General features: G+C 43.7%; 2 protein-coding genes across 3 annotated transcripts; one reads left to right on the plus strand and one right to left on the minus strand.

Moving 5' to 3' along the window:
- The first annotated feature begins 16,195 nt into the window (after positions 1–16,195).
- FN1 (fibronectin 1) lies at positions 16,196–69,921 on the plus strand. The gene is made up of 46 exons (XM_080347054.1): positions 16,196–16,358; positions 16,647–16,775; positions 18,237–18,374; positions 20,119–20,250; positions 20,376–20,513; positions 22,904–23,062; positions 24,331–24,531; positions 25,026–25,205; positions 26,721–26,897; positions 27,829–27,981; positions 29,850–29,978; positions 31,600–31,743; positions 34,110–34,231; positions 35,425–35,602; positions 35,725–35,901; positions 37,367–37,495; positions 37,614–37,703; positions 38,265–38,459; positions 39,940–40,212; positions 43,448–43,714; positions 45,268–45,362; positions 45,720–45,888; positions 46,187–46,273; positions 46,966–47,157; positions 49,506–49,778; positions 50,827–51,009; positions 51,972–52,061; positions 52,642–52,911; positions 53,288–53,404; positions 53,828–53,992; positions 54,691–54,846; positions 55,748–55,861; positions 57,593–57,862; positions 59,691–59,878; positions 60,982–61,069; positions 61,250–61,426; positions 61,661–61,750; positions 61,956–62,135; positions 62,666–62,755; positions 63,604–64,070; positions 64,533–64,671; positions 66,120–66,284; positions 67,500–67,625; positions 68,180–68,286; positions 68,560–68,670; positions 69,119–69,921. Exons 1-46 carry the CDS (start codon positions 16,199–16,201, stop codon positions 69,191–69,193), a joined length of 7,455 nt encoding a protein of 2,484 aa, XP_080203180.1. The 5' UTR covers positions 16,196–16,198; the 3' UTR covers positions 69,194–69,921.
- A 4,912-nt stretch (positions 69,922–74,833) lies between these two features.
- Positions 74,834–97,298, minus strand: ATIC (5-aminoimidazole-4-carboxamide ribonucleotide formyltransferase/IMP cyclohydrolase; the record flags this gene model as incomplete). 2 transcript variants are annotated; one of them, XM_080347090.1, is made up of 16 exons in its annotated part: positions 97,236–97,298; positions 96,454–96,580; positions 94,632–94,708; positions 93,533–93,599; positions 91,309–91,397; positions 89,857–90,008; positions 89,579–89,735; positions 87,909–88,034; positions 87,644–87,751; positions 86,379–86,464; positions 85,106–85,195; positions 83,315–83,443; positions 82,250–82,342; positions 76,499–76,681; positions 75,437–75,592; positions 74,834–74,953 (listed from the first exon to the last, which is right to left on the minus strand). In XM_080347090.1, the coding sequence occupies exons 1-16, from the start codon at positions 97,255–97,257 to the stop codon at positions 74,834–74,836; spliced, it is 1,782 nt and encodes a 593-aa protein (XP_080203216.1). In that variant the 5' UTR covers positions 97,258–97,298. The 2 variants fall into 2 exon arrangements, with proteins under 2 accessions (XP_080203216.1, XP_080203217.1); XM_080347091.1 differs by lacking the exon at positions 82,250–82,342.
- Positions 97,299–113,962: the final 16,664 nt, after the last annotated feature.

Genomic DNA, 113,962 nt, shown 5'->3' on the forward strand with positions numbered 1-113,962 from the left:
ACCTCAGTTTGTTTTCAAAAGATACGCATATACACAAACACATGTACAGGAGGCACGTAAACTACATTTTGCATTAGGAGCAGAATAGCTGTTTTTATACGTTTCAGCCAGAAAGAAAGGAACTTTTGGTTGAACGTTGTTCTGTCTGTTACTCTGTATGTAAACTTCACATGTTTATTTGGATGCTACATCCACAGCAAGCAACTGGAATGCATGGAAAAAAGAAACATTTGCCACATAATCCAGTTTCCATGTCTCTTTTGCTGTTGCACGTTATTAGCATGTTGAAAATCACTGCTAGCACTCACTTATAAAGACTGTGAATAAATCGCTTCTTTGATCTCTTTCAACAGTCAAAAGAAAGAATAGATAAGGTAGGATAAGGATTGCATTAAATTTGATTATGTCTAGAATTTCTTCAGTCCTGAATGCTTTTAAGGGACTGACTAAGCTAAAAATTCAAATTATTCCAATTAAAACATGGTTTCCTTGTACAGCTGTTAAGAATAAATAGAACATAACTAGGACATTTGTGTGTGGTAAAAAGTCACTAGAACTTCCAAGAATATCAAGACAGTGTACAGAATCCAAAATGACCTTGACATCACCCCTGAAATCAATCACATGAAGTCTGATGGAGACAAGTGGAGATTGCCCAGTGATAAAGGGAGTTTATGTGGTTCAGCAGCAGAACTCCAGCAAAAATTAAGGGATAGAAAAACTTCAGATTATAAAAATATCAGTGGGATGCTGTTGCCATAAATTACAGTTCTCGTTTTGGGCTGTATCAGGGGGGAAAAGCAGTAGAATAGTGTGGGCAAGACTCAGAGGACAATTCTTATGCTCTGCCTGCTCAACTGTGATGCTGCTCCTGTGATTTTGGTGCTCCAGTCTCTCAACAACTTGCCCAGGGATAAATTGGAAAGAGTCTGGAAGGGAGCAGCAGGAGAGCTATGAGAAGTGGTCAGATGTGAACTGGGTTTTGTCTGAGAAAAAAGGAAGGAAGGAAGGAAGGAAGGAAGGAAGGAAGGAAGGAAGGAAGGAAGGAAGGAAGGACCGACCAAGCCGGTGCCATAGATCATGTACACAGACATGTTTAAGGAAAGCCTGTTGTGGAACATCAACAAGGAGAAGAATTTAGTACAGTTTTCAGCTGTGGTGGTTTGAGAAAAACCTTCTGACCTAGGAAGGTGCAGCCCCGAGAAGGGTCACTGAAGCAATCTCCTTCACAGGAGTCAAGGTCAGGCCAGTGTCTGATGGAATAGTCAACCCCTCTGGCATATTCAATCCCAGGATTGGAGCATGCGATCTTTGAGTCCTGTAACCTTACTTTCCAACGATTACAAGTGTCTGCAGTAAACAAGTCTACATCCAATTCCTCTCTGCAGTCAAAATGATTAATAACTGAAGCCTTGAGCTTAGAACTGATGGAGTTCTGCCACAGACTTGAAAGTAGCCCAGATCTCAAACTTTGAATGTATCATCTTCAGTGTGAAGTTGAAGGACAATTACCAGCTTCCTCTGCTATGGCCTTGCAAAATATTTCAGTCCATCACATTGCAGGTCAGTTGTACTTCTCAGATATCATTCATCAATATACACGGCTGGTATGAAATACAAGCTGTGGCTCTTGCCCACCTATACACACCTGCGTTTCACCAGCATATGTTTAACTGGAGACAGAAATGACAGTTCTTGAAAAATAATATATTTTTTTTTTGGAAATGCAGTGTGTTATTTTGAAGACTCAATTCATTTTCTGTGTTTGTTCTCAGTGTAAGTTTTTTATAAACCTAAATACAGTAGAGACACTGAATGTTCTTTATTTTCTCTTCAGTAGTACCTTCAAAACAAACTAGTACGTATTGGCATACACACAGACACATTAGCAGACTAAGTGGTTGACATTAGTATCTGCAGAGTGGAGATCTCCATCTTTTTTATAATTTATTGTACCTCATGTCATTTCCACATCCAAATTAGACAGCTGGTTTTATGACCCTTTCATGTACTTTGCAGGAAACAATCCTTGCATTAACATCTTTCCTTCCTGAATTCCCTTAGTATTGTTTTTCAAGCCAGTATTAAGATAATTAGAAACTTTCATGGACATCAAATTTGCTTCTTTTTTCATTTATTATTAGAATTTGCCATGACATTTAAGTTGAAACATTTCTCTGACTTTTTTCTTTACATAAATGACACATTTATTTTGTTCAAAATAAAGACTTTTTTCCCTACAAAGGTGAACCTGAAACTTATGCTCTCCCTGTAAACTTTCAGTTTTTCAAAGGGGAGGGCTGCCAAAGTTTTCTGACATGAAAATAATTTGAAAATAACAAAAGAACTTGTTTAGCATCCTGCTATCCCATGTAGCACCTGAGTTGAGGAAACCCCTAGGGAAAAAGCGTCAGTGATTATTTGAGATGCCTTTGTTTCAGAAAGAGAAATGGGTTTTCCGAAGCATCTGGCCACATGTGAATTCTTTTGAACACAGAGGAACACAGTTCTTGCAGTCAGAATATTCCAGTTCTTTTAAAAAAGGGGGAAAAAAGAAACATATTTCTTAATATTGCAGTTGGTTAGGAACAATCCACACATACCAGAAAGGTCATTAAGGGAGGATTCCTGGAAGAGAAATTTGCGCAAAGAGGTGAGTGACAATACCAAATATACAAGAAGTCAAGGTATTTTACTATAGTGGTAGTGGAGAGGATTTAAGACAGGTACACGCAAGACAAGGTTTGCACATAAAGACCTTTGGTCTTTTAAACAAAATGAAAACAGGCTGTGATAGCAGCATGAAATATGGTTATTACTGTAGTTATAATAGACCCACTATAAATTCACTTTTTGTCTAGCTTGGTCCTCTGCCATAATGTGTTGCAAACCATCACAGTGATGTCTCATAGCCTTCCTTGACTTAGCATCCAAAAAGCTATTTCTTTGGAAGTATGACTCCAAATTTCCATGCCTACACCGTTATTTTAATTCCTCAGGTCATTTTGACACCCTGTGATATTTTTCAGATGTCACGTAGCTGCATATAGGTAAGTACATACTATGTTAGGAGAAATCAAACTTGTTCTCAGGAAATAGTTTTTCCAAAATCCAGCTGTCTACAAATATTAGATACAAGCCATGTTAAAAACTGTCCACCAGAGCATCACTGAACAATAATACTGCTGTTAGCAGATAAAAATAAATACATTCTGCCTGTGTTTCACTGTCAGAAAGTCTCCTGTTTCCTGCTGTGAGTCCACTACAGCAAAAGGGAGCATTTGCTAAAAAAGTCACAACTTTAATTTTAAAAGAGGTTTTATAATGCAATATAGCAGCAATTTTATTTTGAGAAGCATCTGGATTTTATTAGATGCAAATGCAGTTGGTAGAAGTCTGGAAAGGGAGAGGGATAAAAAATGTTCTCTCTGGAATATTTTAAACCAGAAGCATTCATCATGCTCAGCATACCCTTATAATATAACACGGGGCTTTAGGGTGACTGTGCAGTTCACTGCAAAGCTATTGCTACTGCAGTGAGTTTTGTATTTACGTTTTCACTGCCTCTGGCAACTTGCAAATGGTGACAAGTGAAATTTCCTTTCTTCTTTGCAGGATTCGGCAGTTGCTTGCAACCTCACTCAGATTTCTTCGCAGCAGGAAAGACTGAAGACCGATTTATCATCATTTCCATGCAGTTCTGAGCATGTGGTGAGCCTTATCCCTACAAAACCCCTTTCTTTTTGGGAAGTTATCTCCATAGGTGACGTTTGTGATGCTGTCCCTATCGGCTCTCCCAGCATCAGTTTAACAAGGTTCTGTCTTCTAGTTTCCACTCAATGAACTTTATCTAATTTCTCCATTTATACAGAATGTATACAACATGAATCTCTAGTAAACATATGACTGTAAATTTGGATATGAATCTAAATTTAAAAGTCCCAGGTCAAAATATCCTGAAGGTATGTTTGGATTTAAAATGAACATCAAAAGTTCAGTTTTTTAGATAAAGTGTCTTCTTTCAATGAGGCAAAACAAATCAGTGACTGGTATCTAGTGTGGCATTTGAACATCAGAAAGTGTTACCTTCCCTGGAGATGAATCTCCACTTTAAACAAATAACTGACTGGAATTATATACGTAAACAAGAACACGCTTGTCTAAGAACTGCATAGTCAGAGCCCATAGTCACATCCACTGTGCCGTAAATTGCACTGGCAATGCCGTCAGCTGCATAGCAGGAGGGTTAGCTGTCGAGCAGCTGGTACGGCTGGCTGCCTTCACACACAGCTGCTAAACAGGATCCTCAGAGATCTAGCGGATCATTTCTACAGGGCAGGAGGTGCACAGGGCTGCTTTCTCAGCCCTCCTCTCAGCCTGTGGTCACTAGGCCAGGCAGCGTGTCAGATCAAATCTAGCAAGAAAGCAGTGTAGAGAGTCATGTTCGTTACAGCAGCCCACAGCAGGTCTATATCTCTCCTTCTTGTACTTGGAAACTTTTCTTATCAGGGAGGTGTGTGGACTGGCAGTTTACAAAGATTCCCCTTGCCTTAAATCCCATAGTAGAAGACAAGATAAAAGGACATTAATCAATTACGAGCATCATGGCAATGAGCCTGTTTGAGAGGTACCAGTCCCTTTTCCACTTTCTAAACTTTGCATGGCAGACAATGCAAACTTCTGTAACATTTATTGCAGCACCCATGAGGGAAACCCTGAGCACCCCTCCCATCCTGGGGGCCCCTGTTCTGCCAGCCAGCTCTCTACCCTGGGTCTTCCATTCATCTCACATCTAACACGCCCCCACCACTTCTAAGTGTAAACACACCATTCTGACCCCATCCTGTTCCCAGGATGGATAATTTATCTGGGGAAGGAGGTGAATGTAGTTCACCATTTTATTTATATTCTGTCTACCATTTTGGAGATAATTCGACCTGATAGGACTTTAAAGATGTAAGCAATCACCTTTAGCCAAGGTGTGTTCGCAGTGTCCCTGTGCATTCATAAAAAGAAATGGTGTGCATAGCAGTGGACACACTATGGAGCACGTTTTTGAAATTATTTTATCTGTACATGATTTCTGATTTGGAAATTTTTCAAGTGGGTGCCCTACTAGGGAGGTAGTGAGTTGTGCCATGAATACACTGGCATAATTTTCAACCCCTAAAAAAATGCAGTAATATATGTAGCAGTAATAAACAAGTACATTTCTGGAAAAATTCAGTAGTAGTAAAACCTGCTGTGTGGCACTCGAGGACAACCGCGAATTAATCATTTTAAGATTGCCTTGAGGGTGGATTAAGCTGAGGCCATTTCCTATTCCCTCCAGCAGCTTGGATATAAGCAGCAGTGTTGGAAGGCACATTTTGTGTATCTGAGGACCGGATCTAAAAAGCCATTTAGTACCACTCATAAAAGCCAGCTATGAGCATAAGCACACAAATATTAACTCATGAGGTCTCACTGATTCATGGCATAAGCCTAAGCAGACAACAGCAACTCTCCAGGGAGGGAACTTTGGCCAATATGCTTAAATCATGGGAGGGATTTTTACAGATGCCAAAAGGATTAGGATGCTCCATTTTGATCGTTAATCAGGCATCGTGCAAGGACCCAGAATGTCTTTGAAAATTGTTCTGCACATGTTCATTTCAATACGAAATCATCTGATGGGCTGCATCCTCCAGTGGGCGCAGATCTGTTTCTTTCCTTTAAAAAACTTGACTGCCTCCAAGAACAGGAATAAACTCTTAGTAATGGACTTAATCAGCATATTCAGATGATAACCAATACAGCATTATGTTTTTTTATTTCCTGTTTTGTGTTGATTTTTAATTAACGTTGACATTTATATATAAAATAGTTGGTTTTCAAAAGGCCAACTGGAAACCCTCTTGTGGATTACCTCATCTAAACACAGATTTTTTGCGTGCATATTTGTAATTGTTTGAAGGTTTTCCAAGCATGTCTTAAAGTCACACTGTGGTTTTCAAACACATTTATAATAATGTTATAAGGTTATGAAACTTCAGAGAAAAAAATGAATTTTACACAGTAATGGTGTTTAGATTTTGTGATGGACACTAGATGTATTATAGAAAGAATATTTAGGCCCATAGTCCGTGAAGGCTGACACACGAATTTAAGAATATAGATGCAATCCATGGATTTAGAGATAGGCATGCACAGTATATATGCTTTTGTGGGATTGCTCCAGCCTGCTTAAAAACCAGTTGCACTTACGGGTTTGATCTTGGCTTTTCTATAAAGAAGACACATTTGCTAATGGTCTTAAAGCATCACTCCTTCCCTGAAAGGTTAGACAAAAAGAAAACCATTGAACAGAAATTAGGAAACCAAGCCTGCTCCCAAAGAAACCAAGGTCAGAAATGGTCTCATTTCAATGGAACAGAGTCCACTAGTAAAATTTCTGCCTTCCTCTTAAATATTAGTCTTCCTTTCCTCCTCATGTGTCTGCCATAGCTCTCATCTCTCTAGCAGCTATGATCTCCTGCCAAGATTTGTTCTACTCTCCATGTAATTTATGACGCTGTCATGCAGCTTATTCATACACACTTTCCCAGTGGCAAGGTTGAGGATACCGATGTATTTAAACGCTGCTCACAGAGGTGTGGGGAGCGGGCTCCAGAGAGACAACACACATGCCTGACTTCATTCAAGTGACAGCCAAGGTAAATCAAATAGTGGAGTTCCTGCAACAGGTAAAGTTAGACACTTTAATTAATCTTTGCAGGGTCAGGATCTGAGCCTTTCATCTACAAAAAGTCCCTCGCAGATCTCTAAGCCGTGAGTCAACAACATCAACAAATTCAGAGCACTGGGTTTCCTCCAGCCGAACGCTGCTTCCCCCAGCTGACCAGCCTTCCCCTTGGCCATGTTTCTACCAGACCCTATGTGCCTATGGGAGCCAGCTGCATAAATGGCATGTCTGTATAGACCCAGGTACTAAGAAACCTAAATCGTACTGTCTGTCAATGAGACTTAGACTCACGAGTCTCTTGGACCTGGCCTGTCAAACAGCCTTAGGTCTCAGTCGCATGGGAGGTACACGTATGTATGTCGACCTGAGCCTCAGGCATTTCAAAGTTGCTTAAACACCAGTACTCCAGAGCCCAAAGCTCTAACATAGGAGACATTTTGCAACAACATTGGTAAAATACAAATGCAGATTTTCCTCTGATCCTTAACATGCTGTTCTCTTAAAGATTTTCTTTCCCATGGACAGATGCTCCATCTTCTACAAAAAATTTCTATCAAAGGTATGTTCCTCTCTTCCCCTTTTTGTTTTCTGCTTCAAAGCTTTCCATATAAGAAATGTATCAGGCTGTTTTATTTGCCAGAGGAAAAAAGTGTAATTTTTAGAAGCTATGTTTCAGCAAAATATCCTCTAAAGGGACTTAGAAAGGCCCTTTACAACCCCATATTTCCATGTGCCTGCACACCACTGAAACAGATCCTGAAAACAGGGAGAAGGAAGTGTCAGTCAGGAGATAAATGCTATGTGTAGCACTTATTTTCAATATTACACACGACATCTCTGATTATAAATTAATTGAAGAGACATACTGTCAAAAACTTTCCCTTCATTTAATGTGCATGTAATCTGGATTTTATACTAAAGCACTCAATGGAAAATATGAACGCTGTTCCTGGAAAGTTAGCTATGTTCTCTTCCCACATTGTGTATAAATCTGGAGAGTATAATCAAATGCAGAAGCAATGTATATCTCCAGACTCTGAAGCTTCTACCTGCCCCTATAAATCTTTCAGCTATGGAAGGGAGAGCAAGTGAGTTTATACTAATCTAGCTAGATTAATACCCTGATTTGATGATACGTGTTTAGGTAATGTTTGCTTTAACTTCTGCATGACCCAGCTAAGCAAAAATGTGCCTCCAATAAATATGGCTGGCTTGGGACATATTCAATGACTACAAACACCAGATGCATTATCAAGAGCTTTGGGATATTTGTTTTTAGCATATGACAACGAGATATGATGCATCTTTGCAAAACTTCCTACTTCACTTAAGAATTATGATCAGCTTTTTTGATGTTGCCAGAAGCTATCCTGGACAACACAATGAGAAGCTTTCCTCTCAGGACTGTCTCAAACTATTTAGGCTTTTCTTTCCTTTGAAGTCCCCTTTTTTTCTTCTCTGTTTCCATATCTATAAAAGGAAAATTCTAATAGTTACCCAGTTAGGCAAGTCCCTAGATGAACAAGCCCAAATCCTGCTCCTTTTAACAAAAATGTTAAATTTTAAATTTTTAAATGTTAAATTTTTAAATTTTTAAATGTTAAATGTTAAATGTTAAATTTTATTGTTCAGTTCAACAAGCTGGACTGCAATCACCTTACTGTAATCAGGTAAAGGATTTAGTTTTCCATCCACTACATGCCTTGTGCCTGCCTGGTGACTGCTCCTGTGCCTTTACAGGAGAGGTGTAGACAAGAAAGTACAGGCTAAATTATGATGCCATCCCTTCCCCACACACCAGTAAAGGCACTTGCGGGTCTTCAGAGGCAAATTCTGCAAGAGAAAAGATGTGTCTGAATCACTAGCTTTCCTGCAAAACACTTTGAAGCTTTATAATCAATGTTAAGCACTTGGAAGTAGTGAAATGGATTCCTGGAACATGGGCACAGCTCCTTGTTCTGGGAAGACTGAGTTGCTTTCATTTGTGACGTCCCAACAGAAAAACTCTTGCAGCGTATCTGGCTAAGTCGATCACACGTAAATGGCTAAATATTCTGTGATAAAACTGTCATTTGCACACAGGAACTCCTTTGGTGTGACTGTATCAGTATAGAGGGTGGAAAGAATTATGTAAAATGGCCCATGAAAACCATGTATATTTATTGTTACTACAATAATTCATCATCTCAAGAATAAGGAACACTGCAAACTCCGTAAATACTGTCAGAAAGGTCAAAGAAGTAAGTAATGACTGTTGGAAAGCATCAGCTCCAAATCTCTCTGATTTCATGGATAGGTAGCTCAGTACAGACTGAACATATGAACTCCAAGACAGTCCAAGCTGCAAAGTAACTCCAAAATCAGAACAAGGACTCTAATGAAAGAAACATACGCAGACTAATACCAAATTTGAGTGCTGGGAAAAAGAAAAAAAGGTCTAGCCTGCTATAATCAACATTTAAAAGTAAGGAATTAATTCAAAGGAGTAATGACAAAGCAGAAACTCTCTGAGTCAGCACAAAAAGTCCTTTGCCGTGAGGTCCAGCTTTCAACAAAATATTAATCAAAGCACATCTAGATTTTAACATAAAGCTACACCAGAAGCAGTTAAGCAATGAGGCGTAGGACTGAGGAAGCTTCATTTCTGAGCCTAACTCTACAGTTAGAGATTTCCAATGGAAGTGACTTGGGAGGAAAGAAATCTTATCAATACCTATGCCTATATAGGACCAAAACTCCCTGCTAGCAAACTCCCCAGGGAAGAACTGTATCTGTAAGATGCCTTGACACCAGACCAATTAAGAGTTGACGCATTGATACAGAATGAAACTCCAGTCTGCTTTACTAAAATTTTTTGCTAGAGCTCATCTTCCACAAAGGGTTTGAATAAGTCAGAAACAGCTCTTCTGCCTTGTTCTGGGCCTCTCTCTGGGCTGGAGTCCCACCCACAGAAGAGAAATAGTTGTGAAAGTCCCACAGGAGAAGTGATACTGTTACTGGGCCACAAAAACAGCCAAGTTAAAGTAAATACATCAGAAACCAAAGAACATCTTGCTGGCCAGGAGACCTGGACCACCGGAAGGAAAAGGTTGGAAGAGGAGGGAAAAGAAAGCGAGAATGAAGACACGGAGAAGACCCAAGTTCTTCCCCAGAAACTGGAAAGCGTAAAAGGCGACCAGCGAGAACTTCTGGGCAGGGCTGAAAAACAAGTGAAAGTGAGAGCTTCTCTCATCTCTGAGAGTGCAGCCAAAAAATCAGGTTACTGACAGTAAAAGAAGTAGAAAATTATTTTTTTTTTTTTAAAAAAAGCAAACCCTTCAAGATTGGCAAAGATGTATCCACACTCCTTGTCTCCATGTAGGGCTGGGTGGAAGGGGTAAGAAGGAAACAGGACAAACTGCAGCTTGGAGCCAAAATATTTTCCTTCTGGATGCTCCTGGCTCAGCTCAGCCCTTTGTGACTCTCAATTTCAACCTGTCATCATAAATATCATAATAATCATCATAATAAATAGCTGTTTGCTTGCTCAGTGTATTCAACTTCCTCGCAGCAAGCCAAGCTGAACCCAACACTAGCATTTATTTCTGGATTTTGACCAGGCCTGCCTAAAACCAAACAAGACTCAGAGTGATTTGCCATATTCACTGGGAGAGAATAAAACCAATTGCACTCAAACACCAGGCTTTGTGGCCAGGTTCACCTCATGCTGCTGGGGGTGATATCACCGTTATTTAACTTCCTTTAGTACTTTTAAGACTGCTGTGGAAAAAGGGAGGGTTTCAATTCTGTTTCTGGGTTTTGAGGGAGATGCAAGCTATGCTAACAACATGGACATAACTAACTGTTGTCCTTCCCCTAAAAGAAAAAGCCTGTATTACTCAAAAGTCAAGTTATTGTTAGAAACCCATAATGACTAAATCAAAACAGTCACTGAAATTAGGAGCCTTCTCCCATCACCACCACCGGGTGGGATTTTGGCCAAAACACAAAAATTCAAAAGAAAAGAACAGTCATAAGAAACTGTGCTGTACCAGCTGTCATAACTTTTTTCCTTCCTTTGTCCATGCTTAACATGTACAAGTTTTCACACTGTTACGGGTGTTGCTAATTCTCCCCTGTTAATTGTGAAGGTGGTTTCTGACTCCTGATGGGTGATCTGTAACCCATGTTCTCCAGCTTGCTCAGCAATGCAAACCCCCCGGGCTGCCCAGGCTCCTCACACCAATCCTCTTTCCAGCACATTTTGTCCCAGTAGCCCCATTTCAGGGCCTTTTGGAGCTCTCTCATCTTTGCTTTGAGGAGAAGCTGCAGAATCCCATTTCCTTCCATGTAAGGAGCACTGGGCCATGAGCTGGAGGAGAAGAAGTCTTGACCATTCCCTGCAGTGGTCCTTGGGAGATATTTAATCGCTGAAGGGAGGAAAATAAGTGGCACAAGCAGCCAGTTAGAGGGGGATTCCCTTTGAACAGGGCAGATATCAATGGGGGAGATGAAACACCCTTTGTGAAGATAAAATAGTTCCAACTCTGCCTAAAATAACATTTCTTTCAGGTCTGGCAACACTGTGTTTGGTGTCCCAAGCCAGGCCCCACCCATTCATCGGTGCTCACAACATCCCAAACCACCGATTCAGATTCCCAGACCTGCTCTGACAAGTTCCCAGAAGGGACGCAGAACATTCCCAGCAAGGCGTCAGGCTGAGATTTCCAAAGCATTTAGGCAACATAAACAGGATTTGGGCATCTGTGAAAATCACCAAACATCTCAAAATGTTATGAAGAACATGTTTTCAGCTCTTTGAAGCTGGTATTGCCCTTCCAAAAGCTTTTTTCTGTGAACAAGGGTCTGTCACATGCTATGTGCCTACCAATTCACATTGTCATGGGTCTCATGAGAGTTCTAATTTTTCTTGATGTTCTGGCATCAGGAAGCATGTCAGAATCTCAGCTTCCATTCTTAAATCACTTTGTATGTGATGAAATCACTTTGTACGTGATATAAACACCTCCTTAAAGAATCAAGAACACAAGTAAACAGCCTGAAATCCCCAAAAGAACCCCTCTACCTGGAAAAGAATGAAAATCTCTTCTCCCCTGCCCTCCAAAGATGCTCCTCTGACTTCACAGGGTGTGACTCATGAGTTAAACACCTGGGGCTGGCAGTACTGCAGACACAACTGCAAAACAGGAGCCGAGGCTATGAACTACTCACTACTGGCAAACTACGACAGTTTGGGTAGACCAAACTAAATAACACAATCCACGGACAGCTAGAGAAAGGAAACGCATTTTTTTGTGTTGGATGACACTGAACATTTAATTAGGAATGATCGGGGAGGGGGGAAAAGAGAAGGGAATTTCCACTGAGAGCGCCAAAGATCTAATTAATGCCCTGTTAGGGACCTTTTATACACGATGAAATTCATCCCTACACTGAGAGCCGGGAGGAGGTTACGTACCAGTACATTGCAGTTAACCGGCAGAAGGAATGAATTTCATTTATAGAGCGATGTTCCAGATTCCTGGACGAGACACTCAGGAGTGAATGAAGCACTGTGCAGTAGAGCCTCAGCAGCCTTGAAATGGAATTTTGCTGTGACCTAACAAAAACCACAGACTTGAAATTATGATGATTCAGAAATTTTCAGCTCGCAACAGGAGTTCTTGCAAAATATTTGAGAACTGCAGGAAGCGTTTAATGGTCTCCCAATGTCAAGGAGAGGAATCCTGACCTCTTGTCTTTTAGGTTCTTGTTCCTATGAGTGATAATCTTAGAAGGAGATTATTAGGTCCATGTGGCCTCTCTTCTAAGGTTGCTAAAAGAATAACAAGTGATCTGGCTTGGTCCTTTCTCTATTGATTCATTTTCCCTTCTTACTACTGGAATTTGCAAGAGAATGGTTACAGGGACAGACCGTGCTCCCAGTCTTATGTGCAGCCCCCCACAAGTGTGTGCAGTAAAGGAAATTAAATCAGCCCAGTGGAAAGGTTTATCTGCAGAGCAATACAATGGAGTAAAAAAAGTCAGGAGAACATTATAAAGGCATGTGCCTTTTCTAACCAAGAGTTGAAAAGTGAGAATTTCAGTAGAAAAAAAATTCTAAAAGATCAAAACCATGAATCAGAATACTCATGGCAGAGATTTAGGAAATTCTTAATCCTTATTCGGATGCAAAAACTGTGGAAGGTTGGTTTTGAATTCAAACTGACCTCATCCTAAGAAAGACTTCAGGTACCTCATCCTTTCATTTCCTGCTAGCTTGAGGGACAAACTGACAGCAGGACAGGCACAGGAGTTACATCCATTGCCCAAAATAAGTTGGAGACGTCTCAGAAAGTCTAACAGCACGCAATATAATAATTACTACATGTTTGCATCATAATTAATGTCAGAGAATCCTTTAGAAGTGAAACCAGGCTGTTCCAAATTGTGTTGACATACGACTCCTAAGATTATTTCTGGCTGCTAATAAAGGATGGCTATGCAAGAAACTAATTTAAGCATTGTTGAAAATTATTGGTTTGTTTTGTGTGCTTCCAGTAATGTTTTCTTAAACAAGAATCTTACATTTGTCTCTGTATTTGTGTAACTAATGCTGTGGAAAGCATTAGAGCCACACACTTGCTAGCTCTGTATTTCTCATTCAATTTTCTGACTAAATTCAGTTTTCAGTTTGGTGTAAATACTCATACTGTCCTTGAAGACCTAAGTGCAACACAAAATTACATTAACTGGACTTAAAGCAGGCAAAAATAAGGTCAATGTTGATCATTTAGCCTTCATAGGAGTATATACAATACATGAACCTTTTAAATGCCATTTAAAAATGGTCACTTAAGGCAGCATGATGGAAATGGGGGTCACTAAAAGCAGTATCCTGGAAATGGATCTAGAAGACTCTCTACCTCTAATGCCTGCAGAGAGCTGGTAGTAATTGCAGTTTTGGACCCTGAATTTTGAATTATTATAACTAGGCTCAAACACATCTTTATTAATCAAAATAGCAACCATTACAGTCAACATATTTTTGCCAGTGAGAAATAAGTTGGTTTATTGTGTAGCATAAAAATCCATGTTTCGGGATTAGATGAACTCTTGCAAAGCATTTTCTGCATCCTGCTGGTTCTGGAAGCATTTTCCTTGCAAAAAAGTTGTCCAGATGCTTAAAGAACAATGCAAAAACCGCAATTCCTTTTGCACCAGCCTCATGTGTGCCTAAACGTACAGAGGTTACAGACTCCCCGGTGCACTCTTCGGTTGTGTTTGCACAAAATCCAGCACTCATGGGCTCTTGTTCAACAGTGAAGGCTGCTGGTTGCTTCCTCATGTTTGCTTGTTCCACCATAGCCTGTTCACTATGGATTACCTGTACTTAGCTTTTACATTTTAAGCATAGTTCTCCTAGTGATTTTTATTTACCATAATCCCCCTGTACTTGGATTCCTCATTACCCTTTCCCTTTCCGTGTTAATTGAGCTTAATTAGCAGCTGGTAGCAGCAGCAGGACCTGTTCACAAATTCACTGGAAGGGTGTGCAGAAGGAAGTGCTGTGCAGAAGCAGCGCTACACTGAAAATTCAACCAAGACCTATACAGAGTAACTGGAAAAATGACCTAATATTGCCTTCTCATTGCATATATGTGTTTCCTAGAAGGAAAAACCTTCTTTTCCACTGATTTCCACTCAGTAATGCTTCCTTTGGAGCAGGTTGGGTAAAGTACATCCCAGTTATAAATGGTCATACAGCTTCATTTTCTGATAATGTCCTTTTGTCCGTGCTTTTATCAGAGAATTCCAGATATGCTGTAAGCTGGAATTTGAAGATGACTCTTCATATCTTAGGTCTCAGAAAAGCAGGAATGTTTTCTGAAAGCAGATTCTCATTTTAAGAACCCATATATTTGCTAGTTTATGATGATATGTCCTACTTCAAAAGCTAATGCTCTCCTTCACTATGGCCATCTTAGTTCCATGATTATTTTGAGGATAATGTGTGTCCGGTAACTCAAAAAAAAAAATAAAAAATGCAGCACTATAGATCTAAAAATAAAAATTAGGAAAGATGGGAATTAGCTCACCACAGCTCACCTCAATTGCCAGGTCAGGTTTCAAGTTCCAGTAAGTTTTCAGCAGGGAAGCTTGTGCTAATACATCTGTGGGCATTCCTCATACAGAGGAATAGAAATTTATCTGATATCACAACTACCTGCTTTCCTGGAACAAAGTATGTGATGGACCTGTACACTGTCTACTGAAAGAGTATTCATCCCAAGTGAGACATTACTGCTTGCATTTCAGTAAAGATAATACAATTGTTTTGCAGAAAGTGGAACTAGAGCTTAGTGCCCAGCTTGCTGAGGAATAATTATGGAGACTTGTGGATGTTCAGCTTAAGATGTCTGGAAACACTGCAGAGTGCTTCACACTAACGTTTGTCTGAAGACTTGCCTTACTAGATCGGGAACCACAATAGACTTTTAGATTAATAATCACTCTGCCAAGACAGAATACGCAGGGGAGATACAAAAATAGTTAGCAACACAACCTTCCTAGAGGGTCTGAACTTGAGTGCGGGTCCAGGTGCTGTACCAGAATGGGACACAATGTGCTTTGCCCACTAGCAGCTTCTTGTTGGAGACGCACAATTACAGTGCATGCTCTCCACTTTGCAGCATTCCTTCAAAGTAGGGAAGAGGACATCCCTCCCCAAAGCAGCAGAGATGGCTATGGGAAGAACACAGGGGAAAGAGCATGAGAAAATTTGTATACAGCAGCGTTACATTAGAACATCATGCTGAAGATCCCATATACTTAAAAGGGGATCAAAGCCTAGCATTTCTTTTTTTTTTTCACTTTTCTTTTGTTCTCAGAATTGATTTTGGACAGCAAGGAATAAAATCAGAGCAAGAGGCTATTAATTTGAACGGAATGTAACCACACCATTTTTTCCAAATGAGGTGTGAAAGATTCTAACCTTGAGTTACCAGCAGTAGATAAAACATCACTTAAGGTTTTCCTATTTCCAACCTGTACATGTATGTTACACCTCACCTTCTCCCCTAGGCAGAACATTATTTCTCCTGAAAGGAGTGGTATCAGTTTACAGGCAGAGTTGCTCAAAGTAAAAAGAAAAGTTTCTCTCTTCCCCCCAAAAAGCCATTTTATTGAGCCAAACGTTCCACAAAATGGCACGATCGCTTTCCAGCCCGTTTTCCTTGCGTGGACGAGCCTCTCACCCCAGCCGGGCTCCCCGCGCTGTCCAGGGCTCGCAGCCCCCGCCCCGGCCGCCTCGGCCCTTTGTGGCGGCCGGGCCGGGGCGGCTACGCTCGACGGGGCGGTGGCGGCCGCCGAGGCCAATGGGCGCCGGGGCGTCGTCGGCTGCCCCCTCCCCGCACCGCCCGCCTATATAGGGCCCGGGCGGCGCCGCCGTCCCGTCCGTCGGGCTGCCTGCGAGCCGTGCCGTTCCGTGCCAGCATGCCGGGGCGCACCGTGTGGCGGCTGGCGCTGCTCGCCCTCTGCCTGGGGGCTGCGGCGGCGGGGGGTGGCGGCGGACAGCGCCGCGGAGGCGGCGGCAAGAGCCGGCGGCAGGCACAGACCACCTCGGTACCGCAGGGCGTCCCCGCGCAGGGCAAGCGTGAGTACCGCGCCGGGATGGGGTCCCGCGGGCGCGGCAAGGGCACGGCGGGGCGACTCGGGCTGGTCCCTCGGGACACGAGTCTTGCCCCGAGCCCGCGGAGTGCGGCGGGACCCGGAGCCCCGGCCCCCTGGGTGACCCCCGGGGTGGCTTTTTCTCGCTCCTGGTCGCAGCGGGACCCGCACACGTGTGCCCGCTGCAGGCGCAGTTTGCCTGTGTCCTTCCCTCCGTAACTCCAAACTTTTCTTTCTCTGACCACTCTGCTTCCTCCCTCCTCTCCCCTACCAGAGACCTGTTTTGACAATGGAAGGTACTATCAGATAAACGAGCAGTGGGAGCGCATTTATCTGGGAAACACACTGGTCTGTACCTGCTATGGTGGAAGCAGAGGGTTTAACTGCGAAAGCAAGCCTGAACGTAAGTTGGTGGTCTTTGTGGTCTGCATCAAGACCCCAGAATGGCTTTTGATGCTAAGCTGAGCCTTGTATCGAGTTGTAACTGACAGAGTGGGTTTTCATCTGAAGTTTGGTACTTGGGGTCGGTAATGGATCCACACTCCATTACATTGAAGATCTGGCTTGGGATATTAAGAAATGCTTTTCATTAGCAATGGGCCTGCCACCAGAATCCTGAGCCAAACATCACTCATCTCTCTGGAGGATTGGATCTAAACGTTAATTTTGGAGCCAACCTCTTTTTTATAATGAACTGAACTGACTCCTGGACTCACATGGGGCAGTTCAAATCTGGACTCACTTTGCAGCTCTGGCTCTGTGCTGTTTGATTGCTTCACCCCAACTTTTCATAGCTGTGCAATGTCGTCAGCTTGTTTAAAAATACTTCAACTTACAACTTTCCACAGCCCCCCAGCCTTGCTGTGAGCTTTCTATAATGGAGTGTAAAATGAGATTGTTTAGTCTTCTTCAGGAAAAATTTAGGTAACAGCAAGAACTTTAAATGCAACATCTGCTGGAAGATGTGTCTCTCTGGGATGCAGTGTAGTTTAGATTATCAGATGCGATCTATCTGTATTTATTGGCCTACAGCCACTGGTTTGCTATAACTCCTTTATGCTGCTCTGGAGATATAAGAGAAAAACTGGCTCCTGGCTGATAGTGTTCATGTAAGACAGATGGGAATGTCCCAGCAATCTGTTCTGCAAGGCTTGTGTGCTGCCTGCCTCATGGCTAGAGTATTTTAAGGAGTACTTAGTCACCTTACTCCCCCATTACTTACTCCCCCATTAAAGAGGGTGTAATCTAGCTTTCATTTTCCTGCAAGGATTTCCAAGTCCAATAGCAAGTTTCCCATATGTCATAGTTAACTTTATCCGTCCAGTAGTGAAGAAGGTTGCTCTGTTATGAATCTGAAGTCTGGTGGCAGCTCTGACATTACCATTCTGTAATCACTCATGCAAGTGAGAACAAGTAGCAAGTAGTGCTGCTGACTTCGGTGGGACTGCTGTAGAATTTGGGATTAATATACTCAATTTTTTTTGCCAGATCAGAACAAGAAGAATTATCATGACAAAGCACACAGCTGCTGGGGGATGTATGCACCCTCCTATCTTCTGTCCTGTTGCACTTCAGACAGTGGAGATCGATCCTTTCAGGGCATGCATGTCCACATGCCATGCTCAACCTCTGGTTCCCTGGGGGAGGGAAGCTGAGGTTATTCAGTATCATGGGGACCTTCAGGGGGACGAATTTCACCCAACTTCCTCTCAGCTGTTCCATCCCAGGAGACCGATAGGATTTTTCCCCAGAAAAAAAAAGGAGCATCTGTGTGTGAGCAGACAAGGAATGTGTGTTTCTGTTGACTGTACGTGTTACTGGCATGGTTACATGAAGTTGATTTATTTTTTTTCTCCCCTCATAGCTGAAGAGACTTGCTTTGACAAATACACTGGATCCACTTACCGAGTAGGGGAGACATATGAGCGCCCCAAGGACTCCATGATCTGGGACTGTACTTGCATTGGAGCTGGACGTGGGAGAATCAGCTGCACCATTGCCAGTATGTAACTAAGAGCCTATTACTACAGCTATTGTTCCTTAGTGTCATATTTTCCAGAGCAACTTACACAATATTCCCAATGCCTATTAGCTAAACTTGGGGAGGTTTAATACAAATACATTGCAATCTTGGAACTGAAAGTTCTTGCCCCAAATACATACATTTGCACAATCAAATTCCTCTTTTATTTAGAAGGTAAAGTGCTATGTGTAAAAACATAGGCCAAAATTACTGTTAGTTCCAGCCCTGTGGGTTAGTACTTTTACTGTGTACAAGAGTGTTACATCTTCACAAGCGCTTTTTTGAAAGTAGTTTTTTTACTGGAAAGAGGAGTTGGGGTCTCTTTTGCAGCTGGTGAATCAGAATAACACTGTCAGCATTAACGGGACTACTCTGAATAAATAATAATAAACACCACCTGAGAGGCAGTCCTTCCATCTTTCAAAAATGTCATTCCAACACTTGTCCCTGAGGGAGCTGGGATTTGGTATCCAGACACTAGCTCAATGTGTTTCTGCAATTCCTTTTTCACCAGCCTGACCCAAACTCTCCTCTTGTTCCTCCCTCTCTTCCTTGGTCCTTTCTCCCCAGCTCTCCCTTTCATGTCTCTGTCTGGAAATCCTTTCCTTACTGAGTCACTGAATTGTTCACAATTTCCCTTCATTTCATAATTAGACTTGCACATGAAGATCACTGTGTGTCAGGACTTCTAGACTGAGCTTTCAAAGTCCCTGAGGCACCTTTTGAGAAAAGTCTTGTTCTTAAAAGTATCCAGTTTCATGTTTAAGACACATGCTGATGCTAGTAGCATTGCCACAGAGGACTCGGAAGCCAGCCATCATTATAGCATGGAAAAAAAGCATTGAATCTAACAAGTAGAGCTCAAGCCCTTCTGAATTTAATGGCATTTTATTGGGCAGGGATGATAAGGGTTGTAAGAAAAGAAAGAGTCAGTAAGGAAATTGCTAACATAAGAGCAGTCTCGTTTCCTCAACATCAGCCTGTTTTAGAGCTCACTGGAGAGTCTCACTGACTGCAGCTGGCTTGGAGTCAATCTTTACAACTCTTAGGTTCCCTGCTTTCATAAATGAACGAACAAAACATTTTAGTGACTCCTAATAAATGACTGGATGCATATTCCTCATTTTTTTTTTTGTGTCTTGGAAAAAGACCTTGTATTTGCAAACTGCCCCTCACCATGTTTCCCTCCCTGAGCCTGGGCCAGGTGTTGGGTCCGGACTGCCTCAGGGCTTTAACAAACTGATGGGTTCAGAATCTGCCTTTCTAGGGCAGGGTTTCCAAACCCGAGAGGACCGATGTCCCACCAGGGTGTCACACCAAGCACTTGCTTATTCTCCACATGCTGGCCTGGCCACCATGTCCATCATTGTATAAAGACAGCCACAGAGAGGTCCAAGTGGTGCCACCTCAGAACGAGATGGAGCTGCAGGCAGAAACAGAACATCCTCAGGCTCCAGCATTCCCCTTTCAGCTGTGGTTGGAAACACAGAGGGGATTAGCTGAAGAGAGTGGATGGGGCTTGGGAGGCGTAGGAAATGCTGGGCAGGAGCCAACAGAAAATGGCAGGTGCCAGTGGAAAATGGCGGACGCCATTTTGCAGGCTGGAGGAGGAGGCAATGACTTGCCCCAACCGATCCCCTTCGCCCCATCCAGGTGGCCCTTACCTTGTCCCCATGGTGCTGTTCCCAGTGTGGCCTCTCAGCTCTTCTCTCTCCTGCTTCAGATCGCTGCCATGAGGGCGGCCAGTCCTACAAGATCGGCGATACCTGGCGCCGGCCCCACGAGACGGGCGGCTACATGCTGGAATGCGTGTGCCTGGGCAACGGGAAGGGCGAGTGGACCTGCAAGCCCGTGGGTAGGTGGCGACTCCTTCCCTGGTTCAGTCAGGGCACATGGACATGTTCTCATCTTCTCTGAGGCGATCCCATGTGGGGTGGCCTGGGGCAGATGCTCATCCCTTCCCTTCCTTCCTTTCCACAGCTGAACGGTGCTACGACAACACGGCCGGGACATCCTACGTGGTCGGCGAGACCTGGGAGAAGCCGTACCAGGGCTGGATGATGGTGGATTGCACCTGCCTGGGCGAGGGCAGCGGCCGCATCACCTGCACCTCCAGAAGTAAGCGCTGGCCTGGCACCTGCCAGCTGCTACGTTTTATTTATCTTATTTATTTCTCAAACCTTTCTTGCATCAGAAAAGGTATTTATTTTTCTGCCCTTGTTAGAGGATCTCCTGAGAAGGGGCAGGAAACAGACCCCTCTGAGGTGAGAGGGGAGCGTTTGTGCGTCCCGGCTGCCATTTGCGATCTGGGGACACACCAGAGAGCTGGTGACAGAATGACTGGTTTGTTTGGGGTTTTAACCTGCTCTAGAGAGAAAGATTTAAGAAATCCACAGGCCAGCTGAGTCACAGTTGCACATCCTCCCCCAGGAAGCTGGAGAGAATTGCTTGGTCTGCAAAATGGTGGAGAGTGGCTGAATGTCTCTGCTGCTGTTTTTTAAAGTAGCCTGAGGGACAATTAGGTGCTTTTAAAGAGAAATAGTTACCCGCTCCAACAGCAGGATCTGACAGATTAAAATGTCTTCTTATTTTTTCTCTTTATTACTGTTTAACATATATTAGCTAAACCAGGGTTTGTTTTATCTGCTCCCCCATCTCACTTGTCATCCCGCCATTTTTTCTTCAGTGCAAACATGCTTTACCAGCACAGGTGACTTTTTAGTTTTTACATCATTGGAGGACATTACCGTAAATATTCCATTTTATTTGTATTTGCAAAGCAAACAGGGCTTTTAAAATCCAGAATCTCACTTGTTTATCTACCTTCTGCTCCAATTTCGTTAGGAGCAAGCTCTGTTTTGGAGCTATCACAGTTTATACCAGTTCCCTCAAGAAAATTTAACTTTGTACTTTACACCTTTGTTATGCAAGGTTTGAGAAACTCTTCTGTAGCCTTTAAATTGCTTCATATGCAGTTGCCTTGGGGCACACAGATAATGGCTTTCTGCTGATATAAACAGCAGACCTGTAAAGAACTAAACCACTAAGGAGGGTTGGCCTAAAACTGAATATCTGGAGAGACTCCATCAAGAAATAAGCTATAAAAATGAAACCAGCCTTGACAATATGAAGTCTGTTAAAAACACATGGGGAAAAATCATTAGCTGTTAGATAGGAATGAATAAAACAGAATGTGTTGTTTGTGAATTTTGGAGGAGTTATTATTACTAATAAAAATGATTTGGCAGTATCTTTCCTTCCTTAACTCAGGTCTGCGTTATTGTTTCATAGGAGAATTTGCAATATAATGACCTGTTCATTTTTCATTGTGTTTTCCAAATGTAATCAAATAGAGAAATTCAAATTTATGTATGTAAAATGATAGCTGTAGCCCACAAGGTAGCATTATACTTCAGTGTGTGCTGCTGTTATATATCTTCTATGGTCAGCGTTTTCCAGAATCACAGCTGATTTCTTGGGGGTTATTTCAGCTTTTCATTGTCTAACTTGAGGATCTGAGTGTCCATAAGACAGTGGGGTTTTTTTCACAAATTACATTGCAAATTTACCACTCTTCTGGCAAATACTCAAAGTTTCGTTCACTTTCACTTCTGTGAATTAGTAATGTGTTTTCAATATAGATATTCTATCTAGTGTGTTCTTTCAGTGGCGGTCTGGTGTGATGCATATGTCCTTCCACAGTTCTTCATAAATCCATGTTCATTGATCCATTATTATATTTGAGCCACTGTATCAAGTTGCCCTTGCATGAGAAGGTAAAATCTTGTAATGGAAGAAGAACTAGTTAATCCATGTGGATCTGGCACCCAGACGAAAGTAGTTTGTTATGCTGTCCTTTGAACCCATTTGCTCAATTCATCAGGGGCTGGGGGTTATTAAAGACAACAGGGAGATTTAGAAAGTCTAATATTCCTGGTACGACATGAGCAGTTTATATTAATTTTACTGAAGCTTCATGCACACTTCTTTTGGAAGAAATTGTATTTATCATATCGCCCTCAAATAGGTTTTAGTTTCTTTCAGGTGATGGAGAGCCCCTAACTTGAACTGTGCCCTGTGTATAGTATGAAATGATACCGCTCCAAAGAATTCCACTTAAAAGAAATAACTTTAAAAGAAACTAGCAGGAATGTTTTCAATCCAGAATGTGCTTTTCCACGTTGATTTTGAACACAGCTTACCATGTTCACACTAGGAATGTTATTATGGTAATTTTGACAATGGCTACAAAGTAAAGTTACGGTTCTGGAAATAAATGGGAATTTTCCCTTAGACCAAAGCATCAGGATTTTCAGATTATCTCAGCCCATGCAGTTTGACGCAGGCTTTAGTGCATATAGGACTTGTGGGCTGCAGAAAATGAGGTGGGCTTTCAATAAAGGCTTTAAACTATCAGCTCGTTTGATAGTGTTGGTGATTCAGTACTATAAACTGCATGGTGAAGCCATCTAATGCAGAACTAGCTAACAGTCATGTTGCTTATTCAGATAGGTGCAATGACCATGACACCAAGAATTCCTACAGAATTGGAGACACCTGGAGCAAGAAGGACAACCGTGGAAACTTGCTTCAGTGCGTCTGTACTGGTAATGGCAGAGGTGAATGGAAATGTGAAAGACACACGTCTCTGCATACGACCAGCACTGGTAAGTGTGTAAGGTAGGGGAAGGGACAAGGAGTGGCACATTTTGACTTGGTGCTGAATTGTGCCATCCTAATTTAGGTATTTAGGAGTCTTGTCAGGGAAAGGTTGTCAACAAAGAGGGTCAGAGTTCAGGAGATGCTGCTTGTTTGTGCATGTATAGATAAGATTAATTTATACCTTGTTTCTGCACACAAACAGGGCTTGCACATACAGGTGTGATTGCCTGCACAATCACAGCGCAGTAAATCACATCTAGGGCTGTGCATCCACAGGAACTATCTACTAGCTTTGTCTTGGAAGCATGGCACTTCGAGTTAATATTTGAACTTTATGTATTTGCCTCAGGGTAACTTTCTTGAAATGTCCTTAATTTAAACTCCACTGAGACCATCTGGTTTCTTTGACAAGATAAATACACCTACTAATGGTTGAGCTTTAAAAACCAGAAATGTCAAGGAACACATACAATGGTATTTAATACATGTACATTAGGGAGTTTGTAATTTTGATATGAAATATTACCTGGTTTATAGGTAGCATATATTTTTTGCCCGAGGTTTGTTGAAGTCTTTGGCTTCTAAATTCTTTTTTTGCCTTTTTAAGGGTTTAGGTTTCCTGTTGGTAAGTGCAATGTAAAAATTCTCTGCTTTCTTACAGTATCCACACTAAATTTTTCTTGCTAAATGACATTTAACTGTTTGGTAGCAGCAGATTAACTTCATACTTTCAGAAGGTCTAAACATGAAAATGCACAGAGCTTCAAGGGTGCCAGTATTTTGTTTCTATTATTATTATTTCTCCTATTTCAGCAGAGCTGAATTTGTGGATATTCCTGTGTGTATCATTAGCAAAAATTTCCATAATGTAGACCACAAGCTTCTTTGTCTCTCAGTATTATTCCAAATGATAATGGGCCAAAGTCTATGATTCAAAGTTTAAAACTTCCAGAGTAAATAAATACATTTGTGGTTTATTTTTCTTTTTCAAGGAAAAATTCAAAATTAATCCTTTTTGCCTTATCTCCCTACTTCCTTGGTAATTTTTTAGTCTTATTACTGATTTTGACTTTCCTATTCTAGATTTCCTTCAATGATTTCATTATTTTTTTTTTCCAAAACATGTTTTTAAGCAATTCCTGTGAAAAGCAGTTTATGCTCTTGGTCCTTTCTAAAGCTATTCTACAGTGGTAGGAACCAGGGGCTATTGTTACCAGAACTGTTCTTTAGCTTTGCATATAACCTCTCTCTTCTATCCTGTGTTCTGCTGCAGGATCTGGCTCTCCGAGCTTCACGAATGTGCAGACTGCGTTGTACCAACCCCAGCCACAACAGCCACAGCCTCAGCCGTATGGCCAGTGCATAACAGATAACGGAGTGGTGTACTCTGTGGGTATGCAGTGGCTCAAGACACAGGGCAGCCAGCAGATGCTGTGTACTTGCCTGGGCAACGGAGTCAGCTGCCGGGAAACAGGTATGGGTTTGTATTTTAGTGTCTGTTCAGTCCAGTGAGATCTTTGGGACTGTCCCGTGGTTTGATTTCAAAGTAGAATTCCTTTTTTGTGTGTGTGTGTTAGAAATGTCTTCTGAAGAAGACATACTGGAGAAAGGTGCAAAGGGTGAAAAAATAGTTGTTTTGGTTATTTGAAGCCTGGTTCTGTAGGGTAGAAACATTTCCCAGTGAGCTATATATAACCTACTGAGGGAAAACAGAGTCCTTGGGGAGCAGCATTAATAACTTTATTCAAATCAAGCTGCAATAATATATGTTTGGAAAAGAATGTAAAAGAATGACACAGCTGTGGGGCTCAGTTGTCTCTTGGTTGTGTTGGCCAAGGTCCATGGCAGTTAGTGTGGGTTTGCAGCAGCCAGTGACTTGGCCTAGAGGGGCTATTGCTGATTTAGAGGCCTAAGATTTAGTGATTGCTTTAAGCCAGAATCTAATTCTGTGATTTGCTTGTTTTAAAGCTGTGACCCAAACATATGGTGGCAATTCTGATGGAGAAGCCTGTGTTCTGCCTTTCACCTACGATGGAAGGACCTTCTATTCCTGTACCACCGAAGGCCGCACAGATGGGCACCTCTGGTGCAGCACCACTTCCAACTTTGAGCAGGACAGGAGATACTCCTTCTGTACCGAGCAGAATGGTAAGTTCTTCTCAAAGGACCTTCACATGCATGTGAACCTTGTGTACAGATGGAAGAAGGGAGCAAAGAACATAGGGACAGGCTACCTGAACAATTCGGGCAGTCGGGAGGGACTCCAGGCATGCCTCAGCAGCAAGGCAGTCCTGTCAATGGAGGACTGCCTGGCGTCAGAGCACTTTTGTGCTCTTGGCATCTTTGGAGGGTGCTCAGGGTGATACAGATGTACCCTTGTGAGTCTTATTCTCTCTATTCTGACCTGACCTTAGAATTGGGAGTACCTAGTCAGGGTACCATGGCTGAGAGGATACTTAGACTTTGGCTTTTCTTGGCTGAACTGGCATACCAGTGCCCATATTAGGCTGTGAAGAAGAGGATATCCATGGAGTACAGTTTGTGCAGTCCTCTGTCATTCTGTCCTGACTGTCTAGCCAGGTTGCCATATATAGCAGTGATTTTAATGTGATTTGTGATCACTAATCAAGAGCTGGTGCATGACTAATGCAGCAGCATTCCCTCTTGCCTGTGGGTGATCAGCATTCCCTTCACAGCACAGATCTACCTGTGTGGTTGCCCTTCCTGGGAAGCCCATCAGACATCTAACAGTATCTGGGCAGCTTCTCTGGGATGTGGCCTTGGAGAGAATTTTTTACATTCCCATATGAAAATACTGTTTCTTACGCTCCGTAATTATTTTTTTTTAAACTCAGTTCTACTTCAGTTGTTTTTTTCTGATAAAAGTCAAGCTTTTCTCTGCAGCACATACAGTAGTCTTTGTTTTCTAAAACAAAAACAAACAAAAAAACCCACACAAGCACAAAAACCCAAATCAAAAATACTCCCATCTTTGTCTGCACACACATCCTTGTTTTAGCGAGGCTTCTTGTCATATACCGTGGGGAAAGAGAAAAAATCAGTGTAGAAAAACCTCAACAAATAGCTCCTTCTTCTCCATTTTTTGTAATGCAGAGTTGCTCAAGAGGCGAGTGGTTCAGGTAGATTACAGTCCTCTTTCTGTTCCTGCTTGCAAAACATGAAACTTCCAACCTGCAGAGAGGTTTTGACTTGTTCTCTTGTACATAACTGAGTTGTAATCCTTTCCTGAGGATGGAGGCTTTACTTTAAGCCAAAGGGCACAACTGGGTAATAGCCTTAGTGAGATAATACAGGTATGCTAAGAACTGCAAGTTTGATTCCCTGGGCCTTGACACAAAGAGTCTGCAAAGCCACTTTCCAAACACAGTAAGCTTTGGTTTTCCCTGTTCCTCAGGAATTCCCATGGCTGGCTCCATAACTCTGTTTAAAACAGTGTTTGAGCTGAACTGATCCAATGCAGGGCTTATGTTTCCAGATCTGAAATAATTAAAGCCAAGAAAAGAGACCCATTGATAATATACAGGATACTCATGGGGAAAAAATAGTGGTAGCGTTTTTTGTTTTGTTTTTCAAGCTTTCCCCTGCATGCTAAGGGAGAGTACAGGCTTGATTTGCTTCTGTTTTCTTTTCACTTTTGTACAGTTTTGGTCCAGACACGTGGTGGCAATTCCAATGGTGCTCTGTGCCACTTCCCCTTCCTGTACAATAACCGCAACTACACTGACTGTACTTCTGAGGGACGGAGGGACAACATGAGGTGGTGTGGAACCACTGCGAACTATGATGCTGACCAGAAGTTTGGTTTCTGCCCTATGGCTGGTAAGGCTGAGAATCATGAAGGGATTATGGAATACCTATAAGTAGTTCATCAAGCTGGAAAGTAAAGAGCTGTCTGTCGTTGGTTAATTATTAACTTTCAATGAGCCGCATCCTAGCCCAAAACCCTTTAAGGCATTTCTGAAGTTTTGTCTTGTCCTTTTTTTCCCACTGATCACCTCTACCAGAGACTTAGGCAATGCCAGGAGAAGGCAATTTTAGTTACTCCTTTGCTACAAGATGTTGGTAGGCATGCTTCTCAGCTGGTGCAAACTGGTGTAGATCCATCAGAGACCATTTGACTTCAGTGCTTTGTAGCAAGTGAGGCTTTTATCTTACACCTGCCAAAGCTTCTCCCTCCTGGCTCATTACTTCTTGCCCAACCTGTGATTAGGAATAAGTCTGTATTTATAATACTGATGTGTTACCCTGAAAAGGGGCAGTAATGTCCAAATCAATATTGCGGTCCCTTCCTACAACCCATGCATGTCTCCATGACGTCAGGAGGGGACATGTGGGAAGGAATGTCACTATCAGTTTTTTAATGAAAGGCCTTTGGTAACTAATGGCAATGTAGCATCTGAGCCCTTAAACAGCTTGTGGCACACACGGGCCTTCAAATGGCTGTGTTCCTATAAGGACATGTATGTAACATGAACTGACTCAAACTGCACCCCTTGGACCTTGTACAGAAGCTATTTCTAGTAGCTTTCAAATGAGAATTAAAATGAATGAACACCTACTAGGAATCTGCACTAGGAGAATGTCATCACCCAGCAAAAATGCTATTTGAAATTGAGTGGGTGCCTAAAGCTTCCTTATTAAGATGCAGAAACCACTATACAGTATGAAGGGGCATTGCAGATGGTCTAAGCCCCCAAGACCTTGCTAATTCTGACCACATAAAGTATCCGCTTGCTTTCTTCTCAATCAGCCCATGAAGAAATCTGCACAACCAACGATGGTGTCATGTACCGTGTTGGAGATGAGTGGGATAAACAACATGACCTGGGCCATATGATGAGATGTACTTGCGCAGGAAATGGCCGTGGAGAATGGACTTGCGTTGCCTATTCCCAGCTCAGAGGTACTGATTTTTGCATTGATGTCACCGCTTCAGCCTGTGTTTGAGGGATGGGAGAAATTGGTTTTCTTTTCCACCATTGTGAGTGGCTTTGAGCCCAGGCTCAAGAACTGTATATCATCAAGCTTTTCTTTGGAGTAGACAGGGGATCAGAGGGACTACATGAAGTTCTGTCTTGTTTACATGCTGGAAAAGTACTGTTTCAGCCTTTGCAGGCTAGCAAGCAGGGGCAAAACTTGATGAGCTTAATCAGGATGTATCTCTATCTTGTTTTGTCTACATTTAGGATCAGCACCACTGTGACTTTACAGTGAGCTCAGCAGAGGCACTTCCCTCCCTCAAGAACAGACAAAAACCCAGACTAGTCTGAAGTTTAAATGCAGAGCCATCCTGTTTTATTGTTTTCAGTGAAATTTTCAATTCCTCTGTGCTGGATTAGCCCTTTGCTGGCTAATCTATATGAAAATTTGGCAGGACAGCACTGGGATTAATCTTATTTATTTACTTATTTATATGAGTGGTCCAAGTGGAGAAGTGCTTAAGCAATACCAAAAAAAGAAGACTTAAAAGCACAGACATTTGATCATCCTACAGCTAGCTCACAGCATTGGCTTCATGTCTGGAAAAGGCAGGGGGGTTGCTGTCAAGCAGCCAAGAAAGGACTCTTAACACCACTGCTGAAATGGGATATAATTTATAGGGAAAGGCTCACTCAAGGGCTTTGGGAGAGTGGTTTTTTTTTAATGTCTTTCCTTCAGAACAGTGAGAAATACACTGGTAACAGTTCTGGTCTGTGAAACTCCTTTTTTCCACGTACACAGCTAGTTCTCTCTGCAGTTTCATTCTGGTGTTAAAGTGGTCTTTCTTGATGAGGGGGGCAGACGTAATTTGCTTTTCCAAAAGGCAAAGGTTATCTAAGTAGAGCTGTTTCAACATATTAGCCAGAGAAGGCTTTGAGCACTCATGGGAGGGTTTTTGTACTGCTTGGTTTATCCTGTTGCTGTGCCCGTGGTGTGGGAAAGTATGATGAGAAATGAAGGCCTGGGATTAACTGAGTCACTTCCCCGAGGACAGATGGTCTGTGATTGACTGTGGGACTGAACTTGGGTCTCTTGGGTCCCAGTTAACAAAACAAAATGCTTCTGGGGTGGTTTTCCTGTTTGTTTTGTCTTTCTGCTTCTCGCTGTGATTAGACTGGTGTTAGGAATTCTGGGCCAGATCGCAGGTCAATGTGTCGGCATTGAACCTGATAGACTGATACTATTGTACTTAAGCATGGGCTCGGGTTGTTGTGTTTTGAGGGAGTTGTAGATTAGTAGGCACCAGTAGCACCTTGGGTGTGTAATAGACCTGGTTCTGTCTTCAGAGATACCCAGCAGAATAACATCATGAGGATGTTTATACCTTCTGGTGGTATCCGTATGAATTTGGAGTAGCCCTTTTCTCCTTGTTTAGTTCTAATGATTTCAGACAGCACTCACTGAGGTGTTTCAGTCTAGACCTTCGTCAGAGGAAGAAGTCAGAGTTAGCGTGCTGGTTTCGATTTTCTCTCACACATGGAATCTCTTAAAAGGAACAACCAGGCAGTTCTGTACATACAGTACTTTGGTCTGCATCCTACAGATGTGTTTTCTGCAAGTGTTGCTTATTTGTACATTGCTGATAAACAAACCCAGGAGGAGTGGTGTGTGTGCAGCACTGATCTGTGATGATCACAGATATCATGAGGGCTCCCTTCTGCGTGAACAGAGCTTGTCATGGTCAGTCTTGGTGAGCTGATCAAGAGGAGAGAATGATGTGCCAAGCAGAAGGATTTTGTCTTAATACTTAGAGCTATTGCTGACAAACTGTCTCTGCTCTTTCTCAAACAGACCAGTGCATTGTGGACGGTATCACCTATGATGTGAACCAGACCTTCCACAAGCGTCATGATGAGGGGCACATGCTGAACTGCACATGCTTTGGTCAGGGCCGGGGGAGATGGAAATGTGATCCTGTTGGTAAGTCACCAGCTGTTCCCTCTTGCCAAACACAATCTGTGGCTGTGTAGAGGCTGGTTATGGTATGGTGAAACTGGTGTGTGAATTTGGGCACAGTCTTTGCCCACTTTCTGCCCTGAATTGCACAACTGCAAAAGTAGAAGTAACACTGGATTTGGTGGAGGGTAAGTAAAACGGCATTCCTAGTTTTAAGGAGATAAGCTTGGGTTAGCAGACATGCCACAGAAGAACTCAATGATGGTGCAGTAGTAATGGATTGTGGCAATGTACCTCTTAAAATGTAGCAGGTTGTGGTAACGGGGCACATTAGCCCCAGGCAGGGTTGATTTGTCTGAATTCTGGTACCTGAGCTGTCAGCCTAGCAGGCAGGGCTCTCAGACAGGGTGCTGATTAAACAATATGCAGCTAGGCACTAATACTAGGATCAGTTTTCTTTCCTTTCTCTATCCTAAAATCTTTAGGTCTTCTCACTGAACTGAGGAAAGAGCACCAGCATATATTAACTTACCTTGGACTAAATTGATTTTTTTGGCTGCCCTTCATTCTGGCAAAGAGAGAAAGCTCAGGATGAGAACACGTGTTAATAGCACTCTAGAGGTTAGCTAAAACCATCGTGGTTCTCTGCAGGAATGAGATTTCATCTCTTCTGCCTCCCCCACTTCCCTAGTGAACCTTGATTGGAAGATAAGACCTGGCTGTTTGGTTTGCAATTACTGAATCCAAGAGAACTTCAAACTATTGCCAAAAAAATCTATTAGAAAGTACTAGTGGTTAAGTTCAGCTTTATTTACAGTAATATCTATACAGGTTTACTGGAGGAACTTGGACTGTATAGCTCCTGAAAATTACTGCTTTGAAACAAGAGGAGAGGGGATGATTTCAGCTATCTGTGAAAGTGTAATCGATTTAATTTTGTTGGCACTCTCTAAATGAGGCTCCTGTTTATCCAAGCAAGCCTAATGCTAGTTCTCACTGAAAATTTCTGTTGAGACAGAAACACAGGCACAGGTCAGACTGGAAAGTGTACTGAAGCACTGGTGCTGTGTTGTATTCACACTAGCTGTGCTGACTTCAGGATTTGGTCTGTCCTCCTTCGGTTTATACAATGATGAATCTGGAAAGACTCTGCTGAAAATTAATGGTTGACTTTGGACTTGTAAAGTATGACTGAATTCTGCTGAAGCCAGCAGGAATTATGCCATTCATTTCCTTGAGAACAGCATGGTTTAGCTTCAGATGAGAGAAGAACTTAGTTGACTGGAGCAGAATTGGGCTCCACAATAGATAGTCCAAAATAAATCCTTTCTTGAAGGAACATCCCATTGACCTCCCAGGGAAGCTTGCCAGGTGGATGGCCTGTACTTAGCAGTATCTTAAGAAATGCATCACAGCTGAATTAGTCACATAGTATCTAACTTAACACATGCATTGATATATAGAGAACCTTGATTTGAGATTCAATTTCTCTTGCCACTTTCTCTAGCTATATTTCCAAATAAACATTGTTATTGCATTTCTCCATGTAAAATCCTCTTGTGACTTGTTCTTCTGTGTTCAGCATACATTTTTTGCTATAGTTTCAGTAACATGCTGTGGTTAACTGTCTCTTTTGTGCCTTTAGATCAGTGCCAGGATTCAGAAACCCGCACCTTTTACCAAATCGGAGACTCGTGGGAGAAGTACGTCCACGGCGTCAGATACCAGTGCTATTGCTATGGTCGTGGTATTGGAGAATGGCATTGCCAGCCTCTTCAGGCCTATCCTGGTAAGAAACCCAACAGATAACTAACTCATCTGCTGAGTAAGACATGAGGAAAGCAATCTTTCTACCTGTTCAGGTTTTTGTACATTGTTCCCTTTTAAACAGAACCATTTCCCCCACCACCCTTGGTAGACACAAACAGATGTCATGATTATAAAGACAGGGCCAGACTTTTAACAGCTTTTCCTGAGGCCAGGGTTAGTTTTGAGAATCACTGTAAGTTCACACATCTTGGGTTTACATTTCCTCTTGGTATTTAGCAATATCACACTTGTGACCTTCAGTTTCATTTGCTTAAAGCTCTTACATGTGTAGTCTTTCCTTTCCTGCTTACTACAGAAGCAAAATCCTCCACAGAATGAAGCATTTTTTCTGATCAGTGCCCTGAATAACTTAAATATTTGAGCTTTCGTTTGCCCAGTTAGTTCCAGGAAATGATTATAGGGACAGGCAATACCTGTTTGTTGGCTTGTTCTGTTTCAGTTCCCTGAACAGAACATGATAAGGGGAACCTCTCTGCTTTCCTGTTTGAAGTTGCAACTGCCAGTGTATTAATCTGAATAAGATGAAATAATGAGGTTGTTTTGCCTTCCCTGTTAGGAGAAGAGTATGCTCATGTAATTGATTCCCCAATTCATCTCTGAGCATAAATGTGGAGGAATGGATGTAGCAGCTTCAGTGCTGAGTTGATTCTCTGCTTTTATATTAAGATAGGTTAAGAAGAGTTTGTCCGCTCACTAGTTGAAATACATTTATACCATAAGTGCCCTGCAAGATAAGAAAGGGAATGTGAGGCTCATTCAGAAAGAGGCTTTTAATATAGATGCCCCTGTTGTAGAAGGGGATTAGCCCCTAGAAGTCTGTTGCACCTACATACATCGTGTAAATAAGGTACCTCTTCTCTGTGACTTGCTTCACACATGTTGTATAGAAGGTCTTGGTGACAGCACCCTATTGAACCTGACCTATACTCAGCAGCGTTGTTAATGAACTGGCTGCATTTCTGTCCATGGCCATCCAGTTAGTGAGCCAGAGACAAGGCAGGACACTTTGCAGACAGAACTACAGACTTGCCTTTCTTTGGGGCCGCAAACTGTGGAGGGCAAGAACAGGAAGCAGGCTGCCTTAGGACTTTTTTTTCCTGAGTTTTTTTAATGGGGCTTGCTTGAGCCCCAGTGACTCCTGTCAGACTGCTTAAACAAGCATCTTCCTGAGCTATGTGAAATATGCATGCCTCCAGACTGGAGACCAGGGCTTTGGGCTTCTGTAGACACAAGAGTGACTGAAAATGTGCAAATAAACCAAATCTAATGTTTCTGAATGTAGGTTTGGGGTTAGGTGAGCTTTGAAATTTCCTGCATGTGGGCACAGGTTTGTTTGCCTAGAAGTCCCATTAAATATGGAGCAGATATGTGTCAGACAGTTGTCCAAATAAATTATAATTAGAAATGTTGGGAGTAGGAGGAGGGTGAAGGTAATTTAATGGCTAAAATGCAACACTTTCCTGCAAATTCCAGCTTCTCTTTGGGATTTTCTGAGAACTAACCTGAGGACAGTGCTGCTGAGTGTTCAGTGAAACCTTCCAAGCAAGGCTGAGAGAGATTGAAAGGAGAACCATGGGATCATGAAAGCTTTCCTTTTCTATTAGAGAGCTTTGTGGAGAAAATATGCCTGAGCCTGATCTAGCTAGATGTAATCAGTGGTCTCAAAAGTTAGAGCATGGCTGACCTTGTATTTCCATGAGTTTATGGGTCTGATTTGTCTCAAGAGTTCCACTAGCCGTTCTGGTGTGGTCTGTGTGCAGAAGGCTTGTCTCACTGCCTGTGGAGTGCTCCACAGAGTCATGAAAATTCAGTGTTTCAAATTGATTGATGAAGAAATGTAGTATAATAGTGAAAGATTAGTGTCTCTTTGCAGGGCATATTCAATGTCAAATCAGGAATTTGCCCTCACCATGCCACAAGATCAGACCTGAACTGGGCAGATACTTCTCATCTGTTTCCCTGCTCCCAGTGCAGAAGACAGTAATTGACAAAAGTAATTAGTTGCTGAGAAGTTCCTTCTGTTTGAACAATAAGACTTTGCTTTGCAGACTTTTTCTATACTAGACCACTCTGGTGTTCTATTTCATTGAGAACTCATGGGAAATTAACCCAAACAGCACATTAACTCCCTGACAGAATATATTTTAATTCATCACTTCTTTAAATAGCGATGAAGCATTAAGGATAGAAAGACGATATAACTTATTTCCCATGTATAGAAATAGTATGTGAGCCACACAACTTCCTTGCTTTTTGACTCCACAATGAAGGCAGAAGAAAGCATCACTAGTGTGTTAAAAATGGCAATTCTTTTTTTTTTTTCAGGGTCAACGGGGCCTGTTCAGGTGATCATCACAGAGAGTACAAATCAACCAAACTCACATCCCATCCAGTGGAACGCTCCTGAACGATCTCACATCACCAAGTATATCTTGCGCTGGAGACCGGTGAGTGCCACATTCTTCATCGTTCATTCATCAAAATTAGCTTGCTTCTTTTTTTTTTTTCTGGTGTCTGAAAGAAGCAGCTGACACAATTTCAGCAAACTTTAGTTGCTAATTCACTGTCCTTGTCCTGTTGATGTCAACAGTTACTCTGAGGATCAAAGACAGCCAGTGCTGTATAAACACTTGATGTTTTTCTGCCCAAACTTTACTGGTCACTGTGTTCATGAAGTACCTTATTAACCAAAGCACAAGCACAGTAAGCAGACGAGTTTGTAACCTTCTGCACTTTAACTAATGTCAATCCTTGTAGAAGCTTCTTTATCCTAAGAAACTTTGTCTTAGTACCATGTGCATATCCAAAGACAACTGGGATAGATTTTATCCTGTTAATGAGGAGGTGAAAACGAGTAGGATATGAAGATATAAACAGCTAGCATAGGATTAAATAAACAGTCGTCTCCCATCTTCTGTAAAGTCTAAACCAAAGCTGGTTAACCACTGCTCACTCATGTTTGAGGAATGGTCGGTTTTAACCAACCTAGATGAGTTGTCACAGTTCCTCTGAGTACAGCTTCACAAAAGACCAGTTAGTGATTAAGACCATCAGTACCTCCATGCTGCCTGTTATTAAGAGAACAATAAAGGCCCTGATCCAAAACCTTTAAAGGCGCTGAAGTCGTCTTACTGACTTCAGTGTATCTTGGATCAAGGCCTGAATGAAATGGGCTTTAAAGCACTGGAGTACAAATCTCAGAGGATGGAGCATTATTTTGGAGGTTCCCATAGAGTTCAAATGCAGGGTAGGAGGGAAGAACTTTTCTATATATTGTTTTCAGATGATGGCTTAGTGTTATTGTGAAGAGCCTTCAAATATGCATTTTTCAGCCATTCTTGCCTTCACAGATTTTTGATGAAGGAATGAGTTTAGTGTATATATTACAAATAATGCTCCTTTTAAAAGAAAAAGTTCAAAGCTAGATTTTCAGTTAATCCCAGCAAAACTTAATCACCCAAAAATGTCATTAGCCCTGCTTCCTGGCATACCTTTCTTATCTCCTATGACTTGACTCTGTGCATTAGCCATTTGAGTCACACCTGTGTCTGAATATCAGAGTGCTTGGTAACTGTGTAGCAGGTCAGGTCTCTAGATATCTAGGGAGTCTCTCACTCTTTGGGTGTCCTTGTTCTTGCAGAAAAACTCTGGAAGGCAGTGGAAAGAAGCCACCATCCCTGGCTACCAGAACTCCTACACCATATCAGGCCTGAAGCCTGGTGTGGTATATGAAGGACAGCTCATCAGTGTTCAGCGATATGGACACAAAGAAGTCACCCGCTTTGATTTTACCACAACCAGCACCACAGCAGTGACAAGTAAGTTGAACAGCAGCACAGCCAGAAAAACCCGATCTCTTGCACCTGATTCTTTGTTTTGTGTATCCCAGTTAACACAGAAGTAGCGATGGTTATTTAAACCTCTTTCTTCTCTCTTGTAGGCAACACTGTTTCAGGAGAGACAACTCTTCTTCCTCCCGTGGTTGCTACTTCAGAGTCAGTTACTGAAATCACAGCCAACAGTTTTGTTGTCTCCTGGGTTTCTGCTTCTGACACAGTTTCTGGATTCCGTGTTGAGTATGAGCTGAGCGAGGAGGGTGATGAGCCGCAGTATCTTGGTGAGACAATATTTGAGTCTACTAGACCAAAGCATTGCTGACACTACATCACTGTTTTCTGTGTCAATCGGTATAACTAACGTAAATAGGGAGGATCTTACAGTCTTTCATTTTGATTCAATTAGTATATGAGAGTGGCAGAACTAGCTCAGGTTAAAAGCTCAGTTAGCTCATTGTCCTTTTTCCATCAGTGGCTGTAAGTTCACATCCAAGGAAGAATATTAATTTGTCCAGTCTTCTTTTCCTTTTGAAATCATGTAAATTCACTATCTTCCACAGCATTCTGCAGTGAGCAGCAGTGCAGATGAGAAGACAACCAAATCTGGTTTTTGAACCTGCCATCTGGCTAACTTCCTTTGCTATACCTTTGTCCTTCCATCAGAATAGGCAGAGAGAAGTCTTTCCCAAATGCCACCTCTTGGCTATTTGTCATCTCATGGATGTCTGTTCCAGTCTGCTCTGTCAGTTCTTTTGTTTAGATCAGATCTTGTTCATCTTTGATAGTGAGACAACTTGGCTGAGCCAGGAAGCTGGTTAAGGGCACTGGACTCAGACCTAGGAATTGAACATACATCTCCAACATCTACCGTAGAACCTCTGTCACCACACGTAATTTCAGCTTAACTTCTTTTTCCTAACTTCCTGTATTAACAATGGCAATACCAATACTTCACAAGGATTTGAGCTTGTGATAGCTATTAAGACATGAATGCAATAGAAGAACAACATTAGAAAAAGAACAGTAATCCCCTGACTTAATACTTCTCCCTGGACTGTTGCTCGCCTGGACTCACAGGCTTGTAGTTATGAGCAGAAGTGGCTTTGATTGGGACTGCCAGCACTGTCACCACCTTTCTTGTCTGCATGCTGGCTGCCCAGACAGCTGAGCTGTGTTGTGAAGCAGCTCCTGAGCTCACCTGTCTACAGACAGAGGTTTACAGACAAACTGAAAAGCAGTTCCCAGTTCCTGTTAAGATGCTTGGCTTCTGTCTGGCCAGTAAGAGGCTGCTTCTTGGGAAATTTCCTACATCTGGCACGTAGGTGGACATCTGGGGGAAGGGAGCAGGGAGAGAGGTTCAGCAGCCTTCATAATATCATTCTTCTCCACTCATGAGTCAGTTTTTCCATATAAGCTATCCATGTGAAAAATTTTCCATATATTTCTGTATTGCAAATACAACAGGGTATGAAATGAGTACTCAGCTGAGATGGCTAAATGCCAGCAGTGTGCAGGGGGCTGCTGCTCCCGTTGACTTGCTGTCCTTGCTGAGTGTGGAGACCTGTCCCAGCTCTCCACACAACTCGTCTGATGTGGACTAAAGACACAGTGCAGAACTACTGCTGTTTAATTACAGGAAGACTGTGATTCAGCCAAGATTAGAACAGAGGTCTCAATTATTTCATTTGGAGAGAAAGCAAGAAGGTATAATTACTAAGGCAATTTTTTCTTTCCTGTTTTCCTTAGATCTTCCAAGCACAGCAACTTCAGTCAACATCCCTGATTTGCTTCCTGGTCGCAAGTATATTGTTAATGTCTACCAGATCTCTGAAGAAGGAGAGCAGAATCTGATTCTGTCTACTTCACAGACTACAGGTATGTGTGAATGGGTGTTGCTGCACTTTGAAAGCTGTTTTTATTGTTTGCTCGATATTTTTTTCTTACCCTCTTATCCTCATGCTTGCTGTCTTCCTCTGTTTATTCCCTTAAACAGCTCCTGATGCACCTCCTGCTCACAGTGTGGAAAGTGTAGATGACACGTCAATTGTCATTAGCTGGAGCAGGCCACAGGCTCCGATCACAGGTTTGTCTCATTGGAATGCACCTATTTTGCACTATTAGTAGAATCTGAGATCTAGATAAAAAAAAAAACCCAAACAAATTAGGTATAACTCTGAGACAGAGGGCTAGTGTGTAATTCTGCTCAGTCCAAGAGGCCAGCTGGAAAGCACATGGGCAGTTTAGCATTTGCTTGGTTTCACTGTCTGAACCAGCCAGTTCAGGAGGCTGGATGCAAAACAATTCCTTCTGGATTTGTGTTAAATAAAAACAAGCCCCATGATCTTATCTTTGTATCTGTCATGCAGACCATCCTATAACAAGTGTGAGAACTGTACAGACCCTAAATCCACATGTCAAAACTCAGAAATATTCTGATTCAGGTCAGATTATGCTTTGAAAGGCATTGTGAGTGTGCGATCTTTAGATGGGATGTGAGCCCAGGCAAGCCACATGTCCCACTGAATTTAAGGACTATTTTTATGAAACCTCAGTGGGGAGATCAATTTAATTCTCATTTCTAGCATTCCTTGTGCTGGCTTACTGCTTGTGGCTAAGGGCTATATTTATCTCTCTCCTGCTTCAGGCTACAGGATTATCTACACACCCTCTGTGGAAGGCAGCAGCACAGAGCTCAACCTGCCTGACACTGCTACCTCTGTAACACTCAGTGACTTGATGCCAGGTGTTCAGTATAACATCAGCATCTACGCAGTGGAAGAAAATCAGGAGAGTACTCCTGTCTTCATCCAACAGGAAACAACTGGTGTCCCACGCACAGGTAATGGTTCTGGATATCAGTCACTGAATTTTCTGTTAGTACATAGAGCCAAATGACAATGCAGGCTCACATTGCTCTAGCTAAACTAATCCTTAAATGGACTCAATTCTGGATTTTTGCTGCTGTTGTTGTGGTTTTTAATTGTACATGTCACAGTAAAGCCATACTCACTTATTAATTGGCACAGTCAAGCTGCCACTCTGCATGAAGAGGGTTGTAATTAGATGAGGTTCTTAGGGATGTAGCTTAGTGCCAGAGTTAGGTTATGGTTGGACTCTATGATCTTGAGGTTCTCTTCCAACAAAAAATTATTCTATGATTCCATGATAATTCCTAGGAATCAGACTGCAGGCAGGTTAAAAGGTTAGTCTCGCACTGTGTCTATGGATCAGAGTTTCCTAAGTTGTCTTAAGGGGATTCTGCTAAGAGATCTTCTTAAGAGCCTGGTAAATCATTTTGCCTCAGTACTTGGCCTGCAGATGCTTAAGATTATGTACTCAGACATCACAACACAAATCCAAATCATTCACCTGGTTCTCCCTCTCCCTTTCAGACCAAACCATTATTTTTCATTGCAGTCAGTACAGATGGGTGATTGCTCAGCATTGACTGGTGTGCCAAAATAACACCATACGATCTGAACTTGAGACACCCACAATTTAAAAAACTGCTGGTTTCAGGGTTCTTTAAGTATCCAGTTGAGCTGAATAGCCAAACCAAAAGAAAGGATAGTGAAAGAATCGGGGTCTGATGTGGTAGCAGTGGAATTTGATGGTCCTGCAAGTTGCAAGCACATGTTTGCAAATGGGAATTTACCAGGAATGAACTCAGCTCAATGATTTTATGGTTTGGCATTTGTATCTTCCAAAAATGTGCATTGGTTAAACTTAGGGCAATATCGGTCCTAATCTGAGGAAACTTAATTTGAACGTAGGAATTCAAGAGTGCAGTACTGTGGACCAGCACAGAGAGAACTGGATTTTGTCCTTGACTATAGTAAGGCCAGATCAGCCCATGTACTTGTTTAATTATAAAAGATGGATTTCAAGTTAATTATAGACATTCAGAACATGCCATGGGTTTTGAAAACCCTCTCTATTAATTTTAAAAGGATGTCCTTGTTTCCAGCCCCTGGAGTATTTTTTTTCCCCAAGCTTTTGGTTCTGCAAATACTTGAAGTTCTATAGCAAATTACATATGGTCTTTCAGCTCTCTTTCTGTCACAGCAAGATACCCTCTATGACTGAAGTCATAAACTACTTAAAATTATGTAGTGACATTGAATTGTAGTCTGCTCGAATATTGTCTGGGAATGCGTATATACATGTTTACAGTAAGGTTACCATGACATTTTTAGTTTGGTAAATATTCTTGGGCTATCCATTTTTGAGTCAAAATTCACTTTTTTTTTTCCATGTACAGCTGCTTCTGCTGGTTGCTAAGGACTCCCTCTAACACTGTTCTGTCGCTCTGCTTTCAGATGAAGTTCCTTCACCCAGAGATCTGCAGTTTGTGGAGGTTTCTGATATCAAGATCACTATCATGTGGACCCCACCACAGAGCCAAGTGTCTGGCTATCGAGTGGAAGTGATCCCTGTCAATCGCCCTGGCCAGCATGGCCAGAGACTGCCTGTCACCAGGAGCTCTTTCGCTGAAGTAGTTGACCTGATCCCAGGAACAACCTATCTCTTCAAGATCTTTGCCCTGAGCCATGGCAGGGAGAGCAAACCTTTGACTGGAGAGCAAACCACCAGTAAGTGTCTTTCCTTCATGTTTTTTTCAACCTTTTGAAGTGCACATTCCTGTGTCACTTAGAGAAATACATAAACCAAGCACTAGATGTGCAACAGTTATAGCCCAGGAGGTATCCCATAGCTAGGATGACACAGCTGGGAATTCATTCACTCAAACAATGATCTCTTCAGCAGAGTTCTCCTCCTCCAGGGCTTTCCAATGGGAGTTTAATTCTCATGGCACTTTAAAACAATTTCATATGGCTGGAATTCAACTTTTTTATTACTGACTGAGAACTGATGGGCCCTGCAGTTCTTTTACAGCACAGATCGCAGTCCATGGTTGTTTTTTGGGTTGTTTTTTGGGTCTTTTTTGAGGATACCTTAGGGCAGATTTCAGCATGACTTGGGATCCTGGCTGAGATTACTCTGAAAATCTCTTATCTCCTTTCTGACAGCTACATGTCTATTTGGCTCCACTGTCAGCAGCAGGAGTTCTGCATGTGCATGTAAGGACAGGCTTTGCTGTCAAAAGGACTGGTCGCATTTCAGCTTTGCTAGGTTAGGCCTGGTTTTCCACAGGTTGTCTCACCACCCCAGAAATTTCACTGTCATCCCAGAGAAAACTGAGAAACTGGTTTGCAGCGACCTAAATGGACTGTTGACAAAAGGCCATGGGAAGCATGAAGTTTTTAGAAACGGTCATGCCGGATCTCTCAGAACCTGATTGTTAATGATTTAGTGGCAGTGCAACATATCACCAGTGTGAGGCAAGATAAGTGAAGTACGTGGTCTGTTAGGCATTGCTTTTTGCTTTGCAGAAGTGCAGAGAAGAGAGGAGCAGTGTCTGGGCAAGGTGTAGGCTTTCAGATGGAAGAGGAGAAGTTTAGCATGAGTTTGAGTGGTTATCTCCATTTTTTTATCCAAGAGAAGCAGATCAGACAACTGGGCAATAGAAGTGTGACTTCATGTTTGTGGTGTTATTTGACTGGGTCACATTATTCAAAGGACCAAAATTCAGCTATGCACTTCTTCTGCTGTTCTGATACTTTTCAGTAAATGAGAATGACTTTTGAGAATCCAGCCCAGCTCTTATAAAGATGAGCAGGAAGGGAAGAAAAGGAAATGGAATAATCTGAATATAGCCATGCTGTTTGAGAAATACTCTTTACTCAGATCCATAAAGTTAGGAATTGTGGATAGTGCCTCTTCCTCTTACTGTTTCCTTTGACTATGCAGGGAGAATGGGATCCTTATGTTTGCCCTTGACGTAGGTATCTGATTTGAGTGTAACATAGATGATGTGAACACCCTCCCTCCTCTTTCAAGTGAGGCTTTCAAAAGCAAGGATGCGACCTGGGAGTCTGAACTCTCTTGGAAGCATGTTAGAACAAGAAGAGCTCAGTTCCCACTTGGATCTGTAAGTTCTTGTGGTTGTTTTTGGGAGCCTTGGCTAGGTGTAGAGCCCCTCTGAAAGACTGCACGCAGCGGTGTACATCGGAGCACAGGCATTTGATTCAGATAGCACAGGGCTAGTTACAAATGTCTGGTATCATTTTCCATAGGCGGTGATCATCCGCTTAACTGCTTTGCCTAAACCACATTTCAGAAAGTATTCACATAAATCGCATCCTGTAATCGAAAGTCCTGGGAAACAGAAATCATTCAGAGTTCCCAAGGAAAACCCTGCAGCAAAAGTCTCTTCCCACGGTGTAAATGTGATTCTCTTTTTGGCCTTCCGTTAAAAAGCAGTCTACAAATAAACCCTGAGTGTGTGTGTGGCTTTTTAATCTCCCCCTTTTCCCTTTACTATGGGGAAAGGAAGTGATAAAAGCCTAATAGAGCTGGCAAATTAAATTGTGTAGAAAGGAACTGACTGTAGGCTACAAATTGGAGGAAGAGAAAAATCTGTGTCAGGTGAGACAGTACAGATCTAAGTACCATGAAGAGATAAAGCTGACTCTCAGCCTCGTGGGTTAGAGATGGGCCTAAGGAGGGTCACACTCATCCTTTGTATTTTAGAACTCTCTTCCCCCATCTTTGCAAGTGGTGGAAGAAGGAAGTCTTCACTTCTTTCTCCCGCTCTCCTCAAAAAGGGAAAAAAAACTGGGGAGAAAACAAAGGACAAAATCTGCTTCCCACTGAATCACTGGGAGAGTGATGAAAACATTAATTTTTATCACAAAAATATTACTTAGCCAGGGGGAGAAAAAAGTATTTTCCATCGAAAAAGAGTATTGATGGAACCTCTCCTCACTGCTCTTAATTTCAACATATGATTGGGACCCAGAAAAGGTGGGGAAACTTGCCATGTAGATGCTATAAACCCTTTGCTATAACCAGTGCTACCCTGCCTGCTGTCGGGACAAATTGCTTAAGGGTCTTTTTCCCTCTGAGCCTCATCTTGTCTCAGCCAAAGGCGGTGACATCTCCACTGTTCACCAGACTCCTCTGTAGGGCTGAAGAAGCTGAATTGCTTCAGCCTCTTATTTGTGTGATTTTCTGGGTTATCAGTTTCAGCAGCTTCCCAGGGGCAGTGATAAAAAGGGGAGGAAGCCTGATAAGAGCTGTTGCATGAGTCCTGTGGGAGAGATGAGCATGCTTAGAATTGTTGTATAGACAGTTCCACTGCCTGATTATTTTTAAGTAGATCTAGGAACTGGTTTTCTGCTGAAAGTCGCTGACTGTTACTTATTTTTGCATTAAAATGACAAAGTGGGGTTGTTTTGTTTTGGGAAGGGATTTTGAGAGGGCAGGGAGTAGGACTGGCCAAAGGTTTGAAAGAATAAATCTTTTTAATGAAAAAGGGCTGAAGTTAGATTTCTGTGCTTATGCTGACAAGTCTAAACTAAGCTGATTTTTAAAAAATGCTCAGCATTCATGAGAAACTATTGAAATTCCCAAGTGCGGTTGGGTTCATCTGTCTCGCCTCAGCCGATAGCCTGACCTCCCATGGGATGGGCACATATGGCAGCAACCCAAATCGGCACAGCCCAGAATACACAGGTCTGCCTGGCCCAGCATATTACCGATGGCACTGAGGCATGGATATAGTTATTTCACTCCTATTTCCAGCTTTCTCATGGTCCCCACCTTCTTTCTTCCCTATCATTGCACTCGTGCCCTAAGTGAGAAGTACAGGCTCAACAACCTCATTATACATCCATGTTTTTTGCATGCTAATGGACGTGCTTTGGAAATAGGGATGAAGTAGAGATTCAGCTGGAAAACTGATGTTATGTTCTTCCTCCCCAGAGCTTGATGCCCCCACCAACCTGAGGTTTCTCAATACCACGGAGCATTCAGTGTTAGTGTTGTGGACGCGGCCCCGTGCTGTGATCACAGGGTACCGGCTGACTGCAGGTCCCACAAGAGGAGGTCAGCCGAGAACCTACAATATAGGACCTTCTGCCACCAAGCACCTTCTCAGGAACTTGCAGTCTGGCACTGAGTATACTGTGTACCTCGTGGCAGTTAAAGATGACTTGCAAAGCGCCAGAGAGACTGGAGTCTTCACAACTTGTAAGTATAATAGGCACATATTCCTCTTCCCTAACACCCTGGCCTTTGTTCAAAACTTGTGCTGAAAGTGGCTATTGTGAATTAGTTTACAGAAGCAGCCTTTTGAAGTAGCATTCCAGCAGAACCACTTGGGAAATATTCCTTGTTCTTCTTTCTGAAGTATTTGGCAGGAAAAAGAGTGATTTGCATCAAAAAGCTTTTAGTAAAATATATTTCTGCTTTTTGGTGATTAAAAACAAAAGGGAAAACTTACTACTGGTATCTCAGTTTTTGTTTAACTGAATGAAAAATAAATTTAGTTTTACTTGATCATTTCAGTTGTTTGGTTTTGGCATGACAAATGAAGGAAATCAAACAGCTCCCTTAAAATGGGCAATGTCTGTCATTTGTATAAAGCTGAAGGCAGTCGTATCTCAAGCCCAACCATACCATCTAAGGCAGCTCAACTGTGGTTATAGAAACTGACACAAACATGGCATTCTATCCTTTTTTTTATTTTATTTTTTTTTTAAATTTCAGTCATCTGTACTTTAGCTGCTGGCTTGGAAGAAATATTAAGCAAATTTTGGAAGGAAAGGGAGTTCTGTAAGAACCCACACATACTTCTGGAAAGAACAAATAGATTCACTGTTTAAGTAATGGTGAAGCAGTCATATAAAGTAATGAAACTCAAAGCCATCCAAGCCCAGAACCACATCCTCTTTTCAAAAGAGAATGTGGTTTCTTTTAGAACCATGTGAAATGAAAATAAATGTTCGAACTTTTAATCAGAGTAACACTGTTGACCTTGGCAAGGTGCGTTTTGCTGACAGACTGCCTTATCTATAAATATTTATCAGCTAGGATATGACTGGTTATCTGAGATGAATATTGCCTTCAAATTCTCTCTTATCTGAATGAAACCAGTCCAGTTGAAGACTATAGATTAATAAAGCAAGTCTCTTCATTAATAACAAGGTCAACTCAGATTAAACTCAGTGGAGTTATTTGGACTGATTCTGGGGTACACAAAGGCTTTAGCTTTTGTGTGGTGCTCCTGACAGATATCAATGAGGTCACAGATTCCTCAGACTGATTTTGAGTTCTGCTGGCTTTAAGGGAGCTGAAGATGTTGGTGAGGGATGAGATGTCTCAGCTGGGACAGCTGGATGACAGACAAGGGAGTGGTGTTCTGCTGACTGAATGGTATATGATGGGTGAAGGAAAACAAGCTGCTTTTTGAGGAACGCTTTAGGTATCGTGCCAAAACCAATATTCCCCAGATTCTTGGGGTTGGATGCATAGAGGACTCACATGGCCTAGTTCAGTATTTACACTTTCCTTAGGAACTACAGAAACACTGGCTATGAGTAGATCACTTGCATATTGTGTCTATCAAGCCCACCAGCAGACAGAAGTGATCTGTCAGATTCCTCTCAGATCACTAGATTTTCAAAAGTAATATAGTTCAGTGCTCATTACATACCTTTTGCTATTTGGGCTGCTAGAAGTCAGGTTTTCTAACTGCTGCCATCACAGTAGCTAGACTTCAACTCTGCCAATTCATTTCACAGATCAGCCTGTTGGCTCCGTTCCTCCTTTTAACACAGAAGTGACTGAGACTTCTATTGTCATCACCTGGACACCTGCCCCAAGGATTGGTTTCAAGGTAGGAGAAACTGAAGTCCCATGTTGTTTTTTTTTCTTGCTTCATTGCAATAGGGAGGGCAGATTAAAGCTGGTTACTATGGACTGCAATGAAAGTAGTAGAACAAAGGCAAGAGGTGCAAGAGGCTCAGTGCTTACAGAGGGTGGGTCAAGGTCACAGAGGTCAGTGCAAGCATGTCCTCTGGGCTTCAGATCAAGTTCATCAGTGGGACAACTAAAATACAAGTTACAGGATTAACAGCTGGCACGAATCATACAGGCCTGTGATACTTATGTCGGATGACAAGTCTGGATGCAGATAGTTACCTGGGATAGGAGTATTTGAGACTGAAAAGCAAATTTTGCTGCTTCTCTGCAGCTGGGTGTGCGCCCAAGCCAAGGTGGAGAGGCTCCCCGGGAGGTCATCTCTGATTCAGGCAGCATCGTGATATCTGGCCTGACCCCAGGAGTGGAGTACACCTACACCCTCACAGTCCTGACAGACGGCCAGGAGAGAGAGACTCCGATCATCAGGAGAGTGACTACACGTATGACACACTTGCTTTTCTACAACTATTCCTTCTTCCACTTGCTTCCGCTGTGCTCCCCAGATGAAAGGCTGTCTCCTGGGAGTCAGTTCTAGTCCTGTCATGATCTGGAAGGTGTTTTTCTTTTTGATGCAGAGCTGACAGTAGCACTAACTCTTGCAATGCAGGATCACGATTTCAGGAGAATATTTTTTAGCCCATTCTGAAGGGTGAGGGTACAGTCTGGGGCAGAGGGATGCAGAGGGGGCTAGTATGACTCTTGGTGCCATAAATAATCTATTTGTCTGAACGCTTGCAGCTTTGTCTCCACCAACCAACCTGCGCCTGGAGCCCAATCCTGACACTGGGGTCCTGGTAGTCTCTTGGGATAGAAGCACAACTCCAGGTAACTGTGAACTCGCACTATGCTTAAACATGCTGTTGTATCAGAACGCTAACATTTGTTTTGCAGTGCCTTGCACTTCATTAAGGAGACTTTGACAGGAAGCTTGCTGTTGAGTCATTTAAAGAAAAAAGTATATATTTTTAGATATATGCAAGGATATAATTCACAGTGAAGTATAGGTTGTCATAGGACTCTTCATGGTTTACATTCCATGTAAAATGCTAATTTAGAGTATGAATATGCTTAAATATTTCAGCTGGTTTAGGGATTTGAAGGATTTCTTCAAATATCCTCAGTGGTTTAAAAATAGTCCAAGGGAAGGAAAGCAAGATGGACCAAAATGATTTCTGGCAGTGAAGAATGAGTTCATGTCTTGAGAGTAAGCATGGAAATTCTGAAAGTGTTTGATATGAATTCTTCTCCAACAATAGCTGATGGGAGCTATATAACTGACTTCTGTAAAATAAGGATTGAAAGCTTTTGAAAACCCCACTCTCAGTCACTAGATACATCTTTTCTTATGATGTCATGAGATTTTCAGTTTGATAAAGTCTCAAAGGGAACTGAAATTACACTGTGACGGAGGCATGGCTGCCTCGTGGAAAGCTCAGCCTCTTGCCTGTGGGGCTCAGGGTGGCAAAATCACTCATAAAATGTAATGTGATTGCTTCAGTTGTCTGTCTGTATTTCAGGCATCAGTGGGTACCGAGTGACCACTGCTCCCACCAATGGGCAGCAGGGCTCTACCTTGGAGGAAGTAGTAGGTGCAGATCAGACCACCTGCACCTTTGAAAACCTAAACCCTGGTGTGGAGTACAACGTCAGCGTTTACTCAGTGAAGGACAAGCAGGAGAGCGTCCCCATCTCTGAAACCATCACACAAGGTAATGAAAGGATGAGCAGCACTTTTAGCTGCTTGAAGTCAAATTGCTGAGACTGAGAGCTCTACATCGCACAGCATCCATTAGTTTGGTGGCAGAGGGCTTAGACTTGATATTTATTCTCAAGAAGCAGAATAGCCATGTGCCAGCATATGACAGAGCAGCACTTAAACCCATGTACTTCTCTGCATGGACAGCCTATGTTGTCTGTCAATGGGGTGGTGGGGTAAAGAGATGCATCTGTTGTATCAGTACACTGAGCTGAAGGGTGACAGGGATCTAACTTGGCCCTGTGGTGCCTCAGCAGCTGGAGTACAGCTAGTGAGAGTAGGAAGTAGGCGAAGAGAAGTATGAGAGGAAAGCGAGCACAGGAGAAATTTTGGCAGCAATAATGGCAGAAGATCGCTTCAGCACAACAGAGAGGAAAGCCATGATGGCAAGGTCCATCACTGTGGCACTTCTGGGACACAAAATGGTGTGCACCACCTCACACTACATGCGGTGATGAGTGCAGAAACTACCTTTGTAGCCACAATAGCAAAATGAATATGCGTCTTCCCAAATGGTTTCATTTCGTTTTGCTTTGTGAGGGTTTTGTTTGTTTGTTTTTGTTTCTGCTCAGCCCTGAAATGATGCCAGCTACTGTGTTTGCTTGCTCTTATAACACTGCTTTAAAATTTCCATGCTTCACTGAAGTGCTGTATGCTCCCTGGGGTGAACTAATACTGTGATACTGCATAATTACAGCAGTAATAGCTTTAGTCCTTTACCATCTTCTGGTGGGGAAAAGCTAAGAATGTATGTCTCTGGCTTTTAGCACTCTTTAAAGGTGATATGGTACATGCATTCCATGTGGATAAACAATGATTTTACAGAAAACTGGCATTTTTTGCATGTCTTCTGTAAAATAAGTCTTTTCCTAGAAAGACATTAAAATAGAACATAAAAGACTGGCTTTAATAACAGTGGTTGTGATGTTACTGTCCCATAATTCGTTTACAAGCTAACTTGTAATGATCCAACAGAATGGATACAGAGTCCTGCATCTTTGACTCACCTACTGGTGTCTGATCCTGAGGGAGGAAGAGCAGCTCCCACTGATTTTGGGATCAGCCCCCTAAAGTGAGATAGCCAAATCTTCTGGCTTAAATCAATACCAATCTAATGACTTGAGCAGCTGAGGGTTTGGCCATTGTCAGTTAAAGATGCATCTAACATTCCCCACCCCTTGCCCAATTCTGTGGTCCTAACATACAGGAAAAGAAAACTTTGCTATGGGAATAATGTCCATAGGGAAAACAGCCACAGCTGTGCTTGTTTGCCACACAGGAACTTAGACAATATCTAGAAGATCTTTATTTAGTGGCTTAGTTCTGAAATTTTTGAACTATTTAGCCAACAAATCAAGTCAGTTTCTTGGCCACAACATGTGCTGGGCATAACCTCTGAAAATGGAGATATTGTTGCTCTTACAGAATACTTATCATCTAAAGGTCATTTTTAACCATTTGCCATCTTTCCCAGAAAGTATTTTGTTACTCACTGTTCCGTATTGTCTGTTTGTAGCACATATCTTGCAGCAGTTAGTGGTAAGTAGAACTTGAGGAATTCTGGGCCAGATCCTCAAGCCATTACAGGGATTTGAGACTTTTCCAAGTCCAGTGTAAATAGTTCAGAGAGTGGATGATCTACCCTGAAGCTTTGTGATGGTTCTCACCAGCTAAAGGTGCAGGCTGATTTAGCCCCTTTGAATGGGTTGATATTTTTTATGATCCCAAGTAAGTAAGTTGGACTTGCCATTTGAACAAGACAAAAATTCTAGAAGGTCAAATCAACTAATATTTCAGAGAAGTAGTTTTATTTATATGTTAATAGACTTTGATCTCTTGTTTTCTAGCTAAAAAAAAAAAAAAGTGGTATGTTTTTTTTCTTTCTGTTCTCATTGGAAAATGATGGGTCTTTGTGGCTCATCATTGCTCAAAGAAAATTTGTTGCAAGTTAAGTTCCTCTTGTTGGCCTTCTTGAAAATTTTAAGTCTGAAGTGGATGGGCATTGTCACATGGGACCAAGGTTTCAGCTTCTGGCTGCCCAGGGGGGCAGCTGGAGACTGCATTACAGAGTACCATATAAAAAGCAAAAAAAACCAAACCAACCAAAGAAACCTCCGACAAAAAAACAAACCACCAAAAAACCTCCTTTTCCCCCAAACCCCAAGAGAAATTCTGCATATCACCACAATTGCTGCTGAAGTTCTGTCAATATTAATAGTGATGAACACTGCTTTTTTCTCCCTTGTCTTTCTTTTGCCTCTGTATGTCTTTGCTTTTCCTGTTTGCTCTTTAACTCATTAGAGGTGCCCCAGCTCACTGACCTAAGCTTTGTTGACATAACTGACTCAAGCATCGGCCTGAGGTGGACCCCGTTAAATGCCTCCACCATTATTGGCTACCGCATCACAGTAGTTGCGGCAGGAGAAAGTGTCCCTATTTTCGAAGATTTTGTGGACTCCTCAGTAGGATACTACACAGTGACAGGCTTGGAACCGGGCATTGATTACGACATCAGTGTAATCACACTCATTAATGGCGGAGAGAGCGCCCCTACCACTCTGACACAGCAAACGGGTGAATTTTGAAAACTTCTGTGTTTTTTGACATGGACGGTGTTTCATGCTGTCACTGGCTCTCGGGATGATGGGGCTTTGTCCAAAGAGGAATTAAGCCGCTCACTGGGGGGAAACCAGACAGACTCGGCTCGCCCCTTTTTCTCAATGGCAGCTGGTGATGGATGTGCACTGCTCGGTTTTCTAATTTGACGTATTTTAATGCTGTGAATGGCTGCAGACTTGCCAGGCGCTTTCACCTTCTGCTATTCAGATTTCCAGGATGCAGTTAGAATCGAGAGCCTGAAACATGAGCTATATATTCACCAGACTTATAAACCATGATTCCCCCAAATACGAGTGCCACAGGGCGGAGCAGTTCAACAGACGCCCTCCAACCCTGGTAACTGTTTGAGCTTCCAGCAGCTTGTTTCAGTGGCGGCCCCACTCTTTCCACGATGCCCCAAAGGATGCAGACAAAAAGGCACTCCCCGAGTACAGGCCACTGACAGCCATGCCACACCGTCAAGGGTCAATAGTGCATGAGCAGAAGGCGAGCTGAAAACTAGTTCTTGCATGAAATCCTATTGTGTTTGAAAATCCTGAGGCTGTAAATCCTTCAACACGAGTAGAAGTAGAGTTGTAGGAAATTAGTGATATACCCTCTCCTCTCCTGTGTGTGCATGTATGGATTCTAGGCGAGATTACTTTTCCACCTGTAAGCTGCTGTATGGCAACTTTAAACCTCTCTTGGCTCTGCATCTGTAATGCGAAATCCAGCTGCAAGAAGCACATTACTGAAACTTGCTACCTTGTTTTCAAATTAGCCCCACAGGGTATATTTAAAGTATTGGGAATTGCCAAGAGGTTAAAGGAGCCTGACAGGAGTACAGACGTATTTTTCTCTTAACTATAGTAGAACCGAACGTAGTTTAGAAGTCTGTTTGCATGGGTCTGACACAGTAGTCTGTTATGCATGAGGTACCTTCTCTGGTGATTCTCTGAACATACCTCTTGATCAACTATTATGAATTGGAGAACTAAGATATATTTGGTTTTTTACTATGTAGCTGTGCCTCCTCCCACTGATCTCCGCTTTACTAATGTGGGGCCTGATACTATGAGAGTGACTTGGACCGCACCAACTTCCATCGTGCTGAGCAGCTTCTTGGTGCGCTACTCACCTGTGAAGAAGGAGGAAGACGTTGCAGAGCTGACAATTTCACCTTCAGACAACATGGTGATCTTAACAAGTAAGTGGGTTACCTACAGAAGCTGAACAAATATAGGAGGCCCCATACATGTGACATAAGATGAAGCAAAAGAAAAATTGCTTACTGTAAGTGTAACTGGCCAGATTCTCAGCTCATCTAAGCTGATGTTGAAGTAGCCTCATACAAGCTCAGACTAAATGGGGTTTGGCTGCTTTTTTACCCAAGTTAAAGCCAAACCACAGGGAAGTCTTTCCCATCAATCCAAGGACAGTGGTGAATCAGACTATGGGGCAATTGCATTGATTTGCAGCCTGGTTAGGTATTAAGAGTAAATACATATTACTCACCTGGTTTGCCAGAAGTGTCAAGGACTTGCAGTGCAGAGTTTCAGGGAGAGGATCAGAATGTGCAAAAGGCCATTGCTCCTTTGGCTTTGTATGCCCAGGACCAGAAAATAAATACTGTTTGGAACATTACAGGACCTGGCAATGAAACATGGGCATTTTCAGAAAGCTGACATTAATTTTTGCTAGTGCAAAAGCTCTATTATATTTGAAGGGTTTTTTTCTGTCCTAGAATCAGGTTGAGAGAGACAATATCCACTTTCAGAATAAGAGACCAGATCTGGAGTTCATCAGAGTTAGAATAGCTGTGTTAGAAATCCTTGGCCCTGTTCCAGTTTATATGAGCTAAAGCTTTGGCCTGGTGCATAACTAAACTGCTAGATAACTGGAAGGAACCTCATAGAAAACTGCTTCTGGCCAGTCTCCACAAACTAATGAAGCAACAGTACAGGATACGATGCTCCTTCAGGGTAAAACATTACAAGCATCCATAATGCCACAAAAAGAAGTGATTTAATTTTTTTAGTGTCCTGGAGGCTCAGATCTTTCATCAAGCAAAACCTGATTACCTCCTTAAGAAGCACGGTTGTGTAGGTTGAATGACTTCTAACTATTAGTAAATAAAAATGTCTAAATTCCTGTACTTGCACTCCACAGATCTGCTCCCTGGTACTGAATATCTGGTGAGAGTCTACAGTGTTGCTGAGCAGCACGAGAGTGCACCTTTGTCTGGAATCCAGAAAACAGGTACTTAGATGCACCCCGAGACACATGTGCGATTAGTGCCATCCATTAAGCATTCATTAACAGGACTTTGTTGTTCTTTCCTGAGTATTGCCGCCTTGTCAATGGGTCATCAGCTAGATATCAAAGAGCAATGCAAATGCGCATCTTGGGAAACTCTAGAAAATTTTCTGTTTCATTATGTCTGAGAGCTAGAACTTCTGTTGATTTTTAAATAGAGTGTTGTAGATCCTGGTGTGAATGTACCGATGGTGTCTGCCTGAGCATAAGCTTAGGCAGAGCCTGTGATACCCATCATTGAGTCTTTCTTGTTTTGTAACTGTGTACTGGAGTTTGCTGGTGATGTATGTTTTTTTATGCTGTGCTTGTCTGTGTGTGCCATACACTCTTTTCCTGTGGTTGCATTCCAGTGCTTGTTTATCTCGCTTTGATCCTGAACACATATTTGTTTAGTTCCATGGCTGAATAGCATTTGGCTTAGGATCTGGCAGTGTCATGGTACTGAGCTTAATGAAACATGGCAATGGTGATGATGACCAGTAGTTCAGTTGAGCTCAGTCTCTTGTCTCTTTGAAATACCCAGGTCTTGATTCTCCCACTGGCCTTGACTTCTCGGATATAACTGCTAACTCTTTCACTGTCCACTGGATTGCTCCTCGTGCCACCATTACGGGCTACAAAATTCGGCATCAGCCAGAGCATGGTGTTGGCAGGCCTAAGGAGGACCGTGTGCCCCCCTCGCGGAACTCCATCACCCTTACCAACCTGCTTCCAGGGACTGAGTACGTGGTTAGCATCATTGCCATCAATGGCAGGGAGGAGAGCGTGCCCTTGGTTGGCCAACAAACAACAGGTAAGCCTTTAGAGAACACTGGCTAACAGTTACCATGAGGATTTTGATTGTCTTCTACCAAAGTAGTTGCTATTAAGTAGATCTTCCCTACCAGCTTGTGAAACCCTGTGATACTGAGGTAGTGCCTGATTTAGGAAAAGGTTGGAGGACCCATGCTACTTTCAGATCAAGTCAGACATCTTTAGGGCAAGCAGCACTTTTTTCATTAAATATAGTCTAATGCTGGATTTTTTTTTTAATGAGATTCATCACTTATAGCGGTGTGTGCACTAGACTAAAACTAAGGCACATGAGTAGCAGAGATCAGTGGCGTGAGTGAAATACGTAGCTGATGTGTATTAGCTGCATTTAAACTTTCAGTTCTCTTTTTTTCTAGTGTCTGATGTTCCAAGGGACCTGGAAGTCACCCCCACCAGCCCAACCAGCCTTGTGATTTCCTGGGATGCTCCTGCAGTGACAGTCAGATACTACCGGATCACGTATGGTGAAACAGGTGAGGACAGGCTGCTATGGCCAGTCACAGGCCAGAACCTCTATTCTGAGGCCATTAGAAAGCCACAGAAAATAGCAAAGGCAAGTCTGACTGTAGCAGACAGGAGACTCTTATATCTCTGAGATTCTTGCAGTGTATTTGGTCAAATATAGGTGTCTTTTTTTTAAAGGAGAGAAAATAATTTTGTATCCACCAAAAAGAATATCTGGAGCACTTCTGTCATTTTAGAGGTGGTTCTGTGTACATATTTAATTCTTTTCCTTGGGTTGGTCTGAAAAAGACTCTGACCCAACAGCTATTGCAATCAAGAGGGTCCTGTCTTCAGTTTGATGCATATATGATTGTCCTGGTTTCTGTAATGATTTAAAATGTGTAATTCAGAGACCCATTACATTTCTTCTTTTTCCACCCTACCTTCCTTAGGTGGAAGCAGCCCTGTGCAGGAGTTTACAGTGCCTGGCACCATGTCCACTGCTACCATCACTGGCCTCAAACCTGGCGTAGACTACACCATCACCGTGTATGCTGTAACTGGCCGTGGAGACAGCCCTGCCAGTAGCAAGCCAGTCACTGTCACCTACAAAACAGGTGAGACTTGTTTAAAACAAAACAAAGAAACCTACAAAGAACCCCTGCAGCTTAATGTTGGTTTATCCCCTTAGATTTGTATCACTGATCCCTGGTTTCTTTGAGAAATCATAGCCCATGTTGTAAGCCCATCGTTTTCAGTCGAGCTGCGTATTATGGTGGCCCAGCATGATAATGACATGACACACAGGGGGATTGTGGACTTTTGGAGGAGGAAAACCCTGTGGAGCTCAGATGGGGATACAAGCAATATCTGACTGCTTACTGCAGCATGGAAATCCTGCCGGGCTCTCATGTCATGGGGTCACTGTTGGTTTAATTCTGGTGCTTCTGATGCACTGTCATATTACATGGTCCTGATGAGACATTACTTTCTAACTTTAGGACTGTTGTCTCACTCCTGGCTCTGAATATAGCCTTATCCTACTTCTGCTGTAGCTGCAGATAAAGGTGTTTAGTAGCCTTTAAAACAATAAAAATCCTCAACTGACATTGATATGAGGTGAGTCAGCCACACAATATGGTTAAGGCTTTTTTGCTCTGGGCTAGGGTGAGGAACAAATAAATAGCAACATGTGTTTTCTGTTCTAAGAAGCACAGCCTAGAAAAGGAAGAGCAGAATAAAATTTAGCTAGGGGGCAACTGTGGAGGGAGGATTTCCTGTACCAACATACTCAGAAAAAAATATTTTTGCTTAGAAATAGACACACCATCCCAAATGCAAGTTACCGATGTCCAGGACAACAGTATCAGCATCAGATGGCTTCCTTCAACGTCCCCAGTCACAGGGTATCGAGTGACAGCTGTCCCCAAGAAAGGACATGGGCCCACAAAAACTAAAAATGTTCCTGCAGGTAAGAATACAAGACATCCTTCACCAGATATGTAAAGAATGCAAGATGTGAGCACTGGAATCAATGCTATTGAGCACTAGGCATATACTCGAAGGCAAACTTTCTCCTGCTTGTACCTTTTTTTGCCATCCTGCTGACTTTAGTTGGCTCTCATCCAGAAGACAGGGCAAACCTGAAGCTGAAGATGTCCCTGCTTGTTGCAGGGGATTGGTCTAGATGACTTTTGAAGGTCCCTTCCAACCCAAACTATTCTATGATTCTAAATTTTTACCCTGCAAGCTTCACATTTCTTTGACACCACTGTGCTGCAAAGGTTTTTTCTTAGCAACCTCAGTGTCTCTGAGGGACACCTGGATTTCAAAGGAATGCAACTGGATCTTCCAGCATCCAGCAAAACTTCCTCTGAAATCCTTCTGAAGGTCATATAGTGTGACCCTTGGTCATAGCATGGACTCAGGCACATACTCAGCAGGCTTGACTGCATTACCACAGAACCTGCCAAGTCAGCTCTCGGGTTGCTCTTGGGAACACTGTTAGTGGGTTTTGTGGGATCTGCAGAGATCAGCACTCAAGATGCTTGTGATGCAGTTGGGTTAATGGTCAGTCTTATCTGGGAAAACGCTCAAAGCTGGTCTGCTCTTGCTTTATTTTTTTCTCCTGTGCTAACCTGCCCTTTTAGCTCTGGGGATTTCAAGCAGGTAACAATTGCAGATGCTGTGTCATGCACTGTCAGAGAAGCACGGTGCAAACAAAAGACAAATGATATATCAATCCTGTCTCATTTTAATGACATTTATTCATGGTATCACTTATACAGGCCCTTCATTCAGGGTTACTTAGAGGCCAATTCTCTGCAGCTTTGTGCAGTCGCAGATGGACTAATGTTGTTATCTCCTGCCAGATCAAACACAAGTCACTATTGAAGGTCTGCAGCCCACCGTTGAGTATATGGTCAGTGTCTACGCTCAGAATCAGAACGGAGAGAGCCTCCCCTTGGTTGAGACAGCTGTCACCAGTACGTATTTCACTTCATGGTAACAAAATAAATGTTATCTCTTGATGTCTGAATCTACCGTGCAGTATCACATCACCAGTGAAAGCAAGTGGCAGGTGCCCAGTCTCCAGGGGAATGCAAGGTGGTCTGCCCTGTGATGAGTACCATGCACCTAAATTGCAGATGCTGGCAAAAATGGAGTCACTCTCCCTCAAATACAGGCTAAATGCAATTCCTCACCCCATCAAAATGCTGCGCTTCTGATTTTCTTTCACTAAAGCTGCAAAATCTTTTTGGGTTTTGTTTGCCTTCAGCCAATCAGTGGAAAAAATGTGCAATGTTCCTTCTGGAGCTAGGTGGCAAAGGTGGTTACTGGTGATTACTGTTAGCGGACTGGACTGGGCCTAGGAGCACTTGCCCTGTGCAAGGGAGTAAAGGAAACCACGTGAGTTATATCAAGAACTTGGCATGAAGTGCTGCAAAAGAAAGGACAGCTCAGCCCTCAAATTGCTCTATCTGCCTGTACAGAACAGCAGTACTGCTCTGGACACAAAGCGGAGGCAAGAGGGAACATGGAACTCAGAGGAATATTTCTGATGTAAAATGCCTTTTTCAGGGACACCTCTGGGGTAGGAATTTGCGTGCATGTTATTCCCTTGCTCAAGCTTGTTTTCAAAACCACAGCTCAGCCCCAAATACTTGTGGAATTCTCCTAAAGATAATGGGAGCTTCTCTGTAGCTTTGCAGAGATGGGAAGAGTCCGCCTCCATTATAAGCCAATATATTCATGGACAAAAATCACCTTTGCCAACTAGAAAATGTAGAAAATTCAGGGCTAATATAACATGGCAAATAAAAAAGTTGAAATCTTATTGAAAAGTGTAATTTGGATCCGATATAAAAATATGCTGGATCCTCCCATTTTGTGTAACAAATGGATATATAATAGCTCTGTGGTAGTTACACTAGACTTGTGTGGAGCAAGGCTCGCTTCCCTTGCTGTCTAGCACTGAGCTTCCACCTTGCTAGTAAAATCCAATGAATTGGTCTAATTAGGCAGTGTGCCTATCACCCAGTTGCACCTGTGGATATTCCCTGTGCACTCAATACAAAGCTGAAAAGTTTGTTTCTAACTGATTTTAAAACATAATATACCGAGTAATTTGCTTCCTTGATAAGTATATTAATTGGATATTAATTTATGAAAGAAAATAGTGGGACTGATTCTCCTTGGACTGGCACTTTGCACAACAGCTTACAATAGGGAAATCAAATGCAGCATGAATCCAAACTTACCAAGCCAGGTGCGTTCTCTGGCTGCCTTTGGCACTATAAACCAGTTACTGGCTCTGGTGGCAGAAATGGGTCTTAAAATTCCCATTTCTGTTTTTTCTCTTGATCACTTTAAGGTAGCTTATTGCTGCTAGAGCTGTGTAAAAGGGGTTTCAGTGCCAAGGGCACTCAAATGTAGGTAAGGATTGGTGTCCTGGCTGTTTTGAAGGTGGTAATGCAAGTCCTTTTAGTTTCAACAAGGCCAAGATTGCCTTCCTGCTGTGTGGCAGCCACAAACTCTCAGCCTTACTCTGCCCAGGTGTAAGCATGTGTGCAAGGTGCAGCACAGAGGAGAATCAAGTACCCCTTCTCCCACGCAAAACTGAAAACTGCTTTGCATGTAATAGAAATGCTTTTTGTTTTCCTCACCCACAACCTGCTTTTTATCACATAACCTCTTACCGTTAATTTGCCTAACAGACATTGACCGCCCTAAAGGACTAACATTCACTGAGGTGGATGTTGATTCCATCAAAATTGCTTGGGAAAGCCCGCAGGGGCAAGTCACCAGGTACAGGGTGACCTACTCAAGCCCTGAGGATGGAATCCATGAGCTATTGCCGGCCCCAGGTGGCGAAGAAGACACTGCTGAGCTGCATGGCCTCAGGCCGGGTTCTGAGTACACTATCAATATCGTTGCCATATACGATGACATGGAGAGCCTGCCCCTCACTGGGACCCAGTCCACAGGTACACCTTTAACTCCACCACCCCGCAGGCCGTGGCAGCAGTGGCTTCTGCCCTGTTGGGTAAAGTGTGCAGCTGGTGCTCTGCGCCGGTGAAGCCGCAGGGGCAACCAGGGGGATGTGATTGCTCTGGAGAGGTGGCTTAGTTGGTACTGGAGGGCTGGCTGCCAGCCCGTCAGCCTTTGTGCCTGTTAGGAAATGCAGGAAAGATCAGGATTGAAGGTGCAAGAGTCTTGAGAAAGGATGGATGTTCCCTTATAACCTTCTCTGAGTCCTCAAGTGGATCACTGATGTCCAGTCCTTAGTCATAGAGCCTAATTCATGGTGAATCACACTCTTACAGCACTCTTGTCTTTAGGATACGGGGCACTTGCAAGCAGAGTTGGTTACCAACAACAGAGAGGTTGGGGCAGCTGTTGGGGTCCTTGCTGTGGGATGGAGCAGAAGATGAGCAGGAAGGGCTGGGAAATTGCTTAACCCTCAGGTCTCACAGAGCCACTGGATCCTTCTGTGGCACTGCCCTGAGCACTACAGCCCATATGCATGCCCACACCCCACGCTCACATGGCCTCCACAAGAAGAGGACATGCTCCATTCAGGACAGTCCCTTACGGGCCAGCCTGATCTAACCCCATGTCGAATACATTGAAAATTCCTTTGTAAAAAAGGAAAATTAAGCTAATTGCTTGAGATAAAATTACTTCCAGCAATATGGAATCCATTGCAAAACTTCAAGCATTACCAGACGTGTCCTGTTCATTTGTGGATGAAGTTGACTGTAATTCCAGGGGTGTAATGAAAATGGTGGTTCCTGGTGTACAAATTACTATGCTAAGCTGAAACAAAGTGCTGTGATGATTGAAACAGCTGGCTGACTACCTGCCAGAAATGCAAATATAGTAATTTTTAAAGCCTGCTCTCTGTGGTTTACCCTTTGTGGGCTGTTCAAAAGCATATCTGAAGTAATTCAAGACTTTACATTGACTATCGTGGGCTTTAGGTTGAGCTCTGAGCAAAGCAACAAGGGAGAATTATGTTGTATTTCTACTCTGTAAAATTAGAAAACTTCAACACTTCACAGCAACATGCTAATTGCAGGCGCTATGGTAAGGTGTACCTTTCCTCTGTTTACAGCCTAAGGATTATCAACAGTAAGGCAAGAAAATGTTTCAATGCATGCTCCTTTTTTATGCCAACTTTTTTTTTTTTAGAGATATCAGATGTGTTAGCTCATGAAGAGACTCTTGTGTAATGAGCCTTATGGCCACCACAGCTCTGCTTTTCCATTGCCTTGCTCTCTGTGTAGTAATTTACACTTGTGTAAGTGGCTGTAAAATGCTTCCCCTCTGCATTTGCAGTATTTTATATCCTCTTTGCAATTCCTGAGCCTGCTTCCTACTTACTTTTGTAAATCATCCATCGTATTTTAGAAATGAACAGAGATAGGCAAGTGAAGCAGGACTGAGCTATTAGCTGTGCGATGAAAAGCAGAGACAGGCTGAAAAATTAAAAGAGACTGGCCTGCTACAGATTGAAGCACCTCCCTAAGTGTTCAACCTTGTATCACAGCAAGTGTGGTTACTCATTTAACTTCAGGGTTGAGGCATCTAGATCTCCTTATTTCTGCTGAAAAGTGTTACTGTAGATTTGAGAATCTCCTCCTGAATACCTTTTCCTGTTCCACAGTGCTTCATGCCTGTGTTTGCAAAAGAGACATCACTTTTCTGTCTGTGTATTTCAGGCCTAAACCTGTCACATGTTCAGGAGAGAATATTGTTTTGTCCAAGACTGTCTTATTTAAAGTAACCATGAGCCAATCTGGATTTTTGCAGCAATTCCACCTCCAACAAACCTGAAGTTTACTCAGGTAACTCCCACCAGTCTTACCGTCAACTGGAATGCACCAAATGTTCGCCTTACTGGCTACAGAGTCAGAGTGAACCCCAAAGAAAAGACTGGTCCTATGAAAGAAATCAACCTTTCACCGGACAGTACATCTGCTGTCGTGTCTGGATTAATGGTAACTCCTTTCTTTGTGTGATGCAGACTGTGTTGTGGGAAGATGTTAGAAGAACTTAAAGCAAAATCAAATTCCTGGGTCAGAAACCTCAGCTGGAGTAGAACATTATAGCTCCTAAGGGTCTGACTCTGTTTGAAGTCTGACCAGCCATCAGCCGTAACTACTCGTTACCATAGTTTTTAAAAGGCAAGGAATTGGCCTGCTGAATCTGCATTCTTTACCCTTCCTCATTTAGCACAGAGACTGGATGCTTTAGTCAAATGCGAATTATCGGGTTCACAATCAACAGTAACCCAGTGAAATGCTTTTACTCATATTTCACAAAAGAGGTCAGATAAAGTGACATAATGCAGAGGTTTTCAAGCTGTGATATGGGAGCTCTGGCAGTCTATTGCCTATTTTGAAGACATCTGCAAAATGTAAGTGAAAAATGCATGTCTTTTGTGAGCAGGCTTAAATTTGCTATATAGCCATCTTCCCCACTGGAAACATTTCAGGAGTTCCTGAAGTGCAAAAGGCTGGAAATCATTGCTTTTATGGTTTCTGCTATCTTAAAAAGCTACTGATCTGTTTTTAAGGAGTTTTCTGAATTATTTTCAAAAAGGAGCCTTAAAAAACATTCTAATCTAAGTGAACTCCTGGTCTGATGCAGTTAAGGACAAAAGACCATGCTGTAACTTCCACCATTCTCTTTTCTTCATAGCCAGAGCACCTTATCATAGCAAATGGCATCCATTAACCCCAGGAAAAAACAGGATGTAAATTAGGTTTTTCTGAAGAATCAGCTTGGAAGCACAGGTTCCAAAATGAGGGATGGCAAATAAGCTTTTTCCAGGATTTCCTCTGCTCCTGGGTGTGCACTTGCGGACTACTAGTACTATCAACAGCATTGTTTATCAGGGTCCATGTCTACTCTTTCGTTACAGCTGGAAATAATTAGAATTATGCCATCAATCCTTCACTGATTTGAGTTATTTTAAGGTTTCATATTTCAGTTACCAGTGACCAAGAAATGTGGCTCCATGAAACACTGAATGAGGGCAGGAGTATTTCCCACTGTGCCAGATCCTCCTAATGACATGGTATAACTTTGTCCATTCTAGGTGGCAACCAAGTATGAAGTGAGTGTCTATGCCCTGAAGGACTCTCTGACCAGCCGACCAGCCCAGGGGGTGGTCACCACTCTTGAAAGTAAGTAGTGATCTTCCACAAATGACCAGTAGTGCTTTGCTAGATGCGGAGGCTGAGATCCTATTCTCTGTCAAAAGCAAGGCTCTGTATAAAGCTCCAGCAAAGGCCTTCACAAACACTTAGCTGTTAAGATTCGCAGTCCCCACAGTACTGGCATGAGACCTTTTCTTTCTGGTGCAGATGTTAGTCCCCCTCGCAGGGCCCGTGTGACAGATGCCACCGAGACAACCATCACCATTACCTGGAGAACCAAGACTGAGACCATCACTGGCTTCCAAGTTGATGCTGTCCCAGCAAGTGGCCAGAACCCCATTCAAAGAACCATCAGCCCTGATGTTCGGAGTTACACTATCACTGGTAAGTAAGGGGCTTCTACAGGTGCAGAAGCTTCCAGGGTCATATCAGAAGCTACAGTGGGTTCTTGTTTAGTAAATTTCCTTGATGAGAAATACTATAGGAATAAAAGGTGGGAAAAAATATGAGTCACAAAGACTAGTCTCCAAGAAGTTGTCATTGAAAGACATTCTTATGAAAAATGTTTTAGATGGCTTTCTCAGATTAGCTAACATTTCTGTTTCAACATTATTTTAGGCTTGCAACCTGGCACTGACTACAAGATCTACCTTTACACCCTGAACGAGAATGCACGCAGTTCCCCCGTAGTGATTGACGCCTCCACCGGTAATGATCTTGGCTGACTTTTCTGTTCATACTAATACATTATAACTGCATATGGTCAGGCAGAAGTTGCCTATATCTGATTACATACAGTATTTACTGTAACTTACAGCAATCGTATTTGAGAAGGGTGTCAGAAGATGCAGGGCAGGTGAAGAATATGCTTGCTTTTACCACATTTGACTTGTTTCCTTCTGTTTTTACCTAGCTATTGATGCTCCTTCTAATCTGCGATTCCTTACAACCACAAGCAACTCCCTCCTGATTACCTGGCAGCCTCCACGAGCCAAGATCACAGGCTACATCATCAGATATGAGAAACCTGGCTCACCAGCCAAGGAGGTTCTGCCTCGTCCTCGGCCTGGCACCACTGAGGCTACTATTACTGGTACCTGTCTCTGTTTTATTTGGGAGCTCTTCACCTGAAACACTTAAATTTGAAGAGGGAGGGGGAAGGTCTAATTATAAAATGTGTTGATGGTCAGCTAATAGAAAGGCAAAGTTTTGTTACTTCGCTGTTGTTTCTAATGACAGCAACTCTCTGAGCACATCTGCCTTACAAACACAATACACTTCTCTGATCAGATCAACCATCACATTTGAACAGTTCATAAACGTTTGTTTCCATTGCCACTGCAATTGTCATCCATTCAAGGAAAAAAACGTGGCTCCAGCACCTCATCAGTCACACAATCTGAAGACTTGTTATGTTTTGTGTCTGCAGTGTCAGATTTCAAACTCATTCTGAGGAGCAGGAGGCTGGACTCTCTTTACTGTTCTGAAAACCTCAGATCCAAAACATGCATACCCACACTATAGTCATACCCACCTCTCATTCTTCCTTAGATCCCACACAAAATGACAAAAGAAAAGCAACTCTTAACTTAAGACTGCTTTGTGTCCTTGCTCCCCACCTAGGTTTGGAACCAGGAACTGAATACATCATCTACATCATTGCTGTGAAGAACAATCAAAAGAGCGAACCACTGGTTGGCAGAAAAAGGACAGGTAAAACAAAGCTCCGGGTCATTGTGTGCCAGCAGGACATGATGTTTTCCCCTTGGGGAATACGTTCTCAGGACTGAAATTATAACATTATTTAAAATATCCTGTTGACACCATTCAGCCACACATTTTCATGGGTCAAATAGGCTTTGTAAGGAGGTTTTTCTGTCTAGAATGCAGGAGGTAAGATTATGAAGTTACATGAATCATGTTTAGCTGTGTTTGAACACTTAAGAACAGAAAAACGTGTGGTGCTTGATACTTGCCTGGGTACCTAAGTGATATTTAAGTTAGGGTTAATACTTGTATTTCCATCTAGCACATGATGGCATCAAAGGCAGAATCCATTCATTTGCCCATTGCATTTCTCTTTACACACTCTGCAGTGTGACACTGAGATACCTGTAGCAAGCAAAATACCAGCTGTATATCTGAATGTGATCAAGGAGTTAGATTGTTACTGTGCACCAGTAATTTTTCTTAAACTGATAACCTGTGAATATCTCTTGTCTATCTCATTTCTTGTGTATCTCACTACTTCTTAATTTAAGCAGCAATGGTTTCTTTGGGTTGCAGTGTTCAAAATTGTTGCTTAGTTGTATGAAAATTTCATACCAACACGCTTCTTATGCCTATGTATGAAAGATATACACATATTTATATAATATATAAATATGCAGAGAGATGAAAATACCTTCATATCACAATAAGGTCATAAAAAGTGTGTTGCATCTTGGGATGACTGCTAATCTTTGCTTGGAGCAGGGTACAGCATCCACTCTAGCTGTTAGATTTCTATATTGTTAATTTGCCACGCTTTGCTTTATGGCTTCTAACCTTTCTTTGGCTAGATGAGCTTCCCACGTTGATTACCAGACCGCACCCCAACCAACCCGACATTCTCGACGTACCTTCTGTTGACGAGGGGACCCCTTACCTGACAAACAATAGGTATGACAATGGAAACGGTATCCAACTTCCAGGCACGTCTGGGCACCCACAGACAATAGGACACCAGGGTCAACAAGTCTTCTTTGAGGAACATGGCTACAGACGGCCTGTACCCACCACAGCAACTCCGCTTAGGCCGGGGTCAGGACGGCAACCGCCAAATGTAGATGAAGCGATCGAAATCCCTGGGTACCAAGTGCCTATCATAGTTGAACCTTCATACCCTCATTCCCGTGGGCCCAGGCACAACGACACCACAGGTCAAGAAGCTCTTTCTCAGACAACCATCTCTTGGAGGCCATTGCTGGAGAGCTCTGAATACATCATCTCATGTCAGCCAGTCAGCCAGGATGAAGATACTCTGCAGGTAACTGAGCTCTTAAAGAATCTTTTTAACATGTTGCTGAGGGCAGGATAAATGCTTCCCTCCTCTTCTTCATGGAGAAGGCTACGGGCTAAAATTGCTAAAACAGAAAGCCCTTGAAATGCTGTCAGTATCAACATTTCACCAGGGAAGGGGGCAGTCAGGGAGGTGATTGGGAGTTTTGAAGACTGAGGTGCTGCTTCTCCAAACCAAAGACACCCTTAGCCCTTCTCCTTTGTCTCCCTTGGTTTGTTTCCCTGAAATGACAGTAATAACACATGAGCCATGGTCCAGAGTAGTCAAGTTTAACTTGGTGCTGTCTGAAGTTCTCGGAATGTCTAATGGGCTGGCTCCATCATGATATAGGAATCAACCTAAACACCCTGTCTTTCATATGAGTGGGGTGACACCTAAGGAGTAATCCCTCTTCTCTTTCCGGTGACTTGGCATTGCCTCTTGTTGCAGTTCAGGGTTCCTGGCACTTCCTCCAGTGCTACGCTCACTGGTCTTACCAGAGGGGCCACCTACAACATCATAGTGGAAGCCCTGAAAGATCACCGGAGACAAAAGGTGCTGGAGGAGGTGGTCACAGTTGGCAATACTGGTAAGTGAAAGCTTTATGGAGTCTAGGTGAACCTTTTGTGGTTCCTGCCTCATTTCCCTTACTCAAGACAACCTACCTGCTGCTCAGGCCTGAGAATAGTTCAGAAAGGAAACTTCTCCTGACAAGAACAGTTCATTGCAGGACACTAGGACAAGTGATTTGTGAAGTCCACTGATCCTGGATAAATAACTGCCACACTGATAGTGTGACTTGAGCTGTTCTGGTCTGTCGTCTAATCGTGAAGAATGTGCTTCTGTCGGGTCAGTGCCTGAGACCAGGAGGTCTGGTATTGACTGCTCTGAAAGAAGTCAGGGATCATGCTGGTGTTGCAGATTCCAGCCCAGCAGTGAAGCTCTGCTGTCACAATAACACACCATGCTTACGGGAAGGAGTCAGTGGCCACTGTAACTGCTTTGTCAGTCATTTGCCACTGCTTCTGGGTTGGTTATCTAGCAGCACCCCTAGACCATCCTGAAGGTCCATCAGCAGGGCAGGCTGCCTGCAGAGATGCTGATTAAGCACAAACAGGCAGCGCTTAAAAGCTGTGTGGCCAACCACAAGTATTTGTGGTCAGAGACAGCACTTGCCACAGCTGTAAAGCCTAGAGCCCACACACACCCTGTGGGACATGGGTTTTGCTTTTACTGGCACAGGGGTCTGGTCAAGAACTCCTTTTCTCTCCCTTCATCCCCTCCTGTGTGTATTTTGAGATCAAGAAGAAAAAGAGGGCAGGATGGGAGAATAAAAAAATGAAGATTGAAGGGTTTATGTTGTCTACCCATTAGGCTTCTCCATGCAGACCTCCAAGTGCCCACACCTCTCTGGGAAAATAAGGCTGTTTCTCCTCTTCCAGCACCCCAGATGCCTTATGTTGGCCATAGACTGACCAGAGAGCATTAACTCTTGAGCTTGATCGTCACACACTGAACTGGTAGTTCTAGAACACCCACTTTTCAATCAAGGTACACACCTAAGGTGGAAATCTGTATGCAACAGCATGACTATAAGGTCTGATCTCCTTCTTCCATCCTCCTGCCATGAGCTAGAGTCAGAATTGTCCCCAAAAAGGTGCACATGCAGCTACCAACCTCCTGCTGTTTCCCAGCATTGCACAGCACATTTCTCTTCAAAACAGGCTCAGTCAGGTGGTTGCTCTCCAGCAGCAAATGCAAAAACTTGCTTGAAACCTGGCACATCAAAATGAAAATAGCCTTCATATCAGGTGTTTTTTTTATCATTCGACTGCTCTGACACATGCAAATGGAAAATAAATCACAGGGAGTCTGGACTGCTGACAGAACCATCAAGTATATGCCCATGGGGTAGCTCCATTACTGCCAGGATATTGTAAGAAGAAAAAAAACCCCACATATTCAATGAAAATTATTCTGTCTTTCAGTAGTTCCTATTGCTGTGTGTGATTCCTGTTCCTTTTGTTTTTGTTCCAGTGTCTGAAGGACCAAACCAGCCAGCTGACGATACCTGCTTTGATACTTACACCGGCTCCTTCTATTCCATTGGCGAGGAGTGGGAGCGGTTATCTGAAACTGGCTTTAAACTCTGGTGCCAGTGTTTAGGCTTTGGCAGTGGTCATTTCAGATGCGATTCCTCTAGTGAGTAGCTTGCTTTTGACCATCCCTGTCTCTAAACTCCCTGAGCACTAACAGCATGTTTGGCAGAACCAACTGGATCCAAACATGATGCAAATGAATATGGGCTCTTAAGCTTCTAAACCAAATCTGTGTTTTGCATCATAAGTGATGGAAAACTTTGGTTACTTCTGAGCTGTGCAGCTTACGTGGAGTTGCCATTCACTGCATCAGCAACAACCAATATTGTACTGATACATAATGACTTTTTCACCAAAGATAAATGCTTGTTTGATTTTCCCTGCCCTTGTCAGATGTAAAAGTGAGATAGGAAAGATGCCTAAATGATAGTATTTGGATAGGCATTTAAGAAGACACTTTTGAATCTCAAATTATGGTTGAGTCTTCATCTCCTAATTATATACATCATTGCAGTGGGCCAGACAGAACTTGTGTGGATTTCAGTTGGTATTACAGCAAGTGCCAAGTCTGTTTTGCATTGCAGACAACCTTTACAAAGCATATTGTGGAACGAGTTTTCTAATTTTCTCAGCTGCTCTTTGAAGCTCTGCTGGGGCACTAAGTTTTATTATTTATAAGACTGTGGTTTACATGGAAGAGTATCAAACTTAATGTAAGGGAATGGAACAAAAGTCTGTGATTGAGTGGCTTAACACAACACATATCCAACTAATTTAAATTGTGCTTTTAAATTGTGGAGTAAGCTAAGCAAAGAAAGTATGTCTGCAATTTGCATAGCCTCAGTGGATAAACTGCAAGGAAGACACTTGTTTTACAGAATTAATATTTATATTTCATCATTTGTTACACATGGCTTACCTATTGTGTTTTGCAATCACTGTAATACATTTTTGCTGGGTATTTGCTCAAAAAAGAGCATTTAAAATATTTTTCTCTCCCTGCCCCATGTCTGTTAAATTCTCTTTTATCTCTCTTCCTATTAGCCAACCTTCCTGTCCCCCTCCCTGCTCTTTGTCACATCCTACTTTTTTCCTAAGAGCCTTTAGCCATTTCCTGGAGCTGTAACAGTCCTCAGCAGTTAAAAGCTGCAGGAGTTGGACCCATTTCCAACAGGAACCCACTTCTTCCTTGGGACATACATGAGCTGAAGAGATTCTTTCTCCTGCCCTTGAGACAACACCGAGCTGTTCTCCTCCCGCTGCATTGCTGCAACATGGAGGATAACTCCTGCTTCTCTTGTTCCTCTGCCCTCTCCAGAGTGGTGCCACGATAATGGTGTAAACTACAAGATCGGGGAGAAGTGGGACCGTCAGGGGGAGAATGGCCAGATGATGAGCTGTACCTGCCTTGGAAATGGAAAAGGAGAATTCAAGTGCGAACCTCGTAAGTCTCCTTCTGATGGCAACTTGATTGAGCTCTTACTTGAAGTTTCAGCATCTCAGGGATGTTCCCATTAAGGTCCGGCCATAGGGCGGGCAGAATATCAGTATGTTTGATTCAGTGTCAGATTGAATCTGTTCTCACAAGAGCTGAAGGCATAAAACTCATTCCCAAGCTTAAGAAGAAGAAAAGCCTCTTTTGTCAGCTCAGGTCACAGCATACTCAGCATCTCTCTGCCTTTGGCCCTGGAGCCACACAAGAGGGACATGTCACTGCACTAAGTGGTGCTCTGCAGGGCCTGTCCCCTGAAGATCTTCCAGACTTCACACTGTGAATTAAACTGCATTGCTCTTGTCAGGCATATACCCTCATGTTCTAGTTTAAAGTGGCTGCAGAGCTATAAAAATGACTGATGTTCCCGCTGCCAGCCCGTGAGCCTCTGGTCAGACAGGGAGAGCATACCGGCCAGAGGCTCCTGTTCCCATCACCAAACTACTATGAGAATGCTTCAGGCCAAGCACGGGCCATGCAACTGAGCTCTGCCTGTTCCTCCACAGATGAGACCACGTGCTATGATGATGGGAAGATGTACCAGGTCGGAGAGCAGTGGCAGAAGGAGTACTTTGGGGCCATCTGCTCCTGCACTTGTTACGGAGGACAGCAGGTAAGCAGGAGGGACTTTGCACGCTTAACACAGGGAATGGAGAGAGGAGGCTGTGCTGGAGCTTCTGGGTTTTAGGTCAGACAGTGTCTAATGTTGGGCCAAAACAGGCCCATATAAGAAAAAAATAATCAGCAAGAGAGCTTAAGTACTTGGAGCTGGGGTCTGTGCGGCATAAATTTGGAGCAACCTCAGTGGTGCTGGTGGAGCTGTGCCTGCACATAAGAATGCTGGCAGCCCCTCGGGCATCTGCATCAGCGCATTCTGTTTCTTTAGGGCTGGCGTTGTGACAACTGCCGCAGACCCAGCGTGGAGGTGGCCCCCGAAGGCTCTGCCGGCCATACCTACACACAGTTTACACAGCGGTACCACCAGGCCACAAACACCGTGAGTACACTCTCCTTTCTCTGCCCTCCCTTAATGCCAGTCTGGTCTGTGGCACAGATAGGTGGGGTCTGTAGGGTTCAGGGGATGAGAGTAGTGTGCAGCCTTCTGCTTGGTCAGAAGCGTGCGGTGGCCACCGATGCAGCAAACCCTCACTCTGCACAGCACAGGACGTACGCTGAAGCTCACGCGTCCACACACAGTGTTCAGTGCCACACAACATCAGCGGGACTTCTCGTTGACAAGCACTGGGATGCGCCTGCATGCTCTGGCTGTGGTGGTAGTGCATGTAGTGATCTCCTAGTCTTGGTGCTGTAAACCAGCTGTGTGCTTTGGGCTGAGGAAGCTGAACAGCTACACAGGCTGGCAACAATCCTCAGCCCAAAGCACACAGCAGAAGTGTCCGTCCTCACAGGACAGAGCACTAACTGATTTCCTTCCCTCCTGACAGAACGTCAACTGCCCAATTGAGTGTTTCATGCCCCTAGATGTACAGGCAGACACACAACATCCACGGGGAAAGTAACATCCAGCAAGACTTCTTGCGGCAATGGCAACAGACAAACCAAAGTATAAATACCTATCTGCCATGGTTACCACCCAAACTGGAGTGACGCTAGCCAAACTGCATCTTTTGAGAATGGCCCTCTGCTCTGGAGCCATTTTCCCAGCTTAAGCTCAACTCACAGCTTCTCCAAGCGCCACTCTTGGAGTGTTTCAGACTTTTCTCATGATTGATAGTGATTGTCTTGGTTTTGCTCAAAGTGTTGAATACCAGTCACTGTTTTCAAATTTAAAGAGGGGAGATGCTAAATCACAAATTGGTGGAGGATCAAAATGTTAAGGGGGAGGGAGAGAGGGTGTAGAAATTCAAGGTTCCCATGCTATGCAAAGAACATTTGAGTACAACATTACTGAAGTTTAGAGATAGGAAAGTCCACCAAACACTTCTGCTTTCACATAAGCGTGCAGCCAGCAATAAGATAGGAACAGCAAATCCAATCACTGTGATATTTAAAATATGCACAGTCCTAATCTTTCTCAATGATCCTAGTATTTTTCTAGCTGTATCTTTGTATCTCATACTGTTATTTATCAGTTTTGTTCCCCTGACCTTCAAGTGTTTTTATATGGGAATAAAATGTATTGAAGACACTTAGTATGCAGTTGACAAAGAGGAATTTGGTGTAATTATGATCAGTGATTATTTTTATACTGTAAGTGCCAAAGCTTTACTACTGTGGAAAAGAAAAAAACAACTCTTTTAATAAAAAGATTTACAAACCAGACACAGGTAGTTCAAGTGATTCTCTTTGCTACCACGGAATCTAGGATGAAGATTATTATTCTGAGCTGGAGTAACATTGCCTTGAAACAAGATGGAACAAACATCCCCATGAAGCGTGAAGTAAACCTCAAGTGAATCTTTGTAGAGCAGTTTGTTAATGAAAGGCTTCCAGCTGCCCCAATAGAGCACAGAGACCCTCTGAGTATGTATGTTACACTGCAGGAGCCAGGGGCTTGCTTTCTGGGAACAGGCGGAGGAGAGAGAGAAAGGGGGAGGGAAAGGAAAATATTCCCCGCTTTGGACACAAGCTGAGGTAGACACGGTCCTCAATCCAGCCAGACACTTAAATACCTAGAAACAAATCTGTTCTCAGTGTCTGAGTTGCCAAAATTAGTGAAGCCATCCACACCCTTGAAGCTGGATGTGTTTGAGGCTTAACTGTACTTGGAGCCAGTGACCCACTCCCAGCTCCAAATAGAGGTTGTGTCAGTGCCAGGCCTTGCCCCTGGGAATAACCACCATTCACCCCTTTCTGCAACAGAGCACAACTTACCCATGCCCATCTAAAGGGTTTACAGAGGGGCAGTCACTTCCCCCCCCGCTTCAACTCTGAGCCATTCCATCTCCCTTTGCAATGTGGCAAATTCAAATCAAACCCAGAACGGAGGCTGTTTAGGCACTAGTGAGCACACCCTCAGGTGCTGTTACCACCTCCCAGAAATCCTTCCCTCTGCAGAAGCCTCAAAAAACAGCAGGGGACAGACACCACCTGGGTCTGTCACAGGCAAAACCGCTTTCAAGTCTGCTCTGCTTCTGCCATGGGGGGTGGGAAGGGAGGCCAATGAATTTCTCCTCAAAACCTTTTTTAAAACAAAGCCAGTCTTGGATTACAAAGTTAGCAATAAGTCCCTTTAGCTTGCACTGCCAGCGCTGCAAAAACCTGTACAGCATTTGCAAATATAAAACATGAAAGGTTCTGTCATGATTCCTCAGGCCACATTCCTTTCTTAGCTACAAATGCACTGTATTACTTAAGTCAATGGATTTCTCTGGATTGAATAAAACATAGCATGAAAATAGAATTTGGCTGCTTGACATGAGAAACACACATGGCAGTTGTTTGCACAGATTGCTATCTATAGACAAACCGAAACATTTGCAAATACTAAAATGACTGGAACAGAAATCCGTTCTGTCCCACTGATGTTCAAGAGCCAAATGAGTATCAAAAATACATAAGTACTAAAAATGGTATGGACAGAGATACAGAAGAATACATTCCTGTTAAACTAGATTTCTATCCATTTGTCTTTCCAAAGTGCATTGGCCTCTGTAGAGGTCTGTCCATGCCCTAAAGCACATGAGTTTACATTGCTGACAATTTCTGTTCAACATTTCCTACTGTAGTGCTGGGTATTTTGTCATTGGGCTAAATCTTCCATTTTCAGTTAACATTTGAAAGCCACTAGCAGAGGGCAGCACAGATGCAGCAGAAACTTGTGAGATCCGATCTATCAACCACACATCTTTCCTCTTGGAAACAATCAGCAACAAAAGGAACAAAGGTTTTTGAAGGTCCCTGTGCTTCACCCAGACTGTAGCACATAAAACGGCAACAGAACACCAGCTGGACTTTAAAACACAGGATTGGTTTATATCCATGGTCCACTTGAGCGCTAAGAGCAACTAATGTTGTCCAACCCAAGCTACCATCAAGACAGGGCAGCTGCTCAGGCAGGGATAAAGGCGGCAGTGGTCATTGCGAGCAGGGAGCTTTCAGGCTCCCAAACAAGGTGCTCACCACTATGCCAAGCCCAGAGGCATTTAAGCCCCTGGCTGTTCTTTTCCAGAAGAGGAGACACCCGTCTGCATGGTTTGTCTTCTCAGCTACCACAGAGCACAGAACAACCAGAGACAGGACTCTCTTCCAGCAAGGAATGGAGTGGGTGAAGGAAGAAAAAAAAAAGAAAAAAATAAAGAAAAATCCAGTGCTACTGACAGCAAAGGCTGAGAAGGATTTCTCCCACCCTCTGTTTACTTCCACGCTTTTGGGAGCTTTTCTCCTTCTGTCAGCACAGGACCTGCCCGGGGCAATGCGCCATATGGTGACGGTGCAAAACAGCCTGTCAGCAGTTCGCTCTTCAAAAAGCATCAACTGAACTGAAGGGTGCAGACCTATCCCCCCCGAGAAGAGACATTCCCTTTCCTACGGGAAACAGATACTAAGCAGAGCTATGCAGTTCCCTTTTAATCATGTAAATATCAAAGGAAGAAGTAATTCATTCAGCCAGCAGGAGATCAGCAAACCTCGAATGAACCCTCATGGACTAACACAGCGCTTTCTTACAGAGAACCACCCATCTGGCCTGCTGCACCACGGGAAGGCTCTTGGCTTCTCAGCCCAGTTGTCAGCAGGGACTTGCTATCAATACCAGGAGGGCCTGGATCCCCCCTTTAGGGCATCTCTCAGCAGCTTAAAAACAGCAGCTCCTGCCCTGGCCTCACAGAGCAGCAGTTGGAGCCGTAGCTTCCAGAGCTGCATATTCCTTCCAGAAGAACGCCCATGGCTTTGTGCCCGAAACAGGAGCCAGTCAAATGCTGAGCTTCATGTGGTGCCAATTCCCTTCAAGGGGAACGCTTCAGGCTAGTTGAAACTGTCACCACAACCCAGGTGACAAGCCACCCCGAAGGGCATTCCTATGAGGTCACCTCACACCTGGAACCAGACCAGAGTTTTTTATCAGCCATTAGTCAGACAAGTGAAGCAGAGTAATCAAAGACACTCGCCTGGGACATTGGATACTTAGGTGCCTTTCCCGAATTCTTTATGACTCCTGTATGTCCTTTAACCTTACTACAGGCACAGCAGGAGGTAAATCATCCCTCTGTGGATGCTGTGAGACATTGTGTACACAGAAGAAGACTGCAAGTTGCTCAGCACAAGTGACACAGCAGAGAAGCCTTAGTAGATACCGCTTAGTCAGACATTTACTAGCATCTCATGCAGAGATCTCACCTGGAAGATTAGCACCTATTAACTCCCAATAGTAGGTTAAACAGTGCCCCAAGGACAGCAAACAACAGGTAAATGATAAGTGGAAATACAGGAGAACAGGAGCTGCCAGATGCTTATTACCAGTGTTGGTTTTAGCTGATGCTTCAGAAGATGCAGGTAAAGAACAGGCTAATAGATTCCCAAGAGAACTTCACAGTGTGGTATGTACCAGCTGCGGTCCAAACAGCATGGCAGAAAAGAAGGACAGTGGAAGAGTCTGAAATTCAATTTTTAAAGTTTAAGCTAATAAAAACACGAAATAGTCTAAACACTGACAATCCATGGGAAGCAACGGCACAGAAAGCAGTCAGGGGCCAGAGCTGGGGTCAGCACAGCCAGTGGGCAAGCCATTAAACAATGGACCATTCTTGTTTTGAGTGAGCCCAAAAATAGAATCATCTCTACCCTGCCCTCCCTAATCCAGCCAGTTGGAAATAATCCACAGTAGAGATCAGAAAAGAAAAAAAAAAAATCCACAGCAAAGATCAGAAAAGAGAGGAGACCGTTCCCTTTCAGGCCAGAGCAAGGGCAGTGTTGGGAGCACAGAATTCCTGGGCAGTGCCCAGAGCCCAGGACACAAGGAAGAAAGGGGAGCACGTGTGCATAGAACATGAAGGTAAAGCCAGCAAATGAACTATGATATCTTAAGCAACTTGCATCCCCCAGGAAGTATCTTTGCTTTGCTCAGTTCCAACTAGTCTAGATCAAATGGGCACCCAGGTAAAATAAAATGCATGCCCACAGTCACAAATCAGCTGCAGAGCCAGGAACACAACCTGAATTTTTGCTCTTCCAGGTCCTACCTATGCACCCCTGCTATTGCTGGAGCAAGGGGAACAGAGGCAGACACACACACTCGGTACCAGCTGAGATCAGAGCAGCGATAGAAGTGTTTATTGCAAAACTGTGAACCCTTCCTTGCCAAAACTGAACAGATTTTTTTTAAATGGAACCAAAACAAATCTCTTTGAAATGGTCACAGTGATTGTCAGCAAAAAACATGTCTGGGCTGTTACTTTATTCATCTCACTGGGCTCCAGATTTTCACTTTGCGTTTCTAATCAGAGTTCAAATCTGCTTAATGCAAACTGCACACAATGGAGAAGGGAAGTAGCCTCGGGCAAGATGCTTCCCAGATGCCTGCCCATGAATTCTGCATCCAGCTCCAGGTATGAGAACAAGGATGTCAGACTCCCACAAATGAGTCTTTTTACCTTGGAGAAAGCAATCAGACACAGCCCCTCAGCCCAAAGCACACATCTGGAGCAGGATTCAGCTTGACTTGCACGAAGGAGCTGGATAACGGATTAGAAGCACCTGGAGAAAACTACTTGCTGACTCGAGAAAAAACAAACAAACAAAAACCAAACAAACAAACAGAAACCAAAATAAAAAACAAAAGAGGAAAAAAAAAGGTAGCTCAGTTCAGTTTACAACAGAGACTTTTATGAGTTCATTAAGAAGCTGGGTGTAAGCCAGGCTTTCATACCATTCCACAGGCCTTCTCATGGATTAGTAAAGTCTAGGCCATAAAATGCACCTCAAAAATAAACCTTTTTTCCTGAGGACACAGTATTTGGATGACACAAAGACTACAAACTCCACATAGCTAAGAACCGTTATGTTTATTTGCAAAAGAGATTTATTTTCTAACACTGGAGGCCAACTTCTCTGTTAACGCAGGGAAAGATCTCATTTACAGCTCTTAGAAACACTTGCTAAGCAGAGACTGCAGGTGCCTCCCCATGAAGCTGGTGATATTCCAGTCACTGCTGCTGGTGAGACTGTGACCAAGGAAGGGACCACAACAGCCCGCAGCAAGCTCAGTGATGAAACAGCCGAAGATTGGTGTGAATGAGAGTTATCCCCAGCTCGTTGCAAGCTTCAATCACAACCTCGTCAGCAGCCGAGCCAGATGGGGCAGCGATGAACTGTACTCCACTCTGAACAAAGACAGAGGTAAGTGGAAAGATTAGAGGACGGAAAACCAAAATCCCCCTGAGAAGGAGCTGGCAGACGCAGTCCTTCATCCACATCCCACGATACTAAGTGTTGAACAAAGGCTTCCATTGGCCAAAGCCATTCATGGGGAGTTCCTCATGGGAGCAGTCAGTTCTCTCCACCGCTCAGAATTGAAATGGTGGCTCTAGAAACAATAGGCCTTGTCTTGATATTCTTAAACAGTTTAATAAACTTTAATCCTCTATTCATCCCAAATCAACAAACTGAGCAACGGCTGGATAATTACTATCCATGTGAGACCAGTAACCATGAGAAACATCCTTCCTAGGATGTGCTATTCCAGCCAGCAGTGCAGAGCAGAGACATCCCTTGGCAGCCTGCACAAAATTCAAACAAAAAGCCCTGTCTGTGGCAGACGTTTCCTTGGGAGTCACCCTGATATCCTGGCCCCTCCATGACCTTACCCGTTTTGCTCTGTCGACGTTATCCCTAAAAGGGAAGAACGCATCGGAGCTGAGGGAGACAGCCGTCAGCTTGGCAATCCACTGCTTCTTCTCCGCTTCCGTCAATTGCGCAGGCACCTCTTCAAACATCGCCTGCCATTTCACCAGGTCTTCATCCTGTGAGAAGAAGAGCCAGCTCAGCCCCAAAGCACGGGTGAGTGATGATGGCACCCCATGACACCCAGCTCAGCTGTGCTTTCTGCTCCCACAGCTCTGCTGCTGAGAGCTTCAGACCAGGGATTTTAACATCCCAAGTGGTGGTGGGAACTCCTTGCCACCTTCAGCTCTTTGTGTATCCTTTTAACTCCTTTCCTTCCTCCTCCTCAGCCCAGGGCTTGAGGGACTCCTTCTGCCTCCCTTTAATTCCAAGACGGCCAGCCTGCAGTATGCTGCTCTGTATAAATGCCAACACACACAAACAGGATCTGGTAGACGACTTAACACATGACGAAGAGCGGCTTGGTTTATGATTCACCTTCTGAAACAGCAGCAGCTCCAGTTCTTACCCCCTTAAACAAGCAACTGCTCATGGGGATGATTCACAAGGTCCCAAATCCAGCTCTTGGCTTTTGATACTTAAAAAGGACATAACTATTTTATTGTCTTGCTATTGCTCGTAACAGGAAGGTCAGAGGGATTCCGAGAATCAAAATGCCACAGAAGCTAACGGCACCGTGCGAGAAGGGCGGGACAGCTGCCTTGGCAGGGTATTGAGAGTTGAAACACGAACTGCAGCTTTAACGCTTCCTTACTGCTGGGAGGAACTATCAGATGAGACCAACCACACACCAAAGCGCGGGGCAGGTTCCAGCACCAGGGGTGGTGGGTGCAGGATTGGAGGGGAAAATCAGGACACTTTTATGAAGTCACCATCCTGAGCCTGGCCACTTGATACCCCCCGCTCATTGGGATCATCTATTACTGACACCCATGCACAAAACTCAAGTCAGGCTTAAGCACTATGTAAAGCCTTTGTTTTACAGAAGCTGGACTCTCCAGGGAAACCTCTGAACCAGCCCTTACCTCACCAATGGTCCCAGTGACATACTGATCAATGGCATTGGAGATCTCTGCTCTCTTCACACCCGCTTTGAACTTCATGGAGAGCACACGTGGGTGGTGCCGGAGCCACCAGTTGTTTGCCTTGTCACCAGCCAGACGCGTGCAGTGGATCCGGGACTGCTGGCCAGCTCCAATACCTATGACCTGAAGCATATAGATACAAAACACCATCATGCCTTGCTGAGCAGAGATCGCAATCAGAGCTGCATTCCAGCCAAGCCATTAGGAAAGACCTCCCACAAATTACCTGCTCCTCACTGAGGCAGAGAAAGAGTGTAGGTAATTAGGGAGGAAAACTTTGAAATACCTGCATCCTCAATGCTGTAAATTGGTTACAGGGTCAGCTCTCTGCACTGCTGACCTCCACTGCTCTGCCGACACTCACTCTGAGGACACTGTGTTCTTTCATCCTTCTAAATAACACAGCACCAGCCAGCAGAGTCAAACTGTTAACCTCAGCAAACTGATATAATTATGGCTTTTGTTTCAGGCAAAGCAAAATCCTGTTGGTTGTAGAAACAAATGTGACTGCTAAGAGATGGAAGGCTGCCTACCTGTTCTTGGAAAAAGCCCTTCAGTTACAGGATTAAAGTCTGAGCCCAGGTCACCCAAACACCATCATCTTTCCTGGTGAGTCAGGCATACGCAGCTTAAACAGATCAACTGTGACACGCAGCGGATTACAGGGCAGTTTGGCTGTCAAGCCTGATAAGAAAGTAAATCCACTGCTCAATCAGGAAGGTTGGCCAGTAGGACCATCGCATGAATTGTCAAGGCCCTGGAGCTACCAATGCATTTCCTACTCTGCCAGCTGCCAGAATCCAGGATTTTAAAAATAGCTGCCACTAACCTAACTCAATAGCACTTGTGCTTGATATCAAACAGACCTAGTGCTTCCAGAAGCAAAATCCAAAAGGTGATTATTTCTCCCTCAAAACTGCTTCTATGAAAATAAGGTATTTGCTCAGTTTCCATTTGTTTTGTTCAGATCACTTTGTTTGGAGTTCTCATCAGACACATTCAGCCCCAGTCAATTTTTTGGGGTACATTATAGATTAAAATACATATGCAGACACTCTTTGGAGTCTGGTGGTCAAGTAACTCTGCAAGCCATTTGTCACAGCTCAACGCACAATGCAAACGAGCTCTTGCATCCCTGTCTGGGATGGTGCAAGCTCCCACCAGGGACAAAGGAAACTCTTAATAAATGCTGTCACCACTGAAAACTGAATGTGGCTGGAGACATCCCGGCTCCTGGACACTGGCAGAACAGGCCCTGCAGATACAGCCTGCCTGCAGTCACAACTGGCAAGTACAAGGGACTGAGCTGAGGTCTCTTGGGCTCCAGACTGTCTCCTGTCCCTCAGCTTTGCCACTGCCACGACAGAATGCCGGGCACACAAAGGCCACCGTGGCTGTCAAACCCAGGCTGGTCACTCTTCTCCAAAGCTTTCAGAGCTGTGGGTCCTGCTTTCCAAAGAGAGCTCCTGCCATTTCAAACCAGAGAGCTGACAGGAAACAAGCCTCTCTCCCGTAATTTCCTCCTCCTAGGAAGCCACAGTTGAACTGTTCACCAGACTGTTTGCTCCAGGGACGCTGTGTTGAGGCCAGCGGTTCTGGCCAACGCCTCAGAGTTTCCAGCTCAGACTGAAACAGATGGTAAAGCTCTAAGTCAAAGGCTGCCCTCAAAGGAATGAATCATTTGCCTTCTCATTCATCGCACCACAGTGACTTCACCTCTTACCAGGACCATAAAACATGCTTGCTGGATGCTATTCCGCCACAGAGCAAATGAAAGACTTGGGCTGCTATCTCATATCAGCTGCTCAGCTATAACTGAAGCCATCAGTACTTCCAGGCTAGGTTAAAGCAGAATTTTTGTTGGGGTGAAGATGGTGGAGAATACCAGGCAGACTGTGGGTAGCAGGGGCCAAAATACCATGAAACATTCCCAAGTTTCTATAAAATGTGATGTCATGTGCCAGAAGCGTCCTCTGCCCTTTCCCAGCCAGAAAACACACACAACTCAGTAAGGGTGACAGACACTGGAACAGGCTGCCCAGGGGAGTTGTGGAGTCTCCTTCTCTGGAGACATTCAAAACCCACCTGGACATGTTCCTGTGCGACCTCACCTGGGCGTTTCTGCTCCAGCAGGGGGATTGGACTAGATGATCTTTAGAGGTCCCTTCCAATCCCAAACATACTGTGATACTGCGATACTGGAACTCCTTCACGGGCACACACTAGAAATAAAGCTCTCACACCTGTCAGCACCCTTCTCAAAAAGAGCCTTTCCCTTTTCTCTCTGAGCTACTCAAAATATTTTACACTTTTTTGTCACCTAAATTTTGTCAACAGATGCAAAACTGAACTTTGGCTCATATTCAACAACTCCGAAATGGCCGCAACTTTGTACTTCAGTTAAACAAAGTGATGCATACCGTAAACTCTTGAAAGGCATCTCCAAATCTACAAAGGTATTATCTGCAACACACAGAACTGTTTTTATAACAGCTTGACAGGCAAGGGAATAGAAAAGCTGCTTCTCTGCGTCTCCTGATGAGCCCACATCATTCTGGAAGGAAGTTCACAGTTAGAGCCTGGGAAGAACAGGCTGGTAAGATGCACTTCACTGGAAAATGATGATCCAGGGAAACCAAAATCCTCCTTTGTAAAAAAATGTGCTTTGATGCAATGGTGCTGGGGAAGATTTCTTCAGTCTAGCCTGGAATTTGAGGTCTAAGGAGGAGAAATCAGAAGGCTGAGGTTCTGCTTAATGCAGACTATAGACTTGCACCTAAATCTCTCTTCACACTGGTCTGTGTGAATGTACCTATTCTCCACCTTTTTCACTTCTTCTGAAGTTAAAATCCTTCTTCCTACACCTCATCTCTCCCTTCCTCAAATGTTGGCTTTCTCCCATATGAAAACAGAGCTGAAACTTCAAAATCCCCCCCAAAGTAATCCTTCCCCCCCTATTGTATGCCTATTTACTACACAGAAATTAATTATGTTTCTTTCAGAGTTTAATCTCCTGGGAATCAAAAAGTGCTTAAGCAGAGCCTATGAAGTGTGAGTAGTGAAAGGAGACAGTAGTACACGGTGAGTAGAAAAATCATTTAATAAAAAAAAAGCTTGGGTGAAAATTGAGAACTACTTGACCAGAACACTTTAGCTCACAGGAGAGCAAAGCATGGCCCAGAGCTGGAATACTGTGCAAAAGCAGAGTGGATGAGATGGATAATGCCCAAAGGATCCTTGCAAAATGATCCAGATTGGCCTGGATTTACTCAGATTTACCCTGAATAATGAGCGAAAACAGACACGCTGAATACATCTGGAATTATAAAAATCAAATGAAGGACTTCACAATTGCGAAGACAAACAAACAATGAAGCTACTGATGAATGTCTGCACCACCAGTGGAAAACAGTAAGGTAAATTAACAGGTTTGTTTTATCTCACTGTGCAGAGAATAAAGAAAGAGAATTATTTTAAATTGCTAATGTAAAACATGATGATATCATTAAAGTGTAAATCAACATGTTACAGACTGACTTCGCTGGTACTGAAAGCCAGACAAAACAAGTGAAAGTGTTTATTGCAATTAGTGGCAGCTGGTGTCCTGCAAATCAAGTGACACTTAAGTCCATAAATGCTTCCTCCCGCTTCATGCTTTACTAGAACTTTTTAACACGAGCACCAGCCCTTGCTGAAATGGCTGATCCACTCAGGAACCCAACACAAAGCAAGCTGTTAAAAATGTTCTGGATGTCTGATACACAAGAGTTTTGCCAGGCAACAGGGATGCTGTGATGGAAAACCAAAAGCAACGGAACTGAAGGAAAACTGGACTTAACCAGGCTTGGCTCATATAACACAAACCAAGTCAGATCCTGGGAAAGCACTGTAAATCTAGAAGTTACCTTCCATCCCTGGTTCTTGATTTGTGCTATTTTTTGGTTCGCACTCAAATATTCCTGCACACATCTGATGTTACGTCTTGGTAGGTGACATGACCAGAGTTAGTTCTGCACAGCATCACCAAGAAGAATCTGTGCGAATCCCTATCTTTGTAAGACTGATTTTCCTTCCCCATCTGTACCTTAAGAACAACGGTCTCAATACCTAACAGTCTCAGGAAACTTCTAGAGATTTTAAAACCAGACGGGATCTCCCATCTGAGCTCTTCCATCGCTACCTGTAGCACATCACAGCACTGTTCCTCCATTTGGACTGCCATGAATCTCCTAAGGAAGATGTTAAGCTTTGATTTGAAGAACCCAACACAGATTCCCCAACTTCTTGAGTGATTGTAATGGCTGCTGACCTTTACTGTTAAAGAAGTCCCTTGTTTCTTAGTGCAGAACACAAACCTTTGACCTTGGCCTCCCCTGTCACACATACAACAAACCAAGACAATGCACATTTATATTTGATTAAAATACATGCCTGCAAAGACATTAAACATCACTGAAGCCAGGCTAGTTAAATCCCTGCCTGCTCACACTGCTTTTCACTCCTCCCTTCCATATGGTACATGCATTACCACACACATTTCAGAAACATCTGCAGCACCGCGTTAAGTCCAGACTTGCAAAAAGCACTGGGGAAATTGTTGCCGTAATAAGGGAAAAGCAGCAACGATAGTGACGCCTTTGTTCTGAGGCTACAAGAACTAACACTCTTGAGGACAGAGAACCATTTAAAAAGCAGGAAGAAAAAACCCAAAGCTGAGTAAAAGAAAAATGCTGGATCTCCAGAGATACCCAGAAAGTGTCGTGAGACAGCGCTGCAATGTTTCCAGGCAGTAACAACAGTCTGACAAATGCAGATGAGAACCAATGTAAAAAAGACACAGCCCTGCAGTTCATTCACAGTCTGTACCTGTAGGGTACACTGTTTGATCCATTTCGCTGATTTATGATGTACCAAAGCTCAAGATCAAAAACATTATTTTTCTTCTGTATTTTTTTTAAATAATCCAGGCCTATGGAAAAGTTACCATGGAGAGCAGAGAACCAGCTAAACAACAGCATTGTAAGAATGAGCCGCTGGGCAAAAATACAGTTTTTAATACATTTACAACAACTTTTGGATAACTGATAGAAACTGGCTATCTAGCGATAATGTGAAAAGAAAGGGCTTTTTTTTCAAATTCAAGATTCTCAGCTACACATTTGATAATATCCCTGTAAATCCCAACATCCATCATAAGCCTTTAAAAAAATAAAGGACAATGTCCCAAAGGGGAAAAAAGCAAGCACAACCTATCTTTCGTATATAAAAAATGAAAATACAGCTAAGAACCATTTGGATAGTCAGAATCCAGCTGTGAAAACTACTGTCATTTCCTAAGGCTCTATACAGACTATAACATATATACGTGCCCTCAAAAAATTATATAAAGGACAGAGTAGTTAGAAAGAAATTACTCAAGGCCAAACTTGCAGAAGCACATAAGAGCTTTTCCAGCCCTCTCATTGAAAGGGCCAACCCTGTCATTACCATGAAAAAATTACACCGAGTTTTTGAAGCAGCCTCTTGAGAAACATGGGTTTCGCTTCTGTTCTGCATGGCGCTGCCTAGGGCAGTTCGTCTGTATCTGTTTATTAGTTTCCTAAATGCTAAATGATTTTAAAACTCATCCCTGATAGAAGCACACTCTGACCATGTGAAAGCAGGCTCCGCAGAGCTGCCCGAGTTGGTTACCTGCCCATCCTTGGCGTAGCAAACTGAATTGGACTGGGTGTATTTGACAGCGATGCTGGCAACGATCAGGTCCCGGACAGCAGACTCGGGCAGCTGAAACAAAATGTCATTGTCAAAAGCACGTTCTAACAACCAGGAGTAGCCAGCTGGCTAGTGACCTGCAAACCTCCAGAGCCATCACAAGTACTGTAGCATAGAAAGGGAAAACAAGACAACTAAAAATGTCCCGTTCAATTACCAGCAAATTTTGTTTAGATTAAAACTGTAAATAATTGGTTTGGCAGCTAATCTCATAGCTCATAGGGATAAGACTCAATCCTACCAAGTCAAGAGGACTCTGGCACTGGCTCTGAGCCTGCGAAGTCTGGTGTATTTGCTCACTGTCCTCGGATGTGCTCAGAGGCCAAAAAGCTAAGCACATGCTTAAGTACACAGAGCACCACAAACCACAACAACCATAATAGCTCCCAATATCTGCACTAAGTCCATTCCATTACTAATTTATTAAAATTATCTTTATTACCTCAATGTCTGAACTTGCTCCTGAGCCCATGACTAATCATGTACTCATTAACATCTGTTTTTTTAATGAGAATAAGATCTGAGATGTAAAAATAACTGATAATGTGCTGACAATGTGAACACTAAATGCTGAGCAATATCAGCAAGGCCAGAGTTTATACAGCACACTGTATACAACAGGGAGAAGTAAACAGTGAGTCAGAACAAGATCACAATGGATCCTTTGCACATGGCTGTCTCACCACAAGGAATTACACACAGTAGCTTCCTATTTATAAGAAATACAAATATTTTGGTTATTGGAGATAAAGGGCAAGGTCCAGCTCTTTTTATTTATGCAAAGAATCAAAACAAAGGCAAACTACCCTGATTTACTCAAGTATATGTGGCCCACAAATTTTGCTGCATTATTTTGTTGAAAGCCAGTTAAATCTCATTAAAATATTTTAAGAGCACTTAAAATAAAACAGTGTCGACTTCCTTGATGAAAGCACACAAGTTCATTCCACCAGTCTTTACGCTCATTTATCTTCTGACACTTACGTTTTTATTCTTTGTAACAATGTTCCTGAACAATGACCGGTCGATGACTGCATTGTTCCTCTTCTGCATGAGGTGCAATCCATAGAGCGTTCGAATCTCATTGTCATCTGGCTCATAACGGGGATCCATCTAAAAGCCAAAGGACAGGCCAATAAAACATTCTTAGAGCTCTTCAAAGCCAATGTCCAGTAACAGCTTAGGTTAAAACACATTCTCTAAAGAATCCAAAAGAAGCAAACTATTCATGAAAGGCAATGTCAAATCATCAGAAGTAAATGGAACTAACTGGAGCAGCAAGGTCTCGACAGCATGAAGTGACATTTACAGTGCGAAGGGAGGTAATGCAGTATAGATGCTTATACACAAACATCCACGTCTCAAGCCACAAAAATCTACAAAGTCTTCTAGTCTTTCACAGAAAGGGGAGAATCATCTGCACAAGAAGTCTTCCACAGGAAGGTGGGTATATTTTCAGTTGCTTCATACATGCCTCAAGGTACAGCTCCCAACCCTCTTAGACATTAAAGGAAACAGTGGGCACAATCATTTCCAGAGATGCACTCTCCCGGAGCACATCTCCAAACAAGCGTGCAGCACAGTTAATTTACACCAGTGTAGAGTGTACAGTTTAATGGAACTGTTAAACTGCATTCAGGTCTACACACGCACAGGCCGATTTACAAATTTGGTAGCCTCAGTTTAGGTTATTGAGACATGAAGTAAACTAGATTAAGGCTACCAGCTCTGAATAGAAGTGTGCACATACTTTATGTGGTTTCCTTCATCCATTTAAATTTGTTCAGATCAACTTTCCTTAGTATCCCTCTGCAGACATACCCTGAAGATACAGGCTTAACCAATACGACCTCATCCTTGCAAAGCTAATTGAATTCAGGAAGTAATCAGTTGCCAAGATTGTCTGCAATTTCATTCCTTCTTGCCTGAAGCTCCTGAGCCATCTTTTACGGCTCCCTTGGCAGTAACACTACAAATGCAACTTTGGCTAAACCTTGGATTTTCTTTTCGTAATGTTATAGTAAAGTTCTCTGCTCATTTGTCTTTTGGAGCCAGGCAGAAATAGAACCTGTTTGGTGTTTCTGACAGCACTGTGTAACCCATTAGTCATGTTCAGCAGAACTGGATGATTTTTGAAGTCTCAGTCACTGCAGGAACTAGAAAGGCAACCTGACACTTACTTGACCACTCTGCATTAATATTCTCTGACAAGCATCCTGGATGCAGTATGTAAAGGTGCATCATTCCAGGCCCAAACTCTGCTTGTGATGTTATCTTAATCACTGATGGTACTAAAGATAGCCCAACAAACCCCACATGCCCAGACAAGGCTTCCTCCAGTGATACACTACATGTGCTTCTCACTGCCAAGACTCACAACATCACTGAGGCACTATATCCTAGATAAAATTCAGGGTGGAAACAAATTCAGCAAAAGTGAGAGGAAAGCTGGCAAAGAGTGAAAAGAGGGCACAGAAATTCTGTTTCTTTGAAGTACTCTTGCTGGTTCATAGATTTATTTACTTTAAATCCCCATCACTTTGAAAGCCAAGGAAGGCATTATGAAAATACTCTGCTCTAGGACTATGGGCTGAACATGACCACAACACTGCTGGTGGAGTTCCAGCTCATACACGAATCCCCAAAGACTCAGAGGAAACACTTCCATGTGCTGCAGGGGGCTTGGATCAGGCCCCCAGCTATCTGGACATTAACATCTGTGAAATCAGGTATAGGGAGAGCAGCAGAGGGTTAGAGCGGAGCAGAAGTACAAACCTGGAGGACACAGTAAGCACCATTCTTCTTTTTGGCAAGGATTTTGAGAGCTTCTTCCTCATAGCCAGGAGCTACCACACCATCAGATACCTGCAACACACAGAGATTTCAGCTTCCATGTGAAAAAAAGAGGGGCTAACACTGAAAGCTCCACCTGCCATTTCCAGAAGGGCACTGAGGGCACAGTTATTGCGGTCTATGTGTACCATACAACACCAAAGGCACTGTTACAATAATGGTTTCAAACTTGGAAACAGCAGAACACTGTAAGCTCTTACTAGGAGTCAGGAAAAAATACCCTGCCACCACTTTAAACATAATGGAACTAAAAACTAATATTTCCCTCCAGGGGGAAACAGCTTATGCACGACATCCTCACTTCTCAGCCCTAACAATAAACATGGCTTAAAAAAATTAAATCCCGATTTCACCACCGATACTCCTGGTAAGACAAAAAAAAAAATGGCAAAAGAGCTGTTAAACAGCATTGAAACCGGGAAAAGTTTGTATTCATCAGTGCCATGAAAGTGATTCACACCTTTCACATTCTCATGCTACAACGTGGGTGGTTTTTTAAGTAACTGTATACTGAACATTACTCTCACAAACCAGTCAAACATGCCCTTTCATTTGTTCGAATAGAAGCCTCCAATGTACAAGACAGCCCTTTGCATTGTGCCTTCCCCCTCTCAATAAAATCATAAGCAACATGTAAGGGGACAAAATGTGTTTCCTAAAGCATTAACTCCCAGGTGTTTAACCCTGTATTTAAACAGTGAGTTGTGCAAAGCAGTCAGCTGTGGAGTTAAGGTTGAATCCAGCAAAGTTAAAAGTGGCTGAGCCTACACAAAACCTATATAAACTGTCAGGTAGAGACCTACATCCCCATTCCTGCCACGGGCAAGAGCGTGTCCAGCAGCACCCTGGTCCTCTATTGCTCCCATTACAGCCGTTCAACCAGATACTTGTGACAGTGCAATCAGGGCTCATTTGCAGGGGCAAATGAGGTTTGCCATCATCTCTTGGAAAGCAGCATTTCAAGTGCTGCTATTTTACACGCTCTCCCACACAGCCAGGTTTTAACAGGTAGGAGGAAAAAATGCATCAAAAGATAAGTGTAAATTCTGCACTCCGGAGACTGAATTACATAAGTGGACCAATAGTCTTCAGTAAAACGGGTCAAATTCAAACAGAATGGCTGCTAAAAAGCAGTGACTCCATCTAGTGTGATTCTCCTTTTTACACTGCAATGATTTGCTGCTGTTTAACTAACCTCTCTGGAAATAATCTTGGCAGTAGCCACATCACAGGTGTCAGACAGCGCAATGAAGTCACCAAAAGAAGACATCCGATCAGCACCTGCAAAATCACAGTTTTGTAACTTACCAAACTACAGCATAATACAAAGGAAAGTCTCTACTACTACAATCCAGTCATCTTTCATAACAGCTAATAACGTATACACACAACAAAAGAAAATAAAAGCTCCGTAAGAGCAATAAGGATAAAAAATCCTACCTCAAACACATGCACATTTAAATATTCCTATAGTTCAGATACTCCTCCTCCTTCACTGCATTTGTCAAAGTTCTAACTCTCCAATAACTACCTCCATTACTGCAAGCAGCTCTGGTGGTAAGAGGACAAGGAGAGGCAAGGATCATACAGAAAGATTTTAGATGGGAGCCAGTTAGAAAAAGAGGAAAGCTGCTAGATGCCTATGCTCCCATCTGACTCTTCCTGCAGGAAACCAGATCCAGAAATGTAGCCAAGAGCATTTTTTTTAATTCTTTTTTTTTTTAAATAAATATTCTATTAAATGGCATAGCTAAGGTGAACCATTAATGGCACTCAGCTCCCATCATGGATGTTCTACTACTTAGCAAGGTCAATTCTTCTGTCCCTGACATTCTAAAGGTTTGTTTTTCCACCAATCATGCAATGATTTTCTGAGGGCAACGTTCAAAGGTGGACCCTAAAGCGGCAAAAAATTAACACAGGCAATGTGGCCCTTAGCAAATTTGCTTTGTTTTCTAGAATCTGTGCAGATTTTCTAGGAATGGAAAATGGGAGAATTAGACAACTATCTCAGATCAGCAGAGGAAGGTATTCTTCTTTACTTTTTTTTTTTTGAGCTCTAAAGCACAAAAAGCACTAAAAAAATCACTAATGAAACAGTGGGCAGAAACATTTCTATTCAAGTTAAATATTCCTGAGCACCCTACATGCAGTGGAACACTGAGTGTGCTACCAGCACAGCTATTTGTTTATCCATCCTTTAGCCAAAACCCCATAGGTTTATATGTGCATGTACATACACACATTGAAATTAAAAAAAAAACCCTCTGCATGTCTTCTATATGCATCAAGCAATAGAACGCAACACGATTTTAGCCTCTTTGAAACAATATACAAAGGTCTGCTTGCTTGGAGAGCAATTTTTGACAGTCAGTGAATTTAGTCCAGATCCTGATGGAGAAAAAGCCCACAGTGCAACGGGAAGAGCCCGCAAAAGTGCCTTATTGCTCAGTTTCTCACCTCTGCTCCGCGCGTAGGCAGACGCTAAGGGCGTTAAGGTCTTGTGGAAGTCATGCACCATGCAGACTTGTGCCTCCTCTTCGCTGAGAGGCGTTCCCACAGCAGCACCTAGTGGGAAACACAAGCCAGGGCACTTCCATCAGAACCCTTCCCTGGCCCCTGCCCTGGGACATCCCCAGGCTGCCACGGATACACCACTGGCAGGGCCTGCTCAAAGTTGGGGTCTGTTGGAAAAGAAAAGCGTGGCAACAAGGAGCCACCCCACCTGCAGGGCTGACGTGTTTGAAGGAGGCTGCGGCAGGAATGCCCAATGCCTGCTTGAGTTCCTTCACCAGCTGCCAGGCGTTGAGAGCATCACACAGGTTGATGAACCCTGGAGAGCCGTTCACCACTGCAAAGGCAGCACACAGAAACATTAAAACGAGCAGAGTCTGCTCCCCAGAGTCTGGAGCACAAACAGAAGAGATTTTTCCCGCTAATAACTGAAATCACTACAAATTGTTCTTGTTAAATGATGGTGGCTCCTCAGCAACTGGTTAAGTGCACTGAAAAGCTTCAGTGACTTGAGACAGAAGCTGCAAATACAGTTCTCTTCCCTACCAGAAGCTGCTGATATGACCTTGAAGCAAGACACACGCTGTCCCTGGGCACATCCCCTTTGTCAAAGAGGGAAAAAGAACTACCCCCTTATGTTCTCTGAGTTCTTCAACTGGAAGCTGTTTGGAACAAGAGCCATCTCTTTCTGAGGGAGCCTACCCGAGCCTGGTTTTGACCAAGGCACATCAGCAGTCCCGTCAGGAAGAAGAGAAAAAGACATCCCCTGCTCCCTAGCAAGTAGATTTCTTTACAAACCTAGCAAATAGATTTCATATAGTGACTATGGCTCTGATACAACAAAGCACTCCAGCACTAGCCAAGCTCATTCAAAAGTCTGCTCTCCGAACCTTTTGCCCTGGCCCTGCAAGAAGAACTGCTTGTACTGACTTGGCAGGACTGTGAGCAATGCAGGAAATAGGAGGAAAAGATCATTTTAGCAGCAGTCCATGGCCAACACAAGTGAACTGTGTTGTTCTGCTCCATACTGGGAAGCAGACTTGCAAGCAAATCAACTTCCAGTGCAGGCATAGAAAAGCTTCCTATAGGATCCCAGAACTGAAATAAGGAACTTCTGCAACACAGTTTCACTGTCTGTTCAATAAGACAATGCCTGCACACACAGCAGAGTTGGTTTCACCCACATTAAAAGCAATCTCAAGAACAGGAGTAGCCAGATTTCCTTTCTCTCCAAAATCTGGGTTTCCCTCACTGTGATGAGGGAAAATGGTGGAGAGAGACACCAGTCTGTCCGAAACTCTTTTGAGTAAGACGAGGATCCCTTCCCTCTGCCATCATTAGCAGAAGCAGCATTCTAGAAAACTAAGGTAATAAACCTCTGCTCAAAACCACTAAAGAAAGAAGAAAGAAATTCAAATGTAGAGAAGACCAGCTTAGTTTCTGGACAGAGAGTAAATGGTGACACAAAAAGAATGGGAAGATACTAAATGAGGAAAATGGAAAGCAGTAAAGCATCTCCAAAGGGTAATGAGGTTTTCCTTTGCAAAAGGAATCTGATGTCGAGCAGAAGGTGCACCATGTAAATCTACCCAAAGCGTCTTCAGTGTGGACACACAACCTTCCACCACCAGAGAACGTGGAGCTACAATAAGTCTTGTGAGGGTCAGCAGACAAGGTTTTCTGCCGCACACAGCACAACCTTCTCATCGCAAAGCTACTGCTACTCAGTAATAAAGCAGTTGTTATGGCACTGCTGGCCATCCCTTGGAGTAAGGTACAAAACAACATTTTGGTTTTAAAGACAACTGAGCAACATGCCCAACCACCTCCCTTCCCAGCTATCCCAGAGCTCCCTTTTGGCCAACACAGCCCAGGCCTCACCTGTCAGGGGGAGTTTAGGTCTCATTGTGTAGAGCTGTGCAGGGCTCTGGTGAGGATTCATGCCGTACCTCAGGGGCAGCTGGGACACCCCCTTGCTGTACTCCTTCCTAAAGTAGTCAGAGATGGCTGCATCGTACTGAGCAGTGTGGGTGAAAGCCTGGGGACAGAATGGGGGACACCTGTCAACTTAAAAACATCAACGTACAAAGGATCTGGTGTTTAGAATGAAAGGCAAATGATTCCAGCCTAACCCTTCGCTGCAAGCAAACATGACCCACCTTCAGTGCAAGGTGACGCCTGGTTTCCATGGAGGTGTCTCTGTCCCTTGATGTCTCCATTTCTTTAGCTACCGCCAAGTAGTCTGCAGGGTCACACACAACGGTCACACGAGCGTGGTTCTTGGCAGCTGCCCGCAGCAAGGCAACTCCTCCTGCAAGAGAAGGACAGAGGTATGAAGCGCTTACCTCCTGGACACGGCACAGCAAGAGCTGCAGCTGAAGCCAAGAAGGGACACGCACCAATCATTTATGTCAGATGAATGTGCCTCCCTCCCTCCAGCAAGGAGAAGGGACTGCAAGAGTGCTCTTCAAAACACATACAGCTTGTGAGTTTGGCTCAGTCCACAGGTGAACGTGCACATTCACTGGCTTTGCAGACACAGCAGAGCTGTGGCGGCAAGGAAACACGTCATGGGCTGTGATGAGCAACTGGGGCAAGAACACCTTCAAGCAGCACAGCCACCTCCTGAAGAGGACAGCTGTCTCCATATATCGCTTAAAGACCACCCTCTGCAACGCTGGCCTGGGGAGGGGTCTATAGGACGATTTACTTCTACACTGCCAAGCAACATAGGTTTCCAAATCTCTCTGCAAATATTAATGAATTCTGCCCAGGTCCTATGTGTAAGATAAAACACCACGCTTCCCCCTTAAATCTGACTCTCTACAGCTATTACACCACTTTGTAATAAATCATACAAGATAGTAGGCTGGTGCAAAGGAAAAGTAGAGGCTGGCACTGCTACATGCAGAGAGAGTATTACTCCATAAAACATTTAATAGAGAGCTCTGCTGGGCATCATTTGGACTAAACTACTGCAAGAAAATTCAATCTGAGTCCAACCTCGTGGCACAAATCTGTGCCTGTACTGTTCACAAGCCGCCAAGCAGAGATGCTGCAGTGAAGGAACAGAAAGCCTTTTGGGGTTAATAACTAGCAGGCAGAGCAAAACTGCTGATGATACAGACATCCATGCTTCCAAACTCAGGTCCTAAGTACCACACATGCAGACCAACTCCTTTCCTTGTAATGAGTTCCTATGATGAAGTTTTCAGCAATCTCCAGAGCACTTGCAGTGGTTTGGCTTTTTCTCTCCGAAGCTCATGGTTTTTATTTTTATTACATTGCCACAGGCTGCAAAAGAGTTTCAAAAGAGTTGCCACAGGCTGCAAAAGAGCTGCTCTCAGGGTTTCAAGAGGAAGCATGCTCCACGTGGCCTGTCCCAGCACATCCTTCTACAGTACACCAGGCTTCTTCCTTTGGGCACTGCATGACTTGCCCACCTATTCAACGTGGCTCGCCAGCCTGTTACAACAGCCATTTGTCATTTTAATTGTAGGTCTGCTCAAAAGCAATAAGGTTTACTGAACAAAACGAAAAGACCTGAGACCTTAGAGACTAGAACCATCAAGTCTGCTTGAAGAATAGATTTGCTCTCCCTTTTAACTTACCAATATCAATCTTTTCCACTGCCTCTTGTACAGTTACATCTGGAGAAGATACGGTCTTCACAAAGGGGTAGAGGTTACACACTACAACTCTGAGAATGGAGGGGAAGAGTAGGGTTAATCAATGAGAAATAAAAAGGCCAAATTGGTCTTGGCATGCACAAGGTACTACCAGTGGTTTTATGGTCTTGTTTCTCAGATCAGGGACCAACGTAGAATCCTGTAACCAAGGCTTCTTTCTCCAAAAGACTCAAGAGACAGTGGTGTTCAGCCAAAAGCCTAGTGATATTACAATGGTGGAAGAGTAAACACATCTTACAATTTAACTGAACTCTGTGCTTTAAACAATGTTATGGTGGATAGAACCACAACTGACAGAAGTTCGTTAAAAGGAAGAGTTTCTTTCAATACATGGGCTTGTATTTAAATATTTAGTGATTTTGGTGCACAACTTGAGCCATTTCAAAGGACTTTAAAGTGGACTCTAGGCACTACTGAAAATAGGCATCTGCTAACTTTAATAAGAGGAAGCACTCAGAGCAAATTCCATTGCAAACAAAGCACAGTCTAATTTTTCAAGAGAGAAAATGCCCTACCTATCATCTTCTGGACTTTAAAATACCAACAGTATATGAAACCAGAGTGCACAGCCTGGATCCCAGAAAGCCTCTGTAGCACATGAAAGCAGGGGGTAGAACTGACTTCTCCTCTCAAGGTTAAGACTGACCTTACTGGAACTGTTTTCCTGATCTGATCTGGAAGAAGCCACAGTCTGTATTCCAGAAATCACGAAGTAATAATTTACCCTGTTGCATCCTACCAGTGCCATGTGAACTGTAGTGAAAGGAAGTATCTCTTTTGACCTTCGCAAACAATGTTTTTAATCCAAGCGAACTTACTATTCCACCACGGTTTCCAGAAGTCCTCATGTCTCTAAACTTCCTAACATGTCTTTTATTGTCTGTTCTATTTCCAATACCCACTCCCCTCCAATCCATTCATGCTCCTGACCTGTTGCAAGCCATCAGGAAACTGTCGACTTTAACACTGCTAATGCTTTCCTCTGTGGAAATCAAGGTAATCAATACGGCTTCCTAGCTTGACGTGGTTATATGAACTTTATATAACTACACAAAAACCTTACTGCTAAGGATCAGCTTCTTCTGCTTTATGTACAATAGTCCAAATCCAAATTACTACTCTGGATGCAATTGTGCTATAAGTCTGATGTAAAGGCACATTGCAATTTAGCAGAGCCTGCTTTAAAATGCAGCGTACTCTGAAGAGCCACTGCTGCTGAGCCATCTATGAGGATTCCTGTGGTTTTGAATTTCAGGTTTTCAAATTCAGCCTGGAAATCCATCCATCCTAAGCACATCAGTTTTGAAAAGTAACTTTAAAAGCTAAGATGCATTCTGGCCCAATCACCACAGTCAAACTATGTCTCCCATTCTGGTTCTGCCTACAATTCACTATGTTCAATTTGGCCATTCATTTCTAAACCAGGAGACACCCACTGACATAAAACTGGTTACTCAAAATCACTAGTTAGATGTTAAAACCAATTAGTTATACGTAGTCTCAGACTACCCCATGTGAGTGTACAGAGTAAATGCGTTCTAACAAAAACAAAACCTTTGGTACATGTTAGGGCACAAACTGTGTTACTTCAATTTCTGGCTGCAGCTCACTTGCTCTCATGATGGCTCTCAGAGAGTCAGCTTTCTGTCTGTTATCTGTGTGTTTTCTGTCTGTTCGGGTCTACTCTTTATTTATGTGTTGAAACTCAGTAAACATTATGCAAATATCAAAGGGTATATTTACTAAGCAAGTATTTCAAAATCAGGAATTGTCATCTGATCAGACACCCAGAGCCAACTTGAGGGGAGATGCATCAGCTCCAAAATTCAACTTGGCAATAAGTGTAATAAGGCCCAACATTGACCACATGTAAAGTGCCAAAATTCCCAGAAAAACTGAAGAAATTAAAACCTCCGCTCCCTGTGGAAACCACAATGTAACTTTCTTGGTTGAGTCCTCTCTTACTGTAAGTGATGAAGATACATCTATAGAAAATTGTATTTTTGACAGGGAAAAGGAAGGAGATTGGAGATCTTCTGGTGTACAGATGTTATAACCCCTGTTGCTTCGATTCACTGGTGTCAACTGGTCTGCAATGTTAATTTTTGATTACTGATAAATTGCATCATATCACCCCAACATTTACCTTACAAGGCTGAAAGCCTGTGCGTTCATATCGGCATTATCTTCTGGAATATTGCGAGCCAAGATGCCTAGTTACAAACAACAGGACATCTTTATTAAATAAAAATAATAATTAACAAAGGTTTTTTAAATTCAACATCTTCCTTCAGACTGTGCTTTTCCTCAGAGACTTTCTGCTGTAAACTTTCTGATTCTAGTTCAGACAACAGTCTATGGTCGCTACTCCTCTACTGGCTCTTTGGCTGTTCAAACACCATACTAACATCTTCTTTTTCCCCCAAGCTAAATCCTAAAGCATTCCAAATGCTGAACAGCAGCCACCAAAATGTACTTTATAAGCATTCAGTTGCTACCTTAAACCACTAGAACTGTCACTAATGAGTGCGTGGAGAAGAAAAGGGCACCTGCTGCTCATCAGCCAACAATAACCAAAGCCTATGAAACAGCAGAAGCAAAAGAGGCTGCGCTTGGGTCAAAGCAACTCAGAGAAACACGCAGATGGACTGACTGGCACGGAATAAGCAACAGCACAACACTGTGTTCAGCGTTGTCAGAGGAGATTGTCTCCAGTCCTTAAGTATGATGAGCAACAGGTTCAGTTTGAGGGACCTCAAGCGCCGTAACAGATTTTTTTCATGGGTTAACGTGCAGATTGACCAATTATCAGACATCTTCCTTGCTGAACAGGAGCCAGGGAATAACAAGAGCACGCAGAAATCACCCACTTCGTGCTCCTTATGCTGCACACCAGAATCATCCACAGGTTAAAGTCAGTGTAGCTCTCTACCTGAAGAGGTCTGAAATTTACTCTGCAAAGACTGGGCAAAGGCATTTACAGAGAAGCCCTGTTACTTGTAGCCCTGGGGAGAAAAACACTGCTAACTGCAGAGGTGTGAGCATAGCAACACCAGAGGTAATTCAGAAACCCTGCACTTCTCCACCCTGTGCTTTTCACCTGTCCTGCTGCTGGTAGAGCAAATCTGTTCTCCTTACTCAGTTCCTCCACACATCTCTTAAAAAAGACATTGATCAGCCCCTTCTTCCCACCCTCACTGCCCACAGATTTCTTTTAGACTAAAAATATATTAGCAGAGACATACCAGCATGGACCGCGGGATGAAGGGTTTTCACACGTCCACCTAACATCTCAGGGAACCCCGTCAGGTCCGAAACATCTCTGCTCAACGAGAAAACACAGCATGATAATAGATGAGTCATACCGACTTTATCTATAAGTTGAATGTTTATTATTCCCATTGGGGCAGTAATTTAGAGCTATTGGCAATGCTGGTTTTACTGGAAGGAGAGTAAAACCATAGGAGCTTTGAAAGCAGCAAGGAGGATAAATAAACTTAGCTTTCTTTCATTCCATCAATGACAGGAGAAGTTTACAGAGAAAACAGATGCATGATTCCTCTAAACTTCAGCATCTTGTACCTCAGTAAGAACACAACATACGGAATGTGTATCACTAAATTGCCAGGGAAAACCTATGCTGAGTGACAGACTATGATGCATCCTTCTTACAGAAGGCTGGGAAGTAGTTCAGAGATGAGACATTCTACATTAAGACAGATCCAATTTGCTTTATTATTGTTGGCATCTGTCAACTAGTTCACAAAATGCTGGTAGGTGCAGAAGGATTAGTACAAACAGCCAAAACGTTGGTTTAATGCTCTCTCAGTCTTCACAAGATGTGGATCCATGTCTCACGCAAAAGCTACATCTGATAGAGAGGACCTTGCATTCTAATAAGTGACCCAAACCAAAAAGTTGTGTAAATTTCACTACAAACACCTCCATACCAAATGGGCAACAACCACTTTTCCCATTAATGGAAATAAACTACATGGGTCACACTTGGCTAAGCAGTACAGTTATTTACTGAATACACTGAAATAACCAAGACAAACAAATCCCAAGTCAATATGGTTTATAGACAGAATGGAAGATCCTGCTCAGAAGCAGCAATACCTCAGCAAATACTCTTCTTCCCAGCTTAGCCAAAACATTGACATTTCACCACCTTCTGTGATTGTTTGTGATGGTAAAGGAACAATAAACTGGAGAAGGAAGGGGAAATGTGACCATCCTTTGCTTCAGGCTTCGCTGATAGCAGAGACAAGCAAAGAAGCTGGAGAAACCTGACCAAGTGCTGGATAAGTGAGGACAGGGAGCTCTGCTGTATGTTCATGCTGATGCATCCCAGTGGCCTACCATTGATTCACTGGAAGCAGAAGAGTGTCACAACCGCCTGTCCTGCCAAATAACTGACTGCCTTTTCATTATTGCACTGGAAATAATTTTTATTTGGACAGAGCTGTATTTTTTTCAATCACAGCATGGGAGAAACTAAAACAAATTTCTCCAGAATCATGGACCAAAACAACCAGTGACTGTACACGCCCCTTCTCAAACAGTGGATGCACAACACTTGAAGGCCCTGCCTGAAAAAGCTGACCATCATGCTGGGAAAATAATTTGTGAGCTTCAACATACTCCTGACACATGTCAGTCGTGTCCCAGGCCCATGCAAAGACCAGCTTTCAGCTGGCTGTGAATAGCAGCACTAGAGTCAGTTTATGAATTTCAAGACAACCTTCACAGAACAGCTGTCTTGAGGCAGACAGGACATCATCTGCAACATGGTGCTCCTGACATCTCTGTGTGCTGACCTGCACTCTTTGGCCTCAGTCAACCAACTTCTGGCCAAGAAGGTTCTGAAGTTTGCTTTGGGACAGGTTTTTTTGTTGTTTTTTGGAAGGGAAGACTGGCTTTCCAGCCATGATCCTTACCAATACCCAACAACTGGCTTTCAGACCAGTTTTCCATCATTTTTGCTCACAAATGGAGAAACGATCTAAAAAATCTCAGGACTCAAACAAGCGTTTTTGATGGAGATATATAGGAAAGTGTCTGTACCTGACAGGCAAACCAGCATCTCTCAGGGATTTGGCTGTTCCTCCAGAGGCAATTAAACCCAGTCCAAGAGCATTCAGACTCTTTGCAAACTCCACCAGGCTGGTCTTGTCAGAGACGCTGAGCAAAGCTTAACAGGTGGGAAGAGCACAAATATTGTGGTTTTAAAAGCAGAACAAAGAAACCAACAGGATTAAGAAACGGAAGCTTCTGTAAGTTCCACAAGGTCTGCATCTCGCCTGATGCGAGGCAGGGCACTGCCTGCCACGGGGGTTTGCGTCCTGCCCTCCCACGGCCGCCGGCTGCGCTCCCGGGGCCGCGTCGCACGGGCGGCGCGCTGCGGCGCTGCCCGGGGGCTCCGAACCCGGCAAACCCCCCGCTGTCCTGCCCACTTCTCTTCCCTCGGAAGTTTAAACTCACGCTGCCGATCAACTCGGACCGAAGCCAAGTTATAAGCAGCCCGGAGGGAAGGAAGCGCGTCCCCCCGCACCCTCCCCCTCCGGGCATGGGAACTACCGGGGTGGAAGCGGCGGCCCCGCTGCGAGACGAGCGGCACCCGGCCTGCGCTCGCCTTCTGGAGCCGCTCTGCTTAGCTGAACCCGGCAGCCGGCAAATACACTTCGGCCCGACGGCCATTTCAGGGTCGGCATAAGGCAGCTCCCTCTCCACCCCCCTTCCCCCCGGCGGCTCCAGCGGCCGCGACCGGTCGCACCGCAGCGGGCGTTCGTAGCCCGCTCCGGGCTGCCGCGGCCTCACCGCCCCGCCGGGAGCCGCCCGCGCGTTACCGAGCTGCTGCCGGGCGGCCATGGCGCTGGCGGTGGGTGCGCGCTGGCGGCGGGGACCGAAGGAGCGAGCGGCGGCGGCCCGGCGGGATTTGGGCGCTCAGGGGGCGGGAGCCTGAGGGGCCGGCCCGGGCGGGGCGGAGGGGCGGCGGGCGGGCAACGGGGCTGCGCAACGGGGCTGTGCAACCCACGTGTTGTGTGTAAGCGCGTGTGCAAGCGGCACGTGGGGGAGCGGGTGTGCACGGTGCGTGGGCGGCAGCGGAGTGCTCGGTGCGGGGAGCACGCGTGTGCGTGGAACGCAGATGTATGTTCAGTGCATATGCGTGTGCAACACGGGATGTGCGGTGCCCGGGAGAGCTGTGGGTGCCCCGGTATCGGGAATGTCTGTGCAACACGTGTGTGTCCGTGGGGTGCACATGCGTGTTCGGTGTGCAACACAGCTGAAGTGCTCCACGTGTGCAGTGCGCATGTGAACCTGCACTGCGTGTATGTGCACGTATGTACATGCGTTGGACATGGCTGTGCATTTATGTACACGTGCATACATGCATTGCACATGGCTGTGCATGTATGCACACATACATGCATTGCACATGGCTATGCGTGTGCAGCACACTAGATGTGCACAGCGTGCTGCAATGGGGGAAAGCTGTGCAAACAGGCAGCAGTGCTGGGGTGAGGAGGGGGCTGCAGCTGGTGTTATCTCCGCTCACCAGGTCCCACTGGGGACAGGTGGGTGGCCACAAGTGTGGTACACACAAGTGTGGCACCTTCAGGCCAGGGCGCAAGGTTTTCTGGGTCCTTTTTGTGACAGGAAACTCACTCGCTAGGCAGGTGAAAAATGAGGTGTAGGTGAGGCAATACCTCATTGCAGTGAAAGGTGGTGCAATAAGGACAATTAATTTTTTGCAGAAATGCTCATTGGAATTTCATCAGTAGAAAATCGTCTCACAGAGCTTACAATCTATTGACGAGCGGGGACAAAGACAAAACGCTTGTTTACCAAGTCTGAGGTAAAAAATTAAGCTTGCAAATAGTAAAATAATGCTTCTCTTCCTTTTGTTTGATTTTTATTTTTCTCTGTAAGTGGAGTTAACAGAGAGGGATTTTGTCTCCTACAGGCCTGCAAATTTCCTGGAACTCCTTGCAAAAGAGCTTTTCTTGTTTTCCTTCTAGCTTGTGGTTGACAGGTAGCGGTGACAGAACATGTTGGTTTTAACATTGCTGGTTAAAACCGCTGTGCCCCTGTCCACCCCAGCAGGGTTAAAGTCCAGCAGTGGGACAGCTAGATTACTCCCACCCTGCTTTGCAGGTAGGGATCTCTGCAGGTAATTTGCAGCACATCCCCTGCCCGTTGCCATGCCAGTGTTTGCACGAGGCCTCTCTATGGCTGTCCTGTCACTTTGGTAGCACACAGTCAGTGCTGCCATTCCCAGCGGGGAGCATCGCCCAGAAAAACAGCAAATGTTTTGCAGCTATCAGGTCTAGCATGGTGAGACCTGGTTGCCATCGTATAATGTACACGTCCCTTACACGTGTTACATCTGGGGTGGTAGGGGCCTGATATATGGGTTTTTAATCAGGTCCTTAAGCAATAAAGCCAGCATGGGCAGGCCCCTGGGACATCCCCACCTACGTCTCTTGTGTTTTCATCATCCACGTAGGTGTTCACAGTACACATGGCATCTCCTGGAGCAGGCAGGCTGCATTAGACCCTATACAATCATTTAAAAAGAACAAATAAATGACATTTTCTAGATCTTGAAGACAAAAAGCTGGGAAATGTAAAGTCAGTGCAGCTGGAAGGCCCAGAAATTTGTCTAGTTTGATTTGTGAATCTCTGGGCTTAGGCAGTATTGTCTGTGTAAGAAAGAGTCAAGCAAGAAATACTAAACACACTAAATAAACCCAGTATATGTATTACTCTTAGTAGCAGCTGGTGACAAGCAGTAATAAATTACTGCTCCTAAGTGTGGCTGAGGCCAAATGAAAATATACTGTTAAGTGGTACATGAGCACCACCATTATGAAAATACACACCTTTGAGAGAATAGAAGTTGTACAAAGAGTACCGATCTGTACAGCTAAGGTGGGCTTTGGGGATGATTAATGTATGTGAAAATGAAAAATTCAGCAGAGCTCTGCATATTTATCCAACGTTGGAGAACAATTGCGTATTCTAGTGCAGTGCCTGAGAAGCTGTTGGTGAAGCAGGGTGTTTTGTGATGCTGCAGAAGCTGCGTGCGAGCGGGTGGCCATGGCAGCCTGGGCACAAGAGGACAGGGCTGCTACCGCTTTCAGAAAAACAGTGGCGTTACCAGCCTAAGCAGTGGTCCTTGCTTTTTAGCTGCTCCAGCAGTTTGTTGTCCCTTGGCACATGAGATGAGGTTCCTGTTTGCACAGGGGCTTGCGTGGCAGGGGGTGGGTTGGGTTTACCCTGTGCCCTCTCTTGGATTGAAGTCCTAGAAGGGACATTTTGTCTGTGTGCTAGAGGGGTGTGTGGATTTGGATATGACAGATATATCCTGGTTTTAGGATGGCCATGCAGGGAAAACAAAGAGTCTGCCACCCCAAAGGCTTAGTTTTGCTTTATAGAGCTTAACTAATTAACTGGTTTTGGTGACATTTAAAGGCTATTCAAATACCCTGTGCTCTGCTCATGCCCTCTCATCTATCCAATAGATTCGAGGTCTCACTGGAGTTTTTCGTGGTGTTTTAAACCATTGCAAAAGCTCATCTTGAGCCAAGAATGCACTAACATCATATTGACAATCAGGGAAAGAGGTAAATACTAGAATTACAAATACCAGATTAAGGTTGTTTCTAAATCATACCAGGGCCTACATCCAAGAAAGGAAAATCAGGCTTAGTTAGTAATGTACTCTGCTGTGTTAATAAAGGGAAGTAAAAAGAGTATGAAGCTGAATAGAGACATACAAAAGGAATGGCATTCCTGGATTTGCTGTTGTCAAGACAATACCCTAGATTCTCTTCTCTTGAGACTGCAGGGAGTAATAGCAACGCTTTCCAGCTTGGCTCCGAGTCTCTATTGTAAGTCTGTTCTCTGTTGGTTTTTTTGCCATGTAGCACTTCTGGAGGAGCGTAGAGAAAACAGGTTAATTTGACTATGTATTAATTTGTCAGGGTAGGAAGCCAACAAGCTGAGTTTCTCCAGCTAATACTGCAGCTGCTTGGGGTCTGGCAGAGGGACGAACTGGAGCTGGCAGTGGACAAAGGGAGATTCAGCTGAAATGTAGGAGACCAAAGTCCCTGGTTGGTCTGGTTTGGGGCAACCTTGGCTGAGGAGTTGAAGTATCACTGGTGGTGAGTGGTACAGCGGTGGTCTGATCTGCATCAGCCCTGCCCCGGTAAATGCGGCTCATTGCCATGATGCTGCTTCGGAAAGGCGTGCTATTGTGGGCATCTCTGCCTGTATAAAAACAATCTTCAACTCTGAAGTTCTTTATCCTATCAAGTTTATTTTCCTTAACCAGGCCCTGCTTTCATTCCTGGACCTTCCCGCACTCTTTTCACATAGAAATAACCTCTTGCCGCTTCCTGCCCTTTCTGAGCTGCCTTCAAACTGTGATTGCACCATCTCATCACGGTGGTATCAAGCGTGATGTAAGACAAATACATACATCTCCATCCTACTCAAACTCCTGTTTTCTTCCCTGACAGTTATTTAAATGGGAAACAAAGAAGTGTGAGGAAGCTCTTGTGTTCACAAAGGGCACTGCTATCATCTGCATTGTTCTGGGATGAGGTCTCTTCCTTCAGGATGCTGTTTGCCAGACACTTGGCCTCAGTTTCTCCAGTCTTGCAGAGATCACAGTCTTGCAAGCACTTGTATATACCCCTACACTCAGTATTATGGGATTACTTACCTCAGAGTTGAGTACTCATGAAGGTGCATGCTCAAGCAGGCTTCAAATGCCCTGTCTCAAATGTTACACAACAATAGAGGTGGGAGTGCAGTTTAGTACAGGGTGTTTCTCAATGGTTAGTGCTATATCCAGTCTTCTGGTTTATCTGCCTTTTGCTTTGAGGGTTTGTGAGAACCATGGGGTGAAGTCTTTTTGGTGTAGTCTGGGAGAAGTTCTGCTAAGTGATGCTCAGTTGAGCCTTGTTTGAAAGCTGTGTCACACGGCCCACGTCACTTGCCACCCGCTACCAAATCTCTGGGGTAACTCCAGCAGCTGAGCTGATGAGCAGGCTCACCGGGAGTGCTCCACAATAACTGAGAAACTCCAGAGCTCTGATGCATTTTGAGTTTCTTTTTCAACCCTTATCAGCTTAGCGCAGCTTTTGTTTCACTGTGTTCCTTGGAGGTCCTGTTTAAATCACATACATGGGGCTGGCATGCTGTCTGGCAGCTGTCCTTGTAAATCCGTGATCAGGGTCCCACGTAGCTGCAGAGATGATGACGAGCCTATTATCGGAGGTTCAGGAGACACCAAAGAGCTTTTGCGTGGACAATATGACCTGGGATTTGAAGGTTATGTTCAAGCAGCAACATAAGTGGTCGGTTTTCCCAAACCTTTTATATCACTTTCTAATGCTTTTCCTGCCAAAGAAACTATTGCCTTCTAATAGAATAAATATTGCGCATTTCAACCTGAGTTATTCTCGTAATGCTCTGGTTTATGAATGAGACCCAAAGGTGCATAAACCGAACAACAATTTATTTTCTGAATGTTCCCATTCCTTTCCTCACAAAGACTTGTTCCTATCCAAGCATAGAAAGAATAATAATAATAAAAAGGTAAGAAATAGTTTATCCTTTTAGCGAATTGGTGTTTGCTCTATTGTCTGAAACCACTGTGCAGTGAGACAGTGAAATCTCAGAGTGTGAAACCCTGTGTTGGTGGGTGAGGAACCAGCCTCTGATGTGTAAGCAAAGGGGCAGAGTGGTGTCGCACAGAAAGGCTGTGTCCCTCAGCACAACCCCAGCTGAGCAAGGTGGAGGCAGCGGTTTTATGTTGCTGAGGCACAGGCTGCAGGTGTGGGAGAAAGATGCCACTTGAAGGGTGTGACTGAACAGGTCTGTTTGTAATTGCAAATAGGGGTTTCGCAGTGAAACAAAAAAACAAACCCAAACCCAACAAACCTCACCACTTTGAGTTTCTTTGCATGTTTACCTGAGCTATTAAAGTGAAAGGAAGAATTCCCATTGAAAAGAAAGGGGAAAATAATTTTGTGGGCATTTTTTTTTCTGTAGTTTTGAAGAAATTACATTATCCTCAGATAATACCAGACTGTTTTACCTTTTCTCTAATTTGACCGTTGAAATAATTGACCCTTCCCCAGTGGAGCTGGTTTTATAGTGGTCTCCCTTTGCCCCTAGCTCTTTGGACACTCTGATGAGATGACTTTGTGTTCCAGGGATGCTGCTGGGCTGTGCAGGGACCGGCTCCCACTAGAGAGCGCTGGGGCAGTTCAAATGGGGAATGGTTTTCTGGCATCAGAGTGGAAGCATCAAAAGATGCCTATGTGAAACACGGCACCTTTGTTTTTAAAACAGGCAATCTCGCTGTTTTCCCCATCTTTTGGCTGTGGTTTCCCTGGATAAGACTGAAATGTGCTCGCTCTAGCTGCCTGAGTGCTCTGGGGTTTGGGCTGAGTCAAGTGCTGGGAAAGACCTTCTGGAAGACCCCAGCCTGTACACAGAAGGCAGGGGGAACCTTTGTTCTCAAGCCTTTTATTTAACTTATCTCACAGTCCTCTTGTTTCAGCATACTGCTCTGGATGAGGGTCTTAGGGACATGGTTTAGTGCCAGAGTTAAGTTATGGTTGGACTCAATGAGGGTCTCTTGCAACCAAAATGATTCTGTGATTCCATGACAGAGGAAGTGGAAATCTGTGTTGTACTTTGACAAGAGTCCATCTCAAGGTCTTGCTAATTGCCTCCCATTGTCATCTGTGCATTTCAAACTGCCCCTAACAAACTTGCCTGTTGTCACACAAGGATTTTCTGCCTCAGCCAGTACCTGAGCCTAGGCTCCTAGACCCTACCCCTTGTCTGCTACCCTTTATTTGCTTCATGTTTACTTAATTAGCCAGCTGAAACATAATTCCTTTCATGATCTACAGTCTAATACATAAAGATGACAGTGACATGAATCTTGGCTTAGGATTCAATTTGCATGCTAATTCATTGTGGTTCCCTGGATATTTGGAATTTGCTCTGACAGCATCTGGGAGATGATGAAATGCTGCCTGGGTGGGGTGTTGTCCTGTCTCCCAGCAAGGGCCTGGAGGGACAAGTGACATATTGTAGTTTTCTGTCCACCAGGAATCATCTGTTGTAGAGCATATGGGATCTATAGCAAAAAGCAAAGCAGATCGTCATTGAGGAGTTTTTCTTAGTGCAAATGCAAGTAGAGTCAAGGCTGATTGTAAAGAGTCAAGAAGCATCTGGAAATTAGTGGAGCTTGGTGAGAGAGCCTGCAACAGATGAAGAAGGAACTCGGGCATATAGCAACCCAGCCTCACTTATCTTTCGTCCAAAAAGTCCCTGAGACACTTGTGTGGAGAAGAGAGAGGCTCTGGAGACAGGGAGGAAAAAGTAATTTCCCTTCAGTGGAAGACTGGCTGGTGTTGGTTTTGCAGGGTTTAGGCACAAACCCTGTCCCTCAGCTCCATCAAACTTTCTGCTCACCTTTCTGTCTAATATCCAGGGCCTGGCTTACAGGGAAGGGCAAGGGCTGTGAGCCTCTATTCATTCCCAGTGCACTGGGGGACACAGGAAAGCGTGTGGGATTGCTGACAGGCTCACAAGAGACCTAACAGCAAACATAGACAGAGCTGCCATTTTGCAGAATGCCTGAAAAAACAGCAGCTTGCCAAGGGTAGCACAAGGAGGCTCTCCTGGAAAGAATGTCATAGGTGCTTATTTGTGTGTGTTACATTAGAGCCAACTGTGATCCGGACCCCCGAGAGCTGGGATGTAGGATCAAAACAGGGCTTGCCGCAAGACCTTGTGATCTGAATAGAAATCATGGCCAAATAGGAGGGTGGAAAAAGAGACAGGGTTGTATGAAGAGACATGTCCAGTGTCACGCAGCACTCAGTGCCATGGCCAGCGGACACTTGGAGCGGTCTCTAGCTGGCAGATGTTTCTGTTCTAATAGATGTTCTTGGTTGCAGCAAATAATCCATTTTCAGATTTTGCTGATTTTACACATCGCCTCATTTTAACAACAACAAACCAAACCAAACCAAACCAAAAACACAGAAGGAAAGAGAAAGTGAAACATTTTTGCATAAATCACTTAGTCTTTTTTTTTTTCCTCCCAAGAAACTGGACCAGGTCACTGTATTTTGGCCTTAGAAACATGGATAACATTTTAATGAATAATTATGGAGATAAAAAATGAAAATAAATGTTGTTTCTTTTCTGTGTTCAAAACTCAGTGGCTTTGGATTCCTCAGGAGTTTCTTGTGCTTTCTGAAAGGCTGTTATCCTGTGTGCCCTGCATTCATAAGCAGTTGTGGCTCCTTTCTGTTCTGACCTTCCTTGCTCAGTCTCCACTCGCAACAGGACAAAGTCTGGCTTTTCAAAATCATCTCACTGAAGTTTTATGACTAGGAATGACGGGAAAAGGAAGGGGATTTTTTTCCCCAGAAAACATCATTAAATAAAACCTTCTTATTTTGCACCTCAATCAAAGCCAAGTTTTTCAGCTTTCATTACAAAGCTAGTATTTGAAACTGATCAAGGAAGCCTTAAAATGAACATTTCCAGGTTCTAGAATAAACAGTGTCAATTTCCACATATCATTTTAGTTATATTCAGAATTTACTATTCCATTAACTGGGGTCCCCAGGGAAACTTTTGAGTAGGTTTTGCCCAGCTCTGGATTTGGGAAATGCAAGTTCTGCTTCCTGCACAATAATCCTGTGTGAATTAAGTGCTGGTTGTTTGTGTTTCCCTGCGTGTGAACGAGGGGCAACAACGTGCCTGCATTTGCAGCGCAGTTGAAATCTGTTGACGAAAAGCCCCGGGCAGGACTGAGTTGCATTAGTTGTAGGCGCAGGATCTGCCTGCCTGGATGTGGCAAATCCACCTGTGAGAAGCAGGGAGCTTTCGGGATGGGGATGACAAATACCACCCCTCATTAGGCAGAGCCGAGGCAGGTACTAATTACCCTGGAGCGGCAGAGTCGCAATGCTGCTCGTGGCTCCTGCCAGCGTGCAGAGCTGTGTCCTGACTTGTTGGTGCCTGTGGATCAGTGGTGAAGAAGGTGGCTGGGTCTGACCCCTCTGAGGCGAGAGGAGGATTAGCACTGGCTTTGCAATAGTGCACCTTTCCTTCACACTAGCTTTTGGTTGTCTCCCTGCATTTCAGGTATTGATGAAAGATGATTAAGAGAGTGGAGCATCTCCCTTATGAGGAAAGGCTGAGGGAGCTGGGGCTCTTTAGCTTGGAGGAGACTGAGGGGTGACCTCATCAATGTTTATCAATATGTAAAGGGTGAGTGTCAGGAGGATGGAGCCAGGCTCTTCTTGGTGACAACCAATGGTAGGACAAGGGTTTATGGGTACAACCTGGAACACAAGAGGTTCCACTTAAATTTGAGAAGAAACTTCTTCTCAGTGGGGGTAACAGACACTGGAACAGGCTGCCCAGGGGGGTTGTGGAGTCTCATACTCTGGAGACATTCAAACCCACCTGGACACCTTCCTGTGTAACCTCATCTGGGTGTTCCTGCTCCGGCAGGGGGATTGGACTGGGTGATATTTAGAGGTCCCTTCCAGTCCCTGACATTCTGTGATTCTGTGTGATTCTGTGAAACTGTGACCCTGTGGCTCAGAGCGGCTCTTTCTGGAGTCACTGGAATTATCAGCCATGCTTTAATTCTGTGGAGAGTTAGGCAAGGGCGGAAGCTTTGTAATGTTCTTTTAAAGACTATTTGTTGTTGTGTTCTTCAAAGTCTTTGCTTTTCTAGTGCTTGCTTTCTTTTGGGATTTTAACTCTCTGTGTATCCACAGGCTGTTGTAGGTTGAATTTTGTGGGTGTAGGCACTGGAAATTGTAGTGGCAAGGAGGAAGAAGAGTGGGACAGAGCAGAAAGCAGGGCTCTTGGGAAACAGTTGTAATAATCCAGTTCGATTTTGACATCCATCAGATCACAGGAAGCGTACGTGTCAGCCCTCAGTCGCTCTGGGAGAGCAGCTGTGGTCCTTTGGCAGGGTTCAGGTTTGTCACCCCACAGCTCCCAGTGCGCTCTGGCTGGGCAGGAGGTACCGCTGGCTCTGTGCATTAACTGGTTCAGAGAAGGAGTCTCTCAGCACCCACCTCTGTGCCGTAGGAGCCGGCAGTCCAGGGACACCCAACAGGCAGAGCTGCTTTCCTCGGCCAAATTAACAGATGCACGGAGGGTGACAATTTTGGCCCCAGATGAGTTCACTGGTAAAAACTGAGCCTGGGACTCAGGCCAAGGCATCAGGGCGTGAGGGAACTTCATGGGACTTCCTGCAAAAGACAACTACAGACTTTCAACTGTGTTCTTCAATTTACCTAACTAATGTTTTCTCCAGCCCGGTTTTTTAATTAATGGTAATATCATTAATCACATAATTATGGCCTCATCCCATTGTCTTATATGACTTGGGTGACTAATAAGAACAGGGTAGCACTTCAGTTTATTTTGCTGTGTTTTATTCACAAATTTAATGTAGTTGAAAAGAAGCAAACGTGCTGGGGACAGAATTCCCAAAACGTAAAATGTAGCTGACAACATGCAACATTTAGCTATCTCTGCAGAGATGAGAGAGTAGGATTATTTTTTATTTACACTGTTTTTCACATAAATACACACATTGTTAGAACTTGGAAGAATAATTGCTTGGGATTGGTCATGTCCTCATCTCGCAAGCACACATCAGCATTATAACAAACATATGAGGGAAGATTTCTCCAGGCAAGAGGTGGTTTAATCACAACGGGTGAGATAAAAATCCTTTAAATAGAACATGGGGAGTTCTTCTTTTCTAGATTAATCCCTGCAAGGGACTGAAATCCCCATGTTAGGCAGCATCAAATCCCACTGATGCTGTAAACCATAGCAAGGAGGACACTGAGACTAGTAGTTAAGAATACATGTGATTGAATTATGTGAAATGTTTTTTACCCCTGGCTTAACACTGGAGATTCAGGTCTAATGTTACAGTTTGGGGAAAGGATGGTTAATTCTTCACATCCTGTCCTTTTTTTTTTCAGTTTTGACATTTCTCTGCCATACCCCTCCGTTACTGATCCACTGTTCCTAGTTTCACTGTATCATCAGCATCATCCCATCTGTAAAGAGGGCAGCTTTTTTCTTCAGAGATGTTTTAGGCTAAAGAGATCCTCTTCTAAGCCTCTTGGGCATAGGGAAGACCCTGAATGCTGTGTTTTGTGGGTTTCCTTGTGTTTCCAAAGAAGCAGGGATAAAGGCCAAGGCTGTGGGAAGTCCAGCATTTGAAGTCCCATCTCCAGCTCTGTTGCAGAGCTCCAGTGTGACAACTGGAGCAGCTTCTACCATCACACAACAGACATAAACCGGGGCTATAGTAGGGAGTAGATTTAGCCTTCCCGGTTTAATCTGTAAAGAAGTTTCCACTTTATTAACAAAAGCCTTGTTGCAGTTCACCATTCTTCCTACAAAAGGTTTGCTGCACAACTGGACACTGGCAGCTAATAAATAGACTGTAACATCTTGCTTCTTTCACATTTGATCTGAGCTGCTTGGCTGTTTGGTAAATGAGTTTAGACTCAGTATAGGGAAATAATAGCAGGATAAAGTATTATTCATACATGAAACAAAGTTCCATTGTAACCTGAGAGGTTGTGGAGTCTCCTTCTCTGGAGACATTCGAAACCCACCTGGATGCATTAGGCTCTACTGGTTTCCTTCCCCACAGACCAGTCTACATTCTGAGCTGGGCAGAAAGGACCTGTCTTAACAAGGTGCCTCAAAGGTGCTGATCTGTGCTCATCCGAACCAGCCGCCACTAGATCAATTCCTTCCAGTCCTTTCCCATCTTCTGATTTCACCTCTTCACTGACATCTGTATTTGTGTTCTCCTTTGTCCAAAGTGTCATTGTTACTTGGTTTGCAGCTGGCTTTTGCTGATTGCATGGTTTTACTGCAGATCTTGCAATAGTCAGTGGTTTGGATTTTTTCTGAGGTTGACAAGACTCTTGGTGGTTTGGTTTTGTTTGTTTTTTTGTTTGGGGTTTTTTTCTTCTCATTTGTCAGAAAATGAAGCTCTAGTTCAGTTACTGCAGAAACCCAAAAGTTGTGACTGAAAGTTGCAAGAAGGTTGAAAACTAGAAAGCAGACATTTAGAATATATGGAGTGTGTAAACACAGTTAGTTTTCAAGCCAGTTTCACAGTTTGCAAGCCTAACTTGAAAGTTTTAAGTGTTTGAGGTAGGGAGCGCTACACAAACAACATCCATTTCAAGCACATGTGCATCCACAAGCCTCTCATTGTTGGCACTGTGAAAACATTGCTATTTCTCCTACAAATAATACCGTGTAATACTATTCATGCTAGTTTGATGTCCCCCTTGGAGCTGTATCATGCAGTGCACTAGGTTTGTTTTCGTCTTGCTACTCATTTCTTTTACTTCTGCCCAGTACCTGAAACACTGCAGCCCTGTGAGTTTGACTGTTTTCCCCTGATTTTCAGTTGTGCTCAGATTAGCACTTGCTAGTTTTTGCAGTCCTTGCCTTTTGCCTTTGTTGTCTTCTCTACCCCATGATTAAATTTGTTTGCACATTTTTACGAACTCCTGCACTCACTAACGATGGGCCAACTTGTCTTCTCAAATTTCCCCTATCAGTTTTCACTTTGACATCTCCTGCAGCCTGCCCTTCCTTAGCATTAATTTCTACCGCTTCCCCCGGTTTTCCAGGAGGAAATTCTTATTAAGCAGTAAATGCCAGGCCATCCATCATTTTGTGCCAGTCACAAGTTACATGGCACTTCTCAGCCTATAAGGCACAGGTCGTTCTTAATCAGCTGAAGTGAGCCAAGGGTAAAAGAGCTAAAGACCTGCTTTCCATTGCCATCCCCTTGCGATCCTGTCTAACACTCTGGAAGTATGGCGGAGCCGTTGTAAATGCCATGTACCAGTGCTGCATGGCTGATTAAAAACCTGCAAAGCTCATATGCTTTCACAAAATTCCTGTCAGTCAGCTTTCATTTTATTTCAGGTCTTATTTTCATTTATTTACAGTATCGCCCATTATGTGTAGAGTGTTTGCTAAACACAGAAGAATAATGGTCCTGCCCCACGTCGCTGACAGCAGAAGGGCTGACAAAGGGAAGGAACGCAGTAAAAGTGGTAATTTATGTATGAGTCATGCTTCCCAGCCAGCTGTGCTGATAAAAAATGGCCAGTTTTATGGGAAGGCTGGAAAACAACACCAACAAAATTACCTTTGTGCAAAAAAACCCCGAAATATTTGGACTGGCGCTTTGATTAAAGATGACTTACTGCTCAGGGAAGGGAGTCCTGGGGAGGCGTTTAGATTTATCAGATGGGGTCCTGCATAGGGGAAGATGTTTCTGACACAGACTGCTGCACCGAAGATTATATGGAGACAGCAGCAGGAGATCTCGCCTATAGCACAAAAAAGCTGATAAGGAAAGAGGAAAACAGAAGATAGTAAGTGTGAGAGATGAGAATTGATAAGGTGGTGGTGGAGTTAGGAGCTGAGGGCAGTTGGTGAGGCAGGGGAGGAAGGGATTGCAGGTGGTTTTTCAGCAAATTGCCAACTAGTTCTATACCCACCTAATGCAAAGAATTCTGTAGGAAGGTTTGTGTTTTCATCCAGTGAGACTTGGGGACCAACTTCACTCCATTTAGAGGCAATGACAAGCTCCTATTGATTCATGGGAGCCTTAGAAATCAAAGAAAACTTGCTGTGGCAACTGGCTAATTCAATAAAAGCATTGATTTCTCCAGCTGGACAATTAAAGAGCATGAATGCAGTGCAGCTGACATCTGTTTCTGAATTAATGTAACAAAAGATTATTGATTGAGGTGAAAGGAAACTGTACCCCAAAGGAAAGGACCTTCCATTTTAAAAGAGCACTCCACCTATGTGAGTTGGTTTTCCCTATGCCACAGATAGAGCTGGTTACGGTGCATTGGGAACCTTTGTCTGCCTTTGCCTACCCAACCTGTCACACTGTCACAGGGTCCTTGGGTTCTGCATGGACAGCCGTGGAACAGCCTGGGGTTTGGAAGGCTGTATCAGCCAGCGTTCCTGCAGAGAGCTTGAGAGACACCCTTCTGGACTGAGACTCTTCAGCACCTGCACAGCAGAAGGCAGCTCAGAGCTGTGCTTGTCTGTAATTGGCACACTGAGCTGCCTGTGCCTGATGTTTATTGTAAAACAAAAACTGTCTTCATGTTGATACTTTTCTTCCTTTAATTCTCCAGCAACTGAAAAGGAGTTTCCCCCAGCAGCGGCACCAATCTGTAGGTTGTTTCAGCCACTTCAAATGGGATGAAGAATAAGTTCTGCATCTTCTCTGTCTTTCTTTCTGAGGTGATTCCTGGTTTCTCATGGACGTAGAAATCAAATACCATATCTGCGTCCCCACTGCAGCTATTGGGAGCAGACACGCTTGTCCAAGGGCAAATCTGGAGGTGTTTCATCTCTGCTCTTTGCAGTATGTGTTTGTGTTGGTTAGCAGGACTTAGCAGTTAGCTAACTGGATCTTCCTCACCTTGCAGAGCAGCCAAGGTAAAGGCAGACAGACAGGGACAGAGAAGACCCCAGAGAGGGGATGCAGGAGCTCATGGGGCTTAAAACTGGTAGTGGGAGCAGCTCACAGCATCACTTCAGATGAGTGGCACCAGTTTTCCACTGGGTTTGAGACAGCTACCTCTTTCCCCCACAGTAGGGAAGATGCTTTGAGCCTCACATCAAAATCATAAAAAAGGAACTTCTCAAAACAGTCACGGTAGCTGAGAATGGGCCCTGATATTTTAAGAGCTGCAGGGTAGTTGCGGACTTCGGTTACAGCTTCATGCCTTGCTGCACTGACTCAGGAGTCAGTGCTGATGCAGTTTGATGATGCTGCTTTCATAGGCAACTGGTTTGCCGCTCACCATTTGTAAACCCCTTTTGCCTGTTGAGATTAGCTTTAATCATCTTGAGGCATATGGCTAAAACTTGAACTAACTGCATCTAACTATTGCATCTAATAATGCATTTACTATGCATCTAGTAACTGCACCACAGAAGCCCTGGCAGGTCAGACTGCAGCGGTCCCAGCTGCCACCAAGAGCAGCCACCAAGGGTGACTGGCCTTGCAGCAGGGAACACATCCCAGTGCCCCCGGCTCCTAAATTGCGGGCTGGCTAGTGTGCCAGCAGAGATGGGTGCCGCAGGTGTGCTGCAGCGCCGGCACAGACGCTGCTGCTGTTCCCTGCTGGGGACGGGGACTTGAAGTGCAGGAGCAGGACAGGCAGCGACATTTTAACAGCTGCTGTTGTTTGCGTCAGTGTATGGGAGTCAGGGCACTGCCCTGGGCAATGTCTCGTTTTCACATTGATCCATGGGCTTTGACGTAGAGCAGTCTTGCCTCAGTAATGAATGGGACATCCCAACACACGCTGACCTGCCAGAGAGAACCATCTCCTATCATCACCTTGCAACAATAGGTCACTGCTTCTGTGGTTTATGTCTTTTTTTGTTGTTGTTTTGTTTGTTTGTTTGTTTGTTTTCTTTCTTTTCTGGTAGCCCACATCTGCAACAGAGATCTTCTGAGAGGCCCCAGAAGACTCAATGCTCCTTCTGCTCATCACAGGAACAGGACTTAAGAGGCGTGATGGGAGCTGTGGAGCATTAACGGAGCAGGATGCTCAGTGTTAGAGCAGAGGAGAGATATTTTAATCGGTCACCAGGATAAAAGCTAAGCTGCTTTACAACACAGGCTGATAGAAAGAGGCTGTTAGAAAAATGTGCCTATTAGAAGGTCAGGTGTGGTCTTGCATTCCAGACTGACACTTGCACAAGCTAGTAAATGATACATAATGAATACCTTATTAGGTTAATTTTGTCTATTTGGGGTCACAGTGAACAGCCCATTAGAAAATAACAGTTGTCTCACAGGATGCCAAATTGCTGGTTGCTATTATTTCTGAAAATAATCCTGAATCTGTAACTTGTTTGAGAGCAGTTTATCACAGTATTAGGTGCTGAAATTTGGAGCATTAAACTGGATAGCTGGAAGAAAGTGATGTGCTTCTCTTCACTGATCATGGGAGCATAACTCTGAGAATCAAATTTCTCGTGTGCAATGGGCAGAGGGACAACCGCAAGTTCAGTTTCGCAATTCCAAACCATTAAAAATAGTGACATCTTTGCATTATGTGGCCTCTCTGATGTCCATGTTAGTGTTATTTCTTTGCAATTGTGAGGGCTGAAAATGCATCTTTTGCTTTAAGGAAAGATGGTTCTCTCACTTATACCCCAGATCGCAGCACCACGAACATTAGGGAAAAAATTAAATACCTGAAAGCAGCAAACTGCAAATGTTCTTTTGGAATACAACACAGGATTTGCTCCCAGTAAACTGCCAGTGCTCCTAGTGGAAGTGTAGAGTGCTTGCTGAAGAGCACTGTGGAAAGTGCCGAACAGACTTGTTTAAAAATTCAGATACACATTTACCGACATAGAACTTTATCCCCAGTAGTAACACAGCTTCACTCTTGTAACTGCTGGTAGCTGTCACAGAAGCTTTTTGTTTCCTAGCAAAAAGTACTAGAGTCGACAGTGGTACATTCAAGAGAGCTTTGATGCAGAATGTTCAAAAGCATCATTTCTATTCCCTCTCCAAAGCCTGGCCCCCAGAAACCTTCCTTGACCCCTTCCAGGTATGAAACAGTCCCGCATGGGCTTTGGTGCTCTTCTTCATAAGATTCTTCCAAGTCTTCCCCATATGCGTCTTGCCAAACAGACAGCTGAAAAGTTACCAGCAACGCTTTGTTCTGTGGATGGATTTTGATTATTAATAAGATGGTCAGGAAGAATGCGACTGTTTCATGTCTTGTCAAAGCTGCACAAGTAAGATGCTGCTTTTATGAGACTCGACACTGCTCCTCCCTCCTCTAGATCATCTCTTTCATGTGCCTGAGCAGGACCGAGGTGATAGTCTGTTCATAAAGAGCTGTAACAGCCTGGGAAACAGCTCAGGAAGTAGTTTACGAACAGCAAAGAGAAAACTCAGAGACAGAATGAAAAAGAGCCAAAAAAGGGCTGATTGCAGTTTTAGGTTGAATTTCCACTACCTTCCAAGCAGACATTCCAGTATAAGTACATTAAATTAACGTATTACTCAACATCCAGGGCTATTTAGCAATAAAGACCTCTGGCACTGAAAGACACTCAAAAAAACCAGCTTTCCAGCCAGCAATAAAAGGCAAAGAGTGTCATGCTGAAGATCATTGGGCTGCAGAGCTTGTTAAGGCAAGAGGCTGGAGGCTGATTTGTGCAATTGCTGCAAGTGATTTTGTCCTGTGACACATTCACTGTCACAGATAACCGCCTTGGAGATTAAAAAATAAAATATTAAATGTAGTCGTACAAAAGCAGTTCTGTAGCCACAGTAAGTTGAATTGTGCACGTGTGCACACACACATACACGGAGAACGTGTGGGATTTTTGAAACATGATGCAGGCTGTGTTTGGAATTGGTTTTACAGCTGTTGATTGCTGT

This window comes from Nesoenas mayeri, assembly GCF_963082525.1.
Source record: "Nesoenas mayeri genome assembly, chromosome: 6".
Lineage (NCBI taxonomy): Eukaryota > Metazoa > Chordata > Aves > Columbiformes > Columbidae > Nesoenas > Nesoenas mayeri.

Bases quoted from the DNA above. Each gene is read 5' to 3' on its own strand.
- FN1 (XM_080347054.1), top strand. From the start codon at position 16,199: ATGCCGGGGCGCACCGTGTGGCGGCTGGCGCTGCTCGCCCTCTGCCTG. The intron at 24,532-25,025 runs GTATGGGTTTGT...CTTGTTTTAAAG, and splicing joins AGTCAGCTGCCGGGAAACAG to CTGTGACCCAAACATATGGT. The intron at 37,496-37,613 runs GTATGTGTGAAT...TCCCTTAAACAG, and splicing joins GTCTACTTCACAGACTACAG to CTCCTGATGCACCTCCTGCT.